Below are 107,597 nucleotides of genomic sequence, written 5' to 3'. Positions count from 1 at the left end.
TGAACCGGGGAATATCGGCATTCCTCTGTCTAACTCACCTGAGGGGCCTATTTGGTAAGTGTGCTCAGAGAGCACCTACTGCATGAGCCCCTACAGGTGAGTTTACACAGAACAGAGAGGGAGAGGAATGCCTTCTTCCTCCACTTTTAGCCCAGAGGTTAGGGTACTCAACTGGGATGCAGGAGACCGCCAGTTCAAGTCTCCCCTCCAGCTGAGTGAGAGAAGGAATTTGACCACCTCTTAGGTGAATGCCATAACCACCGAGCTAAGGGAAAGTCTCACGTGGGACTCCTTCAGTCTCTCGTTGAAGCTGTTCCACTGTAGCTAAACAATGAGTGAATTATTAGGATCCAAAACGCTATTTGGAATCTCCCTCGTTATTTAAAACAAGCCCAATTAGTTTGAGAGGACAAAACAGATGTTCTTTTCTCACTGAGGTTTCACATAGACTTGTTCTCCCTTGTTCCATAGGTCAGAGAGATTTGATAGATGGATAATAAAATGGCGTTGGTTCCCTATGATGACAGTGCGGTCTGGGGATTGCAGAAGTTCCATAAATCTTCATCTGTGTATCATTTTGCCAACCACACAATCCAAATCAAACAAAACTGGAAGCAACTGGGTGTAGCTGCAGTCGTATGGGATGCGGTATGTATGATTAAAATAAATATATTTTCAATTTGTGCAGAACATGTGTCTGTTTCAAGTCCAACCCCTAATAATACTGAGCTTTTGTGTAGTGTCTTTCATCAGTACACTTCAAAACTCTTTACAAAGGAGGCCAGTACAATTATTTCCATTTTACAGAGAGGTGAAATGACATGCCCAGCAGCTTAGGAGAGCTGGCTGCAAATTCTCTGCATGAGAAGTTTTTTCCCCCAATTGAAAAGTGCTCTTTTTATATTTAAAAAAAAAAAACTTTTCTGGTACATTGTCGGCATGATCAAAACTTTCCATTTTCACAATTTTCTGCAACATTTAAAAATTAATAATTTGATCTAAATGTTCAATATTTTTAGAATTTTTTTTGTTAGCTTGCTAGTGTACTGGAAACTCCTGTTTTCAGTAAGAAAATTCACTTTTTGGTAAATGAAAAATGTTGACAATTATTGCAATAGAAAGTTTAACATTTTGGAAAAAAAGATCATGAAAGACTTTGGGAAATGGGGCCTCTTTCAAGATTTATCACAAAGTTGTTTTCCCATTTTTTTTAACCAAGTCTTAATAATAATAAAATAATACTTCGTATTTGCATAGCTCTTTTAATCTTCAAAGCGCTGGGCAGCCGATAATCCCCATACCACCTTGATGAGATAGTTAAGTAGCGTCATGTTGTAGCTAGGGAACCCAAAGCACAGGAGTCGTCAATGGTTGGGTTTGTGTTGGTGTTTAGCTGTACCAGGGTCCTTGTGCTTTGACCACTAAATCATGCCCCTCTCTCTGGTCATAAATAATGAGTTTGGCAATTGAACTGCTCGCATTAGTTGGAGCATATGCGCTAACACAGCTATCATCCTGTTCCTAAGGATACTGGTGAGACAGAATTTTCTATAGCAGATGCTCTTGCAAAGTCATGATTTGGGTGTGGGACCTTGCTTAACAGTAGCTCACATTGGATTTAATTTGTACTTAAATAGAAGTGTTCTTAATCCATTACACTCGACTGCTTGACCTTCACGCACACTATGGAAGAGCATGCGTACCACGATTAAACCAAAAGGTTTTGGAAAGATGTAAGAAATACGATAAAGGGCAATGGTGCATCTCAACAGTTCTGCAATTTTGCATTAATTTTTTGCATCAACAAAAATCCTGCTTTTCCTTTCTTGGTGCAACTGTTTCTTTTTCTGCTTCCTTCTGTTGTGTTTTGGATTTAATGGAGAAACTATCCCATGTCATTATTTTAACCTCCTTTGCAGGATTGATAGTTTGGATATTCCTTTCTGCCTCCTGTCAGCCTTTGTATAACACGGATGGCGAAGTATACCTGCAGACTTGAGGTGCTTGATTGTCCACACCTTTCTTGCAACCTTCTCTACTGGTTTCAGTCAGAAATACTGTGGTCTGGCATCACTAAAATGATCCCCAATTCTTAATTAGTCCTGTCTCTTGGTTCAGGCTGTAGTCCTGTGTACTTATCTGGAGATGGGAAGTATTGATCTACAAGGGCGCTCAGTGATTGAACTAGGAGCAGGAACTGGATTGCTGGGAATAGTGGCCACGTTATTGGGTAAGTTTTTTTTTTTTTCTTTAAGGAATTGGTGCCGCTGTAAAATTCACACATAGGTGACAGGGTTGCTGTGTAAGTTAACAGCCACGCTATGTGACGGTTACTGTGATGTTTCATCTGTGGCTCATCTTCCTTCCTTTCTTATTCGGCTTTAGAGCCTCCTGCGTTATTTATTGTGGTGATGGTGCTAGAGCAGGTTGCTTCATAGTAGAACCCCCTTAAGGCTGCCTGCTGTTTCCATGGCGGTGAGCTCAGTGGCCAGGGCCGTCTTTACCCATACGTAAAGCAGGCAGCTGCGTAGGGCACCAGGAAATTTGGGGCACCACATTTCCTGGTGCCCTGCACAGCTGTGTGCTGCTCCAGGCCCTGCCCCACCTCTTCCCCATGGCCCCTACCCCTGCTCCGCCCCAGCCCCGCCCCCACTCCCCCGAGGACTCCAGAAGCGGGGGGGCCTGCACTCACCGGGAAGTGGAGTGACCCAGCCCCAGCCTGCTCCGCTCCCCTGGCTCCCAGGTTTGGGGGGAAGGGGGGAACCGTCCCCCAGCACTCGCCGGCAGCACGGCTGGGAGCCAGGGGAGTGGAGCAGGCTGGGGCCAGGTCACTCCAGTTCCCGCAGGAAGTAGCCATCCCCCATGGAGGCCTGGGGCGGGGCCCCACGCAGCCCCCCAGCAGAGGCCTGGGGCCAGCCCCCCCTGCTTCCCTTTGTGGAGGCCTGGGGCCTCACACAGCCCCCCCACGGGGGGCATTATAGGGCACCAAAATAGCCAGGGACGGCCCTGTCAGTGGCATCCCCTTCTTTTCTGTAGCTATTCTCCCGCAGGGAATAAATGCTGTGCTTATGTCCTTCAGCTTTATTAATACTTCACATTTTGAGCTCCATCAACAGATAGCAAAGCACTTTACAAAGATGTATATGCGTTATTAACCCTGTTTTTGCAGGCAGGGAAACTGAGGCACGGAGCAATTAAGCAACTTGCCCAGGTTCTGTCAGTCACCCAGTGGCAGGGCCAGGAACAGAACTCAGGTCTCCTGATCTAGTCTGATGTCCCATCCACTGTGCTGTGCTGCCTCCCCTTTACAATGGGTGTGCATAGTGAGTCATGGCATCGTTAGACCAACAGTGGGGCCAGTCATAAGTCTGGTATCTCACAGCCCTAGCTTTGCTTCCTGCTGCATTCACTCATTGTTTGTTTCAAAGTTTAATTAGACATCCTAGCGGTAGCACAGATTAAGAGTAAACGTAGCCCAGGACTCCTTTGCCTGACCACTGACAACTCTTGACAAATGCTCAGTTCCCTTAACATTAACTAATATTAGTTTGATTTTCATTTGAAAAGCAACTGGTATTTGATGATTTTAAAACTAGCGCCTTCTTTATCTGAGAAACTCATTAGTTCTAACTGTAATTAATTCCTGCACGGTGTGCGTTAACAATATATTATTTCCCCACGCCCCCCCTGGGGGGGCATGGATCAGGGTTCATGTTGCACTCCCCCTCGGTGCCCAGTCCAAGCGGGAAAGCTAATGATCCAATCAGTGGACCCACCAGAGGCATGTTACGCATATGCTAAAATGACACCCCCCCCCCCATCTTACTTTTTTTCTGACCTTTGCTGTAGCCATAGGATTTGATCCTGCACTTGAATCTGTGAAGGTGGATTTGATTGGAGCCCTAGATGGGGATTTTCAAAAGCATTCCGTTTAGCCTGGTTCTGTACTCTGTGTAGTTAATGAAGTCAATGGTAAAACTCTCATTAGGCCAACGAGTTCTTCTGCTAATTTACATCAGTGTAGAAGTGGGGTGGGAGTGATCTGACTCTGACCCCATTGAAGTCAGTGGAGTTATGACAGTTTACCCTGTCTGAGGATCTGCTCCGGTGTGTCAATTCTTAAATGTTAACACATGTTAAAGATGACTTAACTAGCACAATTCTATAGTCTAGAGCAGACAGCACACACGTTTGTGTAGAGTCTAAATTTGCCATGCCGATCATATCTCATTGAACTAAAACATGACTACATTCAAGTGTAATGTCCCTGTAGTGATAAATTCTAGCCACTATGGCAGACTTCCTTTTCAAATGGGGATGAAAAAAATAATCAAATATTTATTAAATTATAAGATAAGAACGGCCGTACTGGCTCAGACCAATGGTTCATATAGCCCAGCATTGTCTTCTGACAATGGCCAATGCCAGGTGCTTCAGAGGGAATGAACAGAAGAGGCAGTCATTGAATGATCCACCCCTGTTCGTCCACTCCCAGCTTCCGGCCATCATGCTAGGGACACCCAGAGCATGGGGTTGTGTTCTTGGCTAATAGTCATTGATGGATCAATCTTCCAGGAACTTATCTAATTTTTTTTGAACCCCATTATTGTTTAAAACTCTGCCCAAATTCAAATAAACTATCACAACCATTAACTTAAACATCAAAAAAACCCAGCTGTGGCTAAGGCTCTTCAGTCACCCATCTGCTCTGTCTGGATCCCTAGGGGTAATCTGATGCTACACCAGGGCAAAAATCAGTGAGACTTTTTTATAATAATCTCCCACAATTTATTCTGTAGTTTCCTCATAGAAAGACAGAAAGCAATTGGCTCCGTCTTTCTAAAAAGAAATAGTCATTTATTCCAAAAACAATTTTGATCTGATAGTACTATTTTTACCATTAAACATAAATAAAACTAAATATTCCAAGTGTCAGTTGACTTAAAATCAAGCAGCTCAGTAAATGTTTTAATTGTTGTTCAGTAATTTTGTTAACTCTTAATGGGAACTCGAGGTTGCTTCCCTTAAAGCATTGTATTCCAAAAGCTGTATCGGTGGGCAACAGTTATTTGTCTTGAGACTTACACTCCTTGTGCCACACAGGTGCTCATGTCACCATCACAGACAGGGAAGCTGCACTGGAATTTCTCGAGTCAAACGTTCAGGCTAACTTACCTCCTGACCTCCAGCCAAGAGCCGTGGTAAAGGAACTGACTTGGGGAAGAAACTTGGGGAACTTCGCGCCAGGAAAGTTTGATTTTATCCTGGGCGCAGACATCATTTATCTGGAAGACACCTTTGCGGATCTGCTTCAGACACTGGAGCACTTGTGCTCAGAACATACTGTTATTCTGTTATCGTGTCGGATTCGCTATCAACGGGATCAGAATTTCCTGGAGATGCTGAAGGGACGATTTTCGGTACGTGAGGTCCACTACGATCCCAGTAAGGATGTACGTGTATTCAAAGCACAGAGGAGCATCCACAAGGAAGACTTTTGACTGCATTTCTTTTCTCTAATATCAAACAGTACTTGAAGGTTTGCTACTATTATTTCTACTACATATACTGTACTTGTACTGATGAGCTTAATTTCAAAAGGATCCATCTAGGCTCTTATGCCACATCTGTCGCCATGGTATCTGAGCACATTTGAAGGTTGTATGCTCCGCCCTTCTCATGTGTGTAAGGCTCATTGTCAACATTCTCATTATCACTGAGTGAGCTTAGAAAAGGTCATTGGGTTTCAACTTTTTCAGCCAGGAGACTTTTCCTGTGAAAAATAGGGTTTAATTGAAAACAGCTGTTTTGCAGGAATATATCGTTTCATGAAGGTTGTTCAGTTGGTTGACAGAAAATTACGAACATTTTTTTTGTTTCAAAATGAACATTTTCCTTTTAGTTCTTGTAAATTGAAAATGTTTCAAAATATCAGATTTTGGGGTTTTCCTCCTCTTTTCTTCCCATTTTTGCCACTGAATAGAATAGAATGAGGGATGTTGAGGGATTTCCCTTTCACTTCTTCTATTTTTCCCTCATTTTTTCTCTCTTTCCTTGCTGTAACTTTTCAAAGCTCCCTCAACTTTGGAAAGTTCGAGTGGGGAAAAATGTAAACTAAACAGTGTAGAGACAAGTAACTGTCCCAGGACACCCCATTGTGGCCTAGGGCAGCCCTGTAGGCACCCTGCCTCGGTTTCCCTCTGAGTTCTGCTAAAATAATTCAGTCATAAGCAAAGTCTTTGAAACAGTATTCCTCTTCTCCTGGGGTCTGATTCGTTCAATATAATTAAACTCCCACAAAGCTTCCTTTCTACTCATCTTCAGATTTAGGGTCTGAGTCCTCCTTGCGACTGTGGCTTTAAAGTTTGGCCTCCCCAGCCTGTAACTTACCTCGCAAGTCTGGGATCTCACAGTCCTCCATCCTGGGGTTGTGTGCTGGTTGACTTCTTTATCCAGCAACATCCTAGTGTCCCCGAGGCCTCTCCCTTATATATCCCTAGGCTTGGCCTGACTTAGTCTCATGACTTTCCTGTCACATGACCAAAATCATTTTCTGATCTGGGGAGGCAAGTTGGGCCTGTCACTGGAGGACTTAGGCCCACCTCCCCTTAAAGGGCCAGCTGCCGCTATGCCACTGTAGTGTTGTAATATGGACACTTCCTTCATTAACAAAGTGGTAGCTATGTCCTGTGGGGTGGAGCTTTTGCCTCCCTGTTATCCTTGCTCTCCCCGAACCTTAAGGTGCGAACGTGAGCCCCGGTCCTCCCACTCCCACCAGGCTCCTAGGGAGGGTGTGTGGTGTCCCTTCTGATGACCTAGCTGCGTCTACTCCTGGGGTAGGTTGCTGTGGTGCTCCAGGCATGATATTTTTCGCAGCCCTGAGCAATGTAGCTAGGTCAGTCTAATTGTTCAATGTAGACCAGGACTAAGAAAAAGGAAAAGTGTCCAAAAATCTGAAACCATGGACACTCAGTAGCAGAAAGGAAAAAGTGAGGGGAAAACAAACAATAGTTTGAACGTTTTCAAAAAAATATTTCATGAAAATTTTAAAAAGCCCTGCTAAACTGAAACAATTTTGAAATTTTGTGGTTGGGTTGGTTTTTTTTTCATTTTTTCCCACCGGCTGTAGGAACCGTGACACTGAAGTCCTGTCAATAGCAGGATATGCCAAATAGCAGGGTGATTTTAGAGCAAGAAATGTTAAGATGCACACAGAGAGTGAACATTCCTTGGTGTGTATGCACCCATGCGCGTGTGTGTACATGCACAAAAAGAAGGGATATTGTGAGAGCAAGACAAATGGATTTTTAAAGACCTAGTCAGCCTTTGGGTCTCAAAGAATGGTTACAGCATAGTGTTCTAAGCATCACCACCTCAGTTACATCATTGTCATGAAACTCCTTCTATTATTCTGACCTGATAAGTTTTCGAATAGGTTGAGGGCTCTCATAAAGAGGATGGTGATGAATTGTTCTCCATGTCTGCTGAATGTAGGACAGGAAGTAATGGGCTTAATCTGCAGGCAGGGAGATTTAGGTTAGAGATTAGGAAACACTTTCTGTCAGGGTTGTTGAGCTCTGGAACAGGCTTTCAAGGGAGGTTGTGGAATCCCCATCATCGGAGGCTTTTTACGAACAGGTTGGACAAACACCTGTCATGGATGGTCTAAGTCAGTGGTTCTCAAACTTTTTTTTTTTTTTTCACGGCCCACTTGCAAATTGCTGAGGGTCTCGGTGGACCACTTAATGATCTTTCCAAATGTTGTTTGTACTGTTAGCTAACTATTGTAAAGCACTTTGGATAAAAGCGCTACATTAAAAAAAAAAACCCTTAATAATAAACGTTTTTTTGTTCTACAAATAAAAGCACACAACTCGTATTTTAATATCTGTAGTCTTACCTTTCTAATGTGATGGATGTGCCCTCTCTCCCCTGCCGCGGCAGCCCCCAAGCTGGGGCTGGGAAGGAGGAGGGTCTCTCCCCAGCCACAGAGCTGAGGCTGGAAAGGAGGGGGGGTCTCTCCCCGGCAGCCCTGGAGCTGGGGAAAGTCGGCTCTTTCTCTGGCCACCGCAGCCCTGCACGTCCCAAATTCCCCCCGCCCCCTCTTCTCACTCCACTGCCCCCTCCCACCTATGCCCTATTTCCCTCCCCAAGGCCACCACCTCACTTTACGTGTGCGTCTTCTCCATGGTCCAGGCACCTAATTAGTGTAGCCGGACAGGCGTGGCTCCACTAATTAGGGGGGTGGTTCTTCATTCTCTTGTGTGCAGCCGCCCAGGTGCACACCTTAGAGGGAACTATCCACGGACCACCTGAATGGAGCTCGTGGACCACTGGTGGTCTGCAGACCACAGGTTGACAACCTCTGGTCTAGGTTTACTTGGTCCTGCCTCAATTCATAGAACTGAACTAGATGCCTCTGGAGGTTTCTTCCAGCCCTACATTTGATTCTCTACCCTAATTTGTTTGTGGCTAAATCATCTGTTTTGACTACTATCCTTGAGAATTGCTATTTCTGGGTGGGGCGTTGTTTTCTTGTAAACAGACCTCTCAGAGTCGAGTTATTGTGTTGATAATTTGTAATACAGCCGAGGGTCACCCCCATCCCAAAACCACCAACCAAGATCTAGTAATGGTCCATCACAGCGGTCCATCATTACCTGACAGGAGAGAGCCAAGATAATACAACTGGTTGTCAAAAAATAAATAAAAATAACTTAACAGGGATTTTAACTTAAACCAGAACAAACAGAACTGGATTCCACCTACCTACAATAACCTTAAATAGATGAAGAATGTATATAATAAAAACATTTATAACGGGGTTGTGTGTGTGTGTGTGTGTGTACACACACACACACACAAAAACTTACTACTAAGTGTACTTAACTCAATATAACCCCCTAAATAAAGAAATATCTCTCTCTGCATGCACAGGCTATTACCTTATAGGTTGCTGTTGTTTTTATTATGTTAGTTCAAGGTTCCCCTTTCCCCAGATATGTCACAGGGTACTATCTAACGCTCAAGGCAGCCTTTGAGCCCTGGGTGGCTCTCCTGACTTCCTGAAGGGACGGATTTAACTCCAGTGGTGCTCGCTTGCAGGAGTGGATGTTAGACCAGACCCATGGGATCTGAAGGACTTTTGCTTCTCCTGTTGCAGTTCTCTGGCACCACCTGTGTCAATGATAGGAGATGACCAGAACCGATGGTGAGGAACGGAAGCTCAGGAACAGGCTATCGAACATGGACTGACTTGACCAGCCAGCAGAACCCTCTTCTGTATGCCCTGCTCAACCTCAGTCACTCCACTTACTCTCAGTCCTGGTTTCCCTCTGCCTCTCCGGCTGCCCTCTCCCCACACCCTATTTCTCTGCATTTACTCCCAGACTCTGTGTTTCTCTCTCTTTCTCAGGCTGCCCACTGCCTACCTCTGTCCCTCCACTGCCTCCCTCTTCTCCCCAAACTGTTACTTCCCCTCCCTCTGAGAGTAGGGGCCACCTCCTCTCCATAGCAAACTGACAGTACATTCACCTTGAACACCCCCTCAATCATATATTCCCCAGACAGGGTCAAGTCCATTTACCATTTGTTTTGTTTCCAGCAGGTCTTAGTAGTTGCTGTTAGGGAAAAATATCATCCTTTGTATTGTGATAGTTCCTAGAAACACCAGTCAAGAGCTGGATCCCATTATACTATGCACTTTGTAGAGACACGGAAAGAAGCAGTCAGAACTCCAATGAGCTTACGGTCTATCGCCGTCTTCTTGCAAAGACGCAAACATGTGTAATGTTAACCAATGAAAGAACAAACAAGTTACCAAGTTAAAACAGAATTTGATTAGAAAAAGGAATGGGGTGGGGGAGAAAATAGACAATAAAATCAGGAAAAGATGACATGAAAACGAAGAAGAGAGTAAAGGAGGAAAAATAGAGGTGAGAAAGCAAAAGTATTCAAATCTCAAAGGCCAAGCACCTATATCTCCAAATGTATTTGTAAAGCATAAAAAATACACAAAAACAACAGGAGGACTTGTGGCACCTTAGAGACTAACAAATGCTCTAATAAATTTGTTAGTCTCTAAGGTGCCACAAGTCCTCCTGTTGTTTTTGCAGATACAGACTAACATGGCTGCTACTCTGAAACCAAAAAATACAGAGTTTCTTTTTTTAATTACTTTTGTCTATTGTACGCTCAATTTATAAAGGCCCCAATTCACAAAAGAATTTTAAGCATGTGCTTAAATCATGTGCTTATGTCCCAATCAGGCCCGTGCTAGGCTGTTTTCCCTGGGTCCATTTCCACCAGCTGAACTGGGGACATAGTTCTTATTTCTCGGCATTGAAGATTTCTCAGAAGTGATCTGTTACGAACATTAATTTTAAGCAATGAAGGAGGATGTGGCCTGAAATGCACTATTCTGTGGGTCTGTTTTTAGGAATATTTTCTTGTAATTCACAAGCCACAAGGTGTCACTAAAGCTGTAGACACATCGCTCAACGAAAACCAGCATAATGAAAACAAATATTAATTCCCGTTAGATGATGGGAAAACTGCATCTTCAATAAAAACACCACACCTCTAAATCATAAGCCATAATTTAACAGCAAATAAAGCTCATTCTGTAAGTGAGCTTGTGGATCAGCTGAAGAGCGTTAAGAAAACTGTAGAACATTCACGTTCTCTTCCCTGGTGCATGGCTGGCCTCCAGATCCTGCCTCTCAATTACCTTCCCAATGGCCTAATTTCCAGTGCTGTCCACCCTTATTCCTCTCACACTCCTGATCTGTCATCACTGTACATTTAGTCTTTCTTTTAGGGCTTGATCCTGCAAAGAGCTTTGAACTAGGGCTGTCGATTAATCACCACAAGAAAAGAAGGACTTGTGGCACCTTAGAGACTAACAAATTTATTAGAGTATAAGCTTTTGTGAGCTACAGCTCACTTCGTCTTATGTGATTAACTAAAAAAATTTAATTGCGATTAAAAAAATTAATCATGATTAATCGCACTGTTAAACAATAGAATACCAATTGAAATTTATTAAATATTTTTGGAAGTTTTTCTACATTTTCAAATATATTGATTTTATTTACAACACACAATACAATGTGTACATTGCTCACTTTATATTATTTTTTTATTACAAATATTTGCACCGTAAAAATGATAAACAAAATAGTGTTTTTCAATTCACTTCATATAAGTACATGGTGCAGTCTCTTTATCCTGAAAGTGCAACTTACAAATGTAGATTTTTTTTGTTACATAACTGCACTCAAAAACAAAACAACATTAAACTTTAGAGCCTACAAGTCCACTCCGTCCTACTTCTTGTTCAGCCAATCCCTAAGACAAACAAGTTTATTTACATTTATGGGACATAATGCTCCCCGCTTCTTATTTACAGTGTCACCTGAACGTGAAAACAGGCATTTGCATGGCACTTTTGTAGCCGGCATTGCAAGGTATTTATATGCCAGATATGCTAAACATTCGTATGCCCCTTCATGCTTCGGCCACCCTTCCAGAGGACGTGCTTCCATGCTGATGACACTCGTTTAAAAAAAATGCTTTAATTAAATTTGTGACTGAACTCCTTGGGGGAGAATTATATGTCTCCTGCTCTGTTTTACCCACATTTTGCCATATATTTCTTGTTATAGCAGTCTCGGATAATGACCCAGCACATGTTCGTTTTAAGAACACTTTCACGGCAGATTTGACAAAATGCAAGGAAGTTACCAACGTGAGATTTCTAAAGATAGCTACAGCACTCAACCCAAGGTTTAAGAATCTGCAGTGCCTTCCAAAATCTGAGAGGGACGAGATGTGAAGGATGCTTTCACAAGCCTTAAAAGAGCAACACTCCAATGTGGAAACTACAGAACCCAAACCACCAAAAAAGAAAATCAACCTTCTGCTGGTGGCATCTAACTCAGATGATGAAAGTGAACATGCGTCGGTCTGCACTGCTTTGGATCGTTACCGAGCAGATCCCATCCTCAGCATGAACGCATGTCCTCTGGAATAGTGGATGAAGCATGAAGAGACGTGAATCTTTAGCACATCTGGCGCATAAATATCTTGCAACGCTGTCTACAACAATGCCATGAGAACGCCTGTTCTCACTTTCAGGTGACATTGTAAACAAGAAGCGGGCAGCATTATCTCCTGCAAATGTAAACAAACTTGTTTGTCTGAGTGATTGGCTGAACAAAAAGTAGGACTGAGTGGACTTGTAGGCTCTAAAGTTTTACAGTGTTTTATTTTTGAGTGCAGTTTTTTTTTTGTATATAATTCTATCTTTGTAAATTGCACTTTCAGGATTAAGAGATTGCACTACAGTATTTGTATTAGGTGAATTGAAAAATACTATTTCTTTTGTTTTTTACCATGCAAATATTTGTAATAAAAAATAAATATAAAGTGAGCATCGTACACTTTGTATTCTGTGTGGTAATTGAAACCAACATATCTGAAAATGTAGAAAACACCAAAAAATATTTAAATAAATGGTATTCTATTATTCTTTAACAGTGCGATTAATCGTGATTAATTTTTTTAATTGCTTGACAGCCCTACTTTGAACACTTTACCCTGATCCAGTAAAGCACTTAATTTTGTGCTTAATATTAAGAATATGGGTAGTCCCATTGCAGGATGGAGGCCAGCATGCTTAGCGTCTTGCAGTGCTTCATGCTGTGGGCATTTACACCTGCAGGTTGCCACTTGGAAACTATTGACACAATGTAGTAACCTCAATTCAGCAGACCAGAAGAAATGCCAACGAGACAGTCCCACACCCTGGAATAAACAAGTAGCTTCCATTCTAGATCTTGGTGCAAAGAGGGGCTTTCCAACTGGAGAACAGTTTGACATTTGAACTTAAAACTCAGGGTTTTGTGTCACTTCTGCTTATTATTTAACAACTTGTAACAAAGGGTTTCCCACTTCAATGCATCTCCTCCCAGAGCCTACAATGAAATCAGAGGGTTGTAATGGTCCAGCTTCACTTACCTGCTATGGTGGAACAGAAAAGGGGGCTGAATTCATGTGCTCTGGGCTCCAACCTGGGAAGAGGAGTTAATGGCGTCCCAGACGATGCTAGGGGATTTGTGGTCAGCCGTAGCAGAAACGCTGATCTAGCAGAAACAAAACAAGTTACGTAGTGGCTAGCAAGTGCGACATCTGTGTGTAAAGTGCTACTCCACCCAGCTCTGTGTTCATACTGGGAAAAGCGAGGTCTGTTCACCAAGGGCCTGATTCTCTGTTTCCCTGCACCTTGTGCAGTTCTTCGCATGGCAAAGGGAGCCTGAAATACGGCCATTCTGATTCGGCTGTGCTTTGCGCTCACTTTGCATTGGCGTTAGTGACTACACAAGGTGCAGCGAAATGGCAAATGGGAGCCAAGGATTGTAATTATTGACGGCCCATGAAAGACGCTGCTGAACTGTACTTCAACTCCTGAGAGCCCTGACTGCTCCAGGCCGAACAGCCTCTGAGAATGAAAGCTGTCACCCTCTCTCATTTTCCTTGTACTTACCAGAGGAAAGAGCTGAATTGCCTGCCCAGGTCAGCTTAGCTGTTGCATATCAGTATACTGCACTCTGGGAAGGGTACAGGTGGCTTGTTTGCTCTTCTTCAGAGCATAGCGTGGGGCACCACTGCTTTTCAGTGCCTACTGGAAAGAAACTGATACACGTGACAACTTTTCATTGGCAGCCTTGGCGCAGAAACGTGTGTCAGTCAGTTCACCCACGATTGCAAAGCAGAGCTCAGATCAGAAACTTGTCCCCGGAGGGAAGGAAGAGGCTCAGAACCAGACAGGAACCTTCTGTGTTCCTTGGTGCCAAAATACGTTTTCCGAGGATGAGAAGCAGCGAGAGCATTTTGCTGTCCTCATCACCCGCACAGGCTGCACTCATGCTGTGTGTGTGTGTGTGTGTGTGTGTGTGTGTGTGTGTGTCTCTCTCTCTCTGCAACTTTGCCATCTGTTTGTTGAGTGGAGTTTGTGCTGCATCACTCACGCTGCTGCTGTGTCTAGTTAGAGCTTACTGCTGTTCTCTCCTGTCCCGTCCGTCCGTCCCCCCCGGCTGCATGCTGCTCACTCAGCTAACCTCACTGCAGGCTATTTGGGGAGGAGGGAAGTGATGTGGTTGAATTCCCTCCCCTTTAAATTGGATGTGGGAGGCAATAAGAAGCCACCCAGAACTCATATCCACACAGGGGTTGCTTCTTTGCTCGTGGGATGAGAGTTACTTTTAAGTGTAAAGAAATTAAAAAGGACAGGGACTGACTGAACTTAACCATACAGAGATTAATACACAACTCATTTTGGCTACCTCCCTGACCCCCTGCCTTTGTTTGAGGCTGTCATATGGTGGCCTTTCCCCTGGGGAGCCCTCCTGTGGCAGGCCATAGTACAACTGGTGCACCTGCCTCACTTTCTCCTTTCTTCCAGCATCTCCATTAACGCCAGGCCTTTGTTTCCAGGTATAAATAGCCCTCTGCAGCGTTAATTTATTACAAAAAAAATCCCACAGCCATAATCTAACCCTCCCCCGCACAGTCTAAATAGTGCAGTCATCTTTCAAGTCCCAACAGTCTGTCCTGTACAGCTCCGACGTCTCTCGCCATGCCTACGACCGCCCCCACAGTACAGCTCCAGCATCTCTCACCACGCTCCAGGGCTCAGGCACCGCTCTGTGGTCGCTCACCCTGTCTCGCTGGGGTGCGTCTCTGTGCTTCCCGTTTCATTCTCAGGTCTAAGTTTAGCTCTTGCCCAGAGACAGCAGCCGTCTCACTCCTTCATCGTTCCTCAGCCTTCAGCTCTGGGAGCCAACAGGCATCTTCCTCTGCTGCTTTCAGCCCTCTCTGGCCTGGGGAAGTTTGTAGGTGACCCCGACTGCCTTTCTGCCTTTTGCTTTCACCAGCCTGATCTGGCTCCGCTGCTCAGCCAGGGAACGCTGACCACTCTCTCCCTCGGAGGCATCCCTGCCCGTATAGCTCTCAGCCCAGCTCTGCACTTCTGAACTCCGTCTCAGGAGTCTGAGCTCTGAACTCTCCTTCAGGGCATCCATCCCTGAGCATCCTGCACTCTCGGTTCTGGACTCTGTCAGCGGCCCTAGGCAGGAAAGTTGGGTCTGATTTCATGGAAGGGACCAGCTACCCTGTTACAGAGAACAACCATAGTTTATCAGACAGCCAGTCTGAGATCCAGCGCATACATTGCTCATCTTAGGAAATATCTCCCTAGCTTATCTCAGTTCTTCTTACACAGAAGATGGTAACTAATTTGACAGCCAGCAGCAGTCCAAGGAAATAATTGACTGAATTTGAGGTGTTTTCTTAATAGACCAGAGGCTCTCAAACTGCATTGCACCACAACTCCATTCTGACAACACAAATTACTACACGACCCCAGGACAGGGGACTGAAGCCTGACCCCGGCCGCCCTGGGCAGGGTGGGAGCCAAAACCAAAGCCCCAGGGCTTCAGCCCTGGATGGGGGGGGCCTGTGACCTGAGCACCGCTGCACAGGGCTGAAGCCAAAGCCTGAGCCCTGCAGCCCAGGGCTGAAGCCCTTGGGCTTTGGCCCCAGGTGGTGGGGCTCAGACTTGGGCCCCAGCAAGTCTATCGCCAGCCTTGGCGACCCCATTAAAACAGGGTCATGACCTACTTTGGGGTTGTGACCCGCAGTTTGAGAACTACTGTAATAGACGATTGCCCACCTATTAGCAGTAAAGGGTAAGCCGGCTGTAGGAATCCACAGAGAATCTGGTGGCTTTGTTAGGACCAGTGGCTGGAACGTGTGTGCGTGAAGTATACATGCATTTCTGCTGAAAACCACCCGCATGAAATCAGCACCTACTTTCTTAACACATGTGCTCCTTGGGTGTGTTCAGAGTCACAGCTGCTGGCTTTAGTTACAACCCCCCCCATAGTTTTACTCTTTAGGCAAGACGTGGTGGTGGATTCCATTCGTATCAGCCACACGCTTACTGCGCTCTGCTGGGTTACTCCTGGGAATGCCCTTTTGAGGCAACAGGCTTACGGGGGCGGGGCGTGTGTGTGTGATTGATGACAATTGGTCCTACACAACTGTTATTTCTGATTGTGAGGTGCAGGAAAGCAACCTGCTTTTCAGATTCCCAACTTGAACTTAACAAAAGGATTTTTTTCCCCACTGTAAGCCCAACATATTTGATAGGGACATCATTAAGAAATGACAATAAGGGAACCTAACAATGCCACTTGTACAGAATGGCTGGTAAGAATAAAACTGCTTTTTACAGTTTGGATGGACCCTGGCAACCATGTATCCAGAGGAGCTGAATGGCAGTTTCATCCATTAAGAGGACCCGCTTTTGCTTTCAAATTAAGTTGCACAGGTGAGCTAGCAAATAGCAAAAGAGAACACAGGTGCCATACAAGTCTCCTGGTGGAAGAGTTAATAGTATTTTGGCCCCATCCAGACCTGTGAGAAAACTGGTAGACAAAAATAAAATGCAGAGAAAAAGAATCAGTTGAAATAGAAAAGTGTTTAAAAAAGTAACAAAAGTGAAAGATTCAAGTTAATGCAGAGTAAAGAATGTGTAAAAGAAAAAGGCAATTCAATCAATTTAGCAGTTAACACTTTAAAGTGTCATGAGCATTGCAGATGGTTAAAAAAACAAGAGATATAAACAGTTAATTCTATTTAAAGAGCTATCATGTTTAGAAATTAAAAACAAGTGAAAAGAAAGAAAAAAACGCCCCCAAATATTTAGCCAATAGAGCCAAAGGAACTAAAGGGAAAGTGGATGAGTATGGTTTTGATTTTCATTACATACAAAAATATTAAGCCCTGTGAGGGCTCTGAGAAGGGACCTCAGGATTCAACACATCCTGTGTGAGACTAAGAAAATCTGGAATCTAGGACAATTGACTGATTCCATTCTGTAATCTGAAGATTGGTATTAGATTATTAATAGATCCCAATTATTCATTTTAGCAATACCGTTTACTACGTGTTTTGTAAAGTAATCAGATTCCATTGACAAATTTTATGTTGCTGCTTTCCCCCCTAGCACTGCAGAAGTCAATATGGATGTCTTTTGGGTACATCAGTCTGTGCACGAGCATTGTAATAGAATGGATGACAGCAGGAACATACACAGTTACATAATCCCAGGTGAACACATCTTTGGTTTCTCCTTTATGTTAAGTGTTTACGGCACACACTTGGATTTCAGGATGAAATCTGACTCGTTTTACTTGTGCAAGACTCCCATGTGTGTCACCGTAGGAGTCTGATTGAAGTCAACGGGAGTTTTACATAAGTACGTGGTTGCACGGGGACTCTTACTGTAACACTCCTATTGATGGGGTAATGAATTTTAAAAAGACAAATAAATATTCCATTAGGAAATTCCTGGTCAGTTAAAACCATAGGATCCAGGCCAGGGAGGCGGTCAGGATATTGACCAGGATTCATTGCTATGAAGTCTTAGGGCCGTTACTGAAATCTTCCAGCGTGTGACATTTAATAAAGGAGTGAACTTGTTTGCATTATCATTAACACTAAGAAGATGCTTAAAAATATTTACACCATAAGGACCAAATTCTATTCTCTGCTACGTCCAGGCAGCTGTTTTCAATAAGGTGGTGTGGCTAAAACTGAGGACAGAATTTGGCCTTAACATAGGGAAAAAACTGCATCTTGTGCAAGTATTTTTCGGTCAGGACAAAAGACCCATTCTACTCAGGAAAGCAATCGCAAAGACATGTGACACGGATACAATTTTAATATTTTTGCCAGCAAAAACTATGTAACTGTAGTAGCATTTCTGCAGCATGCTAAACAAAGTTACCATCATGTGGCCTCGCAGTTCCCACCACTACCTTTATATGGTATAGTGTTACCTGACTTCCTTCACGATGAAATTCGAGCCAAGTTTTACTTCAGTACTCATGAGAGGGTAAGCCCTGGTGTCACCCTCTCCTAGATGGGATGGTGGATTTTCAAAAGAAAAATGTTCCATTAAGAAATTAGGTGGTCATTGAAAATCAGCCATAGAAAGGGGATGGAGGACTTCACTGCACTCCAGTGACCTTAATGGAGAGGCATCTGCTTATGGCAGTGCTGGATTTGGTCCACTGGCTTTTACCCCCACTGTTTGACCTGATTTGTAGATTACAACCCAGTCACGATCTTTGCATGATCACAGTGTCTCCCTGCATTTTGACCTGCCACACATTATTACTTTGCAGTATTTTAGCCATGATGGTCCCAGGATATTAGAGACACAAGATGGGTGAGGTCATATCTTTTATTGGACCAACCTCTGTGGATGAAGTAGACAAGCTTTTGAGCTTACACAGAGCTCTTCTTCAGCTTGAAAGCTTGTCTCTCTCACCAACAGAAGCTAGTCCAATAAAAGATATGACCTCATCCACCTTGTCTCTCTATTACTATTTTGGATAGTGCTAGATTAAAACAATAGTATAGGTTTTACAATGGGATGTTCAATACACTGAAAGGCAACACATTTAAACCTGATAAAAGGAAATACCTTTTCCATACAACACACAATTATTCCACAGAACTCCCTGCCACCATGACGGTAGGTTTCAAAAAAAGGATTAGACCCTTAGAAAGAGAGAAAATAGCAGAGGATTAAAAATAAATCAAAAGGTCCTGGTTTTTTTTTTTTGGAAGGAATATAAAACCTTGTACTTCAGGATAGAAACCAATCTCTAATTAACTTAAACTAATGAATTAAGCTAGGAAGAAACTTTCCCTATGGGCAGGTTATCCCATAACAGCCTACAGCAGGATTTCTTGCATCTCCCTCTGAAACAGCTACTGTGAGATAGAGGATACAGGATTAGACAGACCATTGTTCTGATCAAATATGGCTAACTTCTTACCTAACTGCTTTGTAGCTGCTTCCCCCAACACAGTCTAAATGGAACCCACTCCACAAAAAAGAGACTTTGTAGAGTTTTTAAAAGCATGTTTATGTGACTGCACATCAATGTTTGTGTAAAAAGGGATTTATGACAGTTTATACCACAAAGGTTACAGTAAGAAAAAGCACTTCTTTATGACAATAATTCACAAATTCACAAGGATCACTTTAATATACAAAGCAATTACTACCATTCTGAAACACAAAGCAGCTAATATGTACATAGTGTTAATAAAACGCATTATAACTCAGTACAATTTTTTTTTTAAACACAGATAAAGCACAAAAAGATTAAGTAAAAAAAAAATTAAAGCAGGGATGTTTCTAGAATGTAGGGAATTGTAATAGGAACTTATTTCCCGCATCAAGGTTTCTTTGTTTAGTAATTTAACTCCCACAGAAATGCTGGAGTTAAGGCTGAAATACCCTGTTTTGTGCTGATAGTTTTGGGTAAAGGATCAGACATGGGGTGAGGTGAGCTTTACCCTCTCCATCTTAAATTAAAAAATAATAACCATAGTTCATAATAATCCTTGCTCTAGAAACCTCCCTGAAAAACATTGTTCTAAAAACATTTCAAATTATAAATCTGGCCTAGAAATGATTTATTTTTGACATGAACAACTGCTACGTGGACAAGTCTGTGGGGGTGTGTGTGGGGGCAGTTGCTAGTTACCACCTCGCTCTGCCCCTTCCCTTCCTCACCACAGAAAGTCCATACAAGCAGTAGAGTGATACATTTCATACAAATTTGCAGTTCTATAATTTTATTTCTTTTTTAAATATAAATAATTTCATTACACACACAAAATGGAGTGGCACCTGGATAAGATATAATTTGGGCAGAGCACCCTGCTGTCGCCGATTCTTAACCGTAACCATTTGCAGATGGCCGATGGGCACAAGGCCCTTTTCTGGTTGGTTACCCCACTGCGTGTTATCCCAGCTTTCCCCTTACTTCACAGAAATGCTGCCGGAGGCTGAGACTCAAGGAACTGATTTCGATAACAGTATGCTTCCAAGTCACAAGTACAGCAAACGGTCAGCTTACGTTAAACGTGCTAACCTTGGATCATTAGCCTCCCTTCCCCCACCCTCTTCCCTGCCCAATGTATGTCTCCTGAGGACAGTAAACTTTCCCTATTTCTTGCTGGTGAGAATGAGATCTAAAATTACCATCTTATATAGTGAGCCAAAAAGTGCAGCCGGGACCTGCACTTGCAGTACCAGAATGTAGACAGGTCAAGGTCTTTAATTTGTGCTAGGCAAATTTGCCTAATTCAATTCTCTTCAAAGGCTATGATTTAAATACGCTTACAAAAAACACTGCAAGATGAAAAACCTGAAATACAAACCCTTTTTACAAATCGAATCTGGTCCCTCTTCCCTAAAGATACAGAAATATTGAAGCTACATCCATCAACAGAGCTGAACCTACCCTGAGCAAATGCCAGCTGGACCCTGTTTGTATATTGGTTTGAATCCTCCCAACCTAGCTCAGCTTTATGATACGTTCAGGTCCCTCTCGGATCAGTATCTTTTATAACTAGCAAATTCAGAAGATCAAGGAAACCAGTCCTTAGTTACAGTCCACACAAACCGTGAATGTACAGGACATTTGAAAAGCTTACATTACAAGGATTCAGGGTATAGCTAAGTCATTAATTCCCCTCATTGCCACTGCAAAAGAGAGTTAGCTGTGCTTTTTTTTTTTTTTTTTTTAAAGCTGAACGGGCGAGTTATCATTAGATGCACCTCCATTTCCTGGTGCCTAGAATCTGTAAATCTTTTTGCATTTGTTTTCCTGGTATGCAGCTCCGGAAATGTGCAGCTAGATCTCAAACTGGGGACAGGGGACTAACGTGACTGAAAAGGTTTCAGTTTTCCTTCCAAATTAATTCCCCTTTCTCACTTGAGTTCTTTGAACTAGTTCTGTTTTGTCTAAAAATAATTTAACATTCATCCCGTATGTGTTCCTAAGTGACAGAATGGGATCCCTTACATTACACCCGGGTATCTAGCCTTTTGGTACTGCCAGTTCAGATCCCTTGCCATTTTGAAGTAGCACCTGCTGAAAGTCACGTGCTAACAGGCTTCATGCTGAAAGCTCTTCATGAAGAGTCAACAGATTTGTGGAGAGGAGTGAGAGTCACAAACAGGTAGTAGGTCTGTAATAATCATGTCAGGGAGCTTCTCAAGCAAAGCGAATATCCAATTGCTCTAAGCTTTTTTTTCTTTTTGTAAAAGTGCACATTTTATCAAACATTTACAAAGCATATCACGTAACAAAAATAAATATACAACCTTTCCTTTAGGTCATTGGCGAATGTTATGTCACGAACTCTGTTCTCAGGGCAAAAAATGGCAATACAAACAGGATCTCAGAAACGCAGAGAAACCTTCCTATAACTGCCACAGGTTTGTGACCACTGATAATGAACTCACTTTAAAGTGTAGACTTGTTCTTGCTTTAACTTGCAAAAAGCACTGGCTATCTGTTTTAAAAATAAGCAGAGACCAGTTTTAATTAACAGATGACTGCCTGCAGCTGCTGTCTACTGGAAGCCCAGATTAAAAAACGGTAGTACAAATTTAGATCAGAAATGTTATGTATAGGGTGGTTTGTCCTTGTTAAATTAACCTTTATTTTTTCCTGAGTCTTTGTATGGTTCCAAACACCCCACCACCTTTCTGGTCAACATTTAGTACCAGACAAGCCAGTAGGTCTGAGATACAAAGACAAACCATAGAACAACCAAAAGCCTACAGATGACTTTGTCCTGAAGAGCATGACTGGCTGGAATTGTGCTTTCAGATACTAGCAATGCTGCTGGCAACTATCCAAATCTGGTGAAATCATTGGTCAAATAAAAATGCATAGCCCCTACACCATGAGAAAAAAAAAAAGTCTTACCGGTGGTTTCTTAGTAAAACCCCTTCCAATTATTTTTGCCTTTGTTTTATAGCTGCCAAAGAGACAAAGCACAAAAGTGAATAATTTGGGGGGTGGGGGGGGGAGTTTTTAAACAATTGTTTACATTATTTCAAAATCTCCATCTAAGAAAAACACAATAGCTTTGAAGGATGAAATAAAATCCTTTAAAATGGGTAACTGAACAACAGCACACACAAAAAAAATCAATAATAAGCGCCTGAATAATGTAGCCCAAACCTACTGAAAATGTAAGCGTGCGCACACACTCACACACACACAAAAGTAAAAATTGTTTCTGACCTCAATATACTATAATACTCAGCATTCCTGACTTAAAAGCTCTCAGAGCTGTAGATTATATACTGTGTGTGTATATATATATATATATATATATATATATGTACATATTATACATATGTATTTTTTCCAAGAATATCTAAATTAAGAGAGCACCTCTGACAATATCTTAACTGCCTGCTTGGTGCCTTTGTTTTGAAAAATAATGACATTACAAAAATTATATTTGAAATCAATTCTTATTTATTATGAACGTAATGGATCTAGCCCTTTCTAACCCTCTCTTCAGTTAAACCAGGCTATTAACGCTTGAAAACTCACAACCGTGAGATCTAAAACAAGCCTCCCATTTAGTTTCAGCAGAATTTCTGTTCTACAGCAAAATGGCCCTAAGTTATAAAAGCTGACTACCCCCAACACCTTGCTATTTGTTACTGGATTCCTGTATTGTCTTTTTCTTTCCCTTTTTGGCCAATGTGAATACTAAAGCATAAACTGGTAAAATCAGCCAGCCCTGTACTTGGTCTAATATGATAATTTTTATTCTTGACTTGTTTCATTTCCATTAAAGAAATCCAAGTCCCCAAATCCTCAATGCTGCGCACAAAAATAAAGATTCTTGTTGATCTTTGGGTAATTTAGAAGGCTCAATTTTTGTGTGTGCGACCTTAATGCTGATGAGGGTCTGGATTGTTAACCCTGAAGAGCCTATCCACAGGACATGTACAGCACGGACATTAGCAATGGGAGCTTTCCCACACTGCCCAGTGAATATGATTCCACTTTGTCCTGGAAGGAGCACCTCTGGGGCTAACAGTTCAGTCTCCACAGCCTATTCAGTTCTTGGTCTTTCTCTGCTGAGAGACTATTAACAAAGGTGCTAATTAGTGCCAATTATCTAAAAGGAACAGATCTGAGATCATCAACTAATTTCATGCAGGTTCACCACAAAACCCAAGTTTTTGCAAATGGATGGTTCTGTAGTGAGAAAAACCCTGCTTCATGTAGAGTATTTACAGCTTTTTTAATTCTCAGAGCTGGAGTTATTACATATAATTGTTTAAATGACGCAATCAGTAGTCCACTCCTGCAGTATCATCAGGAATTCTGCTTCTAGCACTAATTCTGAGAAAATACCATGCATTTATAGTAAGCTATTTGTCTAGAGTGGGGGGCACAAATTCACTCCAATATATGTATTCTCCATCTTTAAGAATCTGCAAATTTTAATAAAAGCACATTTGAGAATTTGGGGGCTTTCTTTAAGTTTGCATCACTAAACTCATAAAGTGACCTCTAAATTTAAAAAAAATAAAATACAAAAGGAAAATCACTCCTCTACTGCAGATAAAAATAGGCCATGTATAAAAACTATTTGACAATCTTAGATTTGAAAACTTATCCTTTCACAATCCTGATACTCATGTTCCAGTTTTGTTTAATTTGACATACAAACAAAACTTGACCTGAAGTTATCTCTGACCCAAAATGAAACAATAATGCTCTTTCCTAAACCTCTTGGAAACCGAATGCCCTTTCAAATAAGAAAGCCAGAACTTTTAATACTGCTTACAGCTGTTTGAGTCAATTGCTTACAGTCCTCTCAGTGTCTTTTATTATAATGCCATCTTGGCTGTTTCACCATTTAAAAGGATCTTAAATTGAAATTTTACCTTAAACAGACTGAGTGAACAGGAGAAAATATTAGCTAATACTTAGATAGCCTAGGTATTAGTACAGACCATAGTCTTGTGTGTATGTCTATATACACAAAGCTTGAAATAATAACCAGGACCTGAGATCCAGAGCAAACTTATTTCATCAAATGACCAAGTTAAAACATCACAGTCTGGCTTTAAAGGGCCAATACACAAACTAACATGATTCTTTTTGACACACAATGGAAATCCTAATGTTGAGTACAGAGTTCACTGTTTTTAACATGATACATCTACTGTTTCTTGCCATGTATTTCTGGGAAAAATAGCTATGCCCTCAGTGCATACTCAAGGGCCTGATCCTGCAAATGTTTGACGCATGTGAGTAACTTTACTCAATAAGTAAAGTATCTGCTGGATCTGGCCCTTTACATTAAAACCATCCACTGAATAAATTATGTACATTTATGGTTAGGATGGGCAGGTTCATAGTCAATATTTCCCCCAAACACAGTTCTCACCCTAAAAGTCTGCTAAAAGTGGATTCAGTAGGGAATATTTAGTCACATTTGTAGTCCTCATATTTGAAGTTGTCTTACAAAGATGAATTTTAAGTATAGAGGGAGGCCTCAGGGTTTGAAAAAGAATGTAGGAAACCAGTGTTCAACATAAAAGTAATGCAGATAACCTACTTGTTTGAGTACAGCTGAGACATTCAGAGGAATTCCATGTTCATCAGTGAATTTATACATGGAGTTGGTGATATAGTTGTCTTGGATAAAAACAGGTAGGGCTCTAAGCATTACTCTTGTTTACTATGTAACTGTCTTCTAAACAAAAGCTGTTCTATGTTACCTTTGTGTACTTTGAGTTCATTTCCCATCCAATATCAAGATGCTTCACTCAGCTGGTAATTTCTTTTAGTGTATTCAAAATATTGAACACACAGACACACATACATACACCTACTGCAAGAAGCAACAACTGACAAATAATGGAGCTAGTTTCAATTAAATGGTTTCTGAGGTATGGAGAAGCTTTTATCAATCTAGAAGGCGGAGAGATTACAGATGACGCACCAAAAAGCCTTCTGGGCTAGTTTAATAATTTTCTCTCCATACTAAGAATCTGTATATGGAGCTCCCTTCGTTTGGCATGCCACTCAGCATATATTTGTATTGTTTATAATGAATATGTATCAATTTGGCAACCATTGCTTCTTCATCGCACCATACCTACTTTTATATATATGTGGTCCACAAAGTACTTCAGGCCAAGAGGATGAGGGTGATTCTGTCCCTAAGGCAATCAAAAGAGGTCAGCACAAACTCTTGAAATCATACAAAAGAACCTCCTCCCCCACAAGTCTTCACAAATGAACATTATTACTCCTTGAAAATGATGGGGGGCATGAGAAAGAAGTATTTTCTTCTTCTTCTTCTTCTTTTTCACGCTCAGGATAGTTGTGATGAAAATAATCTCTTAGGAGGAGAAGTGGAGGCAAGTGTTTGAACATTCACAGTTTAATGCAAAGCACAGACGAATTAAATTCTGTAGTTGCTTTCAGGCAGTTTTGCGCATAGAAAAAAAAGAAATGTTTAGAAAATAAAAAGTTTACTTTGTCTTTCTGGTTGTGGGCAAAACCAGTCTCTATCCCACCTTGACAAGTGAAAATGGGATCCAAAATTAATCTGATTTGTGGCAGTAAAGGTCCTTAAGTGCTTTCAGCTCCTCAATCAGTGTCTTGTTTTGGTTTTCAAGCACAGCCACTCGGTTTTCTAGACATTTCACATATTCCTTCTTCTTCCTGCGACACTCACGTGCTGCTTCCCTGTAAAGCAAAAAAGGCCATTCAAACCCAGAACATTTGAGACCATGAGCTGCTTTTGAGCTTGATTGTTCAGGTCAAACTGCCAAAACAGTATCAGTGTTTTCAGAACCTGGCTGTAGAATTAGAGGTATTTGTAATTCAGGAAGAAATTAAGTATATAATGATTTACATCTCAAATCATGAACATATCAAAATCACAGGATCACTCCAATATATAAGTAGCAGCAAATAAACACTAACAAAATTCTGCCTGGTTTAGAACGTGACTCTGAACAGTATCGTAACTATGGCGGCCTTTGTGTTGAGTGCTACAATTTCACTGGGTTCTATAATAAGGGTTAAGATGAGTAAAAAACCTGTATAAGAGCAATGTTCATCTTTCTAGTAAACCCATCCATTTGCTATGGCACAACTGAATAATGACAGCAGTGATAAAAAAACGTTTAGCTTTGTTTACCCGATGCAACAGAAGTTATACTTAAGGCACTTGTGTATTTGTCCTCTACCTGTACCAAACCTTGCTAACAATGCCCTCATTTTACTGACACTGTTCATATCACAGCACTTAATATTACAGCATTTCAACCTTAGCAACCACATGGACACAATACACTCATCTTACCAGTGTCTATTGTATCAATAATACAGGGACCAAAAAGTGATGAAGTAAGCTTCAATACAGTAAGCCACAGGGCTGCTTTGTAAAAACTGGTGCTGAAGCCCCCTAACTCAGATGCCAGCCCTCTAAGTGCAGTGCTGGTACCAGAATGCTAAGAGCATCAATGAAAAATATCTCAACAGTGCCAAACTAAGTGTATCCTGAAGCAATAACAAAGAGGCAAAAACTTTATGAGGCACTAAATTATCAGCACCAAAGTGTAGAGGAAAAACAGGTGTCAAAATGCTACAATACTGCACTGAAGCAACCAGAGGCAAGAACCTCAAAAATGAATGTTTACCAGGCCTGACTGGAAGGCTGGATAAAAGATCTGTAAAGGATACCTAGCTAGGGGGCACTGGGATCTGGTAAAAAGCTGTAGCAACCAGGACATTTGGAAGGCAATATTTACATGCAGCAAGGAGTGGGTGTGACAGCCAGTTTCTGCCCTGGGTGTACTCCCTCTTTGAAGGGGAGTTCTGGGGTCACCCACCAGCTGGGGGATCTCCAACAGCATGACCGTGATGATCTGGATCACTCTGCACAAGGCCTGGATCTCATGGTGATCCCTTGAGAGGGTGGAGTTGGGGGCATGATCCCTATTTTTGTAATGCCTTTCATTCAAAAGATCTCACACCACCCCTGTTGGGTACATAAGATCACGACCGTTTTACAGATAAGGAAACTGAGGACCAGAAGGGTTAAAACTCATCACCAAAGGTCACAAAGGGCTTGATTCGTTTCCCATTAAAATCAATGGAAAGACCCCACTGACATAAATGAATGATGGGACAGGCCTAAAGTCACAGAGTGGCAAAGCCAGGAAAAGAACCCAAATCCCCTGCTCTATCCACATGTCATCTGGAAGCTGCATAAGACTTCTGTGTAACTGACATAAAGTCAATTCATGACTGTGACCCAGGACCTCTTTATGCCAACTAGCACAGCCCTATGGTTTCTCAAATAGAAGAGGCTCTAGAAGGTAAACAGTTACACCAACTATTTACGAATATCTGAAACCTGTCCTGAAAGAGGAGACGGGACCTTTTGGGTAAAGACCTTTTGAAAAGGTGAATTCTGCAGTTCAGCACTAGTTATTTCTTCATTCATACTACTCAAACAGTGCACAACACTCTGTTCATGTGATGACCTCTCGCAGTGTATCCCCGGCTTACCAATAAACAGAAGATACACTCACCGAGGTAACACAGTTGGCTTTTTGGAACAACAAGTCAGTCAATCAGACCCGTAACAACACATCACAGATGACAGAAAACATTGCCATTTTCTTTCTTTCCATTTTCTTTACTGTTTAATGCAGAGGTGTCAAATACATGGCCTGTTCTGCAGCTCAGATAGGTCACGGAGGGCCCAAATGGGAGGAGCTGAAGGGGGAGCTCAAGCTTGTTGGGGCGGAATCAGATAAACCCCTTTCTCCTTTTCCCACTCCCAGCCAGCCACTTTCACCTCCACAACATCTGGACTTGAGCAGGCTCTTTCCCAGCCTCTCTCTGACCCCACGCTCCTTGTTGCCCTCCTTCCCCACAGTGTAATAGGCTTGGGGGAGTGGCTGTTTCTCTCCCGCCTCACCAGTTCCTGCTTCTCCAAACATCCCTACCTCATAGCGTAGAGTTCCTTTTTCTCTCTCCCCCACCCTGTCTGCTGCCACTGCTGAGACATGAGACTCCAGGCTCAGAGGAGCACCTGCTTCTCTACCCCTCCCCTTGGCTCCTGCTACCTCCAGAGAATAGAACCCACAGGGCAAGTGCCCAAAGGGAATGGGTGAGATGAGAGAGAGAATTCACCGAAGTGGGAGGTGAGCACGGGGACTAGTGACCAGCAGAATGCACAGAAGGCTAAGTTAAAGAACAGAGGAAAGGAGATTGCATAAATGTATTTACTTAACAGATGCTAGTTGAAAGGGTAACTCAGCCCTTGCAGAATGAACTGACAGCCAAGTCTTATGGCTTCATAACCACAATATACTGAGTTACCAGATGTTGTTTGTCTTAGTTGGCATCTTTAAAGAAGATTGACCTTCTTCAGACAGTGTTTCATAAAAGGGATGAGAAAGGCCAGGAATCTATTTGCATAAACAATTACACACCCACTCTTCTCTAGACCTGTTAGAAATGTAATGTGTATATTGCACAAGTTTAACACTTAGTACTCTAATTCTATGCACAGCTAAAGCAAAATCAACACTACACACATACCTGTTCTTCATTAGACGCACTTCTCTCTTCCGTGCAGCTTCCTCTGCTGGCTGGGTGGGAAGTGCTGGGGAGGAGGCCATGACCACGCCAGGTGCAATGGTGCTGGTGGGTGCTGTGCGAATCTGGTAGGTCTGCACGTCTCCTGAGGCAGCTGAAAGGGAAGTATAGTGTTAGGTTACACAGCACTGTGAGAATCCACTGTTAAAATACTGTGTGAATAACACCTAGTCACCAATCTAAGCATAACCAGATAAAATGAGGTGATGACTCTAGGCTACAATACAGGAGGGATTAGCATTATCCGGGTTATCAATGGTAGTTCATTCCTAGTTTAGTATATTTATGGTTGCATCCATTCTTGCTGAAGAGGGCTTAGCTTGTGTCTGATAACTAGATTTATCTGCAGCTGCTGGTCCTACTGCACGTTTATCTTCCACTGGATTTCTGACAGTTCTATTTTGTGAACAGGCTAAGCAACCATAAGTCTAGCAAGGTAAGCAGGAAATAGCTTTTAGGATCTTCCTAGGCAAACAGTACTTTTCAAGTGAACTCCAAATGACTAACTGCACATGCGAACTGGTATTTGGGGGTTTTGTGCAGAAACGTAGGATGTGTATCCATGGCAGGCATGTGTGCAATTTAGACACTAACCTTTGAAACACAGCCCATAGCACAATGCTATTTCTTTATGATCAGCTTTTATTTACTTGGGAGTCTATTGCATTTTCACTGTTACTTGAAGAAATGGCTTTTTAAAAAAATATACAAGACAGAAGATCAACAAGACATATTTTCCTCATACATATTATTAATCTTAATGCACTAATATTCATCAAGGCTTGAAAGTCTCTCCCTTGAATGACTTGAACAGAGTCAGAGCAAAATCAGAAGCATCCTTTTTTAACAATGTCTGTTTTGTAATGCCAGGAAGAGCATTAAAAAGGAACAGTGATTTCTAACGGGAGAGGGCAGTTAATTACTAGTAAAGGAAAATTCCCCTATGGAAAGAAGATTTTGAACAGATCTCTGCCCAAAGAACAGGAAAACATTCCTAAAACTTTACTTCTAATTTATCATCATTGCAGATAACCACTTGACAGAAATTAGGAACTCTCAAGAAATTTGTGTCACAGGTTTTGGGGAACAGATAGCAAACATTCTCTTGAAAGAGCTGAAGGAAATAACGGTATGGACAAAGCAAAAGTTAACTAGCTTTCAGGAACCGAAATAGAAGCATTTTCTATATCCAAAAATATCTTAAGTTTGTTCTGAGTGAGAGAAAATGTGACATATAGTTTTGTCTTGAATTTATTTTATCTGTTTTAGAATTTGATCTGTGCCAAAACTGTTAATTGCTTTTTCTGACATATTTGAGGGAATTATTTTGGCAAGTTAAATTCCCCTGGGACTAAACATAAAATGATGGATTATGACGTTTCGTACCCTGTACAACAACTTGGTTACTCGGTACAAGAATCTGTTGTCCATCAGTGGTCTGAGCATATTGTAAAATGGTGGTGCCAGGCTGGGTTGCAGCTGCGTTCGTCATGGTCAACGTCTGGAGGCCCTGTACTCCATCTGTGCCATTGTTAGCCAGCTGTATTGCTCCTCCTTGGGTGATAGCAACTGAAAACAAGTACATTTGATACAATAGTTAAAAGATTAATTTATTTGATATCCTACATGGTTATTTACCATTTACAGCCCAGTTACAGAAGAACAGTTTGAAACATCTGAGTTAAATCCCTTGCATAACTACACACCTTAATATCAGATAGGTCACTATAACTGTATTTTAGAAGTGGTCATTCTTCAGCAGTGACCTACTATCATTTCATTTAGTACCATAAGGTTGCCACCTTTCTGACAAACAAAAATATAGACCAAGTTTTGCCTCTCCTATCAATCACATCCCTGCGATGAGCTACATCCCTCCCAATGTAGAACCAAGAATTGTAATATTTACTGAGTTGATGATTTTCTTGTTGGCTACCTGCTCTTTTCTCTTTTCTTCCTTCTGCTCCTTCCTCTAATTCCTCTCCTACATGCTTTTCTCTTCCACTTTCACATTGCTGTGTCCATTTTGTTCTCCAGTGTCTTTTCCTGCTTGAATCTCCCTCTCCTCTACCTCTCCATTCCCTTCCCATGCATTGTTTCCACACACACATATCCAGTCTCTCATTCCGTCTAATAATTTTGTTTCCGCTTCCCTTTCACTTCCTCAATTCAATAATTTCCATCCCAGTATTCAGGCTGCAGTGGGAGCACATCTTACACAGATCCCCTCATTCAGCGTCTCTAGAGTATTTCTCTGCTTTTCCACATATATATCAGGATGTATCAGACAGAGCAGATATTGGCAGGAACAGTATTTGTACATCGATGGTAGAAGTGGAGTGTCAGCAACATCAATCTCTAAAAAAATCAAGAGGCAGACTGGGGAACAGACCAGGGAGCAACTATAGCACAATGCTTTTAAAAGGACACTTATAAGAGGAATAAGGCATTTGATAGGTCTTCTCTTCCCCTTCTTGTACACTTAACAGGAGTTCATCTGTTTGTTTTAGCTGATGGAAAGTAGAACATGTACCATACTAACAGCAACCAACAGGGCTTGGGAATGTAAATTATACATTTTACACACCCACAGCTGGAATGTACTTAAAAGTCACAGACCCTAGTATATAGAGAGAGTCATGGAACAGGATTAATAAGGCTTCTGACATTGCACAAGGGTCAGATTAAACTAGTGTTATATTGGCTTCTTTTACCCCAGCCCAAACAGTCATGCAAGTAGAATTTAACAGTTCTCTTTCTTCCTGTCCAACTATCACAACCAATAATAAACGTAACTACATACTGTACTGCCCACTGCTGGTTTGGTAAATTGGAGTTGGCACTGTTACAGTGGTGATGGCAGGTGCTGATGTCTCCTCTTCGGACTTTTCTTCTTCAATCCTTGGCACTCCTGGGGCGTCTGAGGATAAGTCATTCAAAATTTTTCTGGCAAAGACAGTGTGTTGTAAAAATTTTAACAAAAAGTGAAAGTAAAATCAATTCTACTGGCTACTTGGTGCTGGGGAAAACTGAAAAGTGTAGCAAATAGGGAAATAAAATACATGGGATGGAAAGAAAAGTTAAAGCACACTTTAAAACGATTTTAGGTAACTGTTTTAAAAATGCCATCGGAAAAGGGTGCTGTGGAATCAATCTAGAATAGCCTGTGTGTTTCTGCATACTTGGATCGAGAACTCACATTTTCCCTTTTTCGTCAAAAACTTCATTATCTTTTATATACTTTTTACAAGTTTTCTGCTCTCAGTCACAGAAAGATGTGAAAAAAGAAAGCAAGAGCATTTAAAGCACCAAACCTCCTCATTGCCCCCATCCACACTCAGAGGAAGTGTACCTGCTGCAGAGGCCACCAAGGCCTAAAATTCACCCAGGGACTTAAGTTTCAAAAACTTGGCAGAAATTACTGTGAAGTGCAACCAGCACATGACCTACCATCTGTTCAGGAGACAAAGCTGGGCCTTTTAATGAAAGTCACACGATTAAATCCACAGATTAGGTAACTGTTCTGCTTGAGAAAGCTTTGGGACTTGCAATAGTAAAGGGGGGAAGGAGCAATTTGGGTTTAATTACTGAGTTGGCTTAATTATTTAAAGCCAAAATGGACAAAACATAACATACTGTAGAACCTCAGCGTTACGGCCACCAGACTTATGAACTGACTGGGCAACCTCACACCTCATTTGGAACCGGAGGTTCGCCATCAGGCAGCAGCAGAGACAATCAATCAATTGAATAAAGCAAATATAGCACAGTACTGTGTTAAACGTAAACTACTAAAAAAATTAAGAGAAAGTTTAAAAAGAGATTTGACAAGGTTAAGGAAATTGTTTCTGTGCTTGTTTCATTTGAATTAAGATGGTTAAAAGCATTTTTCTTCTTCATAGTTAAATTTCAAAGCTGTATAAAGTCAATGTCAGTTGTAAAAGTTTGAAAGAACAACCATAACGTTCTGTTCAGAGTCACAAACGTTTCAGAGTTACGAACAACCTCCATTCCCGAGACGCTTGTAACTCTGAGGTTCTGCTGTAATCATAAAGGCCATGGATCTCACTGACTATGACTAGAACTGACTGGGATAGCTGCTCAACAAAACAGCTGCCCAAAATGCTTGGGTCTACCACCTGCCCTCTGTGATGCAATCTGACTGATAACTCTCTCTACCAAGAATATGGAGGAGTGGCAAACTCTCTTTTATTGACTGCACGCTCCATCGTATGCAACTGCAAAAGGCTTCATTAGGCAGCAAGGCAAATTGGGATTTTCTTTTGTTTTTGTATGAAGCATCTATTAGTTCTGTTGTGGATTGCACCCCTAGTTCTCATCCAAAAACATTTGAAGAACCCAGGTCCAGATTACACTGAATTTTCCTGCTTGGCTTTGGTAGCCAAACCTATATTGCTGTATTCCAAGGAGGCTAGTCAATTACCAAACAATTTGAGAGGAAGACAGAGATAGAAATAGGGCTTTGTTGTTGTTATTAATTAGACTTTGTTAGTACCTAGGAACCCCAATTGAGGATCAGCTCCCCATTTTGCTAGCCGCTGCACAGACAAGTAACAAAGACAACAGTCATCTCCCTGGAGAGCTTACAATGTAGGCATCAGACAGGTGATGAGACAGAAAAGATGAGACAGGTGGACAAAACAGACAAAACAGATGGGGGGTTGGGGGATGAGGTAATAATAAAACTAAACAGCAGTTATCAGAAAAGCAGAAATTACAGCTCACCACTTTCCTAACCAATGCCGGATGGGCATGGTAGGTACTGTGGCAGAGGTAAAGTGTTAAGGAGGAATTTCAAAGATGATAAGGTGGTGGCTTTACGAATTTAGATGGGGAGTTTCTCACAGGCACATGAGGTGGCGTGGAAAAAGTGCAAGATATCTGAGGAAAAAATGGACAAGCAAGGTGAAGGTGTGGTCATCAAGGAGTTGGTTATGGCTCCCTGATTCTGTGGGCTGATCTCTACCAGCCCTGTCCCTGATGTAAATTACAGCAGCCTGGGTTATGCTAGTTGAGAACTGGCTGTACTCTGGTCCTGACCCTTTCTGTCCCAACATGACCCTTCCGCTGGGGTGGGGAGGCTGGCTGGCATAGGAGCCAGGTACACCAGCTTTATACCAGTTGAGTTGCCCCCTGCCTAAATGGCACAAAGAAGCTGACTTGAGGGGGACAGAATCTGGCCCTAAGTGACTTCATCAAGGCTAGAGACGCAGTCAGTGTTAAATCTGAGATGAGAATGCATGAGTCCCTTGTTCTCAGTGCTCTGCCTTGTGCACTAAACTCTGTTGCCTCATTTCGTTCAACTGCCTTTTCCTTGTGGTCAGAGGTCATACTGGGTGCTCAAGAGGAGAAAGCTCAGCTGCAGACAGCTGACTGGGAGGAAGTCTGTGGCAGATTTAACACCAGTAGCCCTGCCCTCCACAGCTACAAACATACCTGGGGCACTCACAAAATCTAGAAGCCTGCCGTCATGGCTTTAATGGACCCCCAAAGACCCTGAATGGCTATAGAAGGGGACACAGAATAACCTGTGCACGCTAGGAAAAATGAATAACAAGTTTTCAAGCCAGGTGACTGGCTTATATTTTCAAGCCAATTTTCCCAAAAAAGGGCTAGAAATGTCTAGCTGGATTTTCAGAAGTACTGAGCACCCACAAATCACTTTGACATTGAGGGGAGCTGTGATTGCTTATTAAAACTGCATAGTTAGTACATTTTAAAACAAAAGGTGAGATTCTCATTTTAAGGCCCCCCAAATCAGAGTTAGTGTGAGTATGATTATGGGTCCCAAGGCCAATTCTGATCCAAATAAGTGATTCCAGTACTGTCTCCATATCTGCTACTGACATTGTCCCTACACATTTTCTGAGGATGTGGGGCTCATTCTAGACCTTCACATGCCAAAGTAAGGATAAGTGTCAGTTTCAGCACATCTAAAAGCATTGCTGAATGGAATTACATATAATCAATTGCTCCACGGCACTGAATTTTAAAAATTAATTCATTTACTCAAATACAGAAGAAAATTCAACCCTGCCAGAATGAGCTGTTCTTTATAACGTTCATGGGCATTTACTAAAGGAAGGAAGACATGAATGTCTGATTTAAAGAAAAATACCAGTTGTTCTGCTGCATAAGTGCTTACATGGAAGTTACAGATGCCGAAGGCTAGCTGTAACTCACACCCACAGCGTTCCTGATTTCGAGCATTTTGAAGAGAATAATACATGTAAACTAGCTTGACTAGGCCACTTCTCTCTCTGCTGGGCACCTGCAGCCTGTCTGGTTATTAACTAGTTTTCCCCAAGAAGCATGGCAAATTCTGAAATACCACCTACAGCAGTTTTAATGAGCCACACAATGTCATGTTTCCACTGAAAGTCTCAGGTGAAGGAAAGAATTAAATCTGACTGTTGCTAGTGTTTCAACATTAACAACAAACAGAAAGGTTGATTTTACAGAGACTACAGAATATACAGCAGCAACCTGCCTGCACATTTCAGTGGCACTCCAAGAATTAAATATCCATTTAAGCGACTTCTAAGGCTCCTCTCACAGTTGTATCTAAATGCTACACATAAAGATTTATTTAGCATTCAGCTTATTCTCAATTGATTTTCTTTCCTATCTCTCCATAACGGCAGATATTTTTCTCTTCCTCCTTATCTTATTCTGCTTATCTCCTGGCATCCCATCAGAAATTGGTCATGGAAAGGTGCCAATGAAGGAATATTTTAACAAAAAAGTAGATCTCACATTAACTACAGAAACACACTATTTGTCTACCCATTTGCTGAATAAATGCATCAAGCAAAATCCTTCAGCTTTTGACATCCATACCTATAGGAGGGTCGTCTGGAAAGGATCTCTCTGCGTTTCTGAGAGTCTGTGACACTGTCCACTGACTCCTGTGAATCTTCACTTTCTGCAATAGTGGAGATCTGTAAATAAGAACAGAATAAATTTACCACTGTAAGCAAGTTTAACAAGCTACTTCTACAGTAATAAATCTACCACTAAAAGCAAGTTTTCACAGTATGCGAAAGACATTCCCAATACAAGTACTATACAGGACTTTGACCTAGAAAATCAGAAGTAATAGCTGATCACTTGTTACTGGATACATAGATGCCCAAACTCAAACATCTAGCTTGAGAAATGTATTTAACAATTAAGTCACTCAAATGAGAGAATATATAATGGGCAAATTATTATAAATAATGGTTCCACCCACTTTTTTCTTTCCATAACTCCTTCTTTCTATCCTGCTTCCATCCAGTCCAAAGAACCAAAGCAAGGTAGGCAGTCAGGTCTGGAGACACAGTAACTAGAAGCAACGTGGGATTGAAAGCAGAAGGGTCTGGAGACAAAGGGAATGAGGAGTGCAGTTGTGACAGAACCAATTATAAAACTCTACAAGGATATGGAGGTCCTGCAGGAGCCTTTCCTGGTTTCATGCTGTATACTTGGTGCTTAAGGCCTCCTTGGTGCCATGCTAACGGGTTATACAACCATAGCAGACTGTGAAGTATTGGACTGTAAATATCACCATTCCAAACACATTTTTGCATTTCATCCTCCGTTCTGAATTCCAACATGATTTCATCATCAGTCTCTTACCTTGAATCACTAGAGCCAGAAACAAGTGCCACATACCATCTGAAAATTGTGCATCTCCAGATTTTAACAGGATAAAACACTAAACTCTAACTCCAGTGGTCTGAGGTAGGTAGAGGCTGACGGAAGTACAGAACTGAAGCAATGCAAGGAAATAACCAAGATCATTATCAGAATGATCCAATTTTAAAGCATGAGTTTCACCTAATTTTTTTTAAAATCGATACTGGTTTAAATACCTCTATAAAAAAAATCTCAATAGTTAGCCTTTAACTTAGTTTAGTTCTCATCTCTGTGGGTTCCCAATGCCCCAAAAATGATTTACAATCCTTATCTTATGTGGTCAGTAACAGCCTAAATAGTTCCTGCTTCCACGTTCAGCAACACTGGATTTAAAAGGTAATTTAAAATGTTGCTCAGAGAAGGAACCACAGTAGAGATTAAGACTAAGGCTTTCTGGACTACTGAAGCCTTTCTCCAAGTCTTTAATAAGTTTTGAGATTGGCTTTTCATCCTGTGCATCATGAACTGTGTTGTCTTTCTTTGTTTATACAGCATCAAGCAATTATTAAGGTTTTATAAAGTTAACATTCAAAACAAAAATATTAAAATCACTTATTGCAACCTGCCAGAGGTAGAAATACACATGCAAATCAGTACAAATGTTTTCCAAGAAGCAAAAACTTTGATTCCTGAACATCAGCCACATTAATAATTCGGCAATCTCTAAAATTCTTGTTGTTGTTCATTTAAGATACAGAAATAAGACATCTTAGAAGTCACTAAACAGACATAAAAATGGTCTAGTAATGTTAACGTTGCAGCAGGTAAAAGCCGGATATAGAAATAGTATCAGCAAAAAGCACAACCTAATAGGCTTACCAACTTCTAGAGGGAAATGAAACTCAATAATGTATGGAAACGAAAAGCAGATAAACCATAAAGAAAGAGACAAAAGTAATGGGGTAACAAGTACAGTACAGACTTTCCTTTCAACATATTCTAAGTTGACATGACACAGAACACACCATAAGTTTGATTAAGGTGGACTGATAAGGTTATGTAGAATGCATGAGTTAGGAGTTTGAAAACCTTTAATACATACCTGAACCGTCTGGACCTGTGGAGACTGAATAACGGATGGCTGGGCTGCCTGAATAACTCCATGGACTTGAACTGTCTGTCCATTAGGCAACTGTACTAAGGTCACCGTTGGGGCAGAAGATGTTGCATGAGCTGTCGGCATAGATACCTACAAAAGAGAGGGAGGGAATATATATTAGATTATTGCAGAATCTCATTATTGGACTACCAAGAAAATTCTTAGCAGTAAAAGGATGATGCCTCTTCTCCTAGGAAGGGCTTTGGTAACCAAAAGTGTTTAAAAGGGACACCAGAAAACAAAACAAAAAAACACACCCTTGTCTAGGCCCAACATTTGTCCTAATTTGTAACTTAATTTTCTGAAGAATGTCCCCCTGGCTCTAAACATCATGTTATAAAACCACTGCCAAGAAATGAAGGAAACACTTCTTTTTTGAGGTAATGTAATCAAAACCTAATATGCGCCCCTCTCTTGCAGCAATTAAATATTGCTAGAACTGTGAATATTCCTACAATGAATATTTCCTTCCACGCACTGGAATGGGGTACCTAGGGAGATGGTGGAATCTCCATCCTTAGAGGTTTTTAAGGCCCGGCTTGACAAAGCCCTGGCTGGGATGATTTAGTTGGTGTTGGTCCTGCTTTGAGCAGGGGATTGGACTAGATGACTTCCTGAGGTCTCTTCCAACCCTCATATTCTATGATTCTATGAGATGTTGCTGACTCACAGGCAGAAACATATGGGAGCCGAGCTATGTTTGTTTTCAGACTAGAAAATGCAGGAGAGTATTTGCCAACTGTAAAAAGTCAAAATTAGTTAGGGAGTCAAATTTTGAGACTTGTTAGAAAGTATAGCCACGAAGTAAATCAAATCAAGTAGCTGGCAATGTCCTTTTAAATGAAGCCCACAGACCAACTGTTCGAACAGAGTAACAATGCATGTTTTCAATGGAAACAAATGGCTTCTAGGTAGTCATTTCAAGGTTATACTGAAAGACACACAACTAAGAGTTAATTTATTGCTACAAAGAACAATGGTTACCATTTTCAAACATGGGTGCCTAAATATGGTTTTTGAAGCTTAATTTAGAGCTTGTCTACATGGTGAAGCAATGCACACTATAGGGGTGATTTCTAAAGCACACCAATGTGCTGTGCGCTAACTGGACCAGACAGACCCTGCTGGTGAGCATAAAAAGTTCTGTGTAGTGCTACGTTAACATGCACTAGTGTATATTGCTGTGTCATGCAAACAAGCCCTCAAAGATCCAAGTTTGAATATGCTAATCAATGTAACTATGTTTAATGGAGTTTTCAGGCAACTTAATAACTTTTGACTAAAAAAATTCTATGAACCTCAAATAATGTCATACAGCAGCATTAATATTTATTGTAATGCAGAAGTGAACACATTTATATCTTAACAAATGAATGATTTTCAAAAGACTGATCTCTGAATTTCCATAACCAACAATCCTTTATGTGGAAGCCTTGTTTGATAGAAAATCAAGAGAAATTGTACTTGGATCACCCAGGTGTCTCCCCTTTATTCTCCAAATTTGGTGCCTGTCTTTTCACTCTCTATTGTGAAGATGGCTGCTGCAAAGATGCACTGCATTGTTGCACAGCGGCACTTGACCAATTTCACATGTGCCATCTGCAGCTGAAACCAGGAGCTACAGTAGCATGGCGCTACTCTTCTTTGGCAGTTGAGGGGCACTTGTGCCATGATGTCAGTTGACTGGAGGAAGGGTAGTAAACAACCTGGGAGACAAGCTTCTCAGGCAGAGGGGAGCAAACTTGCAGAAAAATCCGCTTTTTAATGTAATTTTTTAAGACAAATTAAGTTCCATCATCATGTGGCCTTATTAATAATGAATCCAACTGACTAAAGCAGTTCTTGCCAATGAAAGCAAAGCTGATCAACTGAAGGCTGTTGTGCTGTTGAGCTAAGCCAACATCTGATAATGATTTCAGCAGATGTTTCTGACTCATACCTAATGGAATCAGCTTACCTTATTCAAAATAGCAAGTATAACTTTTCTCTTTACTAGGGGAGCATTCCCTAGCCCTCGAAAAAAGTAACAATAAAATTATAGAATCATAGAAACATAGGGCTCAAAGGGACCTCAAGAGATCATCAAGGCCAGCCCCTGCACTGCGGCAGGACCAAATAAACATAGACCATCCCTTGCAGGTGTTTGTCCAAACTGTTCTTATAAACCTCCAATGATAGGATTCCACAACCTCCTTTGGAAGCCTATTCCAGTGTTAAAGTATCCTTATAGTTAGAAAGTTTTCCCTAATATCTAACCTAAATCTCCTTTGCTGCAGATTACTTCTTGTCCTACCTTTCAGTGGACAGGCAGAACAATTGATCACTGTCCCCTTTATAATAGACTTAAACATATTTGAACACTGTTATCAGGTCTCCCCTCAGTCTTCTTTTCTCAAGACTAAACATGCCCAGGTTTTTTAACCTTACCTCATAGGTCAGGTTTTATCATTTTTGTTGGTCTTCTCGGACTTTCCTAAAGTGTGGCAGCCAGAACTGGACATCGTACTCCAGTTGAGGCCTTGCCAGTGCCAAGTAGAATAGGACAATTACCTGCAGTGTCTTGCATATTATACTCCTGTTAATACATCCCAGAAGCAACTGCATCACATTGTCAATTTATATTCAATTTGTGATCCACTATAATCCGCAGATCCCTGCTAGCAGGGCTACCACCTAACCAGTTATTTCCCATTTTGTATTTGTGCATTTGATTTTTCCTTCCTAAATGAAAAACTCCACACTTCTTTTTCTTGAATTTAATTGTGTTTATTTCAGACCAATTCTCTAATTTGTCTAGATCATTTTGAATTCAAATCCTGTCCTCTAAAGTACTTGCAGTACTATACAGCTAAATTCTCAGTGTTTCAATGTCGATTATATCAGACCATAATCCCAGGGAAAAGAGTTTAACACTTGCCTATTACAAGGTGTCATGTATTTTTGTAAACATGAAAGTGGTAAATGATTTCATAATCATGCCATAAGACAGACATCAGAAATTCACAAAATAAAGAGATGAGAGTGAGACGTAATTTTATATACTTTGGGGGAATACAAATAATTTACAAAGTGAAACTGTTACACAAGGGACTGATGCCATAGGCCATATTCTATACTCATTTACACGATGGACTTACTCCTGGCAAACATCAATGGAACCCGGGAAAGAACTGGGTTCCAGAAATTAAGAAGATAATTAGCTTTGCATTATTTCTGGCCTCTACAAAGTAACTTTTTTTGAGACAATAAAGGGTCTAATAGTGCCCCAGTAAAAGGGAGACAACTGCAGAATTTGAGTTTCTGATTAAAAGCAAACAGCATACAACAAATGGAAGTCTGCTCCTGTTGCTTATAATGTTCGTTATATCCACCCCTTTTGTTAATTTATGTATTCTCTGCATTATTTAACCATATAAAACAAATCAGTTGTTTTCTTAAGAAATAGGTATACTGTCATAACAAAGTTCCTAACTAAAATAAGCAAAACCTTGTTTATACAAGTCAGTACAGAAACACAGAAATTCAAAGTTTCGAAGTATCTTTAAAGGATGGTGGGAAGGAATGCTACAAGTAAAACAAATTAATTCAAAAGTCTATATCTGTAGTCTCTTTATAAATGGATTATACATTAAAACTACTTCAGTCCTAACACAGTCCAATATGATATTGAAGTTAAATCAACAAGTAGTACTGTACAACTCTCATTACAAAATTAAATGAAACACACATATTCCCTGTTCCAGACTCACATAAAATGGAACACTCTCTCATCCTCCTCAGAAAATAGTTTCCTTCTTCGCCTTATGCAGTTGGGAACAATGCTGTAAAAATATTAAACCAAATCACTTTGTACCTGGGCTAATGTTGCAATCTGCGGTTGTGCCTGTACAGTCATCTGTTGGTTCTCTGCCTCTGTAACGGCTGCATCTCCACTCTGCTGGTTCTCTGCACCAGATTCCATGGTCATTTAGTTACCTACAATCACAATGATGTGTGTCATGAGTATGGGTTTGCCTCTTTCATGGCTTACGTATCCATGTAATTCCATTATTATCGGTGGAGCTGGTAGCAATGCATACAGTTAATGCAGGCCAACATTTCATATTATAAGACCCAGTTTTCAGTTGCTTATAATTTTTCTTTTAACCATTCAGGAAGAAATTTTCTGTGCCAGCTGTCTGTCTCAGGCTGAATTTTCTGTAAAGTTTCAGTAAAAATAGTTTAGCAATTTCTAATAACAAGACTTGAAGAAAATAGTTGTTTGCCCTATGTTAAAATATTCTTACAACCGCTTTGTTGAGAAGTTCTAGCGCTTCCAGGGACTCAAAATCTCTCAGGAGGCTTTCCCTGTTGTCAGTTATATGCCGTTTGCCATCCCCACGAAAACCTGCCCCAATTTGGCCAAGTTATATAAACCTTCAAAAAAAACCTACAGTTTGCACATGCTCAGCAACTTAAGTTTGGCAGCTAAATTCGCTGAAGATTCTATATGAACTATTCATGCTCCATTCCCCACAAATCCTATCTGTGATCACACTGTGCACGGACCATCCCCACAGAGCAAGTGAGTATGTGCCATCCCTTGGACTGAGCAGGATGTTTCCTACAAATGCTGTTCCTCTGAATAAAATTTTACCCACAATTGTGGGTAAAATTCACCTGCCAAAGAAAATAAACATAGATAATACTGGAAGTCACTTCCAGAATGGACCAACACCAACATAAGGGATTTGGCATGATTTCCAATAATCAACCCATAATATTTTGAAATATTTTTGGAATTAGCTTTAAAAAATGTCGGAGGGCTTTATGCTGTTTTGTATACAACATGAGTTTTCCTTGGCTAAATTACGCATCATAGACAGCTCTTAATACAATCTTATTTTACGCGTTAATTGAATAAGTGTTTTTCAGTAGAACATACAAAATTCTATACAATGAAGTTGCATAACTCCAAAAAGCAAGCATGTAGGGAGAGTTTACTGAATGTTAAATCTGCACCAATCTGTGAAAGTGATGTTACAATCGCCTTTAACTACTCAAAAGAAAATATTTAGCATGTAATAAAGAATTGCCTCAAAGTTTAGAGAAGTCTTCCAATCACACTACCTTTCAATAAGCACCTGAATATTGTACAAACCAGTCACTTCTTAATGGTGGTGGTCTAAACATTTCATATGAAATATTATGGTAGAGAAGCTTCCATTTCAACAAGAACTGTGATTCAGAATTACTGGAATGTATATTCTTTGGGAATAGGCACTGCTCTCTTTTAAAGCGATCATTGTCTTTCACATTCATTCTGTTTATCACACTTCAGTCCTGGGTAAAATATGAAATCTCGATGGCTTGGATTAGAGTTACTGCATATCAGACCAATGAAAGTAAACAGCATTAAAACAAGTATCTGTGGAATGATGATCAACAATAAGAGTGAATTCTGGACCAGTTTAGCCTCTACTGAATATTTCCAGACTGTTAAAGAGAAAGCTCTATAAATACTGAAAGCAGCAACAGAAGACCAATTTTGCGTAAACACTTTTGTTTTCTTCAGGAAAAATACCAATGGAAACATACAGGTGCCAACTACCTTAGTCATGTTCCCTGGGAAAAGAGGAAGGCACTGTGCATAAACCAAAACGTGGTCATCCCAATACAAAAAAAATATTCCCTCAAATCAGCAACCTAGTTTTAGTGCTATCAAGTACCACATATGTAGTTCCAACATCAGTTTGGAAACAATTAGAAAAGTCCCTGGTTAAGATAGAGTGATGTTGTAATTAAGTATTACTAATTTAAGGGAAATATAACATAAGAACACGGTGAGTCTAAAAATCCAAACACTATGGAAAGGAAGGAAATCAAGGTTAAGTTACACTTAAAAAACAAAAAGCACGAAACCCTCTCCATTTTTGGAAAAAGCAAGTTAGGTTCTCCAAAGCATTCCAACCTCTGCCCTGCCTCCCACTGATGCCAGAATTTGTATATTCCACAGAAGGCAGAAATGAGTCTGACAAGTATCACAGCTCACAGATACCTGATACTCTATAATTTGGTAATCTGGCAGTGAATCTTGTAGTTTTAATGTATTTTAAGCAGTTTATACCTTACAAATTTTCATTAGGACTTTAAGAAATACACAGCCTGTGGCCGGGTAACCATCATGAATCATGCAATCAGAATTCAGATGGCAGGGGCCACACCATTGTATATACACAGAATACAATTTTCATCTATTAGTATCTAAAGGAAGCCTCCCACTGAGGATCGGAACAATTTAAGAGTGCATCCAATGATGGGTCTGAGGGAACAATATTAGGAAGGTAAGGTGAGATTTGGATAGGTCTTTGTGTGTCTGACCTCTAAAAGGTGTGATGTTCGGGTTGCTGATTGGTCAGGAGAGAGCAGACTGGAGATACTATGGCCATTTGGTTGGCAGATGATGCAGATATTAGTATTTCAATTGTGGGATATGTAGTATGTGGTTGATTTTGTCTTAGTTGGAAAATGTAAAGCTTGCTTGCCTAAGAATATCTCATGAATGGAGTTTGAGCATAGATAGGATAATAGGGTTGAGATAAGGTTGTTTGAGACAATTTAATTCACCATTTTTATATATTCTATAGTTTGTTGTTTTGTTCTATAGTTCAAAGTTATTAAATTTTGTTTAAAAATAAAACCTTAAACTTCCTTCCTTTATAATGCTTAATTTTGTGAACGCCAGTGTTTATCTATCTTTAAAGTTAGAAAGATTTATTTACAATCTTAACTCTGACCTTTGATTATGTTTTTTGCATGGAAATCTCTTTAAGTTATTAAACAGATATTAAGATTTGCTGTGTAACAATCTGATGTACATAATTAACTTCTAAACTAGGAACATATTTGTAGTGTGAACCTTCACGGGAATCCATGGAATAGTTAGTCCATGATCCAGAGCTGTCCTAAACCTCTCAACCCAAGCTCTTCAGCTGAGGACTTCAGGAAGTCAGCAAAGATTTTAGTTTGCAAGCAACAATGAAACATCTATAGCACACTGAATTGTCATTCTGGATATTATAATGTCTTCTTCAGACCATGAAGACTTTCTAGTCTTCCTTAGGTCATCAGACCTTTCCACAGATTTAAAAGTTCACTGTAAAATGTATATAGTTTACATACATGCTATTCATGGCTTTTCCATTGACTTAATATTTGTGAAACCCTGTGTATATGTGCAAGTCTTTTTTTGGTATGTACAGTAAAGCGGTTCTGTGTCAAAGAAGGGAAGACACATTCTTGCTGTCTGGCAAACCTTAGCAATGTGTTTATCCAGACTTCTCTAGAGAGAAAATCTGCTAGATTTTTAAAATACTATTTGCTATACTATCACAAATCTTTTTCATATTCCACTTAATTTCCCCCCAAAAAGTAACTTAAAAAAAAAACAGTCCTATGCACTATTACTACTTATTAGTTGTATTACCATAGCAATCAAAGACATCATAAATGAAACAAACTGCAAGTTTGCACTCCACTGCACTGCTTATCAAGGCGCAAAAATGCATGAGACTTTTGAAACAGTAACGGTTGGTCTACTTCCCCCTTAAATTAAACTCTATTGGTATTGTTCCTCTAAGTCCTATTGTCGAGAGTCTACATGCAAAAACAGAGACAGAAAGGACATCTGTACAAGAATTTGGGTGAGTGTACATCTAACATCTTTGTCATAACCTTACGAAGTGTATATGATCATTTCAGGTTCAAAATTCAACTATAAACCAGGGATTAAGGGAATCATATAAGGCAGATCAGGACATTGTTGAGAAGCTAAATGATTTCTTTACAATAGTCTTCAACAAAGAGAATGTTATTCCTCTCCCAGATCCACTCCTTTCTGGTAGTAAAGATCACATACTACCAGAGACTAAGGTGACAGAAGAAGAGTTGCTGGAACAAATAGATCACTTAAAAAGCAGTCACTAGGCCCAGGGTTCTAGAAAAGTCTTGAGTGTCTGAGCTGCTAGCAAAAACACGTAAGCTCTCATTAAAAACAGCTACCGTAACAGAGAATTGGAGGGTAGCAAATGTTATACCTATATCTAAAGAAAGAAAAAAAAAAAAAAAAAGATATTGATCCAGGGAATTACAAACGAGTAAACTTAACAAATATGCCCCACAGTATCCACCTGTACCTCTACAGTCTCCCTCCTGTACCCCACATTCCCGTTTCTCTCAGTCTATTCCTATCCCACATATTCTCCTAAGTGCATCACTCTCCTTGAACATCACATTCCACTCCCTCTCCACCTCTCCCTGCATCTCCACACTCCCCTGCAGCTCTCACTTTCCATTGAACCTTCACAAAAATCAATTGCTGCCACACTCTGGGGATCTGACTTTTCCCTCAACATGATTTAGATGCCCTAGCAGCAGCCAGAAAAGATTTGTTTTTTTGTTTTCTTGTTTTCTACATTAGAAATTGAAGTCTTGTCTCTCCTGGAATACTGTGTGGATGACTGGAGAATTAGTATGATCTTGACATCTCATACAAAGGAACTAACCCCGATTAATTGAAATGGGAAGTGTTTAAAACTCAGACTGTTTAAAACTCTTACCTGCTATTCAGGTATCACACTTCAGAGAAAATTTCTCGTTGTTAAAGATTTAACACCCTGCCCCTTCAAGAAAGGAGTGAACAAGCTATCCCTGCATATTTCTGAGTCTTCCAGTAAGGTCTTCAACAAAAAAAGGAACATCCCTTGAAACATTCCTGATATTTTTAAGGAAATCATCAAGTAGAAAACCTTTCAGGCCTTCTTCATACAACAAAAATAAGAATAATAATTTAAAAAAGGATGTAACTCCCTCCGCACCCATTTCATACGTCACCTTAAAGAAACTGATACTTAAGACATCAGAAAGCCAAAGTATATTTAACAGAATAAATTTAAATACTATTTCAAGAAACACTGTGTCTTTACATAGATACATATATCCAGTTTTTGAATCTGTAACAAACTGCATGGATTCTATTTTGACCCCTTCTATGTCACTTTTGTGCAAACACTATTGGCAGTCTTTGGCATTAGATTGGTTCAAGGATGTTCAGGTAGGAAATAATCTAGCATTATAGTACCTTTGTACTACAGTATCTAAACAAATTTCATGTAGCTCCCATTAATAATTTCACTACTTCATTTTGGCTATCTAAATGACAAACGACTGGCAAAAATTATTGGGGCTACAATTATTTTCATCCTCAATTAAAATCTCACAACCAAGGATGTGAGTGTCTGATCTCATCATAAGTACAAAATGTAACATCAGAGCTGTAGAACACCCAAGTCAGGAAATTTCTGTGTAGTTTTTGGCACACACTAACCATAATACAGTAAAATTTTCCTTTAACAGGAAGAATGAGAAAGAGAAAATATACACACAAGATGTCTGAGTGAATGTTGCCTAGCATTCTTAACTATTGGAATGTTCTAATTTGAACGCTTAACACTACAACCAGAATGTTACACTACTATCTAGGATTTTTTGAATTTAAATTGTTTTGTTTTAAGTAAAAGATCATGGTGGTCATCTAATTGCGGAGTATATTTCCTGCTGCACACTTTCCATAAGCGTGCACTTATGTTCTGGTCCTGCAAACACATATATACATAATTTAACTCATGTGACTCGTCCCATTTCCAGACATTTGCAGAATCAGGGCCTGAACTAGTAATGCACAAATACGCTCCTCTTTGATAAACTAAAATTATTCTTTTTGAATGATCAAAGTCACTAGTTTGACATTTGAAACTTGATATGGACATTTTTTGTGTATTCTGCCAAAAAAACGAATGTCTAGAGTATTTTTAAATGGGCATTTCCCCCCACCTTTGCTGAACTTATAGCTGAAAGAGTTTTCCTAAAACTTTTTTTTACAAGTATTTACACAGACTTGAAGCATGGATTATTCTAGTCCAAAATGTGAATGTTTTGGGAGGCCATGAGCATGTGAAATTCAGGAAAGTGATGGGGGGAATAGAAAGAGATGTGTGTCATTTTACACAATTTCTGATTTTTATTTTTTTTTAATTTTAGAAATCCAGGTCTTACCTACCTGCGGCTGGGAGCATGCCTCCTAAGCCAGGCAGAGAGACAGGTGCCGGCTCTGCCCAAGGTAGAGCACTAAAAATAGCAGTGTGGACGTCGTGGCATGGGCAGTGGCTTGGATTAGCTGCCAAAGTCCAAGCCCACTCAGCTCCTTAGTTCCAAGCTCAAGTGGCTAGCCTGAGCCTCCGACCATACCTGCAATAGCCACACTATTTTTAGCCCACTAGCTTGAGCAAAACTAGTGCAAGTCTGTCTGTGCAGGCTGTAGAAATACCCTACAGACCTAGCTGAAAAATAACCAATGATTTCAGTGGGTTTTGGATTAGACCCTAAATGAGAGGGGAAGATATTTTTATTCAACTCTCTTCCTTTTTTAAAAAAAATAACAGCAAGTTTTGTGACCCAGGAACCTCTTGGTGCCAACTGGCAGAAAGAGTGCATGAAGTTTGACAGGCACTCCCTGGGTCAGATACTAGGATAAATCATTAAAGGGTGGCACATGTGAGGTCTCTAAAGAGAGCCAGCAGCCCTGTGGTTGTCATCATCACTGCACAATATTTTACAGATAGTATTTAAGGACTTGTGTGTCTCTACTGAAAATGACGTTCTTAAAGTAGCTAACTAGGAGGTGATATGTCTCAGGCAGATTCCTGTCAAGCAGGAAGTGTGTCTCACAGTGCATACTGAGCCAAATGTTAATCAAGAGACAGCAAAATCCTCAAGAGATAAACAGCAGGAGGGGATCCTATTTATGAGTAAAGACAATAGATTGTTGGGGTATAATGCTGGCTGTAAAAATGCTGGAAGGACTTTGGGTGAACATTGCTCTGTAAGACATGAAAGTATCTAGAGAAGTAAGTGTAGGTGGTAGAATGTCTATTATGATTTTATTTTATATGTAACAATTTGTTTCCAATACTTCTACTTTGCTATTATCTCTCTTCTTTTTAAAATAAATATAGACATGTCAATAGTGAAAACAAGTATAAGTGCTGTGTGTTAAGTGGAGTGGTGACCTAAAGTGAAATGGGTAAGCTGGGGTATACTATTTCTTTAGAGGCAACAAATCTATGAATACTGTGCATGTTCAATGGACCAGGGGCTGGATGCTTCAGAGACATGATCGGAGGGCTCCAGGGGTGCCTATTGCTAGTTTGTAGAGAAAGCAAGGTCTGCATTGGCCTAGAGGGGAGTGCTTGTGTTGCCTGAGGAGTCAGGGAGCTGACCCAGGTACAGATGAGGCAGGTACAGACAAGGCTTCCTCATGCTAACGGCAGGTGATAGCGAGGTGCCTCACAACCCTGAGAACCCCTGGGAAGCATCACAATATTTAACTTAAATACCCGACTGCTAACTATTTAAGATTCTATACCCTGTCCTTTCACCTGAGAGCTAAAAAAGTTCTTATTCCAGTTCTCTTCCAGCAGAAAAAAGGAGGACCAAACTTAATATTTGAGGTGGATGTTTAAAAAAGCCACCATGAAAAAGATTCCCCCTATCATCCAAAGAGATTCTTCCACTATCAAAGAAAAACAGAACAAAAACAGAAAAAGGCACAACCCCTACTCCCTTTTAAAACATTATTTTACAAGTCACCTTTAATTCATGAATATGATTTACTGCTTCCAGCTGGATGCACACAGGTAGGATACTAAAAGGATAATCAGTTTGTTTGCTTTTATTTGAAATTTTGATATATGTTCCAGGATTTGAAATACCTTTGATAAGTATGCAGACAAAAAGAATAAAAACAAAACAAACTCATCCCCAAACACCTCCATGCATTGCAACTATACAAGCAATAGAGATTCTGAAGGCTAAATTTCGCCCTAGAAAGTATGTGACCAACTCCCATGGACTTCAATAAGCATACCGCACACGTTATTAAGAACAGAATTAAGTACAAATATTATATGGTCTGTTCACTTCTGTATTCCAATTGTGTTTCGCTGCAGCTTGGTATCTTTCCTTTTTATTTATTTACTTTAAAAAAACCAAAAGTACCGATACCTTATTTTTAACCCCACTGAGTTTTTTGTGGTTCTCCTTAATAGTACACACACCATTTTCCTCTGACAAAAATGAAATGTCAATAAATGAAAGAGCACACCTTTTTAACTTGGTGCTGATATCAAAGATCAAAATATTGAAGCTAATATAATTCAGAAAGTTGCACTCATGCTCACTGTAGCAGCATGATAGCCCACTAAAATGATCACTTTACTAGACTGGGCCAATGTGACTTAAACACCAAAGTTTTTAACTCCATGTAAAGAGTAGGTGTCAGGTTATTTTTTGATGGCAGAATCTGGGAGCTGATGATCCTACTATATATTTAGACACTTACCTCTTCTACAAAACAAGTTCTTGACAGGTGGTGTAGGCCCGGTAAACTAGAGTCATGCTCAGCAATATACTGTTCGATAATGGGTTTAATTTCTGGCCCTAGTCAATTATTCCTTTTATCTTTGGCCAGAATCATACTGGGTATAGAACTGAGGACTGGAGAATGAAAAGAACACATGAGAGTTTACATTTCTTGACAACTTACCTTGAAGCCAGTGACTGTAGCAAGTCATAAATCGAACCCTTGTAACACTGTCACTTGTGTCCAGCATTAAACTACAAACCAGTTTCCATTTTGATTGGCAGTTAAAAAAACAAAGCTACAATCACATCAGTATTAAGACATGTGTCATTTGGGTTTATGATCTCAAATGGGGGCCCCTATACTGCTGCTTTCAAATACTGCAGCTCCCTAATGTCATGCTCACTACTGTAAGGGGGTACAACACAGTGATTCTCTTCTCTTTTACTATTTAATAGCATGTGAAATATTTTGGGGAATCTCCTTTAGTGGCAGTAGGTTTGGAACATTAGCATCTGATGGTCCTTTGGCTAAAAGAGGTAGGCAGCGCAGAATAAAAGAGAGACGAGCTGATTCTGAAAGCAGACCCCTTGAGAGAGAGGAAGTGGGAGAGCGAAGCGAACAGAAAGCAGGGTAATGTCTGTGTGAACAATAAGAAAAATGACAGAGAAAGGAAATGAAGACGCCATGAGACCCAGGAAAGAAGCAAGAGCAGGTTAAGCGCCACTTGAAGAGGCAAACATGCATCCGTTTCTCACTGTGTGGAGTTTATCAGGATTTGGAATTGATGGCAGACCTGTCATTTTCATTGAAATAGAACATTTATTTTTCCCCCAAGTATATTCTAATCTCTGAAGACCCCATCCAGTTAGACCTAGAGTAACTGCTTCAGGAAAAAGTGAGATGAACCCATTTAAGGATCTTGATCCACGTGCCACATTGGCTTCATACATACCAATTCACTGGGTGAGGTTCAGTGCATACATAACTGCTTGGATCCACCAGCCGCAGAGACTACGGTAGTCCTGAACCACTGTGGCCTGGTGTTGGTGGTGGATTCCCCCTTTACGGGGAAGTCTGCACTTATCCCGGTCACTTAGGCTGCACGTTGAGTGTATGACTTTCTATAAGGCAATAACTAGTTACTGCCGAGAAGTGGGTAGTGAAGGGTATATTAGTAATACAGGGAAACTGGGTTTAAACAACTAGTTAGGGGAGCAAAGACTGGTTGCTCAACAGAGGTGGTCTCCTAAGAAAGGTGAAGTAGAATTGTACTCATATTTGGGGGGATACTTTGCAGCTGGCTTAAGATATCAGGTTGTCTAATAAGGATAGTCTCTTGTACAGACTTTGTTTTCCCTCTGCAGTGCAGAGATTCACAGACTCTAATCATTCAGTCCCTCACATACTGGTTAAATTAACAAAGTCCAGGTTACTCTGAAATGTTAATTTCCTTCAAAAAACTGACATGTAAGTTTCCCGTTGCAGCTTTCTTTAAACTAATGCCCTCTGAAAAAGTCAGTAGCTCAAAACTTCTCTGCAGGCATACAACACTAAATGCAGTAATCTACTAACCCGGAATGCTGCATATCCGTACGCAAGTGGCAATCTTGCAGCTCTACTAGAAACCAAGGAAATTGCCTCAGCACAGGTGTTTCCTTATCTGATTTCTATGGTTACAGAGGATCTGTATAACAGATAAATATGTATTAAGGCTACAAAAGCAGGTATCACAAAAAACACTACACACTGTATTAAATGTAATGCCATTATTTGCAGTCTTTCAAGCCAAACTCATTTGTTTGTGGACCGCAGGTTAATGTTACGGTGTGAACATAGACGGCAATCCTTACACTGATCAAGGTATCCCATTTTAGGATTGGATTGATGGCCCACAGAGATCACAATCAGAATGGGGGTGCCATCCTGGTCTATTATGTATGTAAGGTTATGTTTTGAAACAAAATCCTAGCGAAAATCCCCACGATTCTGGAACTAAATAGATTTCAGACAACAAAACATGTCTTCTCTCCCTTCCCATAATACTGGGTGGCAACTCTGAGTAGCTAAAAATTGTTATTCAGTCACAAAAAAGTAAATGATAAATTAGACTCAGTGCTTGATTTCTATTATCCAGGCCACTCCTTTCCTTTCTATGTTGGGGTGGATTTGAACACTAAGACCATCTGAGCAGGAAGCAAAATACTGGAACTTGAAAAATCTACTGCTGAAGCTCTAAAGTGGTAAAACCAACATTTACAGCTGGAATGTTTTTGTATTATAAAGACTGGCAACTGAGTCAAGACGTTCAGTGCAAGAATGTCAAGTTTTAAATGTGATCAACAGAATTACTAAATTCTATGTACTATGTAACAGAATGTCAGACAACTACTCTTTCTCTATGCTCAGATTTTATAAGTTGATCAGAAGTGACAACTTCATTTTGAATGTATCTGACCCACTTTAGAATCTAGAGCACTAAAGTAAGCATTATTGTAAGTCAGGTTGTACAAAATCATTGCTTCGTGTATAAACTGCAGCTTTTACAGGAATAGATTATTAAAAAAACAAAACAAAAACATTTTTCATAATGTTTGATGTTTGGAATATACATGACAGTTCAAATATTCAACCCCAAACACATGAATACGAGGTTATGTCACATGATGAACACTGACAAGACTTTTGTTTTAAAATCTGTTTAATGAGTTCATAAGGGAAAAAAACAAAAATGGACGTTCATTAAACTGATTTTTTTCTACTAGTTTATTAATGGATTACTATGTGAAGTGGATTAAATCTGGAAGCAAGATGGCTAGAAATAACAGAGGCCAAATGTTTGTAGTGAATTAAGAACAACAGTCAATATCTATGAATTCAACCTATAGAGTGTTATTTTTTTAAAGTTTTACTCGCTCCATTATGCACAAAATAAAAGTCTTTAGAAGCCATGTACACTCAAGGTCACCCCTTAAATTTTGAGACACTTACAAAGAATTATGTTATACACATACACCCCCATTCTCTACAACTACTTTGTCTTTCAGGTTCCACTAATTTTGAAACAAAACTGTCAATGTCATCTTGCTTTAATTGAATTCCCCAATTTAACTCAACGTCACTACTCTTGTAAACTGTTTCTGAAGCGATACAAAGAGCCTTGATTCTATACTAATTGTCCTGTTGTACTAAAACAATGTAACTTGTAAGCCACTTTTGGCAGCACCCCCCAAAAAAAACCTAAACTTGCTAAATTTAATCCAAAATTACTCTGCCTTAAAAAAAAATAACACACTCAGTGAATAGTTTTTCCATGTATTTTTAATCAGTCTGGCCATTGCAGGAAGGCATTCTCAAAAGAGGGTCTTGCAATATGCCTTATGGGTGGTCATACTCTGGATTACTCTGATCTCCACACTTAAACCTCCCCAAGCTAGAACTCTAATACTTCATCTTGAATTTCAAGAACTGCATTGCTCTAGAGCAGCATAGCTGTCTTGGTAGATACAGGAATGAGAGGTGGTCCTGAGGTATTGATGATTTTGAAAATCAGGACTAAGAACTTGAACTGGCAATGGAATCAGACTGGGAGCCAGGAGACGGAGTGGAACACATGGGTGAGGTACCTGCAGCAGCTTGTCCTGTTGAGGTAGTGAGAAGCCTCTTCCTGCACAAAACTGGAGACTCTGCTTTGCTTCTACATTCAGCCCTGGTACAGTGAGTTACAGTGATCCAATGTGGAGATAACAAATGCATGGATAAGTGTGCCCAGACCCAGAAAGAGGTGGAGTTTCTTAACAAGCTACAGATGAAAGGTAGTTTTTTCCTGTACTGATGCTATTTTATCTTTTAGTCAAACATGACTTCAATGGAAAAGGAGGACAATGTCCAGCTTAGTTCTTAAGTGTATTTCCCTGCTTCCAACCAGTATCACTTCTTGATTGGACTGAATTTGAGCCAGCTGCTCTTCATGGATATTTGTTTCATGTACACATTGGCATATGCTTGTGATGCTGTTGGTTGCCTTGGTGTAAAATAAAACAGACAGGTAGGTGTCAATGGTACACCATTGGCATCAGTGCCCCAGATGTCTTACCATCTCTGTAAGTAGCCATGTAGATACTGAAGAGATGGGGAAACAGGATGGATCCTCAAGGGACCCCACAGGGCAGGGCCTTTGGGATGAAAAGCATCACTACTCTCTGGGTCCTGCTGGAGAGGAATGAGTTGAGCCACTGTGGTTCTGCCCTGTCTAAATCTAGTTATGTCATGAATGCGAGTGGAAAAGGAGCACCCCATGCTTGGCTGGAGCCAAAACTACAAGTATATCAAACAGTATGTGCATTAAGATTAAGTCTCTCTCCATTTCCAGGAGGAGATCATCTTTTAGAGTGCCTGATTGCAATGTATCCAGGATGTCGACAGAATCACGAGATAGAGCTTGATTGTCACTATTTTAATCAATGATTTTGCCTAAGACTGGGAGTTTGGAGATGGGATGGTAACTGGAAAGGTTTGCTGAGTTCAGTGCTGGCTTTTTGAGGATGGGTAAGCAATTACATTTTTCTTACAGTTGCTTCTCTGAAAAAAGTGTTGATTATTTATTAGCAATGGGCAACATTGTTCTTCTCTGGCTTTCACCAACCAGAAGAAATGTGAACCGCTCTGCAATGCACCTTAATCCTAACTGGCAACAACTTGCTAATCCAGTTTTAGGCACAATTCTTACTTTAAAAAAAAAGAGAAAGAGAGAGGCCAAGCTGCATATCGTTTGAGATAAGGACACTACTAAGGCCAAATTCACCACTGTCCTGCAGAGTAGGAAGCATCATCAGTGAGTTCTAAGGGGCAGTGCCTCCTGAAAAATATACTGTCTGCCTTGCTCCAGCAGCTGAAGGGGACTGCTCAGATCCCCACCAAGATGCTGCCCCTGGACTCTGTTTGGGGGTTTCACGTTTCATATTATTTATATCAGTATTATCATAGCACCTATGAGGTTCGAATGAAGGAACATGACATTTTGGAGTTCTTCCTGTCACATGGCTACCTGGAAAAAGGGGAACCCAAGGTGTTCTCTCACCTTGCCTCTTGCAGGGATTCTTTCCTTACCCCTCCTTCCCCATGACTTTTGACAAGGGATAGCTATGTTCCCCCCACACATGTCCAGGCTTCTGAAATGGGGAACGTCTCCCTAGATCACCCACATACTTTGGCCAGTCACAGCTTTCATGGCTTCAGTATGGACAAGTTTACATGACTTTGGTCACTGTGGACAGAAGCAGTTAAAATAATCAGTCTTTGGTTCTTGCCTCTGCCTATGCTTGGAATCTGCACTTGTTGCTTCCATCTACTGGAGTCACTCTGTGAGAATGAGGCAAAAGGGAAAAGACCCTTCCTATCCTGTTCCCTTGTAGGAGATTTTAGAGCAGCAAGAGAGAAACAGCCATGACTGTGATCAGTTTCACAGAGCGTGACCAGAATCCTGTTGTTTTCATGGTACTGGTTTTATACTCTCTCTAGAGGAAGTTCTCTACACCCCACTAGGGTCTGGATTTTTTAAGCCCCGCTTATATCTCCTACTGCACTTTGTGGAGAGCACACACAAGTACATTTGAAGGTACTACCAGCGAAGCAGAGCCAGAGGAAGAGTTTTGCAGAATAAGGGCCAATTCAGGTAAATCATGCTTTCTTCTACAGTTCAATGGGGTTTAGAAGGAAACCCATACAGGAAGAAGGTTATCGTATTTAACCCCAGATCAGATGTGCTGGTGGGTCTGTTTGCAGAATGGAATAATGGTCTATTCTTTGCTGCTATTGAGACACCAAGCAGAAGATTTAGAATGGTGTCTATTTCAGAGCGATAGCCGTGTTAGTCTGTATCAGCAGAAAGAACGAGGAGTACTTGTGGCACCTTAGAGAATAATAAATTTATCTGAGCATAAGCTTTCGTGGGCTAAAGCCCACTTCATCAGATGCATGCAGGGGAAAATACAGTAGGAAGAGATATACATATATACAGAGAACATGAAAAAATGGGGGCTGCCATACCAACTCTTAACGAGACCAATCAATTAAGATGGGCTATTATCAGCAGGAGAAAAAAAGCTTTTGTAGTGATAATCAGGATGGCCCATTTCAAACAGTTGACAAGAAGGTGTGAGTAACAGTAGGGGGAAAATTAGCATGGGGAAATAGAATTAATCTGCAAACTGGACACCATTAAATTAGGCTTGAATAAAGACTGGGTGTGGATGAGTCATTACACTAACTAAAAACTATTTCCCCATGCTAATTTTTCCCCTACTGTTACTCACACCTTTTTGTCAACTGTTTAAAATGGGCCATCCTGATTATCACTACAAGTTTTTTTTCTCCTGCTGATAATAGCCCACCTTAATTGATTGGTCTTGTTAAGAGTTGGTATGGCAGCCCCCATTTTTTCATGTTCTCTGTATATATATCTATATCTTCCTACTGTATTTTCCACTGTATACATCTGATGAAGTGGGCTTTAGCCCACGAAAGCTTATGCTCAAATACATCTGTTAGTCTCTAAGCTGCCACAAGTCCTCCTCGTTCTTTCTAGTGGTGTCTATGTAACAGATGAAGAGATATAATCAAAGTGCTAGAAGGTTCTGGGAAATTCTGTTGCAGCTAGAGAGAGCCTTTAGAAAACGACAGTAACAGAAAGCTCAAGAAACGGGCAGTGAGGTTGAAAAATTAACAAGATGAATAATAAAGCATGACCAAGGAAGGAAACAGAGTTGAGAAAGGATAACATACAAGGTAAAGAGTGCCACAGGAAGACAATGAAATAATGAATGTGACAAGGTAAGTGTGCATGTGACTGCAAAATATTTGAAACTGCTGCATCACATTTTTATTTATTTTGCATATATAAAAAAATTCAAATTTACATACACCACTCAGCACTGCAGCCACGAATAAGGATCAGAGTCCACATCATCCATCCTTAGTTATAAATGCATCCATAATTTTAAAATTTAAGTTAGTCTGGAAGGCAGTATGTAAATTTCAGATTGGATTCTTGATTGTCCCAGGCTGCTGGACAATAGGATTTTTCCCCCTAGCCTGTCTGGCCTTGAAAGGATGTCACTATTTATACGGAACAGAAAAGGTCGGTCTGCCTACAAAGCAATCCAAGGCACTTTCTCCCTTCAAAAAAAGACCCTGCCTAACCCCAGGGAATGAGGGACAAAACTATCCCCAACCTAATATGCTATTGCTCAAATAATACTTAATAAAGGATTAGAGATTTATATGGCTAGTCACATGAAACAGTATGAAAATGTACATAAAGGGCATACATGCTTATGCTTCAGGGTATCAGCCAACTGCCTCTAGAGCAGAGTAACAAAAGTCCATTATTAGTTTCTAGCACCTTCCTCTAAAGCAGCTGATGTTGGCCACTGTTGGAGGCAGTACTTCAGACCAGACATAAGACCATAAGAATGACCATACTAGGCCAGACCAATGGCCCTTCTATGCCAGTATCCTATCTTCCAACAGTGGCCAATGCCAGATGCTTCAAAAAGTAAATGAACAGAACAGGGCAATCATCAAGTGATCCATCCAGTCCCAGCTTAGGGACACCAGGAGCATGGGGTTGCATTGTTGGATCATATTAAAGTAGTTCTGTATTAAAATCACAAATGAGTTTGATTCCCCATAGTTTAAATTCCAGGGTATTACTAATTAAGAGGTCTCTTGGTTTTTGGTACTGTTTCTCTCCCTCTATGTGTGAAACTTGCAAGCTGCTAATTGTGTTAGTACATTCTAAGACAGAGTCTGTTCTCAAAGCAATTCTTTGTAACAACAACTACTCACACAGAGAGAGACTCAAAGCAATACTCTGTAACAAAAGAAACAGCACACAGAGACTCCCCGCCCTTTTGTTGTATTCATCTCGCTTTGTTAACAATTGTGATTAAAATAGAGATAGAGGATGTATGTGGATGGATGGTTGGTGTGGATAATAACTGAATGATCAGGGAGGCGCCAGCCTAAGAATCCAGTGTCCATCGGCTGAAGAAGGCGTCAAGTGGAAATAACCAGAGGACCCCCGGAGGGCAGACTGGAATCCACCCAACAGCCTCAAGAATGGGAGAACCAAAGAACAAGATAACATCTGGCAGCACAGAGCCGTCAGGAATGTGCCACATCTGCTGATTGATTCAGCAACGGCATGATGAAGCAATTCCCAGAGACTGGCATAGGAAGAAATTCCTATAAAAATGGACTCTAGAAAGTGAGAACTTTGGGGTCTGATTCTGCAAACCAACTTCCAGGAGCATCAGATGAGCATCTGAAAAGGCCCTGCTCCCTCCTCATGTCCAGGCCACCTGGCCAGTGGCTTGGCATGAGCAACTCTAAGGCTGGTAACTATGATAACAACCTTGCAGAACCTGTGTGTGTGTGTGTATGAATGAATGTGTGAATAAATATGAAATTGAGTGGAATGTTATAGCTCTAACTAACTGCTTACTATGATTCTTTCTGTATTCACAATAATTGTGGCATTTTGCCTTTTCCCCTTTAATAAGATCCTGCTGGTTTTTATTTTATTGGTATAACAGCATCCCTGACCATCTTAGCTAATAGCCATTGATGGACCTATCCTCCAGGAACTTATCGAGTTATTTTTGGAACCCAGTTATTCCTTTTGACCTTGACAGCATCCCCTGGCAATGAGTGCCACTGGCTGACTGTGTGTTGTGTGAAGATGTACTTCCTTTTGTTTGTTTTAAATCTGCTGCCTATTAATTCCATTGGTTCTTATGTTATGCAAAGGGAAAAATAACACTTATTCACTTTCTCCATGCCATTCATGATATTATAGCTCTCTATCATATCCCCACTTAGTCATCTCTTTTCCAACCTGAACAGTCCCAGTCTTGTTAATCTCTCTTCATAAAGAAGTTGTTCCATTCTCTTAATCGTTTTTGTTGCCCTTCCCTGTACCTTTTCCATTTCTAATTATCTTTTTTGAGATGGGACTACCAGAACTGCATACAGTAGTCAAGGTGTGGGCATGCCGTGGATTTATATAATGGCCTTATGAAATTGACTGTCTTATTATCTCTCTCTTTCCTAAAGGTTCCTAACATGGTTAGCTTTTTTAACTGTCAGGCCACTAGTATGATCCAGAATGGCAATTCCTATGTATTTAGCACTATTTTAGCACCGTTCACCCAAGAATCACAAAGTGCATAACAAACAACCACCACTCTTGTGAGATAGGTAGGTATGCCCATTTACTAAGGGGGAAATGGCTGCACAATAATTAGGATTTGCTTAAGGTCGCGCATGAGTTATTGAGTCAGCCGTAGTAGCAAGATAATGTCTAGAGCTGTATTTTAACAACTAAATATGCTTCCTCCAATTTTCTTACCCTCTCCTATCAGGAGACTCCCACAATTTGTTTTCTTCTCCTAGATGGATAGTGTACATCCCACACAGAGAGGGAAAACAGAGGCAATAGGAAACTGAGGAAATCCTTGTCTATTTCGAACTACTGCTTTTGCCAGCATCAGGGAGAAAGCAGCATGGGAATGTGCACTCCTGCCTTTCTTCTTAAAATATGCTGCACTTCTCTGGTCTAAATGTAAAGTTTTGAAGCATTTACCAAATATTAGCAGCTGAACAGGGAAACAACTGGGAGAAGTGGAAGAGAAACACTCATCTACAGGGATGCTTCTCAACACTCAGACATAAGATTACAGACGTTCATAATCACTGACCACAGACAAGGTAGCGTGACAATTTTTACTTTAAGGATTCAGTTCCAGTGAGATAGCAATACAAATAATAAATAACGTTTTAACATGCCAGCTGTATCATAGACAACTTTACAAGATGTAGGAGTATGTAAGATCAATGCTCCAATTTGGACAGTTTGCTGCATTTATTCAAATAAATAAATAAAACGTTGCCATTTTGTTCTTGATGTGCTCATACATATCAATAAGACTCCAACCAGGCCTGCTAGTTGCAAAGAAAGCACTGAAAATGAGAGTAATGTGTAACTGTAAGTGACATCTACTGTATCTTTACAAATGTAGGGCCTTACCTACATTAACAAAATTTGCAGCTACATAGCGCTGTAGAGCTCTGCACTAGTGCAAGACAGGGCTTGCACTGATACTTTTTATTCCAGCAGAACAGTGATTTTCTGCAGTAATTTGTGTCAGTGTGGCATATCTACATTTGATGATTGTAGCAGCATACCACCACCAGTGAAGGTTTTGTTTTGCAGATGGACCCTAGGATAATCTAAATGTCAATATAGTTAGCTATGTCACTGATGATTAAAGCAAGTAAGGAATAATCAGGTTCTGAAGGTCTACCCCCCCATGTTAAGGCTACCAGTACTTGGGAGATACCACCACTACTCCCAGTCCCACTCTGACCTATGAAGCCAAAGGGGAGCCTAAGGTGGCACATAAGCCTCTCCACAGACGAGCCAGAGTTCAGCTGGGCAGCCAACACCCAATGGACTGCCCTCTCCCCTCTGCTAAAAGTTCAGTCTCCTCCCTTCCCAGGACAAGATTCCCATACAATCTAAAGAGGGCATTAAGTTTATTGACAAAAATATAGACACATTCAAAGCAAACTAATTTAAGCTTTAATATTTTGATGAGGGGAGTAGTAAAGTTCTTAAACAGGTATTTCACAGGTTAGAAAGCAGCGATTTAGTGTCTTACTTCCTACCCTCAAATAGAATAGTTTTGGGATAGATGAGAGGTAAGTCTTGCAGATGTAAAATAATAAGATGCAAGTATTTACTGTCACTTTACTAACACTTTTGTATTAAAAAACACACAATCCACTTCACTAAGAATGAATTACACAAAACAAAATGTTTCAGAGTAGCAGCTGTGTTAGTCTGTATCCGCAAAAAGAAAAGGAGGACTTGTGGCACCTTAGAGACTAACAAATTTATTTGAGCATAAGCTTTTGTGAGCTACAGCTCACTTCATCAGATGCCCCACTGAATGCATCCGATGAAGTGAGCTGTAGCTCACGAAAGCTTATGCTCAAATAAATTTGTTAGTCTCTAAGGTGCCACAAGTCCTCCTTTTCTTTTTACAAAACAAAAGTATATTATATTTAATTATTGAATCACCAGCCCCCTGAAATCAACAGAAAGATCCACTGATTTCAATGGTGCTGTATCAGCCCTTCAGTTTCCTAAGATTTTCAAGCACTCCTCTAATTGTCAAGTTTATACTACTCAATGTGGGAATCAGGAATAGTATGTGGCTTCCACTGTAAAGAGGAAAGGCACTGGTGGTTAGAGAGGAATTCACATACATGAGAAACAGTTTACCTACTCACTTAGAGCCCAACATTTTTGTGAATGAGAAACTGTCTTAAAAAAATTAAATTTTGGGACATCCCAGCTTTATGGTTGCTGTAATTTAAAGACCCCCAATCTTGCATTCTGATTGGTACAGATAGACCTGATAACAGGACTAAGGCATAAAGGGTCTCCAAAAAACAAAAACCAGCTAAACAGAAGGGAATGGAGAGACTCTCACCAGAGTATTTCAAAACCCTTTTTTTTTTTTTTTTAAAAGCACAATAATCCATCAACACATGGTACTCTAACCCTTTACAGTCATCTCTTTGCAGGAGTGGAGGGAGACACTCAATATTCCCCCGTAATTTCCAGCTTTATATACAAGAACCTCTGGAAAAGTTAAAAACTGATTTTTGCCCCCTAACTGAAGAGTTTTATTTCTTTCACACGGTTGATGGCTTGAGTTCTTCCAGAAACACTGGGTTGCTAGCATGACTTTATATATTAAAAAGGGGAAAATTTGTTTTGGAGGGAAAAGACAAGTCACATGTACTTTATAAAAACATATATAAGAATTAAAAAAAAAAGTTTTAAACCTCCTGTAGGACTCACAAGGGCACCAGAACCTTTGCAGAAGTGTTGGGGGGGGGGGGGTGACAAGGCCCCCCACTTTTTAACATTGGCATTGCCCTCCCCAAACTGCAATCTTTGGGCAGGCACAAAACAGGAACCAGGAAGGGGTGTGCTTCCGGGTTCAAGCACTGTTGTATCACAACAGTCCTTAAAAAAAAGTTGAGAACATTGTGCCTTTAAATGAGCTGCAAAGTATTTTAAAAGGTTACTGTCCAAGAAGACGCAGAATCCTAAAGCTGAAGCAGGTGTACAACAGCAAGTGAAAAAATCACAGATTAAGAATTTCTAGTATGGACATTGAAGAGGGGGAATAAAAACTACAGTCACAATTATCAGAAAGAAGCATAAGCTATCTAAAAAGATTTTTCAGAATTATGGATAATGTGGGAGAGAGAGCAGATATTAACAGAAGTACTGAGAATAGTATAGGTCCAATCCAGCTATCTTTCTGCCTGCAGAACTCCCACTGAAGAAACTTGCAAGATTAATGGCAAGAGTGAGCACCAAACCAAAGCTAACTACAGTAATGCTTATGGTGAAATTCATTTTTTAGTATTTTAAAGTATTAGCAAGACTGTGTATCTTTCTACTACTATATACCAGGAGTATGGTACAAACAAACAGACATCTGTATCTTTATTATTTGCTCTGTGATATAAGCATCTTCAGTATTTCAACTGAACTTTCATGAAAAGCAATGTGGTGGTAGACTTTGGGAAAGTTTCTTCTTCAGGCCTTTCAAGAATTGAATATTTGCATACCCCACTTTGAAAGAGGATCCCATCAAATCAAGTCTGGCCCAAAACATAAACTCTTAAAAAGTTTTTATTGGAGAAAAACTAGTTCTTCAACAAGCTAAAACCACTACACATGTTTTTATATAGTTTAATTGCAGTTTCTTTAACCAGATATTCCCAGACAGTACAGTGTAGTATACCAGTCAGAAAGTGAAACTGACTAAAAGCGAGTGAAACTAACTAGGCTGTTCAGTATCCAAACTAAATTGAATAAGCATGAAGAGAAAAAGCTTTGCAAATTCAGTTTTAATCTAAGAGATATTTGTGCCATACATGGTGGGGTGTGTTAATAGTAACTGACCCTTTGAACTGAGCTGTCTGCACGCAGCACCTTGTAGGTGTCAAAAATACACCTTTCAAGAGGTCTATTTCTCATCGAGTAAAACATCGCCCTACTCTCACAGTAACAACTCCGTCTGGACGGGGGGAAAGGGGAAGAGAACAGCTTCAGGGCCGGCCCGGGCTGGGGGGCTAAAGGCCAGCCCGGACTCTGAGGGGCGGCGGGGACCGATCCACGGCCACGGGGGCAGGCCAGCTCAGTGGGGGGCGCGGGGGAGACCGTCCCGGGCTTTGGGAGGCGGGTGATGCAGTGCCGGGCTGGGCTTTGGGGGGCAGCTGGCGGGCTGATCCGCGGCGGGGAGGGGGGCGGACCGGGCTTTGGGCGGTTGTTGAGGGAGGACGATCCGTGGGGGCGGGCTGAGGGGACCCGCCGTCCCGGGAGGAAGGGGGGGGGGGGGGACGATCCGCGGCGGGGCCAGCCCGGGCTGTGTGTGTGTGGGGGGGAGGTGGGGGGACACAAGGCACTAGCGAGGCGCCACTTTCCCGACAGCGGCTCCTCGGACCTGCGGCGCCCCGGCGGCGGCCGGCGCTCCCGCGGCAGGGCTCTCCGGAGGCGGGAAAGGAGCGGTCCCTCCGGGGGGCCAGCCCGTGTCCCCCCGCGGCCGGGCGAAGGGACCGCCGCGGCCGCGGCTCCCCTTGCCCCCGCCGCGCTGCGCGCGGGCTGCAGCCAGAGCGGCTGCGGGCCGGCTCCCGCCGCCATTACTCTTTGTTCGCCGCGCTCGGAGCGGCGGCGGCGGGGATGTTGCAGGGCTCGGCTCGGCTCCATCTTTAAAGCGGGCGCCCCTCCCGCTGGCGGTGCAGGCCGGGCCGCGTCCTGCGCCTGTTGCTCCCTGCGCCCCGCCGGCTCCATCCCCCCCTCGGCTGGGCGCCTTCCTCCTCTTACCGGTTACGGGCTGCTCCGTCACTGCTTTCGTTCGCGCCTAGGCTCTCGCCGCAGTTTTATTCTCTCCCCCACGTAACACACCGCGTCAAACTACACCTCCGCCGCGTCACTCACACACAAGGCTCTCCCAGCCCGGCGACAGGCAGGCAGCGGCCGACTGAGGAGAGCCAGCCAGGGAGCAAGCGCCGAGAGCGCCGCGGCCCCGCGCGGAAAACGCCGAGCTCTCACGGAGAAGGCCGAAGCCACACTCCGCGCGGCGGCGCCCGAACGCAGCCGACCGGAGATCACGGAAACAGCCGAATCGATCCGGAAAAGTCCGAAGCGCCTACCTGTGCGCACGGCAACTCCCGAAGGAACACGGAAAAAGCCGAACCGCCGACCGGGGTCACGGCAATGCCCGATTAGGTACGGGAAAAACCGAAGCGCTGGACAACTCGCACGAAAACTCACGGCAGCGCCCGAACAGGTACGGACACGGCCGAAGCGAGGCGCAGCGCTCGGAAACGAACAGCAACCCCCGAAAGCTCACGGAAATGACCGAAGCTCGGGAGGAGTCGCTGAGCGTGGCCCCGAACGGAGAGCGCCGCTCTCCGGAAATGGCCGAAGTGCGGGGGGAGAAGCACGGAAATGCCCGATTGGCGCTGGCCTGCAGGGTGATGGGGCCCGGCTCCTGGCAGGGAGCCAAAGACCTGAGTGGGGCATGTCCAGAGCCTCTCGGCCCTCGCTGTCATGGAGATGGGAGCAGGGCCCAGCAACCACCCCACGAACCGTGCCCACCTGAGCCCACTGCCAGTGCTGACATAGACCAGCCTGGGCCCCACGCCTCGCCGCCTCTCCCCGCCTGGCCCCCCGGCTGCCTGGCCCAATGCAGGGCACGGGCCCCACGCCTCGCCGGCCCAGCCCCATGCCATGCACGGGCCCCATGCCCCGCCAGCCCTCCCCGCCTGTCCTGGGAAAGATGCACCAGGTACCGCAGCATGGGCAGGGGTCAGCTGGGACATGAGAGCCCCCGTCCGTTGAGGGACCGTTAAGTTCTCCATTGCAATATTCATAAAAGCAGCAGTTTAGGGTACTTGACTAACCTGTCTCCTCCCAACACATTGCAGACACGCTCTCTGCGCTCTCACCCCTACCCTGTCTTGCTCCCTCACTCATCGTTAACCTTGCCTGGCTCCTTTCAAGCAATGCCACACCCTCTTGAATCCTAAAGAAATCCTCACTCCCCACTTCCTTCCCACCTTGTCTCCCTCCTTTGAACCCTCCTCCAGTCTGGGTTCCACCTCTTCCCTACCCCTTCTGTTCTCCTTCCTGTTATGTTTTTCTGATTTAGGCCCCAAGCCTGAAGAAGCTCTTTGCTGGCACAAGGATCAGCATACTTCGCTCCTTCCAGGATTGGGGTCTTTGGTCTGGTATACACTTAAAATTTAGGTTGATATTGCTACATGACTCAGGGTTGTTCCATATTCCAGAACTACATAGCTATGGTAACCAAACCCCCAGTGTAGACACAGATAGATCAGTGGAAGAATGCTTCCATCAACCCAGCTACCATTGCTTAGGATGGTGGTGTTCCTACACCAACAAAAAAAAACCCCTTCCATCAGCCTAGGCTGCATCTACACTATGGGGTCATGCCAGCATAGCTAGGGCACCATAGCTATGCCGGTATATTCCTTGTAGTATAGATGTGGCCTTAGGCCTGGTCTACACTATGAGTTTAGGTCGAATTTAGCAGTGTTAAATCAATTTAACCCTGCACCCATCCACACGACGAAGCCCTTTTTTTCGACTTAAAGGGCTCTTAAAGTTGATTTCTTTACTCCACCCCCGACGAGGGGATTAGCGCTGAAATCGGCCTTGCCGGGTTGAATTTGGGATACTGTGGACGCAATTTAACGGTATTGGCCTCAGGGAGTTATCCCAGAGTGCTCGGTTGTGACCGCTCTGGACAGCGCTCTCAACTCAGATACACTGGCCAGGTATACAGGAAAAGGCCCATGAACTTTTGACTCTCATTTCCTGTTTGGCCAGCATGGCGAGCTCACCTGCACAGGTCACCACGCAGAGCTCATCATCACAGGAGACCATACCGTCCCAGAATCGCCGAAGAGCTCCAGCATGGACCGAATGGGAGGTATGGGATCTGGTCGCTGTATGGGGAGAGGTTTCAGAGTAACAGCCATGTTAGTCTGTATTCGCAAAAAGAAAAGGAGTACTTGTGGCACCTTAGAGACTAACCAATTTATTTGAGCATGAGCTTTCGTGAGCTACAGCTCACTTCATCGGATGCATACTGTGGAAACTGCAGAAGACATTATATACACAGAGACCATGAAACAATACCTCCTCCCACCCCACTCTCCTGCTGGTAATAGCTTATCTAAAGTGATCATCAAGTTGGGCCATTTCCAGCACAAATCCAGGTTTTCTCACCCTCCGCCCCCTCACACACAAACTCACTCTCCTGCTGGTAATAGCCCATTCAAAGTGACCGCTCTCTTCACAGTGTGTATGATAGTCAAGGTGGCCCATTTCCTGCACAAATCCAAGTTCTCTCACCCCCTCACCCCCCTCCAAAAACCACACACACAAACTCACTCTCATGCTGGTAATAGCCTATCCAAAGTGACCACTCTCCCTACAATGTGCATGATAATCAAGGTGGGCCATTTCCAGCACCTTGATTATCATACACATTGTGAAGAGAGTGGTCAGTTTGAATGGGCTATTACCAGCAGGAGAGTGAGTTGGGGTGGGGGGCGGAGAGTGAGAAAACCTGGATTTGTGCTGGAAATGGCCCAACTTGATGATCACTTTAGATAAGCTATTACCAGCAGGAGAGTGGGGTGGGAGGAGGTATTGTTTCATGGTCTCTGTGTATATAATGTCTTCTGCAGTTTCCACAGTATGCATCCGATGAAGTGAGCTGTAGCTCACGAAAGCTCATGCTCAAATAAATTGGTTAGTCTCTAAGGTGCCACAAGTACTCCTTTTCTTTTTGTATGGGGAGATGAATCCGTGCTGGCAGAACTCCGTTCAAAAAGACAAAATGCCAAAATATTTGAAAAAATCTCCAATGGCATGAAGGACAGAGGCTATAACAGGGACCCGCAGCAGTGCCATGTGAAAATTAAGGAGCTCAGGCAAGCCTACCAAAAACCCAGAGAGGCAAATGATCACTCCGGTTCAGAGCCCCAGACATGCTGCTTCTATGATGAGCTGCATGCCATTCTAGGGGGTGCAGCCACCACTACCCCAACGCTGTGCTTTGACTCCATCCAAGCAGTGGAAGGCAACATGGAAGCGGGTTTTGGGGGCGAGGAAGATGAGGAGGAGGAGGAGGTTGTGTTATACCAATAAAATAAAAACCAGCAGGATCTTATTAAAGGGGAAAAGGCAAAATGCCACAATTATTGTGAATACAGAAAGAATCATAGTAAGCAGTTAGTTAGAGCTATAACATTCCACTCAATTTCATATTTATTCACACATTCATTCATACGCACACACACACACACAGGTTCTGCAAGGTTGTTATCATAGTTACCAGCCTTAGAGTTGCTCATGCCAAGCCACTGGCCAGGTGGCCTGAACATGAGGAGGGAGCAGGGCCTTGTCAGATGCTCATCTGATGCTCCTGGAAGTTGGTTTGCAGAATCAGACCCCAAAGTTCTCACTTTCTAGAGTCCATTTTTATAGGAATTTCTTCCTAGGCCAGTCTATGGGAATTGCTTCATCATGCTGTTGCTGAATCAATCAGCAGATGGCACATTCCTGACAGCTCCGTGCTGCCAGATGTTATCTTGTTCTTTGGTTCTCCCATTCTTGAGGCTGTTGGGTGGATTCCAGTCTGCCCTCCGGGGGTCCTCTGGTTATTTCCACTTGACGCCTTCTTCAGCCGATGGATACTGGATTCTTAGGCTGGCGCCTCCCTGATCATTCAGTTATTATCCACACCAAGCATCCATCCACATACATCCTCTATCTCTATTTTAATCACAATTGTTAACAAAGCGAGATGAATACAACAAAAGGGCGGGAAGTCTCTGTGTTCTGTTTCTGTTGTTAGAGAGTATTGCTTTGAGTCTCTCTCTGTGTGAGTAGTTGTTATTACAAAGAATTGCTTTGAGAACAGACTCTGTCTTAGAATGTACTAACACAATTAGCAGCTTGCAAGTTTCACACATAGAGGGAGAGAAACAGTACCAAAAACCAAGAGACCTCTTAATTAGTAATACCTTGGAATTTAAACTATGGGGAATCAAACTCATTTGTGATTTTAATACAGAACTTCTTTAATATGATCCAACAGTTGCAGATAGCTCACAGCAAGGAAGTGGAGAAACTGGTTTCCCCAACAGCCAGTATCTGTTTATCACCCTGGACCTGGACCCAGTGTCCCCCGAACCCACTCATGGCGGGGTCCCGGACCCTGAAGGCGGAGAAGGGACCTCTGGTGAGTGTACCTTTATAAATATTATACATGGTTTAAAAGTAAGCTTGTTTAATGATTAATTTGCCCTGGCATTCACGGCCAGTACAACTACTGGAAAAATCTGTTAACATGTCTGGGGATGGAGCGGAAATCCTCCTGGGACATCTCCATAAAGCTCTCCTGGATGTATTCCCAAAGCCTTTGCAAAAGGTTTCTGGGGAGGGCAGCCTTATTCCGTCCTCCATGGTAGGACACTTTACCACGCCAGGTCAGTAGCACGTAGTAGGGAATCATTGCAGAAGAAAGCATTGCAGCATATGGTCTCAGTGTTTGCTGGCATTCAAACAACATCTGTTCTTTATCTCTCTGTGTTACCCTCAGGAGAGTGATATCATTCATGGTCACCTGGTTGAAATAGGGTGGTTTTAGTAAGCGGACATTCAGAGGTGCCCATTCCTGCTGGCCTGTTTGCCTATGGAGGAAGAGAAATCTTCCCTGCTGTTAGCCACATGGTGGGGGGAGGGGTGAAGCTATCATCCCAGAGAATTGGGGGGGCGGGGGGGGTTAGTTGGGTTTCTGCTGCACGTGAACCCGGAAACCGCAGCCCCCTCCCTTTAAATTGCCAACCCATTTTTAGTGGTCAACCCAACGGCTACTTCGTATGGGAAATGAGGGCACTGCTGTTTGAAACCGTTCCCACATGTTATGAAGGTTAAAGAAGCCAAAAGACTGGGGCTTACCATGGCTGCCTGGGGCTACCTGTTGCCCGGCCCTGCGTGAATGATCTCTCACACCAAACCGGCATATCCTCAATAAGAGGCAAAATGCGACCTTGTAATGAAAGCACATGTGCTATGTAATGTTAACAGCAAGGTTTACTATGAAAGAGTGTACCCATTGTTCTATAAAATGTGTCTTTTTAACTACCACTCTCCCTTTTTTTCCCTCCACCTGATGCGTATGTTTCTCCTTCACAGAGGCTAGCGAAGATTAGAAGGCAAAAAAAACGCACTCGTGATGAAATGTTCTCTGACCCCATGCTGTCCTCCCACACTGACAGAGCACAGCAAAATACTTGGAGGCAGACAATCTCAGAGTGCAGGAAAACACAGTATGACCACGAGGAGAGGTGGCAGGCTGAAGATGGTAGGTGGCGTCAGCTTGCTGAAAGAAGGCAGGAGTCAATGCTCAGGCTGCTGGAGGATCAAACTCATATGCTCCAGCGTATGGTTGAGCTGCAGAAAAGGCAGCGGGAGCACAGATTGGCGCTACAGCCCCTGTGTAGCCAACCGCCCTCCTCCCCAAGTTCCACAGCCTCCTCACCCAGACACCCAAGAACACGGTCGGGGGGCCTCCAGCCACCCAGCCACTCCACCCCAGAGGATTGCCCAAGCAACAGAAGGCTGGCATTCAATAAGTTGTAAAGTTTTAAAGTGCTGTGTGGCCTTGTCCTTCCCTCCTCCACCACCCCTCCCGGGCTACCTTTGCAATTATCCCCCTATTTGTGTGATGAATAAATAAAGAATGCATGAATGTGAAGCAACAATGACTTTATTGCCTCTGCAAGCGGTGATGGAAGCGGGGAGGGGAGAGATGCTTAGCTTACAGGAAAGTAAAGTGAACCCGGGGTGGGGGGGGGTTCCATCAAGGAATAACAAACAGAACTTTCACACCGTAGCCTGGCCATTCCTGAAACTGGTTTTCAAAGCTTCTCTGATGCGCACCGCACCCTCCTGTACTCTTCTAACTGCCCTGGCGTCTGGCTGCACGTAGTCAGTGGCCAGGTGATTTGCCTCAACCTCCCACCCCGCCATAAACATCTCCCCCTTACTCTCACAGATATTGTGAAGTGCACAGCAAGCAGTAATAACAATGGGAATATTGGTTTCGCTGAGGTCTAACCCGCTTTTAAACACCCAAATGCACATTCTACCACCATTCTGCACTTGCTCAGCCTATAGTTGAACAGCTCCTGACTACTGTCCAAAGTGCCTGTGTATGGCTTCATGAGGCTGGGTCCCCAAGGATAACTATAGGCATTTCAACATCCCCAATGGTTATTTTCTGGTCTGGAAAGCAAGTCCCTTGCTGCAGCTGTTGAAACAGACCAGAGTTCCTGAAGATGTGAGCATCATGTACCTTTCCCAGCCATCCCACGTTGATGTTGGTGAAACGTCCCTTGTGATCCACCAGTGCTTGCAGCACCATTGAAAAGTACCCCTTGCGGTTTATGTACTCGCCTCCTTGGTGCTCCGGTGCCAAGATAGGGATATGGGTTCCATCTATCGCCCCACCACATTTAGGGAATCCCATTGCATGAAAGCCATCCACTATGACCTGCACATTTCCCAGAGTCACTTCCCTTGATATCAGCAGCTCAGTGATAGTATTGGCTACTTGCATCACAGCAGCTCCAACAGTAGATTTGCCCACTCCAAATTGATTCCCGACTGACCGGTAGCTGTCTGGCGGTGCAAGCTTCCACAGGACTATCGCAACTTGCTTCTCAACTGTGAGGGCTGCTCTCATCTTGGTATTCTTGTGCTTCAGGGCAGAGGAAAGCAAGTCACAAAGTTCCATGAAAGTGCCCTTACGCATGTGAAAGTTTTTCAGCCACTGGGAATCGTCCCAGACCTGCAACACTATGCGGTCCCACCACTCTGTGCTTGTTTCCCGGGCCCAGAATTGGCGTTCCACACCATGAACCTGCCCAATTGACACTATGATGTGCACATTGCAGGGGCCTGTACTTTGTGAGAAGTCTATGTCCATGTCCTCATCACTGTGGTCACCGCGCTGCAGTCGCCTCCTCCTCGCCTGGTTTCGCTTTTCTTGAAGGTTATGGTTCTGCATATCCTGCTGGATAATGCGTGCGGTGTTTATAGTGCTCATAATTGCCGCGGTGATCTGAGCGGGCTCCATGTTCCCAGTGCTACGGCGTCTGCACTGAAAAAAGGCACGAAACGATTGTCTACCGTTGCTTTGATGGAGGGAGGGGCTACTGACAACATGGTTTACAGGGTTGGCTTACAGAGAATTAAAATCAACCAAGGGGGTGGCTTTGCATCAAGGAGAAACAGAATGGCCCCCTCAAGGATAGAACTCAAAACCCTGGGTTTAGCAGGCTGTTGATTTCACGGAGGGAGGGAGGAAGGGGGGAGGAAATGAATCCAAAACAAATCTGGTCTATTTCTTGTTTTAATCCACTTCATCTATCTTTATACATCTTGCTGGCAGCAGACGGTGTAGTACGACTGCTGGCCATCCTCATCTCCTGGGTGCTCAGCAGAAGACGGTGCGGCATGACTGCTGGCCATCGTCGTCTCCTGGCTGCTCATTAGAAGATGGGGCAGTACAACTGCTGGCAGGACTGAATCGCCATGAGACAAAACTTAAAAGGGTAATGCCCTGGCTGAGTCACTCCCATGCTTGCCCAGGTGCCCCGACCGACCTCACTGAGATCGGCTAAAAGAGCACCCTGGATACAGAGACGATGGCTACCAGTCATACTGCACTGTCTGCTGCCAAAAGGCAATGAGCTGCTGCTGTGTAGCAATACAGTACCGCGTCTGCCAGCACCCAGGATACATACGGTGACGGTGAGCTGAGCGGGCTCCATGCTTGCCGCGGTATGGCATCTGCACAGGTAACTCAAGAAAAAAGGCGCAAAATGATTGTCTGCCGTTGCTTTCACGGAGGGAGTGTGGGAAGGGGGGGCCTGACAATATGTACTCAGAACCACACGCGACAATGTTTTTGCCCCACCAGGCATTGGGATTTCTACCCAGAATTCAAATGGGCAGCAGAGACTGCGGGAGCTGTGGGATAGCTACCCACAATGCAACGCTCTGGAAGTCGACGGTTGCCTCGGTACTGTGGATGCACTCAGCCGACTAAATGCATTTAGAGCATTTGTATGTGGGGACACACAATCGACTGTATAAAAACGCTTTCTAGAAAACCAATTTCTATAAATTCGACCTAATTTCGTAGTGTAGACATAGCCTTAGACTCTAAATTCTTTAGGGACGCTGTCTTTATGGCTATAAAGCATGATACAAATGCTAAATAACTGATAAACACAAAGCCTGCTGTGGCCACATCAAAACCAGTTAGTGCTGTAATAACTGTCCTGAAGGCTCAGGGCAATTGTTGTTGCCTTCCTGAAAAAATGCTCCTAAAAGTCCTATAAGTTTGAGTAGCCAACCTCAAAACTGAAAGGACACACCCAGAGGATCATGCCGTCTTTTCTTTTGGAAAGGGCCTAGAACACAGGGTGTGCTACCAGAAATTAATATATGACAACAATTTTAAGAACAATACATTCTCAGGCAGCAAAACCCCAACTTCACCGGGCTCAATGTAATCTTCAAACTCCTTTGCTTCCGCCATAACATGGAAAACCTGAAACTTCCTGGAAAAAAGTAGTGAAATACAATACGCACAGGGCCTAATTCTCCATGGTCTGCCCTTTGTGTAGTCATTGACACCAGTGCAAAGTGGCTGCAAAACATTCCCAGATCAGTATGGTTATTAGAGCTGGTTGAAAAATGGTGGCGGGGAGGGTTGTTCCCACAGAAAATGTTAAGTGTCAGTGAAAAATTGAAAATGCAACTGAAAATATTTAGATTATGAAATGTCACCGCACTGCCTCATGGGAGTTGTATGTAGGGCAGGTGCCTGATTGTCCCATTCTCCTCTATAAGCCAAGCTCTCTGATTGGACTACATCTCCTAGGTTCCAGCATGGAATTCCCAGCTTAGTGAGTGCAGACAGTGCTTCATGGCAGTTGGTCAAAATCTTCTGGTTTTTGATTTTTCACTGAAAGCTTGAAATTTTCTGTGGAAAGCAGGCCCTTTTCATAAAAACAGTCATATAATTGAAAACCCAACTTTCCACCAAAAAATAGTTTTAATGGAAAATGTTTGACCAGCCCTCACAGTAATCCGCTTTGCATTCAGTTTGTATTGGTGTAATGACTATGTAAAGTCTAGGGCAACTGAGAACCAGCCTCAAAAGCTTTCTTTCCTAGGCTTCTTGATAAACCTGGGAGGTTCCCCTCAGTTAAGAAAATCTTGCCAGAGAATGAAATCACATACAACTAGAAATACCCTGCAACCGCAATTGTGGGCACAGCAAACAATTCTTTACTATACAAAGAGGCATTTAAAGCACTGACACTTTTCCCAGGTAAACAACGGCTCAGGTACGGACATGAGTCCTGATAAAGCAGAACTTAGCCATTTATATCTGGGATGCTCTGGCAGCTACCTAATTATTAGCTCTCTCTAGAATAACTTGATCAGTTCACAAGGGTTTTTGTTTGTTTTAGGATGTGAGTGTATTGTGTAGCTCTGTCTGAAAAAATTATTGAGGAAAAGCTATTGAATAAATGTTTGCATTGACTTGTGACAGTGATAGTTATTCTTATCTCTTGGGGGAATAAGTTTCATAGGCGATGCCCTGCTCCTGCACACACAAGCCTTCCATTATTGAAGTTTAAATGTTCCAGACAGGGGCATTGCTCTGGGGTAAACGAGATGTAGACCTGTGTGTTAACTGTGTGCCATTAACACTTCAGCTCATGCTATTTCACCAGCTCTTCCAATAGCTTTGTATCAATATTTAATAATGCGGGGGAGGTGACTGTGCCCTGTAGGACTCCACAGCTGAGAACTCTGGAGGAAGAGGAACAATTTGCCATAATTATCCTCTGAGTTCAGTCTGAGAAGAAGGACATGAGCCATTTCCATTCTGTACCTTCTTGGAAGTATTTTCTGATTAACGGTATCAAATGCCAGGGAGAAGTCCAGCAGGATGCATTACATCCCTTGTCTATGGACAGGAGGAGATTGTCCACCCGAGCAACAAACGCTGTCTTTATAACATGCCATAGCCTGAAACCCAATTTACAGCCCAAGCAATATCTCCACAAAATAACTGCATGAACCAGACTCTACAATGTAATTCTTATTGGCTAATTTTGAAATATTACAGCAATTTGTTAGATTTTGTGTGTGTGTATATAAGAAAATGTTTACCCTTTCTATACTTATGTCACAATACCTCCAGGTGGCATTATATATGAAGGTTTAAATAATTTGATTTTGTAACTTCAGTTTAAACTAGATGGAAATATTTCTTCACTGTTGCATGCAATTACTGTAGAGCAAACCACCACTAATAACTACAACAGATTCACACAAAAGTACTCAATATCTCTTCAACCTCATTAGCTGGTGGGTATTTTTAACTCATGGCTCTCATGCTGACTAATTCTTCCTTACAAAATCCCTTGGTTCATCACTGGGACTGGGATTGTGAATCATGTTCCAGGGTCTCTTAATTTCCCGCCCCACGGTTAAGCCATAGAAGATCTCTACAGTGGAGGTGGATGTGAAATTCCCCTCTGCGGGAAGAGGAGTAGAGCTGTGTGAAAGTTTTGTACATGTTCTTGTGAAATTGCATGCCAGCTATTTTGCCATCTCACTCTGGGCCCTTTCCCACCTAGGCCTTCCACATATTCTACCCCTCCCCACCCCCGGCCCCAATCAAATCGGAATGAAACATTGAAGATAGGCAAAACTGGGACTTTAAGATGCAAAGCCATCTTTACCTAAAAATGAATGGATGTTTCCCAAATGCCTGCATGTTCATTTTCACTGCTGTCTCGGGGGGAAAAGGGGCGGGGGGGGGAGTTCACCCTTGTAAAAATGTGCCATCACGATATGCTGATTATTCAGAGTGTCAAATATTATCCAAGATAAGGCTGCTGTGGGGAATCAGTCTCCTTCATCCTTACTACATGCACAGAGTTGCTTTACTTGATGCTGAGTGAAACCCAGCAAGATTAATTAGTTTTCTTCACTATTAAGCCTTAAAGGCAAATTAATTAGCTTTGTAGAATTCAAGTCAGTTTCCCCTGGGCAGCTGGCTTCTTGTGTATAGCACTAATCGTCCATTGCCCTCTGCCTAAGGTACTTTCTGGATAGTGGCAGACAACTGATCAAGGAAAGGTGACTGCAAATATGTGGCAGATCCTCTGTAAATAAATAATAATCTGGACTGGTTTGTCCTTCTCTCACACCTAACACTGGTAGTCCACAACAATATAATATTGCTAAAATAAACATATACACTTGCAGGGCTCTAATCGACACCCCTGAAATGAAATCAGAGCTCCTGAAAAAGAAATACAAAGGTACTCCCATCAGGGAATGTACTGTCAAAACCTCTTATTGCCAAATCCTGAAGGACCATGCAGCTGCACCAGGGTGGCAGAGCAATGTGGGGCTAGGACCTGGGGAGCTCGTGTAAGTGGTCCATTGAGCACAAGAGTTATTGAAGAGAGGAGAAGATGCGATGGGTCCTGTGGATTTCCAGCTACACTAATTATTCACTATTCTCCCAAGCAGAGAGAGAGAGAGAACACTTGTGTGGGCCAGTCTTGACACTGCCACTATGTGGCCTGCAAAGAAGGAAGGATTCCTTCCAGTGCATGGTTAGAGTATGGGAACCATGTCCCAGATAGAGGATCTGCATCCAAAACAGAATCTAGCACCATGACTCAACACCTGCAGACCAAACCCTCAGAGCCGTCAGGCATAAATCATGAACAAATCTAGGCCCCTTAGGGCCCAGTTGTCAGGATCCCAGTGAATGCTGTGATTCTGTGGCCACAGAATCCACGCTTGGCTGAAGAAGTCTGCTCCAGAATATAAACTCTCCTTCTAGATCTTATGGTTCCATCTCCTATGGCTCCAAATAAACCCTTCCAAACTTGAGATGATTGTAAATCAATGCAGCACTGCCTTCCAGAATCTGCAGAAGATCTGTAGCAATAGCTCTGAATTTGTCTCATTTGCCTCACTCAGAAATCTAATGATAATTCAGATGTCAACACAGTTAACTAGGTCACTGCTGATCATTTTAGCAGAAACATTATCTTATCTGTTTATCCCACAGTTCCAAATGACCTTCGACACCTCCCAGTTTACCAAAAGGCCTTCACCAGCCCCTCACTGCCAGTTTCTACAACGCAGGCTACGTTGTCAATACAAAAATCTGCAGCCCATTGAAAATTTGGAAGCAGCATAACATTGAATTTAGCATCAAAATATATTACATGAGGAATATTCTGATGGTATGGTTCATTTTCATACTGCATTCAGTTAAAGGGGCCAGATCCTTGGCTGATGTGTATCAGTGTAGCTCCACTGAAGTCAAATGGCCCCAGATGTTCAACAACAGAGTGCCTCCTCCCATTAAGAATGTGTCTACATTACAGAACCACTGGGTGTGAAACATAGCGGCTTCTGCCCTCCCCACAGGTGTGGACAGGGATAACTGAGCTTAATAGCTATTGTGGCAAAGTATGTTGGGCACTTAGCAGAATGAAGGGTCTAGCACACTTCGCTGCAGTGAGTGTTGGATTCAGTTGACCATGTCACATAAGTGGGACAACTGATTCTGACACCAGTGAAGGGGAAGCGGTAGGGCTGCCATGTCTGGTATCCCCATGACAAACATGGCAATTTTGTAGCGCAGACAATCCCAGATCATGAGTTTCTGGGGAGAAAACAGAAACAATCCAAAGGCATGTCATCCTCCATTTTGGTCTCTGATTCTGAGAAGGTGGAGATTTAACTTCAGATGTCTACAGAAAAGAGCATTCTGTGGCCCCATTTTCTTCTTGATTCAGGGAGGCTTGCTCGCCCATCAAGATGAGAACAAAAACCATGAAGAATAAGAATCACAGGATTTCCCCAGCGCTTTATTACTTAAATAGCTCTAAATACAAAGGCAACTTAAAATAAAATAACCAAAAATAGAAATGTTTTTTCCAACATCTTCCCACTGAAAGTTAATGAACTGCAGCTCAGGTCTGCCTCAACTGCATTTGGACATTTACTGTCACACCAAGTAGTAAATCTTCTTGGCCAAATACAGGCTTTACAAGAAGGCAAATCACACGGTCGATTAGTCCAAGGAAATTGGTGACTTTGTTTAACCTCTGCAATTTGAAATACGGATCCTGCTGCAGTGGAAACCTGCTTGGAGTGAAGTCACTTTTTTCATAGAGAAAATGGAGGAAATCTTCTCTACTGAGCAAAGTCAAAACAGATGGAGCATGTGCAGGAGCAGTAGAGAGAGGGGATGTGATCACTCTCCTAGGTTCTTACACTGTGCAGAGTAGAGGAGCTTCTCTTCATGACTACCACTGCAATTCCTGGCTTATAGTATCTGTAACCCGCTATGCACAGGGGTTTGTCCAGTAGATCCATGTAGTTGGCAATCAAACCACCTTGCACCTAGTTCACCATGCCAACACACCACACAAGCCTGTGATGCTGCAAAAGGTAGTTTGGTGCTGTACCCCATGATATTGAGGAGGCCAGTGCCTGTCCCTCCTCATGTAGCAGAACTGCTCTGGTTCCATGGCATTCAGGGCCTTACACGGCACTTACCTGGGTTGGTGGATTTGTCTCTAAATGCAGTATTGTGATTTTCACACTGAAATGTATGGGAAAAGCCCAGGAGCTTCATTCTACTTCATTATAACAGAGCTCCCCATAAGATGGTTTTAATGTACATCTAAAAATGAATGCACTATTAGGGAAACTATGTGCGTAGTATGTAAACACCCCTCTTTAACTTGTGTAAAACTCTTAGATTTCTCATAATTGTGTGGCAAGGAGTTGCACAGAATTTCTTGTTCTGGAATATGTTTTACTACATTGTCAAAGCAAGGAGAAGTCCTTTTCTGAGTTTTAAAATCAAATAAAAACATCAGTAAAACATTATCCTTCCAGGGCTGGTGGGGATTTTCCAGGAATATAAAGGCGTGAAATGGACTCCTGGAACCAGATTCCTGCAGTTTTATCACTGTACTATGTCTAATGTACAATAAAATAGCTCTTTTGAAAAAACCTCATTGGACAAACTGCTGAAAGCAAAGTGCTGCCAAAATGTTAGTCCATGCTCTGGGTATTTTCCGTATTGAATATTAAAACCACTTCCTCTCTGGCCTTCCTTTCTTCCAAAATGCCCTGGCAAGACCATCTTTTTCTGCTACTCTAGTTATATTTTCTTCCTACTTCATTCTCTGTATTGGCCTTCCTTCTTCTTCTTCATTAAGTTCATGTGTCTCCTCTCTTTAAAAGCATTCCATAATCCTGCCTCTGATTTTCTGCCACTTTCTCCTCCTACTCTTCCCCCTTCTACCTGTTCCAGTCACAGCCTTAACTCTGACCAAGACATAGCTATCAAGAATCATAGCCTTCTGCGTTTGAGTTAAAGAAAGCCAGTAAAAATAAACATAACACATAAAGCAAATGGCCTAAATTTCCATAAATGTCTACTGGGTGACTCAATTGTTGGGTGCTCAATTGGAAATACTTGAGAGGGGCTTGATTTTCAGAGGTGCGGTCCTCTCTATGGTATCTCAAGTGGGCATGCCAAAAGTGAGTCATTCAAATGACTAGCCACTTTTGAGAATTGAGGTGTAATACGTACAGCAACTTTAACTATTCTTAAGCAAACCACATGAGCAATACTTTTCAAGGTGTATTGAACGCATCTTCCAACCGTGGATTACTAACATCTTTGTTTGTAACTATTATACCAGCAGCACTGTTCTGAATCTCATACAGTATTGCCAACCCCACATGCCCAAAATATCAGCCCCCCAACCATGTGATTGGTTTAAAAATAATAAGATTAATTTTTTTTAAATTTTAAAAAATTTGCCTTCTGTCTTTTGAGCCTTTAGGATGCACTCACTTCACATTTCTCCACAATTATAAGGGCTAAACACTTACTTTTTTCCCAATAAAATGGAAGATGAGATTCTCCTGCAATCTACTGACTCCAGCAGCATGGGTTTTATGAAAAACACTGAGTATCGTCAGCCTTGGGTTTATACCACAAGAGTTGATGACACTTAATATGGATGTGCACCTAAGACAAATCTTAGCGTTTGTGTTTCTAGAACTTTATGTGATAGGGTGTAAAGGGGGTTCCACTCTCTGCAGGAATGCCTCGTTGCAGCTATATCTGGGAATTATCTCTCGCCCTGCCTGGTGCCCCCGTCTGGAGGTTGTTTACACTGTGGCCCCTCTCTCTTTCTGTGACACAGGATGCTCCCTTCCTGTGACTTGGCCCTCCAGCCAGGTCACTATGTAGTTTCCCCCCCTTCTGGGGTAACAAAATCCCACCAGACAAGCTGTATAGATGCTGACTCTGACAGTCTTCTGTTCCAAGTCTCTGGATCCTGTGCCACTTTCCCAGTGGCTGGTAGGGGAAGCTGGGCCCACCCACTACTCCGGGCTCCAGCCCTCAGACCTTATGACTAGCAATCCACATCTGCTCAGTCACAGACCCTGTTGCTGTTTCTCTGGGCTCCTTCCTACCCCATCTCTTGATCTCCTTGCCTATCTCTGGGTTTACCACTGCAACTTCCTCTGCTCCCCATGGCTATTTCACCCTTCTCAGTTGCGCGTCAAACTCCTTGTTGTTTGAACTTGTTTGACTCCAGGGTTTACTCTCCCACTTTGGATCTCCTCCTTGTCCCTGGCCAACTCCCTTTCCCTTTGGGGAGTGACTGTAGACCTCCTCCCTAGAGCCCCTTTCTGCTCTCACTTCCAGGTTCATACTCCTATCCCAGCTCCTCCCCCAGCTGGGCTTCATCTGCCATTAGGCCTTATCAATCCCTGGTTCCCCTCCAGGTGCAGCGATTAAGGTTATTTGGTCCACTCTGGCCCACATTAACCCGGTCGGGGCTTGGGTTGGGTAGACGCCCCATCACATACGGCAAATTCCCAAACATACATTCCCAACACCGACAGAACATCTCTACTGCAAAGTATCCTTCCACAATCCTGCTACAAGAGAATGTGTATCAAACAGCCAACATCTGAGAGAGTTGGGGCCCGACATCTAGGAAACCTGGGCAGGACCAGCAGCACGTATTCTAATCGTCACATTCATTCCCACAGCTGTGACAAGGGACCAGTCTTCAGGCCACTTCTTCAGTTAAACATCAGGCTTTGGGATAATCTTCTCTAAACAGTTTATAAACAGAACCTCCATTACCATTTCAGAATATTGAATACTATCTTCCACCTTCCATACTGCAGCCTAGGCACCTAGCATGCCTGGGACTTTTGGGTATGTTAAATGACAGTGGGGATGAGCCATTACGATCTTGAGCTATGCAGTTGAAATGTCTTTTATTACCTGTAAATATGACAAGTTGTTCCATGGAGGAATTTCTGCTGATACTGTCTAAGCTCTCAAAAGAATCTGGGACAGGTAATGACTGCTGGGCAAATACACCTAACACTAGCAAAGAGATCAGATTAGTATTTCAAACGATCCAATGCCTGCTTGTGAAATAAATTTACAGAGCTAGTCTAAAGCTTTGCTATTTGCTAAAAAAAAAAAGGGGAAAATTTCTGTAAACCAAGAATAAATACAGAAGGATAAACCTTCAGATGATGGAAAGTGACAATCGACTGGAGTCAATAGATCTATGCCATTTTACACTAACTGTCGAGCTGAGGAGATGACTCATTGTCAACATAAATAGAGATTTTTGTAAAATTTCATATAACTATAACATGTAGCCACAGAATTATATACAGGATATCCTATTATCTAGAAAGGGTAGGGCCAGATCCTCAGCCCCATTAAGGCCATTTTGTCCCTCTCTGGCATGATCAATCAATGTCATCTCTAAATCAATGCTCCCTGTATCTCCTGTGTTGTGTGCACTAGCATTTTATGAAGAGGCTAATGACATTCTGCATTAGAGCCTTGAGCCTTATGATGGCCAAAACAGGATCATCAGGCTTGGAAAGATAATATGGTGCCATCACTACAGGAAAAGATTTCAGATGTAATTCAAATGATTGCATGTTGAAAAGATCCTAGCCAGAATAGAAAACAAGTTATTCAGAGTAAGGAAATGCATCCTCCATTCCTAACTTCTTATATATAGAAAAAGATTCAAGAACATAACAGCAAGGAAGATGGTTGAGAAGTAGATGGTTGAGAGAACTTAAGTTCCTTGAGAAAGAATGTCTCCTTTATGGTTTCCCCTAATGTTTTGGCCAAGAAGGGTCAGACCCCAAACCATTGATCTAAATGTTACTTTAACTTTAGATTTCAGAGCGGTAGCCGTGTTAGTCTATATCAGCAAAAACAACGAGGAGTCCTTTTGGCACCTTAGAGACTAATACATTTATTTGGGCATAAGCTTTTGTGGGCTAAAACCCACTTCATCAGATGCATGGAGTGGAAAATACAGCGTGTATTTATACCTCCTTACTGTATTTTTCACTCCATGCATCTGATGAAGTGGGTTTTAGCCCACGAAAGATTATGCCCAAATAAATGTGTTAGTCTCTAAGGTACCACAAGGACTCCTTGTTGTTTGAACTTTAGAGATTCAGCTACAATGGAACCAGGATCTGAACCAGGCTTGATTTTGATTTTGCAAAACAAAAACCCAGTGGATGATACTTTGCAAAACCAAACCATAGCCCGTCTTGATTTTCCTCATCTCTATAATTTGTATTTGTTCTCAATGGCAAAGTCTCATGAGGTACAGGTTCAGTATGAGATCCCAGAATTACAAGATATTTTTGTACGTGAACACTGCATTCCAGTGTATTCTCATCCCTTATGGTTGGACTCAAGTACCACACCCATCTGCAGCTATTTTTAAACTTTGAAATCTAAATTAAAATACTGTGCCAAATTCTGGAAGCGGCTGTTGACTTCAATAAGATTTACAGATACTCAGCAGGTTTTGGGATTTAACCCAATGTGTTAAGTGAGGAGAGAAGCCATGAATTTCAGCAAAAAGATAGCTCAATATACTAGAATTTCAATGCCACGTATTCTTACAGGTCAGACAGCAGTAAACCATACCAGTAATGCTAAAGAAACGATCCTTTTCAGTTGCACGTAGAAAAACTATGACAAAGAAAGCACAAGAGAAAAACAACTTTGCAGATCTTAATCCTGGGAAGTGCCACTACTCCTGTGATCAGCACAGCACTGGAGCTATCTTGGAGCTGCGGCCATTCAATTTGTTTCTGTTTGTGGTCTCAAGCACTGCCTGTTTTCTGAGACTGCCAGGAAGGGTGTCACTTGTGATAGTGGGTTTCTTGGTTATGGATACCTGCTTGCTAGGAACTAGAATGAATAACTAATTTTGTATAGGGCATTAACCAGCCATTAGACTGTACCAAATTTTGATCACTACCAACCTTGACCATATTCAGAATGGTAACCTATAGGGGAAATATCCTGCTAATAAAATCCTTTGACCCATTAATTCTCTATAAACTTCTTCTCTGCTTGATGTCATCTCCACTGTAAAGTGATTAGTGTTTCTTAAGCGAGGCAGAAGACAGCTTAGTGTGCCCAGCAGAGGCACAGAAAAGGTCGGTAATGTACCCATTTCCTATATTCTCCTCACCAGAACTTCCCCTTGAGTTATCTAAGATGGTGGAATATCCTGTACTTTACTAATGAAGGAAGCCCTAATTTCTAGTTACAAACTTTTTTACATCTTGAAAGTGAGATTCCCAACTCAAACCATATATGACGTATCAACCCATACTCCAGCCATGCCAATCCATATCATACAAGCATTCCCAAGTGAAACGAACAAGGTTAATGAGTTACCATACTTGTGTTCAGCTTATCTGAGGTACTTGAGTGTCTTTCTCTCTGGCTGAGTCCCTCCAAAGTTGCTGAAGCTGACAGGGTTGCTCTTTGTCCCAAGTTTGATCTGGAGTGAGCTGGGCTAGGTCTTCTTTGTTGAGGGACTCACTTCCTGAGTGTGTCTGCCCAAGTCCCTTTGAATAATAAATATTTTCTCATTCCTTGCACTTGTATAGCGCCTTCCATCCAGGGGTCCGAAAGCACTTTATAGACATGAATGAATTAGAACACCCTAGTGGGGGAGGGAAATACTATCATCTCCATTCTACGGATGCTGGGGAAGTGGGTTCCAGAGAGGTTCTGATGATCCAAAGTCACAGAGGAAATCCTTGGCAGAATCAGAAGTTGGATCTTCCTAATCCCATTCCTGCCCCTCATACATAAAACAATCCTTCCTCTTTTACATCGGTCTCTGGTAGATATCAAGGTTCGCTATTAGGTCAGCTCATCTTTGATCCTTTCGTCCTCTCTTTTTTAACTAATGCTTCCTTTTTAGAATATTCTTAGTATGTCTTTCTTTTAGCAGGGTGGTTGCTTCTCTCTGGATAATAAGACACAGCTTTATTTTCATGATTGTTGTTTTTAACTTCTACACAGCACCCAATATACGTGGTGATGGGTGCTATATAAACAAATAAGATAATTAAACGACCAATTAGTCAATGTCATTGGAACTGTTAGGTTCTTTCCATCCTTCCTGCTGTACTAATGTTTTTTCATTGTTTTTAATTTAAAGACCTCATCAATGCTAAGCAGTAGCTCCTAGGTCCTGATCTGAAACCCACTGAAGTTAATAGGAGTTTTTGCATTGACTTCAATGAGTTTTGGATCAGCCCTTTCGTCCTTTTGGTTGGGACTTTCCCACTGAAATGGAAACTCTCTAGTGTTTGTCTGCTACCCAGTAACTTTCTCAGTTGTTGCCATATAATGATGGCTGTTCTACATAAAATGAGTTGGCGGTCTCAGTTCAATACCTATTAGATAGGCATTCACATCACAAAAGCACAACTGAAATTGACATGAAATGGCAGCCTTTGTTGGCAGTAGAAGCATAGAGGCCAAGAGCTACATTCTCCCCTCTATGTGTGGTCCCTCACTTCTAGTTTGAGGTACCATGAGCTAGCACTGCTGCTGCATGCTATATCTTGTTCAGCAGATAACCAGGAAGCATCACTCTTCAGGCTTGTCAGTCCAGACATTGTCACAAACACTCAATCCATAAATAATTGGGAGGGACTGTAGCTTTCCTGATTGCCAAGGCAGGTTTCTCTGACTTTATTTTATGCAAACCAACCAAAGAACGTCTGTGCATCCTAAGCAAAAAAAGCCCTGAGGCTGAAACAAGCACAGAAGAGAGATATCGTTATTACATTTGTTTAACGGCAGATAATGAGCGACTGAAATGTTTCAATTGGAACTTTCTTCAGCACAGCAAGACTTGCTCTTGAAATGGTAGCAGTTGTCTGTTATCTGCAATGAAACAAATGTAAATATTTTAAGCATCTTCACTGGTTGTTTTTCTATATCAGCCTTAGAGGATTTCCTAGGAAGGGTGCAGTAGTTCTACATTTATCCCACTCACCAAAAAAAAAAAAAAAAGAAGAAGAAGAAAAAAGGCTCCTTTAACAATCAAGTCCATTGGCCATTCCTCTGCCAATGTAAGCCATATACCCAGAAATTTATCTTCCATGGGTTTGTCCAGTTTGGTATTTGCTGCCCTATAGGAACCACAGCAAAGAAAGTGAGGCCCTAGAAATAACACTAAAGGTAACCATAAGGGATAAACTCCTGCAGTCCTTACTCAGGTCTTACTCACTGGTTTTAATGAGATGGCAAGTAGCTAGAGCACTGGACTGGGGCCTTGAGGGCTATTCCCTGCTCTCTCACTGACCCCGTGTCACTCTGTTTACTCTCCCACCCTTTCTCAGTCTTGTCTATCTAGTTTTTAAGTTCTTTGGAGCATGGATTGTGTCTTACTTTGTGCCTGTACAACACCTAGCACACTGGGGCCTCGATCTCGGTACCTCTTGTTGTCCCAGCGATACAAATAATTACAATTTTATGGTGGTTTTGCCCAAGTAAGGACTGTAGGATTTGGGCCAATTTATATTGTCATTGTGAATGTTCACGCTTGAAAATTTCATATTGAGATCTAGAAACAAACTGGGAACTTTGATACATATTTCATATTGATTTTGGCTAATATCAAGTGTAGTATCTGTTCCGTTTCTGAGATACGCTTTATCGGAAGATAGAATCCTGCACATGCCAGGGGATGGACTCAGTATCATGGTGGTGGGTTGTTTCCATCTCGAACTGCTGTGATTTTGATAAATGGAAGCCAGCAGAGAGAAAAGAATGGGTCTGACTATCCTCTCTCTTACAGGGTAAATCAGGAGTAAATATCTCCATTGAAGTCAGGTGGCATTAAAGCAACGTAAAACTGGTTCACTGTAAATAACAGGGGAGACAGACGGTAGATTTCAAACACTGGCCCATGCAGTTCTAGCTGATGAACACTAAAGGGCAGGCTAGGCATATACTGTACAAACAACAGTAAGGCCGCTAAGAAGCTCTAGTGCCAAGCACTGCTCAGTTCTGAAGCACAGTAGACTTAATGAAAAGCCAGCCCTTCTTTCTCTGCACAGTCCAGCTGGGCTCCGATTATACTTTATTAAAGAAAACTGGGAGACATTTTTTGTTTTCTGCACTATTCCTCAGCGAGTCTATTTAACTCACCCACGTAACTCTAAATTCTGCTCTGCTGCAGCAAAGTTGTGAGAAGACCTGGGTCTGAACCAAACAAAATAAAATAAAAATAAAAAATCCCTGAACGTTGAGAAAGTGGATTAAAACTTCGCATCTTAGCGCCATCTCTAGTTATGCGTAGTGGCTTATGGTATGAGCAAGCAGATCCATTGATCTGTGTCCTGCATTAGGGCTACAAGGGACCCAGATCAGCCCGCTTTGGGGGCCAGAGAACTGACTCTTCCTTCCTCCCTTCTCCAAGAAACAATCTTTTATCAGGCCACCCTCCCCAAGACAGAGTCTTCCACCCCTGCTCCAAATGGACTCTTGCCCATCTCCCATTCTACCTCTGACTTACCGTTGCATCTGACCTTGGGGCTCAAATCCCAAGGATCCAAGGATTCACTTTCATCAGTCCCTGCCTGTGCATTATTTTTTCAACTTTTTTTAAAGCATCTCCTGGCTACCTGTAGCTACTGGTGTACTCACTGTGGGGAAGAAGGCAAGGACATGTGGGATGGGTATTAACCAGATCACACCTTTATTAGTCAGATACATCCAAGGTTCAACCATCATGGGAAAGCCCAGCGCAGTGACTCCTACCCCATTGATCCTTTGCCAATTCTTGGGGCCTCCCACCACAGGGGAAGCCAACTGTCACACTAGGAGGGTTTCTGGGCACCTCCACTCACCCACTAGCATCCCTCCCCCTTTCAGCGGTTAAAGTGAGAGGGGACCTTGACCCCCAGCCAGCACTGACTTCAAGTGCATTGGCAAGGCAATGCCTATTAGTAATGTCCATGCCCCTGGTTCACCTTTGCCCCCAGGGAGTTAGACACAATGCCCCCATCTCCTAAGGACATGCCCTCAGGATGCCCACTGTGTTACCTTTTTGGATCTGGAGCCTAAATAAGCAAGTTCCTGCACTGGGCACCTGCCACAAGGAGGTGCCAGCATCAGCTTGGTGGCCTTCACCCCACTCTGCACAGACTACCAAGAAGTTTGGCCAACCCAATACCGAGATCACCCAGGAACAAATGAGCACCTATATCAGAGCGATCTACTCCATTCTCTTGATAAAGCTCAGCTGCTCTCTGGGCTGATAACTGAGCCATGTCAATACTTTCCATCTGGCCATCCTCCAGGCCCTATCCACCTTTCATGGGTGGACTGCAGTCCACCAAACCCTGCAGGTTAGTATCTCCAACCATACTATCCCCATGCCAGGAAACATGTCCACCAGCAGCCCTATATCCTGCTCAGCCTTCCAAATCAGTTGGAGTCCAGAATACATTCCCAGGTTGTTCTCCCCAGGCAGATAACAATGACGTCTGATGTGTCCTCACAGGGCACCAGCCCCCATGCAAAGGAGGCATAAGCTGTTCCCAGCACATGTCCTACCTGCTTTGCCAAGACAAAATTCACATCCAGCCCAAGGCCCAGCTGAAAGCCCCTTGCTGAATTACACACTCTCTTGTGAAACCAGTGCACCATGTTGTGCTCACAAATCCGTATCTCCAGCCGTAGGCATGCCCTCATAGAATCATAGACTTTAAGGTCAGAAGGGACCATTATGATCATCTAATCTCACCTCCTGCACCAGGCAGGCAACAGAATCTCACCCACCCACTCCTGTAACAAACCCCTGACCTATGTCTGAGCTATTGAAGTCCTCAAATCATGGTTTAAAGACTTCAAGGTGCAGAGAATCCTCCAGCAAGTGACCCGTGCCCTATGCTGCAGAGGAAGGCAAAAACCCCCCAGGGCCTCTTCCAATCTGCCCTGGAGGAAAATTCTTTCCCGGCCCCAAATATGGTGATCAGCTAAACCCTGAGTATGTGGGCAAGACGCACCAGCCAGACACCCAGAAAAGAATTCTCTGTAGTAACTCAGATCCCACCCTATCTAGCATCCCATCACAGGCCATTAGGCCTATTTACCGCTAATAGTCAAAGATCAATTAATTGCCAAATTAGGCTATCCCATCATCCCATCCCCTCCATAAACTTATCAAGCTTAGTCTTGAAGACGGATATGTCTTTTGCCTCCACTGCTCCCCGTGGCAGGCTGTTTCAGAACTTCACTCCTCTGATGGTTAGAAACCTTCGTCTAATTTCAAGCCTAAACTTCCCGATGGCCCGTTTCTGTCCATTTGTTCTTGCTCTGATACATTCTATTGGAGAGACATAGGAAGGAAGCAGGCATAGTTAAATCCTGTGGTGCTCACAGCCCACCACCTGCATTGGCCTCCTCCCAGGCAGCTGCGCACGGGCATTATAGACCCTGGATCACCCACACCCTATAGCTTGGATCTCTGATGCTCCCGGACCCAACTGGGTAGCCGCTGTTGTGGCCCCTGCACAGAACAAGAGGGAGCCATGCTATCCTGGTGGCAAGCCCAAGAGCAACAGCCCCTTCCTAAACACTTGCATCAGCTGGAATTGGGTTAGGAAGGAACGGGACCCTCACCGGCCGTTGAATCAAGTCAAGCTTGCCTGGGTGGCAAGATAGACTGGAATGCCCCAGGGGACTGTCAGTGACTCCAGGTCAAGGCTTGAGGTGTTCACACTTGCTACGTGGTAGATGGCATCTAATTATAGAACCTACACCCATTTGGGGTTTTTTGTCCTGCCTCTTGACAGTATGTCCTGGGGCTGGCACTCGCGGTCGTGAGCCATTCCAAACAGCACAGCACCTCATTTCCTGGGACAGCTATTTTGAGGCTCTGCATGTTTTTGATTCACTTAGTTTTACTCCATTCCTTAATTTCCAAAGCTGCTTCTTTCTTCAGGCCGTTATGGAACGGCTGGTGGGATATTTGGCGTCACAGCATAGCTCTACTTTCCTAACTGGCATCTGAGCCAAAGCCCATTAGGTCAATGGAAAACTTTCCAATGGAGGTCAATGGAAGACTTTTCATTGACTGCAGTCGGTTTGGATCAGGGTTTTGGCGCAGTGGGGGATTCCACGAAAGAACTGTGGAGGTCAGCTAGTAAGATCAGATCCTGATGAAAAAGAAGGAAGGTGCCGGCTTTCAGGTGGCTTTTCAGACCCTTTTAAAGATTTTTTTTTCCACTAGTAATGATTCAGAGACAAGTGCATTGTCGGAGGTGATCTCTTGGTGGCAGCAGAAACTAGAATGGCATTTTAATTTAACTTATTGCATTTCTGCTTGTTGGAAAACACAGCACATAGGAGCAGCTGTCATGAGGACACTATTTCAGAATATAAATTGGGATTGGAATATGGGCTTAATTAAATCATTCCTGAGGTCATTGTAAGGAAAGGCAAACTTCCTTCTCTCACATTTAACTCTGTTTCACACAAAAGAACATTTAACACCACCAGAAATCTCTATGTGGGATTTGAATTTAATAGGAGAGATTATTTTTTGGGAAAACTACGAAGGCTACAGTGACCGGTCTTAACTGAATGTACACTACAAACAAACGCATAACAGCAGCTCTGTCCCACCCCAGAGATGGCAACATTCCAGTGTTGATGAAGTGAAAGTGAGTCTCATTTTAGGTTTAGTTTTTAATTTTGGAAATTTCATTGGTATTTGTGAGATACGCTATATAAAGCAACAAACAGTTAGAATGTATATGCATGCATTAAAGCCAAGATTTAGCTAGTGTAGCAATAACCTGAGTCGTGTCTTTGTGAGGGCTCTGTGTGTGCATGCATCATACTGATTATACATATCAACTGATGTATATAGATGAAAGCATACTTAATGACTGAAGGCAGGATGATGAAGACTTCAAGGAGAATGGGAATGATCTCACAGTGATCGCTCACAAGTGAGTAATTCAGTTATTCCCTGAGGTGTGCATGCTGTATGCAAGGTTGGTGCCAAATCTGTATTTCAGAAAACAGTAAATATTTTAAAGTGCAGCAAGTGGATCAAAATATTGTCTCCCTTTTGGATTTCATTATTGTGTGGGCTAATTGTAATAAGCAGGGAACATGGCTGACTGGCCAGCTGCAGCCAACTAGGTACACTGAGCGACCTGCTATTAACACAGGGAGTGCAGAGAACATTATGGGGTACAGTGGAGAACTCCCATAAAGCTGGTGTTTTGTTACCTGCTCCATCTGACACTCAACATTTCCCCCAGTGTTATACTCAATATCAGGTGACATATCATGACACAACTTGATATTCGGCACACAGTGCGTTGCACCAGCTGTATAGTGCGTTGTGACTATCCTACTGCTGCTGCACACCTTGGGGAAACTGAAATCCTCTCCTGTCTCATGTTGCCCATTAGCTAGACATATTGACCAAACGTATAGGCAGATAATGCAAACAATAACAAAGCTATTGATTAAGGAGATGGGAGACAGATAGGTATTTCTGATGATGTGTATACGCTTTGGATCTCTCCACCACGCCGCTAACAGAGGCGTATCGATTGCACAGCGTTCAGAGCTGACATGGGTCCAGTGCACGGGTGTTTAGCTGTGCTGAGCCTGCTGCAGGGCAACAGGCATGAATCTGAACAATGTGAAGGCACAGGGAGCTTTTCACAGGCAGAGATGGGAGTCAGGTACCCGACGGCCAATGGCTGTCCATGGGAGGCAGGTGCCTGGCAGCCCTGGGTGCCCGCAGAATAGATAGCTCCCCTATGGTAGTGGCTAAGATAACCAAACGGTGTTGACTCTGCACTGTAAAGTCAGTGCATTCACAGCAGCGTCAAAGCAATGTATTGTAAATATTGAGCTGTAGCTCACGAAAGCTTATGCTCAAATAAATTGGTTAGTTTCTAAGGTGCCACAAGTACTCCTTTTCTTTTTGTAAATATACTAAGGCTCAAATGCCCCACCCTCCACCCCATCCTCTTTATTGATTACTTCTTTTCCTGGTGGCCAGGAGCACTGATGATGGCAGAAATGTTAGCAGCTGGCATTAATGCTGAGCTCTAAAGTTACCAGTAGGGATGCTGATTTGGAAGAGCTGTGAGAGCAGCATCCATCCTCCCCCTGCTGATGGCTGAGGGCATCACCTTCACAACACATCTGTTCCCCACATCTGGCCCTTCCAGTTGGCAGTGAAATCTGGCCAGGCTTATTATGATTGCTCCCTGCAGCACGTGACCAGCTTGAGGCATTCACATTGCGTTGTCTACATTTCAGATGTAAACCAGTAAAATGCTGCTTTTAACACTATTGGTCTTGTTGGTTAGATTGCTGTGCAGGAGACAGAATAAGCCCCGTGCTGTGTGCTGTAGATTGCAATGCAAGAAAAGGATCCTTGATATTCTGCCGAATATGTGAGTGTGACCATTTGACACTCACACCAAAAAGGGAGAGTAAAGGCGGCAGAAGGAACTTTACTCTATGTTGTAATTTATCCATGGTTCCTTAAACCCCTTGCAGAGCTCATCTGTTTGAAAAATCAGGTTAATATGGTCACCTGTAATGTTTGCTTTCAGGCAAATTGCACCAGAGCAAATGTGATTTCCATACGTGTGTTGCACTTGGAAGACTGAGCTGCTTCAGTGTAGGTGTTTAAGTGCCTGAATATTTGTTCCAGAAATGTAGGGGGTCTATTCGCCCCTCAGTGCACACTCCTGCTCACGAGAGTTGCTTACATGCAGAAGAGGAGAAAAGAACCCACGCTAGGGAAAGGCACAGGCAGGGGCCACATCACTCCAACCCTAATTTAGGAGAGAGAAATTGAGAGGATGCCTAGAAAAGCATTCCTGGGTTTCATGCATTGCGCTGTAATTTTACACGTCTTCACAGTAAGGGCGTATATTGTCAGAGAAGCACTCTGAGTAAGTAATGTCACTCACTGAGTCACAAATGGAAGCCATGTCAGCCAGCATTGCAAAATAGATCTATAACTGGCTTTTTGTGCCTCAATTTGAGAGGATCTAACTCAATTTCAGTGATTTACGACGAGGAGGAGGAGGAGGACACTTTCTGCCCTCCTTCACCCTGCCCCTCCCCCAAGCTTATTTCTGCTCCTCTTCTGGGTTCTCTGGGATCTGGAACTAATTAGTCTAAGAAAGAAGAGTGAATGTATTTCTTGCCCAAACTGATTTGTATACTAATAACTGTAACAGGTTTTCCCTCCCCTGCTGCCAGCCCAAAAGAGCTTGCATCAGTTAAGCCAATCTGGAATTTGGAGAGGATGATGAAATAGCATTCATATGAAAGATGAAGTATGCATTGAGGGCTGACATGGGATGGTGAAGGCATCTGCAGTCCTGATATGGACTCTGCTAATATTGCTGATCTGTCCGATTGCCAACATAACCCATTAGTTGAAAGCCCTTTTGTGAACAAATAGCTAATTTGCTCTCCTAGGGTCTGATCCCAAACTAAAGTCATTCAAGTCTATGGACAGACTCCCATTGAATTCAAAGGGCTTTGGAGCAGGCCCATGCTGTATTGTTTAAAAAACACAACAGTTGGACTAAGAAAGCATCAGGGTTTACTATCATGGATCTAATTGTGCTCAAATTGCTGTGCAGGAGATAGAATAGGCACCATGCTGTGTGCTGTAGATTGCAATGCAAGAAAAGGATCCTTGATATTCTGCCAAATATTTGAGTGTGACCGTTTGACACTCACATGGTTGCATCATGGAATCAAACATACTCAGTATTAAGATAACCAAGAATACAATGCATGGTGCCAACATATTCATTTTCATGGACATATTTTCTTAAAGTTCCCGCAGTATTTCAAAGTACTCTATCTCTGAGTAGCAATGGGGAAAAAGCACCTCAATTTAATAGGTGAGGATCCTAAAACTGAGGAGCTGATCCTCTGGTTCAGAATGAATCATGACAACGGACCAGTGCATCAGTGTGCAGAAGTGATTTGTTTTTACATCATTTACTTTTTCACACACGCCCCGATTATTGCATCTTTCCATCCTCCTGTCATGTCTGCTAGGGTACTCAAGAAGACGTAAAGTAATTGGCCTCCTAACATCTGTGGTCATCAAAACACCCAAGGCTCTTTTCATCTGGCTGGGAAGTTAGTCAAGCTGATCACATAATGGTTGAGTAATTTATCGAGATTGTATAGTATTACTGGGGTAAGAATTGTTTTCATTATTTGCTCACTTTGTAGAGCTGAGTGGTTAACGTGTGAATATTCATGGACATATATGAACTTTATTAAATTTATATATATGTAGGCCTGGGTGTGTTGGTGTACACACACACACACACACACACACACTTTTTGCATTATATTCACTCAATTCTAGATGCTAGGCCCTTTCTTGAATGATTTCCAATTTGGGAAAATATACTCTGCCTATCTGAAGTCTCTCACTTTCAGTCAGATACAGTATTCTGCACTTCCAGTCCTAAACTGTTGGATAGTGTTGCTGAGTGCTGTTAAGTTGCGTTCCCCCTTGCCTGCCCCCAGAGAGTGGTGGTTGCAGCAATCTCTGAATGTAAAGAGCTTTATGAACCTTCAGGATGAAAGATACTGGATAACATATCAGAGCGTGATGAATTGTTATTATTACCACCAATATTGATACTTCATATTATTCCATACGTGTTCATGCTGATGACTCTTTGCGGAACAGTCCCCAGGTAAGTTCCTTGTTAATTATGTTATCCAAGATTTATGGGAGGGAAAAATGCATGGCAGCTTTAATGAAACTTTGTCCCGCATCGTCAGTAAAAAGTTTTAAATCAAGCCACCCAACTCACTCAGGGGTCCCAGCACTAGAATTTGCAGTGACCCGGCTATCTCTGGCCAGGCTGTTGTTGGCAAATATCAAAAGCGTTTTGGCCTTGCCATTCTCACTTTGCCGCCTCCTAAATTGAACACTCTGGGTTTTGCCTCTTCTTTTGCAGGCTTGTTTCCATTCTTCTTACCGATTCTATCGGTCATAAAGCAGAGCAGGAGATAACTATTAACCACGCTAGCAATTGCACCCTGAGATGTGGGCTTAACTCAGCCCTCACTTACACGGGTGTAATACCATTGGCTTCAAAGGAATTTACTCCTGATTTACACGGTGCAAGACAGCAGAATCAGACACAAGGCCCTCTCCAGGGTATTAAGTAGCTGACCATCTATACTTTTAAAAAAAAATCTTACTATCAAGTTGTGTGTTCATAGTATCTGAAGCCTGACTCATGAATATATGTATTAAGTACAGAGCAAACATTTATATTCCAGAGCAATAGCCAACGTTAAAGGCTCTGGGGATAGATGGTTAGAAACCCAAGTCACTTTCAGCTGAGACCTAGAAATGAGGCAGTTCTTACAAGAATTTTTTCCTCTCCTCAGTGTAACAGTTTCCAAATAAACAGGCGAAACAGCCTGAGGTGATTAAAGCAACAGAGAAGATTTGTTTTGTTAAATATAATCACCTTTGCTTCCTTTTTATGTACAAAGTGATTTTTCCTCAGTGGGATATGTTATCTACTTTAGATGAGGCTGGATTTTTTTTGAAAAAATGTAAATCAGCTTTTTAATCTTTTTTTATGTAAATTTGATAGCCTTTACTGGCGATTATTCTGCTTTGCGGTGGTTCCTTTTTTCCCTTCCCCCTTGGAATTGTCTCCCCCTTCTCTTTAATTGTCTTAATTTGAATAAATCTGGGATCACACCTTGGTTTTGAAATTTATTAAAAAGATTTACATGCTGAGCACTGACATTTCCCAGCCTAATCAGTGCTGCGGATGTTTGGTGCATCCAAGGGGCCCTGATTTAGCAGCCTATCCCTATTCAGCAAAGCACTTGAGCGCGTGCTTAGCTTAGGCACATGCTGTCACTTTGCTCTTTGCTGGACAGGGATGGAGTTAAACCCATGTTTAAATGGGTTTGCTGAACCATGGCCAGGATACACTCCCCATCTCAAACGACTGGTCCCCACAGGACAATCCTGTAGTTCGTCCACCAACACTCATCGGGGGAAGTTTGCTGGAGGAAGGACTGTGTAATAACTTTCGCTGGGCCTGATCCGCACTGCCCAGCACCTTGGGTAGCTGTTTACACCTGTGCACCATGGTTGTAACAGGCTACCTTTCCGAGCTGCCTGCATTTCACAGCCACTTTGCACAGGCGTACGTGATGACCTGGGGTTGATGGATGCCAAGAATCGGGCCCAATGGGAGCGTTGCCTTAACAAAGACCTCAGAATCAGGCCCTACATGTTTATTTATTCCTATGCTCTTCCTTTAAATCTGAATTTCCCTTCTCTTTAATATAACTATTTAAGGACACTTTTTAATCAGTGTTGGAATTATGGCGGAGAAGAGCCCTAGTAGTTCAAGGAGCAGCCCTAATGCCTTTCATGACAGGAAGTCACATTAAACGAAAGCCTCAAGATCTCCCACTGTTCTGGCAACTGAATTTCAACTGTGCTTTGAACTGTAAGGCTTGTAATATCTATGGAAAAGGAATGAATAATAGATTACTATTTTCTTTGTTCTGTGCCTTAATAATTCTCCTGCCATGGAGGCTGTTTCCACTGCTGTCAACGGCAAAACTCCTATTGACTTCAGGGGGAGCAGGATCAGACCCTAAATAGGATTATCCCCCACAATGATGCTTAATATTCTCTGTACAATGAGGCAGATTCTGCTGCTATTTAGACCAGAACTTGAGTGTAACTCAAGGCAGAATGTTACGCCTTCCCCCCGCACGCCCTCATATTATACAGGATTCTCAAAAGGTGAGAACATAAAAATTGGATGGGAAGGAAATGTCTCTGGTTCACCCACCAGTACCCCAAGTTCACAAAGCCATTCCAGACCCTCTCCAGTGCTACTAGTTCTTGGACAAACTGTTCACATCGAGCCTTTCTAGCCTGGAAAGGAGAACATCCCGGGGCTAATCAGATCACCGCTCAATGCAGAGCTCTCCAGGTTTGCCTGCTGCCCCTGCAAAGACACAGCACCTGAATGGAATAGCTTTTGAGCCATATGTTAATCCACAATTCCTCAGCAACCATTTAAAGTAGTATGTGACCATGCCAGGACTCCCTTTCTGTTTCAACATCAAGCTTTTGCACTGGCAAAAAGGGGGTTTAGAATGACTGGGTCAGGTCTTCGTCCCTGCACTGGCTACTTTGGCAAGTTGGAATATGGCCAGGACACCGGGGTTAAAAAGTACTTGGCAAGGAGACTTCCAAGGACTGCCTTGGTGCTCCACCAAGTATTGCTGATGATTCAGTAAGTGAGGATATTATTATTATTATTAATAATAATAATAATTACAGTGGCCTGCTCACAATGGGGACTGAGGTCTTAGACTGCAAAACCTGAAGACTCCAGCTGTCTCATCACCCATAGATCTCAAAGCACATCGTGAAGGAAGTCAGTATCATTATCCCCATTTGAGAGATTGGGAAACCGAGGCACAAAGAGGGGACGTGACTTGCCCAAGGTCACCCAGCAGGCCAGTGGCAGAGCCAGGAATAGAATCTAGGTCTCCGGAGTTCCAGTCCAGTGCGGTATCAGCTACCCTAGACTGAATCCGTAATAAATCAATGCCGCAGCATGATAGAAAGAGTACTGGTTGCCAGAAGTGTTACCTTTCAGATGAGATGTAAAATCAAGATCCTGACCACTTGCGTCTTTTAAGATCCCATGTCACTTTTCATAAGAGTTGAGGGGGTTAACCCTGGCATCTTGGACACAAACCAACTTGAGCAATTGCATTCAGCGTAGCTAGTTTCACTTGCAGATGGTATCCTTTTCACTAAACTATTGTACAATGTTGCTGAGTTCGGTAAACGGTAGCCACATTTCACCCTACCGGTGACTGCATTTCAATAGTGAAGGAAATGACCCCTGCATAATTTGTATATCGGTTTGTAAAGCACTTTGAAATTAACTGGGCTGTATAAATGTGAGCAATTATTACTGTTCTTTGGCTGGGGGAAGATTATTTTCCCTCTGTTGCCACATCCAGTATTGCTCTGTGGATGAATGGCAGAGGGCTCCCACTATGATGTGGTTTAAACTCTGGCCAGGTTCCACTCTTATACAGCAGTAACTGCCAATGTGTTATTGCTGTGTTTTTGAACTAGTTTCCGTGGGCACTCTCCGAGGAACAGTGGGTGAGTTTTCACGAAGTAACCTGAATTCTTCACAATGCAGGCTTGGATCCAGATCCAAACTGTTCAAAGCCCATAGGTTGCTAAAACTAAGGATAGGTTTTGCCAGCCAAGCAATCCAAGGTATTGTACCATGAATACAAAGGTTAAATAAGTCAGGCCAGTTCCAGTGGGCCTTAGATGTAGCTGTTCCTCAGACCTGTAGAGTAAACTGACCCTCTTCAAATGTTCTGATGGAGGATGAAGATGGGCATTGGAAAGAGACTATGCTGGAGACACAAAACCACACACAGGGGAATTTCTTCTGACAATTGCTAGGGGTGCCACCCATCCTGTAGTCAGGATACCAGCTGGCCACAATACCAGCTGATCTGCCAGGATTTTGTGCCAACACCAAGTATGATGTGACACTGTCTAAAAATGGCAGCTTTTCTGACGTCCGGTACTTGGTTTTTCCTCATGTTCTGTACACGGAGCTAACTCCAACAAAAGGAAAACAGGTCCGGTTTTAAATCTGGCAAAGCAATAGAAACTCTCTTCAAAAAGCCCATACTTCCATGTGCCAGTAACCTTCCAAAGGGATCTTCCTTGAAGGAACAAAACCTTCAGAGTTGGAGCTTGCAGGAATAATGGGGTAACGTGTCATCCGAGAACTACTTTTTCCAGTGCTTGTGCTGGTCAATAGTGCGGGATTGGGGAGCCATAAAACATACTGCCTCTCCATTTCAGATTAAAGCCAAGAGAAAGAAGGGAAGGCGCAAGACAATTCAGACATGTTAAAATATGTCCTTCAATTCCTAGGCATCTGCGGGGTATTCCTGCCAAAGGCTGCCCCACAGAGAAATGCTTCTCTAAATACAGGAACATTTTCATTACCTCTTGTGAGTTGCTGCAGCCTGTCGGGGACATGACAGCACGAGGAAGAGTCTGAGAAACGGTTTCATATAGACCTCTTTGAAAATGATCCCTGGAGCAACTTGGACTACAATGGCTCCCTTGGGAGCGCTCCGAAATGAATGTTCATCTATCACCGGGATCTTTAAAAAAAAGGTTTTAAACTATTGTAGACTGTCTCCTTCGCTATCTTGCAATGATGGAGTGACAGTGCGTATGGAGATGAATTCCTGCCTTTGAAATGTTACCATTCTGTCCACATAGGAGAGTCATGAAATCAATAACTAGGTAAATTAGAATGGGACAGGAAATAGAGATCATGGGATTTATTTCAAAAGAAATAACACAGCTCAGGGGCACACGGATGGCCAAAATGTTAGTCTCTGCAGTAATACAGCCAACGTAATAGGAAAAAGATGCAAATGCCCTCCACTGCCCCACCAGAAAACATCGATGTGACTGAATATTGGATTGCTAGTTGGAAATCTGAAAACAACAAATAAATAGAACCGTTGTGTACAATGACCAGTACTGAGTTTATGGGGGAGGAGTGTGGGCAGGGGTGAAAGTAACTTAAAAGACTTACCGGTACGCTGGAGTCCTGAGCAGGGGGCGTGGCCTCAACCAGAAGAGGAGTGGCCTCAACCGGAAGAGGCGGGGTCTTTAAAATACCAGGGCCCTTTAAATCAAGATTTAAAGGCCCAGAGACTCCGGATGCGGCTGGGAGCCCCGGGGCCTTTAAATCACCCCCGGAGCTACCAGCTGCAGGGGCAGCTGGGAGCCCTAGGGCTCAGGGGTGATTTAAAGGGCCTAGGGTTCCGGCTGCTGCTACCGCAGTGGAGCTCCGGGCCCTTTAAATCACCGCCAGAGCCCTGCCACCGCTACCCCGGGGCTCTGGCAGCAGGGCTTGGGTGGTGCTTTAAAGAGCCCAGGGCTCCCCGCAGTGGCTGGAGCCCCTGGCGCTTTAAATCACCGCTGGAGCCCTGCCGCCGCTGCCCCAGGGCTCCAGCAGCGGGGCTCGGGATGCGATTTAAAGGGCCTGGGGCTCTGGCCACTGCAGGGAGCCCCGGGCCCTTTACATCACCAGCCTGGGGAAGCCAGGCCAGTCCGGCATGGTGTACTGGCTCTCGCCGATGTGCCGTACCGGACCATACCGGCTTACTTTCACCTCCGAGTGTGGGGGGACATAAAATATATACAGAAAGACTCTACAATGACAGGGAATCAAAATATTTTGTAGCAAAATCTACCATGAAGATTTAGAGCCCAGCTCGGAGGGCCTTTGTAGTAGCTTTGTGCCATTCTGGAGGTGTAAAGCAGCTTGCCAGTGGATTCAGCACTCTACCGGGGGATTCTAATGCTGGTTCTGCACCATCTCCCTCCTGGCCCTGGCACAGGGGCTATTCCTGGGAGACGGGGAGCACGGCTGGGGCATCCCCATGCTACAATGATCTTGGATTGCTGCCCTCGGGGCAGCACAGTGCACATAACTTCGAGCAGCCCAACTTATGTCAAGGACTAACGGGTCCCTGGTTGGTCTCTAGGATCAAGGAAGGCCAAGGTAGCTTAGAGCCCCCTTTTCCCTGCACTTCCAGCTGCACAGAGCACATCACAACTACAGCAAGGATCTAGCCCATGGAAAAGATTATAGGGAGGGGGGAACAACTGGATTTTAATTGGGGGATTAACTGTAGCTATTGGAGCAGGTTGCCCTGCATTCAGATGTTGCGAGATTGCTGAATTTCTAATGTCCATGGACCAAAAGCTCACCTCTGCTGCACAGCAGCAGATGATGCATCCAAATACCCGGCAAATGAGGCCAGTGCATGTAGGCGAGAGGGCTCAGACCCTGGGCAGTGAGTTGCATCTCCACTTAGCTCATGGAAGCCCCAGGCAATGACGCCATGCGATTGGGTCTCCCCAGGTCTGGGGGGAGAAGAAAAGGAGACGTGTCAAGGCAGGTGTAACAGAACCAGACATGAGCCTCTCCAAGGGCTGCAGATTCCTGCCAAGAAATGTGACTCAGATGACTGCTGCTTACAGCCCAATTCTGGGGTCTCTGTAGCTGTAACACACTGTGGCACCCCGGCTATGAACAGTCTGGACCCCTCTCCACAGGGAAGACGACCAGGCTGCGTTATAACATGGCCGGGGCACTACCCGGTTGTAACGGGAGTCTGACACAGCAGGCCCTCAGCTATCCAGTGTGCAAAGTGGGGGAAAAGCGAGGGCCAGATCCTTAGCTGGTGTCAAGCTGGTCCTGAGAGTGACAGCATGTTCCAGCTGCCTTTCCTCCCCTCTCTCGCCATGTATTCAGCATCTCCCCCTTTTGCCCAGCCAGCGGCGGTGCAAGCAGGAGCGTGGCGTGACTGCATCCAGCTCCACCAAACACGCAACCATCCTTCCCTTACATGGTTACAGCACCCTGCACAGGCTCACTACACGGGCCATGCTGCGGTGGTGTGCAGCGGCCGGCTTCACGCATGGGGTGAGCACAGGGCCCGCAACTGTGTCTTATCCATGTGTAATGAAAGAGGCTCCAAGCCCCTCCTACCTCTTCCACACAACCACTCAAAGACAGGACACAACCAGGCCTTCAGACGGGATCAATCCATTCATGCCAGCTTTATTTACTTACTACCCCTGCTTCATCCACGGATTATTAGTTTATTTGGCGCTCAGTGGCAATGCTTACACTTCAATGAACTCAGCTAGATATTTGCTAGCTCTTAATAAGCTTTTCTTGTCTGGACAACACTGAGGCCATTTGGAGCAATCAATATTCTCAACGTTTATTTACACCAGAGATGCAATGCTTTCTGTTAATCTTGCTATTTTAGTAAATCTCATGATGTCTTATACACTAAAGGCTTCTAATAGGAGGGCAAGGATATTCCTGTGGTTAAAAGCAGCAGATGCAGAGTCAGAAAATCTGGGGTCGGTTCCCACTTCTGCCACAGACTACCTGTGTGACCTTGGGCAGGTCTCTTAATTGCTCTGTGCCTCAGTTTCCCCTCTCTTTAAAGTGGGGTTGATAGCACTTCTCACGTCTGTTTAAACTGTAAGCTCTTTAGGGCAGGGACTGTCATTAACAATGTAGTGCTGGTCAAAAATATCAGCAAAATTAGGGTTTTCAGCTAAATGAAAATATTTACTGAAAGCATCTGCACTGCTTGAACATTTCTGGTATTTTGTTAACAACTGGAAAGTTTCCACTTTTTGGCCAAAAATGCAGATGTTTTGGTTTTCAAAGAAAAAGCCAACTTTTTCCACAGGATAAAAAATACAAACTTCTAAGCATCTCAAACTGTGTGTTTGTGCAGCTCCTTGCACAATGGTGCCTTGATCTCATTTGGGGCCTGCAAGTGCTATGTAATATAAATAACAATAAATCATAGACACAGCATTATCAGTGTGAAGGGTAACACAGTTTGAACTCTCTATCACCTTAGCATATGCTATATACTGTGGTCAAGATTTTCACAAATAACTAGTGATTTGGGGTTCCTAACCACAAACACCTTTAAGGGGCCAGATATTCAGAGCATGGGTACCTGTCTCTTTCTGAAATTCTGGCCCCTGTACCGTGGGTTCCCAAAAATTGAGCCACTCAGAATCACTAACCTCTTGTAAATCTAGGCCTGCGTTAATAAATATTGCCCGTGCAAACTATGTAACATGTTAGAATTCAATCCAATAGGAATAGTAAGGTTGATTCCATTTTTGTATTTAATTCTGTGTATTCCTTTTTTCCAAACACTGAATCCCAAAATTATAGGGGGGAAAATATAATAAAACTCGAGATCACTCTCAGGAAAGAGAAAAAGGGTTCCAGTAAAAGAGGAATTAAGGGAAAAACAAGAAGTTGATCACTATAAAGGAAGAGATGCAAAGAAATAAGGGAAAGAAAGAGAGGGTCCAAATGTCTGCTCCAGTATATTAGACTTCAGTGCGGATGTAAGTATAAAACGCTCCACAAGTCCTATAATTGAGGAAATCCATCAAATGTCCTGACAGCTGCTCCAGCATTTCCAGAAGCGATAAAACTTGAATTTATTTCACTTCGGGAAAGGGGGCAGTATCACCTTCTGGCTGCTTTAATGAAATGCCATAAAATTTGTGGAAAAACTGTGCTGTAAAGTAATAAAAACAGTAGCCAGGAGTGGATTGTTTGTGGAAACATTGCAGGAGGGGACACTCCATCCCAAGTCTGACCAATGGGAACCTGACCCCTGAAAGCAGGTCACCGAGGCAGGCAAGTTTGTTAGAGACAGACCATCAAATCAAGGGTCACCCTGCCGGTGTTTTTTGGGCCTTGATAACTATGCAGATGGTGAGTCTGGGAATAGGCAATAATACAAACAACTGTATTTTTCTTATTATCTACATCTCAGTTAAACAGCAAATAATTGCGTGGGGCAAGAGAACTTATGAGGCATACACAACTTGGGGGGAAAATATGCCTGCAGCGGAGATCTGAAGAGATGGAGACCAGAGGAGGTGGAGAGATGTAGGCCTTCCCTATGCCTGGGGGTGCAACCATCAGTGACAAGTAAGTGGCATCGCGGTACCAGTGCAAACCCCAAGTGCAGTGGGGCAAAGCCTCGATGTGCACCTGTTGAGCTAAATCCTGCTAGAAACCGGGGTAAATTCAGCTAATGCAAATCGTAACGTTCCTCATCTGCCCTGAGAGGTAGCCCTGGTGCAGCCACACTGATCGCTGGCCACTGATGGTGGAATCAGGGCTACTCCCAAGTATGCAAAGCCAAAAGGTTGTTCTGGATGGCAGAAAATTCAGAGGAAAAGACTCTTGTACCAAATGTGGCAAGACTATGTGAAGGGACAGGGGACAGATGAAGGACGCAGAGTGAGACAGATCGAGTTCATGAGAAAATGGATAATAAAGGCAGACTGATGACAATATTCAGTGATAATTAGTTCTTTCCCCTGCCCCTCCTCCCCAAGTTTCCCAGTATAAAAAGCTTAGCAAAACATCAGGAACATTGCAAAAACCAGACATCCTTTACGGCAGAAGCGTTGCCGGGAATGTTCAGAAATGAGTTTCGTGAAATCACATCAATCTTTTACAGCTGAGGAGTCAAAGTGTGACTAAGGGTATGTCTACATTGCAATCATCAGGTGTGATTGCAGCTCATGAAGACATACCCATGCCAGCTTTAATCTACCTCAGATGCCAGAGCAGTGAAACTGTGAGAGCACAGGCTGTACAAGCCCATGCTGGCTCCCTGGAGACCCTGCTCCACTGCTCTGTTACCCGATTTAGCTAGATTAAAGCTAGCTTGGGTCAGGCCACACAAGCTGTAATCACACCCCATAACTGCAGTACAGACATACCCTAAGATACAGGATGGAAATCAGTTTTTCCTAAATCTTATCCATTCAAGAGTATTGGGAAATAATTTGGGTTGGCTCCAAATGAGGAGATATGTACACACATCCCTCCACATTAATAGAGAATTCCTGAAACTGCAGCCACTGAAAGAGATTCACCACTGATTGGAGATGCACAGAGTTCTGGTCCTTTATGGATGTGATGAGTTAGCCATTATAATTACATGGAACAGACGGACATTAAAGCGCAGATGAAGCTGCCTCACTCCTTTGGCTTTTAGACAAACGTGAATACACCCCTACGGCCGTCACGTTTAGACAAATTGTACAGAGGAACTGGGCGCGTGTGTCCAAGTCACCACCTCAAGTTGCTAGTGTCTAGGCCTAGCAACTTGGCTGCTAGCTAGGGAACTCCATAGGCCAGAGAGCAAAGGATGTGACATGGCAACTGAGCTTCCACAGCCACTGCTCCAACAGGTACTGTTATCCTGGTGCCACCTCCTCCAGGGGGGCGAGGTAAGGGCCAGAAGATCTGTGTAGCTCCTGACTCGCCAGCTGTCCCCCTCTCTTCCTCCTGCCCACCCCTCAGTCCCCAGCCTGCCTTGCACAACAGCACCCAGGGTCTCTCCACGGCCAGAGACGTGGCACTCTCACAGCATGGTGGGAGGCTCCTTGTGCTATCGATGCCTGTGATGGACCTGTACCATGCAGGGACAATGTCATCCTCCCGTCCTGAGGTGACCTGTTCTCAGTCAACATGGAGATAGTTGAAATCCTCCATTATTAGTGGGGTTTCTGTGTTTGTAGCCTCTCTAATCTCCCTGAACATTTCACCCTCCTGGTACATTCCTACTTATTAATCAAACATGGAATTTCTGCCCATAGAGCTTCTATGGCATTGTTTGATTCATTTAATTTTTTTTTTTTTACTATATTTAATATCATGCTTTCTTTCACATACAATGTCACTCCCCCACCAGTGCGACCTACTCTGTCATTCCTATATGTTTTGTGCCCTGGTATTGCTGTGTCCCACGATTATCATCATTCCACCAAGGGATGTGTCTGTCTGAAACATATGCTCTTCTGCAGCTGTTGGCTTTCCCCCAGCCCTTAGCTTAAAAACTCCTCTCCGGCTTTTTTAATTGTACATGCCAGCAATCTTATTCCATTTTAAATTAGGTGGAACCCATCCTTCCTGTATAGGCTCCTCCTTTCCTAGTTCCTAATATACCTACATTTCTTCTCCCTGCACCATCGTCTCATCCACACATTGAGACACTGCAGTTCTGCCTGTCTAACTGGCCCTGCATGTAGAACTGGAAGCGTCTCAGAGAATGCTCCCATGGAGGTCCTGGACTTCAATCTCCTACCTAGCAGCCTAAATTTGGGGTTCAGGTCCTCTTTCCTACCCTTCCCTATGTCACTGGTACCAACATGTACAATGATCACCAGTTCCTCCCCAGCACTGCGCATAAGCCTGTCTGATGTCTCGAGACGTCCTCAACCTTGACAGCCAGCAGGCAATCCACCATGTGGTTCTCCTGGTCATCACAAACCCAACTCTGAATATTTCTTAATAATTGAATCCTCCCGTTACTATTACCTTGCTCTTCCTAATAATAAGGTCCCCTTCCTCTTCTTCTCTCCCTTATTTCTCTAGCTGGGGCTTATTCTTTCACAGTTATATTTAACACACACACATATAAAATATTCTCTCTCTCCCCCTCCTGCTCAGCTGAGCACAACTAATAATATATTACTTCTGGTTTAATTGTGTTTCTCTCTCTCTGATTGCTATGACTCCACGAAAGCTATGGGTCTTCATCATGTCTCCTCTGCACACTTTATCCTGGGATTTTGACGGACTGTTAGCATCTCAGGACCCTAAGCAACAAGGCATTGTTTCCAGTGCCCAACTGGTCCAATTTTAAGACTAATTTGGGCAGGGAATCTGTATTTGAACCAACCAGAGACTACCTCCATAGCACATGGACCTTCTGAAAACCTGGGTCGTCTTCTCTCTCTGGTATATTTTATTACACGTGCTGTAGATAGGAGATTAGGGTTTTAGCGGTGGTGGAGGAGGAGAGGAATAAATTGAACAGAAATTGAAAAATCACTTCTGAACATGCTCATTGGGCATCTGCTAAGCTTTTAGCAGACACTAATGAAGCCCTATTCCCTACATAGTATCCAGTAAGGCAAGGAAATCTAGTGCATTGTCCCTGTTCATTTTGACATGAATAGGGGATGCTGTCCTCTCAGGGTATACTCCTGGGACAGTTTACATGGGAGAGGATATGCTCGCTCTCTCTCTCATCCCCGCTCCCCTCCCCCCACCTCCAAGCATCTCTAAAAAGCTGTCTTAGCATCAGGAATTATAGTAAACACCAACTAGGGAACAAAAACAACACAAAAAAATCAATACATAAACAGCTCTCATGATTTTAAGAATGTCTGTGGTTTTTTTCCTGCATTCTGCAATATTTTGCAACTACTAAGATTCGATGGAAAAAATATAGTTTTTCTCTTTTTCCATCGGAAGGACTCAGCCATAAGCCGTAAGCTGACCTGCTGCTGCACCAGTAGGCCAGTCCTGAGTCTTGGCTATACTGGGAGAATAACAGCAGCAGGTTCAGCTGAACTGGTCCTGAACTCATTACATGTAGCTAAGGGCAAATTATAGCTAGCAGGTTTTAACCATGTTTTCTGGAACATGGTTTGTCTTTGGGTGCACTTTCCAGGCAAATAGAGTTCTCTTGCACCCAGTGTTGACACCCACTTTCACACATGGGTAATTTTGTTCGCATAAACAGGGGCTGTGGAGGAAACTGTCTCCAGCCAAGTAGCAACAGTAGCAAAGTGGGTATTCAATCTTCTCCCACCCCATTCATCTCAATGAGATGTCAACTCCAAAGCATGCCCCTTCTGATACCAGGTATGTCTTTAAAAATATAATAACTGGAAATAGTGTTTTCTCCTTCGGGAATTACTGCCGCAGAGATGCACTCTTGGGGAAGTGTATGCTGAGAGCTCCAAAAAAACCAACAACCCCTTGAGCTGTATGGAGACCAACAGTCATGACACAGATTTGACCTGCCTTTGACTTTCATGAAGTCACCTCTGCAGAGAGCTCCCTCTAGCTGTTGGAGCTGCCAGCCTGTGCCCCAAGCCCCCATTGTGCTGTCTGTCTGTGACAGAATATACCCCTGTGTTCACACCCTACACTATTGTAATAATGTTTGTGCAATGTATGCCTTGTGAGGTATCATTTAACAACTCATAGCTTGCTGATAATATCATGGCAAAATGCACATAGCATTACATACATTATATATGAAGTTATGGACATAAGCTGAAATCATGACTGAAAGTATACTTCCCAGATAAGTCTGGGGGGTGTGTGTGGCTATACCAGCTCCTCCGAGACAAAGGGCAAGCTGACGTCTCAGCCTGGTGTCAACAAGGATGATAGGCCATCACCTGCTAAGTGGCCTTTCTTTGGCAAGGATGCAGGTAGAGAAAAATCTACATCGTAGGGCAGGTCTACACTTAAAACACAGCATTGGTGCAGCTCCACTGCTGTAGTGCTTCAATGAAGATGCTCTATACCAACGGGGAGAGTTCTCCTGTTGGTGTATTTAACCCCCTCCCTGAGAGGTGGTAGATAGCACTGTCTACACTAGTGCTTAGGTCAGTATAACGACATGGCTCAGAGGTGTGGATTATTCAGACCCCTGAACGACGTAGTTTTACAGATGTAAGTCTGTAGTGGAGTTTCCTTTTTTCCCCAGATTGCCTGTTGCCTTGCTGTCAGCTAGAAATGCTTCTCAACTGGGGAACAGGACTCTAAAAAGAAGGGGAAGACACCCCAAGACATCCCTCTCTCTCCATGAATGACTCTGGCATTGCATTTAAGAGGACAAAGGAATACAGCCATTGGACTGTGGTGGGGGTGGATCCTGACAGGAGAGTTTGATCAGTAATCTACTGGAGCATGGATTGGTAAAGTTGGCTTTGCAACTAAGGTAGTTCCTTAGGTAAATGCTAGGAAGCATTTTATCTTTATTTTTCTTGTAACCATTTCTGACTTTTATGCCTTTTTACTTGTACTCACTTAAAATCGCTCTCTTTGTAGTTAATACACTTGTTTTACTGTTTTATCTAATCCAGTGTGTTTAATTTGGAGTGTCTGGGTACTCTATTTAAAATAATAAGTGGGCATATTATTCCCTTTAAGGAATAACAGATTTAATATATTTGTGCTGTCCAGGAAAGGGCCAGGCAGTACAGAACATACATTTCTAGGGGAAGATCTGGGACTGAGGGTGCGTTGAGGACACCCGGCTGGCTGCAGAACACACAGACGTAGCTGGGCCATGTGACTTACATGCTAGAGGTTGTTTGTGAGGAGTCCAGGTTGGAGGCTACAGCAGCAAAGCATTGTGAAGGACACCCCAGGTTACAGGGCAGGGGCGACACAGCTACTCATTAATCTGAATTGTACTCTGGTATGTCAGTGTCCTAACTAGATCCTCCA

General features: G+C 42.8%; 2 protein-coding genes and 1 long non-coding RNA gene across 8 annotated transcripts in view; 2 read left to right on the top strand and 1 right to left on the bottom strand.

Moving 5' to 3' along the window:
- METTL21A (methyltransferase 21A, HSPA lysine) overlaps window positions 1-7,883 on the top strand; it is a 9,205-nt gene extending 1,322 nt beyond the window's left edge. For 2 of the 4 annotated variants that reach the window (XM_037911898.2, XM_037911897.2), the window contains exons 2-4: window positions 472-648; window positions 2,119-2,230; window positions 5,104-7,883. In XM_037911898.2, the coding sequence (XP_037767826.1) occupies window positions 490-648; window positions 2,119-2,230; window positions 5,104-5,501 (669 nt within the window). In that variant the 5' untranslated portion in view covers window positions 472-489 and the 3' untranslated portion in view covers window positions 5,502-7,883. Of the gene's footprint in view, window positions 97-471; window positions 649-2,118; window positions 2,231-5,103 lie in introns of all 4 variants that reach the window. The other 2 variants (XM_037911896.2, XM_043525700.1) reach the window with 2 other exon arrangements.
- An 11,102-nt stretch (window positions 7,884-18,985) lies between these two features.
- On the bottom strand, window positions 18,986-64,109 carry CREB1 (cAMP responsive element binding protein 1). 3 transcript variants are annotated; one of them, XM_007071830.4, is made up of 8 exons: window positions 63,840-64,109; window positions 41,261-41,382; window positions 37,351-37,497; window positions 35,469-35,569; window positions 31,411-31,553; window positions 29,994-30,176; window positions 28,551-28,701; window positions 18,986-25,676 (listed from the first exon to the last, which is right to left on the bottom strand). In XM_007071830.4, exons 2-8 carry the CDS (start codon window positions 41,372-41,374, stop codon window positions 25,532-25,534), a joined length of 984 nt encoding a protein of 327 aa, XP_007071892.2. In that variant the 5' UTR covers window positions 41,375-41,382; window positions 63,840-64,109; the 3' UTR covers window positions 18,986-25,531. The 3 variants fall into 3 exon arrangements, with proteins under 3 accessions (XP_007071892.2, XP_043380929.1, XP_043380928.1); XM_043524994.1 differs by lacking the exons at window positions 41,261-41,382; window positions 63,840-64,109 and adding an exon at window positions 35,863-35,988 and having other exon boundaries at window positions 37,351-37,486; XM_043524993.1 differs by lacking the exons at window positions 31,411-31,553; window positions 35,469-35,569; window positions 37,351-37,497; window positions 41,261-41,382; window positions 63,840-64,109 and adding an exon at window positions 30,517-31,401.
- A 1,823-nt stretch (window positions 64,110-65,932) lies between these two features.
- Window positions 65,933-69,307, top strand: LOC122462303. Its single transcript, XR_006284774.1, has 3 exons — window positions 65,933-65,973; window positions 68,152-68,295; window positions 69,252-69,307. It is a non-coding gene; the product is annotated as an uncharacterized LOC122462303 (long non-coding RNA).
- Window positions 69,308-107,597: the final 38,290 nt, after the last annotated feature.

This window comes from Chelonia mydas, chromosome 11, assembly GCF_015237465.2.
Source record: "Chelonia mydas isolate rCheMyd1 chromosome 11, rCheMyd1.pri.v2, whole genome shotgun sequence".
Lineage (NCBI taxonomy): Eukaryota > Metazoa > Chordata > Testudines > Cheloniidae > Chelonia > Chelonia mydas.
The sequence above is the reverse complement of the archived record's forward strand: the minus strand, read 5'-3'. Positions and strand labels throughout refer to the sequence as shown.

What these genes read in the sequence shown, in the direction of transcription:
- CREB1 (XM_007071830.4), bottom strand. Translation starts at nt 41,374, where the DNA reads ATGACCATGGAATCTGGTGCAGAGAACCAGCAGAGTGGAGATGCAGCC. An exon ending in CACAGGTCCAGACGGTTCAG is followed by an intron (nt 35,570 to 37,350) that starts GTATGTATTAAA and finishes TCTTATTTACAG; the next exon opens with ATCTCCACTATTGCAGAAAG. An exon ending in TCCAGACGACCCTCCTATAG is followed by an intron (nt 31,554 to 35,468) that starts GTATGGATGTCA and finishes TGTCTTTGCCAG; the next exon opens with AAAAATTTTGAATGACTTAT.